At 35.1% G+C, this 144,179-nt stretch overlaps 2 protein-coding genes across 5 annotated transcripts in view; both read left to right on the top strand.

Moving 5' to 3' along the window:
- hs6st1a (heparan sulfate 6-O-sulfotransferase 1a) overlaps nt 1-12,982 on the top strand; it is a 234,078-nt gene extending 221,096 nt beyond the window's left edge. The window contains exon 2 of the mRNA XM_056479376.1: nt 10,312-12,982. Within this exon, the coding sequence (XP_056335351.1) occupies nt 10,312-11,032 (721 nt within the window). The 3' untranslated portion in view covers nt 11,033-12,982. The remainder of the gene's footprint in view (nt 1-10,311) is intronic.
- A 17,556-nt stretch (nt 12,983-30,538) lies between these two features.
- On the top strand, nt 30,539-90,923 carry uggt1 (UDP-glucose glycoprotein glucosyltransferase 1). 4 transcript variants are annotated; one of them, XM_056479357.1, is made up of 40 exons: nt 30,539-30,672; nt 30,820-30,899; nt 33,864-33,994; nt 34,094-34,206; nt 36,313-36,487; nt 36,579-36,675; nt 36,779-36,860; nt 36,963-37,063; nt 38,911-39,010; nt 41,412-41,472; nt 42,261-42,352; nt 43,852-44,002; nt 44,415-44,534; nt 44,649-44,734; nt 45,063-45,198; nt 46,710-46,841; nt 47,035-47,199; nt 49,621-49,741; nt 50,292-50,390; nt 52,647-52,670; nt 56,213-56,307; nt 60,336-60,542; nt 60,697-60,828; nt 63,627-63,757; nt 66,774-66,869; nt 66,955-67,057; nt 70,587-70,666; nt 71,344-71,533; nt 73,702-73,860; nt 73,944-74,029; nt 74,135-74,219; nt 77,737-77,825; nt 77,928-78,032; nt 80,623-80,707; nt 81,768-81,950; nt 83,861-84,021; nt 84,994-85,108; nt 86,812-86,928; nt 87,022-87,187; nt 88,595-90,923. In XM_056479357.1, the coding sequence occupies exons 1-40, from the start codon at nt 30,548-30,550 to the stop codon at nt 88,618-88,620; spliced, it is 4,602 nt and encodes a 1,533-aa protein (XP_056335332.1). In that variant the 5' UTR covers nt 30,539-30,547; the 3' UTR covers nt 88,621-90,923. The 4 variants fall into 4 exon arrangements, with proteins under 4 accessions (XP_056335332.1, XP_056335339.1, XP_056335316.1 ...); XM_056479364.1 differs by lacking the exon at nt 52,647-52,670; XM_056479341.1 differs by having other exon boundaries at nt 77,737-78,032.
- The last annotated feature ends 53,256 nt before the right edge of the window (nt 90,924-144,179 follow it).

Here is a 144,179-nt window from a genome sequence, read left to right as displayed (position 1 = left end):
GTCATAAGGAATGGAGAAACTCAGATGTATATGTTAGTATTACATTTAATCTATTGCTCTTTTTGTAGTACAATAATGTTGTTGTGGTGTGTTTTCTATTTTGTTGAATATTTTTTGATTATCACATTAAATTCACAACAATTTCTTTTCAGTTATACTGAAGGACTGCCGATATAGTATAATAAAGCCAATGCTATGAGAAGAAAATAAGTAAATGAATTCACAAAATAAAAGTATTTTAATTTTAGAATATATTTTTAGAAGTAATATTTGTTTTATTACTAGATTTTTATATTTTGCAACAGTTTCACACAGTAGCAGTATATTATTTATTGTAATATGTTTTTTCAAATGATGTTTTCTTTTAAAAAGCATTACAAATGCTAGTAAATTTCATTAATAACTGCACAAAAAACTGAAAATAACACATCAAATTAAATATTTATTTATTCAACTCATTCTCAGGGGGCAATTCATTCTGAAATGGTGCTTTACATATAACAAGCATAACACATTAACACAATAAACACCAACACTTAACATCAAGTACACAAACAAAAAACAGAGAGAAAAAAAGAAAAAAGGGAGGAAAAAAAATAAAAAATGCAATAACTATAATAATTTCTATAAAAAAATTATAAATAATAATACATCAGTTACTACATTTACTACACAACGGAATTGCTTCAGGCACAAAAGTAAGATTTGTGGAGCATCTTATTGTCTTTAGGTGTCACCCAAGCGGCATCCACTCAAAATATTTAAGCGGTGTGTGCGGTCTCCTAGTATTGTATGTGCCATCCTGCTGTTTGTAATAGGATGCAAGACTTCTTATTTCTTAATTCATTAGTTTATTTTCTTTTCGGCTTATTCCCTTTATTAATCCGGGGTCGCCACAGCGGAATGAACCGCCAACTTATCCAGCATATGTTTTACGCAGCAGATGCCCTTCCAGCCGCAACCCATCAATGAGAAAAATCCATACACTCCCAGTCACACACACAGCTTTTTTATTATTAGAGTGAACACACACATCAATAATATCATAATAAGTCATCTTATACAAATACTTTTTTTTATTTATTTTAGAATATATGAACATTTATTACAGAAATAAATGAATAAATGTGATAATGTCACTTTCCCCCGCCTTCTCCTCAATAACAAGCAGCCCTACTACCGAATGTATGACCCTGACTTTATTTTGTGACCTCTTCTAGTTCTGTTTGTCCGTGGCCATGCAGGAAGGACTTTGCTACAGGAAAAAGTTTTGTTTAGTTTGCATGTGTGCAGCCGTGATATGCTTGTGCCAGCAAATTTCTGTCATTTTCCCTGCTGCACTACTAGGACAATGACAATGACCCGACCCATCATTACCCTCATTTCTCTTTCACTCCCTGATTTACATACATTCCCATCGCAGTCCATGCCTTTAGTAAATCTGCTTCAGTGGAGTGTACTTAAACATGACTGATACTGAGACTCTTTTAACTCCAGTTTATGCAAGTGCATCTCGGTGAATTCTTTGTTTATATCACCACCGAGTGGCTGCAGCGGGAACTGCATGTTAGTAAGCCGCTCACGAACCCAGCGAAGCCCCAGAGGAGTTTGGCTTTAGACACAAGATGATTGAAAACAGAGGAAAAAGGTCATCGGATAGTGTGCCGTTCAGCGTGTAAACCAACAGGAGTGAATATATTAAACAAAACAAAGAAACAAGGAGGAAAAGAGCAACTGCTCAGCTTCCAGATTAGGGCAGTTTACTAGGCCATGTTTATTTCTGGACTGAAATGATGATTAAATGTTGCTATTTTGCTCAATTTCTGGTGATCGGATAATTATAGTTACATCATACAGTAAATTTGTTACTACACTACTCTCTCTCTCTTTCTCTTTCTCTTTCTCTCTCTCTCTCTCTCTCTCAAGTTCAAGTTGCTTTATTGGCATGACATTCAATACAGTATTGCCAAAGCACTTCAAGTATGTTGTATATTAAAATCATTAAATAATAATAATATAAATATATTTTTAATAATACAGTAAATAAGACATAAATGACAAAAAACAAACAAACAAACTAACAGATAATATATTTGATAAATATAACAATTTTAATAATAAAAAGTCAAGATTATTTAAATAAGATACATCAATTTACATTAACCATTTCTTATGGTGTGTAGGGTGTATACATCTTTAGCCGCTAGTCTATACGTCAATTCATTCTCTCTGAGTATATGGTAAAGTTTTTCTGAGTCATTTCAATTAAAAAATGAATTAGTCAATGTTTCAAATTGGGGGAAAGACATTTCTCTAGTTGTGGTGTTTTTGGGGCAGAACAGAAGGAAGTGCATTTCATCCTCTATTTGGTTCGGTACACTGTTTCCATATTCTCTGTTCTTTAGGAGTCCAGGATTTTTTATGTCTGCCTTTTTCTATTTCTAGGTCATGTTCACAGAGGCGATATTTAGAAAGAATGTGTTTTTCTTTTAATTGTTTTAGTGATAAATAATTTGCCAACTGTGTGGTTCTGTTTAGAGCTGAATAACTTTGAAGTTTAGTCTGGAGGTTGAATTCAGTTTTTAGTTTTTCCTCTCTCTCTCTCTCTCTCTCTCTCTCTCTCTCTCTCTCTCTCTCTCTCTCTCTCTCTCTCTCTCTCTCTCTCTCTCTCTCTCTCTCTCTCTCTCTCTCTCTCTCTCTCTCTCTCTCTCTCTCTCTCTCTCTCTCTCTGCATTTGTTGATGATGATTTTATAGGCCTAAAAATTAGAAATGATTAGAAAAATTGCAGTTTATTTTACATCCCTAATTTGTAGGGCAGCACAATATGACAAAATAAAATTAATGTAATTAATCTATTTTTTTAAACATGACATTAATTTATTTTGTCATATTGTACTGCCCAAAATACAGTCCCTGGCAAAAGTCTTGTCGCTTATCTATTTTGTAGAAATACCTGCTATTAACCTGACTTCTAATTATGAAAAGTTAAAACCCTCCCAAATGATGTGTAATGCTCTGAAATAAATTAGTTTCACTGAAAAAAAAAAGATTTATTTAATCAAGACAGAAAGGTCAAGTTTTGGCAAAATAAAAGTTTTGTCACCTATAGAGAAATTTACATGGAGGCCATTTCAAGACGGAATCCGACAAGCTGTTCTGGGGTGCGTTTCCGAAAACCATCGTTAGCCAACTAAGGTCGCAAGTTGCATTGTTAAAAACATAGTTTGTTGATTTGGCATTTCTCAAACCCAACGAACATTCGCAAACTGCGTGGCAAACGTGTATGCTTGCAACTACACCTCTGGTGCTGTAGTTAGAAACATAGTCCCTGGCTGTGTTCTATTCCCAGTTATTACCCCAATGCCCTATTCATTTAGAATATTCTAACATTTAAACTTGGAATTATTAAAAAAATAAAAAAGCATTAAAGTCATCACTCTTAGGTGTAATTTGCTTTCAAAGTATTTTTACAGTTCAGTTTTAGAGATCTTAATGTTTACACTTGCACTTTGAAAACATTGATGTCTATATGAACACAGCCGTGGCTCATGACGAAAGCTGTAGGTGACCTATTATTTAAAAGCGGAATTTATGTTATGTTTCCAAAGCTTGTGAAAACAAAAAACATAGCTTAAGTTAATGCTTTTAATTTATAGTAGGTTATTTATTCAGTATCTGCACTGTATATGACATGGGCCTGTTGGTTAGAACATTTTTGCAGTGGTTTACATGTGTCAAATTGTAAAAGTAGATTAAAAATAAATGAACAATATCCTACTTAATAATAATCAGGATCATTATTATCATCATCATTATTAATATTATTATTAAAGTAGGATTTGTTTCATTTCCTAATAAATAATAAATATACAATTTAATTTCTTAATAAATAGCCTCATGATTTATTTATGTATTTATATGATTTATATATGAGATTAGAATACGTGTTAGCTTTTGTAAGTGATTTTATGTTTTAGAATAGAATATGTAATGTTCTCAATAATATTTGTAGCTTTAAAAAATAAATCGATTATTACAGTGTGATCACAGTTTTATCACAGTATAAATATTCAACACTTTTATCACTAGAGAATCAGGTATAGTTGTACTTTAAACCAGTTTCACACAGAACTCATAAATGTCACAAATAATTACAAAAAACCAACAAGTAAAATTGAATGAACCATTTTTTATGTAAAGCAATCCAAAAATTCTGAATTACTATTGATATTGAAATAGTTTGGCTGTCTTTCTGAGGCTAGAATTATGCTGAGTGCTGCTGTAGATCAGAACAGCTCAGCTTATTTGATTTGACACGAGCCATCAGTCAGAGCGTTGCACTGTTTGTGTGCTTTTCAAGCCTTTTCTGTGCTTGTTGGCTCCGTTTGAGATATTTCAACTGCATCATGCCAATGGCCACATGCTCAGTGGGTTTGGTTTTGATAGCTATTGTACGTGCATGTCTGTTACACACATATGCACAAATACCAGAGCATGTGTGAGGCTCATAGTGCTTTCAGCAGCTGATGCTCATGGCATTTGATTTCAATTAATTTTCCCTATCATTGATTATGCTGCTATTATTTATAACAATACATCTGATATTAATTTAAAACCTAAATACTGTCTTCAACTCTCTATGTAGGTTTGGTTTAAGATGTCCATATAGAACCCACCATTGCATATTAAACGAATCTCTTGCTTTGCTTCAACCTAATTTCCGTAGACAGTATTATTAGTATTTGTTTCTTTTTAAATGTGTTTATTTTAGTTTTACAGCAGTTTTTTTTTTGTTCCATTTACCTTGTCAAATTCTCTTCGTCATATGCAACAGAATTACTTTCTTGTTCTAAGATTTACAACAGAAAGTGGACATAGGTCTTTTCAATAAAAAGCTCTTTTTGACTGGAACAATCTTCCTTCTTCTTTTAGATCCATTAAGTAATTCACTTTTTTTAGGACTAATTTACCTTCTTTTTTGGAAACAACTTGTAAATGTTATTAATATTGGTTCCAATTTAAATGCTTATTATTTATTTGTATCTCAAATTGTTTGTACTTTTGATTATATGTTTTTTGTTTGCTTACGCTTTAGACTGTGGGAAGGTGAAGTGTGCTGCTTATTTGTTTTGTTCAGCTGTATGTTTGTCATGATGTGTTGTACTCTGTTTGATTTATGTACTTCTTAGAGACCCCCTTGAGAATGAGATGGTGCATCTCAAGGGGCTATCTCATTTAATAAATTCAAAATTCTAGTTCTATTTCAATTCACTTTATTTTATTGAAAATAAAAAATAAATATTTTATTTAAAATAAAACATGTTGAAAAATATTCTGATTGGCCAAATGAACAAAAATAAGGTTTTATGCAACAATTTTCCAGTGCTTTATCTAAATTAAATTTGTATTTGGTGGAATAACCCAGATTTTGAATCACAACACACACACACGTACACAATTGTCATTTATAACTAACTAACTAACTGACTGACTGACTAACTATTTATTCATTAATTAATTAATTAATTCATTCATTCATTCATTCATTCATTCATCCATCCATCCATCCATCCATCCATCCATCCATCCATCCATCCATCCATCCATCCATCCATCCATCCATCCATCCATCCATCCATCCATCCATCCATCCATCCATCCATCCATCCATCTATTTATTTATTTATTTATTTATTTATTTATTTATTTATTTATTTATTTTTTTATTTATTTTTTTATTTATTTATTTATTCATTTTATTTATTTGTTTATATATTTCATAATAATGCTCTAAATTGATGGCATTGTTTTATTAGACATTTTGTAATCAGACCTTTAATAAAACAAATATGAATATTTTAGTCAAACCCATAGTTAATAAATCCAGAGAAACTCTCAAGTGGTCTCTAAAATATTTTTTCCTTAGCTGTATATGTAGTATTATAAAAATGAGATCAATAGGAGACTAAAAAAACATTATTGCTGTTCAAAACTGATAAGATCACCAATATGTCCTGCATCCTTAACAAAAACATCTTCACATTCTTCATGTCTATTGTTTTTCCCCTAGTTTTTGTGTGTATTTTCAGTTATATCATCTGCCTGAGACAGATCTGTTTATGAAGCTGAAAGATAACACAAAAGAAAAGAGTGATGTTCACAAAGAAATAGTGAGACAGAGTGTGATGGAAGTGTGTTTAACACTGGCTTCTCCACAGGAGCCGCTCTGACACACTGTAGGATATTGAACCGCGTGTGACAGAGAATAAACACTGAATCTTTTAGCAGAATTTGGACTCTGTGTGTGTGAGAAATAGCCATATGTGTCAGAGAGTAGTGAGACGGAGTGTTTATAAAAGCATTTGGTTTGCTAAATAACGCTGATAACAATAGGAAATGAAAGTATTTACAGAGGCTATTGTTTACAACTTTAGGGTTAGCGTTTAGCTTGTTACCATAGCATATTAGACTTCATTCTGAGTTTATAAAAGTATTTCCTCTACAGAATAATGTTGTCTGAAAATAGGAAATGATTTACAGAGGCTTTTGTTTACAACTTTGGAGTTAGCATGTAGCTTGTTAGTATTAAACTCATTTTGAGACAGAGTGTTTATAAAAGCATTTACTCTGCAGAATAATGCTGATAAAAATAGGCTTTTGTTTACAACTTCGGAGTTAGCATGTAGCTTGTTACCATAGAATATTACACTTAATTTAAGAAGAATATATCTTTCTCAATTTTCAGTAAATTCTGAAGAAACAACATGTAAATACATTATAAATGTTTGGTTATGTAAAGTTTTGCTAGTTCATGTAATTATGCAGCAGTTGGAGAACCGTGTTAATTGGTAATGTTGACTGATAGTATACAGTATATGATGCTAACATTATAAAAATTGATCATGATTTATTAGTAAAATTGCAGTAATCCCTTTTTTTGCACATTGATTAGCACTTGTATAGCCATACACAGCAGCTGGGGTGGCGTAAAATTAATACGTTGAAATTAAACACTTTAAAATTAATAATCAATAATGACAAATTAAATTGCAGTACATTTCTGTAATTTAGCATCCCTTATTTTACAATAAATTTCTGTTATTTAACGGCTGTTATTTTAAGCTTTTTTTCCGGCACCCCAGCAGCCAGGGGGGAAAAAAAGTAAAATAATGGATTATTTTTACAGTGTAGGATTACTCATACCTGTCAACCCTCTCATTTTGCCGGGATTCTCCTGTATTTTACTATTCTACCCCACTATCATCCCATTTAAGCATTTTCCCGTATTTCTCCTGTATTTTTAATCTTTCTTTGGAAAGTGAAAGTTGCATGAGCCGTTCTCAAATGTGATATAATTACAAGAGCTGTTTAAGATAATTATGCTTTCTCTTTATTTTGGCTTGAAAGCACGTTAAAATTCATATTAAAATGGCAGTATTCACTTAATTTCTATTAAAGTTATGGTTTGATTGTTGCTGTTCCCAGATCAGCTTTTGTACACACGATTTGAAGAGGAGCAAAAGTGGACAATTTTGGATTTGGGTGTGTTTTAAACAGACAAATACACTTAATAACATGTAAACATGTCCATCCTGGCATGCTTTATTTTAAACACAAGTCATTTTGTCTGAATTGAGCACAAACAGTTACGAAAGCAATCGAATGCTTTCATTATAAATCTGTAGATTCTCAAAGTGACAGCTTTGTTATCAAACAAAAGAGTGGATCAAAATAAGAGATTCACTGCTCTTCAGTAAATAACTAAAGTAACTTTAATCAATATTTAAATACAGGGAATAAAAGTGAACGAGATTTTATGACTTGATGTCATTTCCATATAGGCTATTGATTTTAAAAGGCTTATCTTACTTTCTAATGTTTGTGATCTGTTCTATTATTTGAAGCTAATTTCCTCCCAACATTTTGGTTTCAGCTAGGCTTATGTACAGTTAAGCTGCTCTGAATGAACAGATTAAGGAGTTTGGGTTCATTTTGGGAGTTCTTCTGGGTAGGTTTGACGTTTTTGTTGTTGTTGTTTTGGAGGGGAGTATCCCATATTTTTACATCCCAATGTTGACAGGTATGTGTTGACTACAAATGCCATGGGTAAACCATGGTTAGTAAAACCATAGTTAAATTTTGTGCGCTGAAGGCAGTTTTGCTTTTCAGATAAACATATCTTTCTTTAAGGATGTTTAGATGAGAAAATAAAATAATAAACTGGAGAGAGTTATTTTCTCTCTTCAAACTCAAGGATGTTTCAATGTTTGTGATACTGATTAGAAATATGGATTTGCAGATGAGAGAAATAAAATGTTATTTTTTGGCATGTTTACATGGTTTCTTACAAGAAAACGAACCGATTATGCTGATTAAGATAGAATATTTGTTGGATTTTCTGTTCATTTCCCCTCAGGGTCAACGCTGTACATAATGTGCGAGCTTGTGGTTGACTTGTGTTTCACAGATGAGCAAGTTCATGCATCTCAGAGAGCTGTTCAAATAAATAAGTCTGTGCTGTTCTCTAAACTAATGTCTGATTCATTCTGCACCATGTACGCTCAAGTGCACAAGAGGGACACGTCCAAGAATTTGCTAATTTGGTGTTGAAGTGCAGGTTTAGAATGGAAGAGAGGTGATGTGGGACGGGTTATGCTCTTTTCATCTGCATTATGAAGTCTCACTGAAGCAGATCAGAATCAAGAGCTCTACAGTTCAGTTCCCCTTTATGACCGCTTGTGTTCATGTGCGCCGAAATAATTTTTATGCTTGAGGCGAGAGAAATTATGATTCTTACCTACCAGTAAAAGACTGCGGTGTGGCTGCGGTTGGTCCTTTACTGCAGTACAGACATTTATGATGTGAAAACTGTAGCTGGAGTTCAAGTTTATGGGGAAAAATTTATACACTGCTTGCGTTTTAATGAGTCAATAAAACCAATAAAAAATACATGTGCAGAAAATGTTAAAGCTACAGTCTTGTCAGCAATTTTCTGTCCCGGCTATTAAAAAAAAAATCTAAATAATTGACTAGTCAGTGGGCTGGTTGAATGATTACTCAACTAGTTGTTTGGGAGGGAAATCAAGGAAACAAGGGGAAAAGGTCTTGGGGAAACTTCCAGTTTTGGCAGTGGAGTTTGTTGATAAATGTACATAAGTTTTTTAATTAATTGTTTGAATCATGAAATTGAGTTTATTTGTTTGTTTGCTTATTTATTTATTTATTTAGACAGAAATGTCAAAGCAGAAGCACAAATGTATTAAGTACAGTGCCACCTTGTGGCCAATGCTTCAGAAATTGCTTCTTCTTCTGTAATATTTATCCAAATAACAGTTTTTTCCAACTGCTTACACAAGTGTTCAAAACCGCATCACCTTTTTTTTCAAAACTACACACAATTCTAAATTGGCAAGCTTTATAAGCAAGCATTGCTAGCTTCACTGTAAAAAATGCATGGTGCCATACAATTCATTTATGTTTTCCCAACACAAATCAATTAAGTTAACTTAACACATTAAAAATTGTATGTGGATTGAACATAAAAAATTAAGTTGTCACAATGAAATCTCAAGAATTGTGTTGCTTCAGCTCATTTTAATTAAATAGTTTGAACAAGTAAAAAAAAAATTTGTTTTTTTTTGAGTGTTGGGATAATTTTACACCACATCTGTATTTTCTATGGAATAGTAGAGATATCTTGTACAAAAGGAACTCTATATTTATTCAATCAATACCAAGTAAAGTTGTATCACTGTTGCGTAATTCTGTATACATATATTTATTATTAAATATATTTATTCATTTTACCCCTGGCATAAGATAATTTCTCTTAGTTTATTATATATATATATATAGATATATCTATCTATGTATGTATGTATGTATGTATGTATGTATGTATGTATGTATGTATGTATATGATTGTATATGTATGTATGTATGTATGTATGTATGTATGTATGTATGTATATGTATGTATGTATGTATGTACTGTATGTATGTATGTGTACGAACTGGAGACCAGAGGGCTTGGGGTCCCTGGTTTGTACTATGCACCAGGTTTCAGGCAGCTGCTGCGATCGGACATTGCACCAATTTTGGCGATCTGGGGGTTTGATAGACTGTACCAAAACCGGTGGGGGGGTGGTTACATTCTGGGAGTTTTCCCAGAGACAGAACAAAATGGGAGATGGGTCTGAAATATGGGAAACTCCCAGGAAAAACGGGAGTGTTGGCAGGTATGATTTAAATTTATAAAAAAACTAAAGTGCCCTAATCATTTCTCTGTTTTTTTTTTTGTCAATTTGCAGGAAGTTCTACTACATCACACTCTTACGGGACCCCGTGTCCCGCTACCTGAGCGAGTGGAGACACGTCCAGCGTGGGGCCACATGGAAAACCTCCCTGCACATGTGCGATGGAAGAACACCTACGCCGGAGGAGTTGCCCGCCTGCTACGAGGGCACTGACTGGTCAGGGTGCACGTTACAGCAGTTCATGGACTGTCCATACAACCTGGCGAATAACCGACAGGTGCGCATGCTGGCCGACCTCAGCCTGGTGGGCTGCTACAACATGTCCTTCATCCCGGAGAAGAAGCGGGCGCAGGTGCTACTCGAGTCGGCCAAGAAGAATCTACGAGACATGGCCTTCTTCGGCTTGACAGAGTTCCAGCGGAAAACGCAGTACTTGTTTGAACGGACCTTCCACCTCAAGTTCATCCGGCCCTTCATGCAGTATAACAGCACACGGGCTGCCGGTGTGGACCTCGATAATGACACGATACAGCGGATCGAGGAGCTCAACGACCTAGACATGCAGTTGTACGACTACGCCAGGGATCTTTTCCAGCAGCGCTACATGTACAAGCGGCAACTGGAGCGAAGAGAGCAGCGACTAAGGAACCAGCCTCTTTTTCCCTTTCGGCGGACGCCCAGTTCCGATTCTGCTTTCAGGGATGATGCGTCAGAGTCCGAGGCGTCCCGATTGCCCACGGAGGACTATATGAATCACATCATCAACCGCTGGTAGCAGTGCTGGGGGGAGGGAGACGGAAAATTAAAGGTTGACGAGGAGGAAAAGGCTGTGATCTCCAAGTCAAATCAAGCAGGCGAACGAGAATGAGATGGAACTTTAAAGCGCCACCATTAAAATACGGCCCTCCCCCCTTCTGTGCTCTGTGGAATCGATAGTCCAAGTCGAATTCCAAATGCAGGACAGATGGCGCACTCTTGGTCGATAGCGTGAAGACTTTGCACGCCAGGTCAGAAATGTAACTTACTTAAAGCACTGAACTTAAAACTTAGGTGAAGACTTCCACGGAAGGAAAAGAAAGATACAAAAAAACATACATAAAAATTATCGGAATTATATTCACTGCAGATTTTAAAAAAGAATGACCGAATGAAATTGTACAGAGGTATTTGCTTCAATGTCTGCTGCCATTTCAGCCATGACTTTGTGACGATAACGGTCTGTCTCTTTATTTTTTAGTTTGTTATGGTCTTATTATTTTCAAACGGGATTTTTGTCGTCCCGCAAAGAGGTAAAACTCACAGCACTGAGACCAACAGAGCTGCCTAACACTTATTGGATGCAATTTATTAGCTTTTATTCATAATCAGTGATGACTTGAAGAGGTCTGTTCTATTGTCCTATTTGTGTGTGTGTGCATTTGCACGTCGGTTGCAAATTTCGATGGATGGACAGACAACGCGTGGACCATAGCCATTATTTAAGCTTTCAGCATACTTTACGAGAAAATCCCGTGAGCTAAGTGTACTAATATAACTTTACCGAATGTGAGAGGTGGTTTGTTCGTCCAATCTGAGAGATGTCTTACGTGATGTTAATGGCAAATTCTGGGTTGTTGTCAGCACACAATCCTGGCCATTTCTTGGTAGCTGAGTCGTGGCTCTTGTCTCACATCTAAAGGGAAGCTGGTGGAGATCCAAAGAGGAAACTGTGTCTTATTTTACACTTAATAAGGATGGGCTCTGCGTTTCTGAGCGAAGTTGTGCTCTCTAAATGCGATTGACTCGATAATGATGCCTGTGTGTCAATCAATAACAGGAGCATCCCAGAGCCTGTCTGTGTGTGTTTGTGTGTCTGTGTGTGTGTCTGTGTGGGGAAAAGAAAGAGCTCAAGAAACGCAAGAGTAGGAGGAAGAAGCAAACGCAGCCTTTATAAATGTCACCACCATTCCCAATTCCCAGAGACTACTCATTATTCAGTATGCGGGTGCATGGGAGATGACTGTGTGTTTGAGATTTTAAGCATTCTATTAAGGATGACTGTTTTAAGTATGCAAGCATATTTGAATGTTGTTGTTTTTTTTTCTTTATAGACGTGTGTGTTTCATGACCAATCTCTTGCCATGGTCCTCAGGGACTGAAGCTATTGTCAGTAAGGGGACAAGAATTATGTCAAATGTCTCCCTTATGCAAACCTCTGTTAACTTTGGGTTGTTTGTTAAAGGAATAGTTCACATTGCGAAATGAAAATTCTGACATTATTTACTCAACTTTTATGACCACAAAAAAACTAAATATTTCGTATAATGCTTTCCATTCAATGAAGTTGAAGTGGAAAAACAGCATAAAAGTAGTATTGTGTTATGAAATGGATTCTCATTATCGTTTGCTGTGTATTCAAATGTAAAGGGTTGGTTTAACCCTAAATTAGTTTTTTTTATTATTTACTCACCCTCATGTCATTCCAAAGACTTTCGTTCATCTTCAGTACACAAAGGAAGACAAGATCATGAAATCAAAAAGATTTCTTTACATTCTGAAGAAGTCTGTATGATAGGGTTGTCAAAAGTATCAAGTTCGGTACCAATTGGTACTGAAATTTTAAAAACATCCATTTCCTGCTAACATTTGAGCGCTGTTGAGCACGTTCTTAAATGGCACTGATTGGCCATTGTGTTCAGGTGCTCAACATGCTAGGCTGTAAAATGACTGTGAGCACATTGGCCAATCAGAGGTGTGTAAGAACGTGCTCAAATGTTAGCAAAAAAATTACTGGTTTTCAGTACCGAATTCGATACTTCTGACAACCCTACTCTACAACTAAAACTATGATGCTTCAAACATTCATAGAGATCAAAATATAAATTAATTTGAATGTATCTGAATTCATTAGATGTAATTTTTGGCTTTTATTTACAATTAAGCATTAATTAGTAAGCATAAACAGAAATTTAGCCATACCTGCTTGACGTTCAAAGACAAACCTTATTGGTTCTTGCAGAACATGAACTGCGAGAACTTATTGGTTCTCACACATCAAGCAAGCTTGCTTGAGCTTTTATGACAACATTTAAGCAGTGTAAATGCTGTTTTGTCTTTAGAAGACTTGGATTACACCACTTATTTCATATAGTTTTATTTTTCAATATGAATGTTTTGATGTTTTGGGTAAATAGTTTTTCACTGAAGGGACAAAAAATATTTGATTTCATGAAAAGTATTCAGAAAAGAGTTCAGATGCAAAAACATCTAAGTGCCAACTGCATTATTCTCCTAAAATTAGCATTTTTCTCAAGCTCCTAAGTATAAGTTGAGTAATTCCCCTTTTATGTCAATTAATATGTTATTTTCATTGCCTTTAATGTGAAATAAGTGAAAATAAATAAAAGAGTCTCAAAAATGCTTATTTTAGAAGAAAATTTCACTGGGCACTTGGTTTGTGGTTTGTGCATCTGAACTATTCATATCTTTATGATAAATTAATTTATTATGGCTTTAGAACAAGAAGTATATCTAAAATGAAGGAAAACTACGTTAGCTGGGCTGTCATTTTCAGCAATTTAAATAAAAGAGCAGCATAAATATTCTGCATAAACGAATCTAATTCAGGGGTGTCCAAACTCCTGGAGGGCCAGTGTCCTGCAGAGTTTAGCTCCAACCCTAATCAAACACACCTGAACCAGCTAATTAAGCTCTTACTAGATATACTAGAAACTTCCTGGCAGGTGTGTTGAAGCAGGTTGGAGCTCAACTCAGCAGGACACCGGCCCTCCAGGATTACGTTTGGACACCCCTGGTCTAATTATTTTGTCATGTGGATTTGAAATGACATTATAGTAAGTAAATAATGACTGAATTGTCATTCTTGAGTGAACTATTCTATAAAACAGTATGTGAACAAGGTATCAGGACGTTTTACCCCACTGGAAATGTGTCCTTCCTGTTTAACTGACTCTTAAGGTATTATGAGGGACGTTTTTACTTTACTTACCGCTTTTGCAATGAGAATTTGTTTTCTCAGTAACAGTAAAAGACAGACTACTCTTCACTTACTGCATATTTAACCAAACCTAGAGTGTTGTTACGTTATACAGGAGCAAATGTCTTATCATGAGTGATCTATAAAAAAGACAGCCCTCTATTAATATCTCAATGTGATGCTGTCATTTCCTTCAGCTGATTTGCTCTTAATGGAAAACCCTGTGTGGGTTGTAGTAATGTTGGTCTCATTGCAAAATAGTTCGGTGACCAAGTGTTTCTCAGTCTTAATGCGACAATGGTGTCCAGCCAATCAGAGTAGAGCATTGGTGTGATTTTCAAAATGGTCACTGCATCCAACTGTCAATTGTTATGTAGGAAACATACTCTACAGTGGCACTGACAAACCTTGCTACTTCTTCAAAATCTCTTTAATTAAGTGTTATTATTCCAGTAATGTGCTATAAATATGTAAATGGTTTAATTTATACTTACTTGCTCAGTTAGACTCTATATAAATTGTAGTTCACCATGACAGTGGTTAACCTGAATGAGAAAACTGACCAGTAGTTTATGCTAAAGCCTGCTATAGCGCCCCTTGTGGCAGTGCTGAGAATGCAACACTTTTGAGTTAAGAATTGCATCTTTTCAAGACTCGACGGTCTTTAAAATAAAAATATGGCCATTTGCCTTGATCTGCTGCTGTAGAGTATTTTTCTGGACTCTAGCAAAGTGACTTCAGCTCTTTCTGAAAGAATGTGTGTGTTTGTTGGTGAGCAGCACTGGTGAATCGGTGCGTTTATCCATTACATCCAGTTCATCTGCTCTGGGTATTTTTGTCATCATGTCAACAATGGATCGTCAAATACACCATTAAAAAGAGTTCATTTTTATATAAACATGTTAATGTGTACTGTCTTTATTTTCATTTCTCTGTATGGAGAGACTTCTGAAGTCACAATTAAATATATGATTATACAGTTGAAGTCACAATTATTAAACTCGCTGAATTATTAGCCCCCCTGTTTATTTTTTGTCCCCAATATCTGTTTAACGGAGAGATTTTTTCAACACATTTTTAAACATGATAGTCTTATTAACTCATCTCTAATAACTGATTTATTTTATCTTTGTCATGATGACAGTAAATAATATTTTACTAGATATTTTTCAAGACACTTCTATACAGCTTAAAGTGACATTTAAAGGCTTAACTAGGTTAATTAGGTTAACTAGGCAGGTTAGGGTAATTAGGCAAGTTATTGTATAATGATGATTTGTTCTGTAGACTATCGAAAAAATACAGCTTAAAGGGGCTAATAATTTTGACCGTAAAATGGTTTTTAAAAAAATTTAAAACTGCTTTTATTCTAGCCGAAATAAAACAAATGAGTTTTTCCAGATGAAAAAATATTATCAGACACTGTGAAAATTTCCTTGCTCTGTAAAACATAATTTGGGAAATATTTAAAATAGAAAAACAATTCAAAGGGGGTTAATAATTCTGATTTCCACTGTATATAATTGTGGACTAAATAATATGTTAAAACTACATTTTGACTAATAATATATAAAAATCTGTCATCATTTACTCGTCCTTCACATTCTGTTAAACACAAAAGAAGATAGTTTAAAAAGCTAAAAAATCTGTAACTATTCACTTCCATAGTACAGTATTTATTTTTCCTACCATAGGTCAATGGTTACAGATTTCTAACATGTTTCAACAAATCTTTTTTTGTGTTCAAAGGTTTAGAACCACTTGAAGTGTGAGTAAATCCGGAGTAAATGTAATATTTTGGGTGAACTACTTTAATTAGAATTTTTAGCTGAATTTGGCCCTTGTGGATTTCATAAAATGCAAGTCAATGACTACTAGCACTTTGAGAGGCAGTAAACATATATACAGGTAAAACCAAATCAATACATGTGGTCCTTGATGATAAACAAAGGCAGGAACAATTGATTCTGTGAAAGAAAAAGAACATTATTTATATAACCCTGAACCCCAAGACCGGTTACTCACTGAAGCTAAGCAGGGCTGAGCCTGGTCAAGGAGACTACATGGAAAAACCAGGTTGCTTTTGAAAGTGGTATTAGTGAGGCCAGCAGGAGGTGCTCAACCTGCAGTCTGTGTGAGTCCTAATGCCCCGGTAAAGTGAAGGGGACACTATACTGTCAGTGAGTGTTGTCTTTCGAATGAGACGTTAAACCGAGGTCCTGACTCTCTGTGGTCATTAAAAATCCCAGGGCACTTCTCATAAAGAGTACAGGTATAACCCCAGTGTCCTGGCCAAATTCTCTCCATCGGCTCTTACCCATCATGGAGTCCCAATCATCCCCATCCACCGAATTGGATCTATCACCGTCTGTCCACTCCACTAGCTGGTGTGTGGTGAGTGCACTGGCACCATTGTCCTGTGGCTGCTGTCGCATCATCCAAGTGGTGGTTGTGGAGAGACCCCCCTCATGATTGTGAAGTGCTTTGGGTGTATGGCCATATATAAATGCGCTATGTAAATACACATTACTTACTTACTTAAATTATTTACACCACTATAACCTTTTTTCCACAGCTTCAGTCTGAATTTGTTTATTAGCTCAGTCAACATGAGTCATTCTGGATGTTGACTGTATTTTAAAATTACCTTTCATTTAAATTTTTAAAAGTATATTTAGATTTAATTTGATAACTTTTTGTCTATTCTGCAAGGACACATGATCAAAAGTGACTTATTTATAGTGTTATTTATCTTTTGATCTTTCTATTCATTAAATAATCTTGGAAATGATCACAAAATATTTAGCAGCACAACTGTTTTTAACATTAATGAGTTTATAAGGATGCATTAAAAACATTTCTGAAGGATCATGTGAACCTTAAGATTGGAGGCATAACGCTCAAAATTAAGCTATTTTGTTTTTGTTTACATATTTCAGGAATGTGAAATAATTTTTGCATACTGTATAATAAGAATTAATTAGAACAATAAGAATCCCCCTTCCACCGCATCTCCTCCTTTTACCAGGGGGAGCTCTCAAAACCTACCTGATATCGGAGTCCCTTACATGCCAATTGACCAGGAGGGAACCCTGGGCTCAATTATCTCTGAGTTCAGGGTTCTCTTCTGGGACAGCATGTTGACAGTCTGTTGTGAGTGGTCTACTGTGTTCAGCGTGAGACAGAGTAATGCCCACCATCAACAATTATCAACAATTTAAAAGTAGTCAGTGTATATGTGTGAGCATACCTGCGAACACTCCCGTTTTTCCTGAGAGTCTCCCGTATTTCAGACCCATCTCTCACCACCCTCTCATTTTGTTATTTCTCCTGGAAAACTCCTGTAATTTCATCCCCCCTTATTCAGACACCTCACCCCTGAACCTAACATTTTAATCGCACTTACACTTGTGAAATGGATGAAGAAACTGATCCATGAACTGTGTACTGTAAAGTTCCTGTCAAGCTCTAACAAAGTCCCATATAGTCTTTTCTGATCCTTCCTTTAAAAAATGGCCGATGAATCCCCATTGTAAGCGTGTAGATTGCTAAAGCACTCGGCAGAAAAAATGACAGGAACACAGCACAAGACTGGGGCTATAATGCTGAGGTATGTTTGCAAAAATAAATGTCAACCACTGACTCTTCACAGCCTCATCTTTGGGTAGGGAGAATAACACTAACTATCCCTCACACTTCAGAGCACGACGTCTACGCGATTTGATTCAAACGGGAACTGCTGCAGTGTTTGTCTTTCTCATTTTCTTTCTACAGTGTTTGTGGGTGGAGCCAGGAGTCCTGGGTCTGCACGTGCAACAAATGGGCGGGGCTTGAGTTCCGTATTGACATCACGCCGACACAGCTAATGACTCGTTATCGCGGCGATTCATTCAAACCACTATGAGTCGACTCTTATAAATGAATCAATAGTTTTAAACACGGTGTACTTTCAGATTTAACCCTTAGATGGATATTTCACTTCATTTTCCATGTTACACACTGCATGAAAGGGCATAATAGGGGCTCTTGAAATGACTTTTGTTTTGTTTTGCATATTTCATGAGTGTAAAATAATTTTTACATACTGTATAAACAATCAAAACACCTTTTAAAACACAATCATCGAACGTTGGAACAAAATTCTAATATTGCAAAAAGAAAAAAAGTTTTTTTTACATTATTTAATATTGACTGTCTAAAATGTACTATACACTGAAAAAAACTATTCAAAGATGATTCCTTGGGTTTACTAAAAGTCATTGTAAACTATTTATTTGGGCTGAATTTAAACAAACATATTAAGTTGAACGTTACTAAATTTAATTTGTTTAAATTCAACCAATATAAATTGTTTACAACAATTTTGCAGAAATCATTTTTTTTCAGTGTATTAATACAAAAGTGATGGATATGTGAAAATGCTTTGCAATAATGACCTATCAGCCCCACACATGCAGCCGCTCAAACATACACACACACACGCGCGCACACAAGGCTATACGCTACAAAAGCAGCTGACTCACACAAAACGCTCTCCCTGGTAATTACAAAATACCTCCTGGCACAGATATCAAGACACGCTTCTTTGTCCTGTTGAATTGAACGTCGGAGAAGCGGCGTATCAGCAGCCATTATTGTCTGAAATGGATGGGGGTAATCATTCGGGCTCCTCTGAGTTCTGCAGGGGTAATGAATTGCCACGCCGTGTCTCTTGGACAAGAGCCACACAGAGAATCACTTGCACTAGCCCATTGTTCTGCCAGGATATAATAAGAATTCCCTCTATGACAAACATAGTATATAGAGACAAGATGAAGTGGCTGGGAGAAGAATTAGAAGAATTTCTATAACTCTCCACAATGAGTATTGAACCTAGACGATGAAGGGCTAAACGGACTTTTGTTTTGAGCTCTACAATTAAGCACCGGCCTCAGCAGCTTTTTTGTAATTTGTTCAAACAAAAAGAGACTAAAATCGTCTATGATTGTGAGAACTGGAATGGATCAAGCCATTTGAAATGGATAATGAAATATTCTTACCTGCATGTCATTTGAAACTTGCATGACGTCTGTGGAACACAGAGGCAGTTGTTTGAACTTTTACCAAATTGAAGGCAGTGTGATCATTTCTTTATTAAAATTGTATAAATCAATTAATAAACATGAATTAAACAAACATAAAGAGTAAAATTATTAATTAGAATAGGGGGAAAACACAATGAAATAACTTAAACCTGAAATATCAATAAAATAAAAATGAAAACAAAAGTAATTCAAATTATTACACTGTAAAAAAATTATTCTTGCTGTCTTACATTTTTTTAGTTGAATCAAATGAACTTTTCTAGTAATCTCAACTTCAATCAACCAAACTGACTAAAAAGTTAAACTTTGTACAACCTAAAACAATTAATTGAAACCTGATTAGCTTTTTCAATAGGTTAAAGCAACATAAAAATATTGGTTGTCTTGACTTTTTGTCACAACATTTTTAAATTGCACTTTAAACTGTTAAAGATATTAAACTCTGGTAACATGCAGTGATGGAAAGAGTACTGAAAAAGCATACTCAAGTAAAAGTACCATTACTTGCCCAAAAATGTAGTGCAAGTAGAGTAAAGGTGTCTGAAGTAAATATTACTCAAAGAGTAGTGAGTATTAATTCAATTCAATTCAATTCAATTCAATTCAATTCAATTCACCTTTATTTGTATAGCGCTTATACAATGTAGATTGTGTCAAAGCAGCTTCACATAAAAGGTCACAGTAAATAGGAACAGTGTAGTTCAGTTTGTAGTGTTTAAGTTCAGTTCAGTTTAGCTCAGTTCAGTGTGGTTTAATAATCACTACTGAGAGTCCAAATACTGAAGAGCAAATCCATCGATGCGCAGCTCTACAGATCCTGAACCATGCAAGCCAGTGGCGACAGCGGAGAGGGAAAAAAAAACTTCACTAAAGGCGGAAGTGAAGAAAAAAAACCTTGAGAGAAACCAGACTCAGTTGGGCACGACCATTTTAATTTCTCCGCTGGCGAAACGTCTTGTGCAGAGCTGCAGTCTCAGTGGCGGAGGCTGGAAGCTGGCCTCAGCGAAGACTCGTCTGTCTCTGGAGCGTCATAGGAAACAGTCTCATGTTCTCCACTCCTCCATGACCATCGCAGTAGTTGTTCAGGATTCGGCCAGGTCCAGGATATGGAAACCTTGGGATCATCTCGTCGTTGGTCTTGGATCGAATCAGTGACTCTGCATAGTCTGGGGGCCTCGGGAAGAGTATCCCCAGGTGGAAATGGAGAATAAAGAAAATAATTAGCGTAGCTGATGTTCACAGTGTATATCAGCAAGATGCATAACCTGTGTGGAAGCCCCCTAAGTGGTGCACTGAGTGTATGCTTTACTGAACAGATAGGTCTTTAATCTAGTTTTGAATTGGGAGAGTGTGTCTGAGCCTCGGACGTTATCAGGAAGGCTATTCCAGAGTTTAGGAGCTATAAATGAGAAGGCTCGACCTCCTTTACTCGACTTTGCTATTCGAGGTACTACCAGAAGCCCTGAGTTTTGAGATCTTAAAGAGCGAGTTGGATTGTAGCGAGACAGAAGATTGGTTAGATAAACAGGAGCTAGATTATTTAAAGCTTTATATGTAAGAAGCAATATTTTAAATTCAATACGAAACTTAACAGGCAGCCAGTGTAAGGAGGATAAAATTGGGGTGATGTGATCAAATTTTCTAGACCTGGTAAGAACTCTGGCAGCTGCATTTTGTACTAATTGAAGTTTGTTAATAGAGGATGCTGGGCAGCCAGCAAACAGTGCATTACAGTAGTCCAGCCTAGAAGTCATAAAAGCATGGACTAGCTTTTCTGCATCTGAGATGTATTAAACTGCGAAAAGTTGATGCGTTTACATGCAGTTTGTGCAGGAATATGTAAACGTAACATTCTGAAGTGCATTTAGTTATTTTGCTATATTCCATTGTTTGTTTGTTCTGTCCTTCATTCATTTGTTTTGTCGTTCCTTCCTTCATTCATTTGTTCCTTCCTTCGTTCCTCCCTTCATTCGTTCATATTTTTGTTTCTTCCTTCATTAGGTCCTTTGTTCATTTGTTCATTCCTTCCTTTCCTTCCTTCCTTCCTTCCTTCCTTCCTTCCTTCCTTCTTTCCTTCCTTAGTTTGTTCAGTCCTTCCTTGAATCTTTCCTTCATAAGTTCTCTACTTCCTTCCTTCGTTCAGTTCTTCCTTCATTCGGCCCTTCCTTCCATTCTTCATTCATCCCATTTAGTTATTGTTTAGGCTTGTTGATTTCAGTCATCATACAGTCGACATCCTTCATTTTGCATGTGAAGATTTCTTCTTGTACATTTTAAATGCTTCCAAACAGGTTTGTTACATTTATAAAGCGCCAATGTCTTGAAGTTGTTCAGTATGATGCGATTTTTTTGGACAGGAAATTACAGGACTGATTTTTACTGTAGCCAATCCCCATAGACAAGAAAAACTAAAGTAGTGACTGCAGGTTAAAGGAAAATAGTGGAGTAAAATTACTGATACTGAACTAAAAATGTAAATAAAAGTACACATTTTTAAAACTACTTAGTGAATTACAATTCCTCAGAAAAACTACTCAATTACAGTAACTGGAGTATTTGTAATTTGTTACTTTACACCGCTGGTAACATGTTATATTAAAGTCAATAGTTTAATCATGTATAACCTAATTGGGAACTGCATTTTCTTTCATTTTTCATCCCAAATTTGACAAATCCACCCATTTGGTCAAAAAAATATTGAAAAGTTTAAACCAGTTTGTCCGTATATATAATAACAACACGAAAAAAACGTGTCAAAAATATAAATTGATTTGATGTGACATCTATATTTACATCCACACCTTGATGCCCTCTTGACCACCAAAATAAAAACACAAAATATCATAATATAAGAAAATATTTATTCATCTAAAAGCTTCAATTTCAAATGACAAATTTACACTTGATTTTGTATCCCTACAATGCATGTAAACTAGCTTGATAAAACTGCATCAACTGGACATCTAAAATTGTCCAAAAAACTATTCAAAAATAAGTGCGTCAAAAGACATGTCAATTACATACAGGACTAGGTAATACAGTTGGCTGTAATACATTTTGCACATGTTTTTTGATGCCAGTAGACTATTAGATGTCAATTTGATATTTGAATTTGTCATTTTGACATCAAGGTAATTAATAGACATCAAATCAATTTGCATTTTGATGCGTTTTTTTTATGTTGTTAAGCCATCAATGTGCCGGCTGAGATTTTACCCACATTTAAGTTTAAACAGTCCAGCATTTTTAGACTTTTTAGTGATTTTATTTATTTATTTGATTATTCATTCATTCATTCATTTTCTACTCGGCTTAGTACCTTTATTAATCAGGGGTCACCACAGCGGAATGAACCACCAATATATCCAGCATATGTTTCATGCAGTGGATGCCCTTCTAGCTGCAACCCATCACTGGGAAACATCCATACACACTCATTCACACTCGTACACTTCGGACAATTTTAGCTTACCTAATTCACCTATAGCGCATGTCTTTGGACTTGTGGGGGAAACCGGAGCACCTGGAGGAAACCCATACGAACACGGGGAGAACATGCAAACTCCACACAGAAATGGCAACTGAACTTCTTGCTGTGAGGTGATTGTGCTACCCACTGCGCCACCGTGACACAACTTAATTTTTAGCTTCATTTGCTTCTTTTTTTATCCCACGTTTTGGAAAATATAGACAAAGCCACCATTTGGTTAAAAAATAAAACTAATTACAAATTTAATTTTGTAAGTCAAAACAACATCAAAAATGTAACTTGAAATCAGTTTGATGTTAATACCTTGACATCCACACATTGATGCCTTCTTATCAAAATAATGACACAAAAAGTATTAGGCATATATATATACAAGAAAAGATTTATTAATCTGAAAGCTTCAATTTCAAATGACAAATTTACACTTTTATATCCCTACAATGCATGTAAACTAGCTTAATGATAAAACTACATCAAATTGACATGTAAAAATTGGTGTCAAAAACAAGTCAAAAAGTGTGCATCAAAAAACATGTTGAGGATTAAATACAGGACTATCCTGTTGGCTGTAATCGATTTTAGATGTGTTTTTAATGCCAGTTTTTAATGTCAATTTGAGGTCGCTTTTTATGTTGTTTTGGCATTAAGGTGAGATTTTTCCCACATTCGAGTTTAAACTATCTTAAATTAGGCTATTTTGATAAGTTATTGTCATTGAAAAAAAATTGCATTATGCTACAACCTCCTAATCAATGTTTAGTTAATTACCGATAATAACCCTTGGCCCGATTATCAGAATCTCATGAGGAAGCGGAACTATTTTATGTTTTGTCAGTTTCGCATACGGACCCTGTGTACGGGTGTAATAACAAGCAAACAAATAAAAAAAGCACAATGGCAGAAAAATTCGTAGGTAAGATTTCGTTTTTTACGTTTTTGTATTATACAAAGGTTTGTGCTGAACAGGTAACGTTATTGATGATAATACAGTCACTTACTGACCTGACCAGGCAAGGTAACACCAACTCTAGGCACTAAATACAAGGCTTATGCTATTTTTGTTGACTAAGCAAACAATGTAAATTAAAGATGATAACAAGATGACTGCTGAGAACAACTGCTGAGCCAGAAACTTGTATTATTGTCAGGTGAGTGAACGAGACGTTCATAACAGAGAATCATTCACAAACGAATTGCTTCCTCTGTTAGAATGAGAAGTGAAAGCAGTATGGGGGGGGGGGGGGTTTCAGGACACTGATTACATTAAATTTAAAAAGGAGGGAGGATCATACATTTCCATGTACACACACAAACACACACTCTTTGTTGCCAATGCTCGTGCGGTCACTTATCCATTGATGTAGAAAAGTGATGTGGAATTCAAATTTTTGTAATTAAAAAAATAATAATTTCGTTCTGACCACCGCGAAAACTCTCAATTATATATTTATGTGTATATATCTCTAGCTCTGGATGGCTGATCCTCCACTCCACCTTGGTCCCGCATTCATTTCAAAGGAGCGCTACCCTGTATTAAAATGGCGGCTCTATTGACGCATTCCTTCCAATAGACAACAATAGCGTAGGCGACATCTAATGTACATATTTATGCGAATGTGTAGAGTTCAGTCATTCGAAAATGTACGATTTTAGAAAGGAGGCATGGCCCCCAACCCCACCCGTAAACCCAACCATCAATGGGGGATAAGCAAATCATGCTAGATTGAAGGAATGAGATTGTACAAATTCATATGAATTAGCCGCTAAATCAAAAAGTTACAAATTGCCGTAATATCATGTTGGAATATCAAGAATGCAGCCCTCTCAAAAATCTAAAGTGCTGCCTGCCTTCATAACATCACCAAATTCACCTCAAATAGCTTTGTTTAAAGCTCGTCACAGTGAATTAGCTTTTAGCGGCACTGATGTCTCATCATTAGTCATCAATTGCCAGTGTAATTTACATTACGAGTGTTCTTTGCTCCTGATTTGAATGCGCAGAGAGGATGATGTGGAACTGATGTGGCCATTTCACCTTTACCGCAGGTGGCCCTTATACTTCACTTTTAAAGGTGAGACGTATAATTTATATAAGCCTGCACCATGGAAACACAATCAAAAGCTTTCAGACTCCATTGTTTTTCAAGTGTTTCCCACAGAATTAAGCGGCATTTTCTGCATCCTTCATACAGGATGATAAACTTAGTTTTGTGTCTTAGTTTTGGCTTTGAAGGACTTCTGCAAATCGCCTCCTAATCAGGGTAATTGATTTTTATGAGCAGACCCTTTTTCGCGGCAGGCTACTAGTTTTACAGCCCCTCTTGGAAATAAAAGGTGGGCGCTCCGGCGGAAAGGTTAACAGCCACTGCAGCAAGAGAAGAGGAGCTTTGCCATATACTTTTCTCTTTTTCTGTCCACAGGCTAATGCATAATGGAGCCACCTTGACCCCATAAAGCACCCAGGGCTCCCTGTCCCCTTAGAAGCGCACTTCGACCTGTCACACTTGATCTACAGTTTAATTTGATGCCAGAGCTTGCAATTTCTGCCACACCATCACCAGCTGTGTTGCTCTACTTCAAGGAAGACTGGGGAAGGCTCATGGAAGCATGTATAAATATCCAGATGACATATCAAGCATTTAATTTAAGGGGATAGTTCACCCAAAACTGAAAATGTGCTGATATACTCACTCTAATGTTGTCCTAAGTATGGATTGAGTATAGTTTTATACAACACAGACTGATCGTTTCACTTCACCATTACATATGGAGCCATGGTATTTATTTTATTTTACCTGAATGTTTTTGTTACTCTCTAAGCACCAATTTCCATTGACTTTCATTTCATAAACCACCTAGGAGCAGTTTTAGCTGAAAATCTTCTTTTTCACTACCTTTGAGTTATTAAGATTTTATCTGCCTTCTGAGCATTCTTGATATTGTGCTATAATTTCTTGCGGGGCCTTAAAAAGTCTTAAATTGTTTGAAATCTCAAAAGCTAAATTTTAGGCCTTAAAAACTGTTAAATTTACTGAAATGTTGTGTTGTAGGTCTTAAATCTTTTGTAAACAGGTCTTAATTTTCCTTTATTTATGTAAAGCTACCCAATCAAAGCCAATAACCAACAACCCATCTCAATAAAACTTTTAACTTTTTTTTTTTAAAAAGTAGCATTTGCTCAAAAGTTCTCCATTTATTTGCTGCTGAGGATTCTGACCTGACCTACATTTTTTATTATTAAATTATTATTATTGTAGACTGAAGTAATTGGCAGCTATGTTTTGTTCTATTCTAGGAAAGGGTTTTAGGGTTTGTGAATGGATATATTCGAAAATTAATAAAAAAATTCAAACAAAAATATTATTAAATTTATTCAATTTTAACAATTTAAAATAGGGCAAGTGAAAACCTTTTCTAACGGGGATATTTAAAAAAAAAGTCTAAAATTTCATTCATAATTGTCTTAAAAATGTCTTTAAAAGTCTTGTTAAAAAGGGGCTGCATTCTCTCACAACGCAAACAATTTACGAAACGTGCACTGCGTTTTCACAGCACTTTCAAATAGCCCAGAACACAATGGAAATGCTTCAAGAGGACCCTAAAACGTGACAGACCCAGCTATAGGTTAGGCTAATAAAATACAAAAGACAAGAGAATCAGGTTGTTAAAATAAACAAACAAAAAACTCCCTTTTCAAAGATCACCTACAACTTCACTGAGCAATAGTCACAGCACAGCAGCACATTTTTGGGTCCCTTGAAACATTTCGGTTGTGTTCTGTGCTATTTGCAAGTGTTGGGAGAAAATGCAGCGCATTGTATTAATGCTTGCGTTGTGAGAAAATGTATGTGTATGCGTTATGAGGATTTGCAGCACGTGTGAAGATCTTTTCTCAATTTGCTGGTGTTTTTTGTATTTTTACACGTTTTCTCATATTGCAGCACGTTAAGCTCTTTCAGCTACCATATGATATAAATAAAACCTTCTTGTTCAACTTTGTAGATAGAGCCTTTTTTATTTTCTAAATAAAAAGTCTGAAACTATACACAATGTTCCACTGAAGAAGAAAAGTTACTTTGAGTGAATTATGCCTTTAATATCCAAACAGATCCAGGGTGTCCAATCATACAATATTGTATTTTGACATCTGACCCAGCAGTGGCAGTGAACTATTCAGCAGCATAAGAGCGTCTCTGCAGGCTGTTTAATTCTCAAGCTGGGTAGAAGCAAGACGAATTGGCAAATATTATTATGAGAATAGCCTGAGGCTTGTGAGCCATGTCTCACAATGCTGTGCAATTAGTCTTTTGTTTGATGTAGGAGAATTCTGGTAATAAAAAAAATCTCCCTAATTGAATTTTCATGCAGCCCTGAAAACATTTAGCTCATCTGTAATGCAAGATAAACACGTACAGTGCAACTCTGTGAATCCCAAGAGGGAAGTGTTAAAATCGTATGTTTATTTCCTTTGACAAGATGATTGAGAATCGAATATTCACAGTCAGAGGCTTGTGTTGCTTCATAAAAGAAGATGTGTCAATTTTAAAACAGACCTTCCTGAAATAAAAACCTTTTTTGATAATTTTAGCAACTGTCCTGATGATGGGCATGCAGATGAGAATGACAATATGTACTGCATGCTTTCTCTCATTAACAAAATAAACACATAACACAGATGACAGTGGTGAGATCATAATAATGTGGATGTTTGCATGAGCTCTGCAATTCAGCATTTCACTTCAATTCATGTTTATTTCTGTAGCGCTTTAACAATGTATATTGTGTCAAAGTAGCTTAACAAAGAAGTTCTTGTAAATTTTCAAAGTTTTCATTGTTGAAGTTCAGTTTAGTTCAGTTTAATGAGGTTTAATTGTCACTTATGAAAGTCCAAACACTCAAGAGAAAATCCATCGATGTGCAGCTCCACAAGTCCCCGACCAAACAAAAAAAAAAAAAACTTGAGAGAAACCATGCTCAATTGAGCACAACCATTGCTCCTCTGGCCAAACTTCCTGTGTGGAGCTGCAGTCTAGGCGCTGAAGGCTGAAGAACACTGGACGTCCATCGTGGAGAAGCTGCAGGTGTGATTAGGTTGCAGGCGGGTTATCAGGCTGGCCCATGTGATCAATGCAAAGACTTCTCAGTCATTCAAGTCACCTCACATTTATTTAAACAGCACTTTAAACATAGAAACAGTGGCAGTGTTTCTTTCGATTAGAATTACACTTCAGTTTCTGAGGAACTTTACTTAAACAGTATGAGTCTGTCAGTGGGAGGAGCCACACCAGCCATATTTCTGAAGAAGTGGGTATACTAACTGATGACCTGCAAATGACAATAAAGCATTTGAATGCTACAAGCTCATAATCTAGACTTCAGAAGAGGGAGCAGGAAATATCTGGTAGCATATTCAATGTCGTGCCACACCAAAGGTAGCATAAAGCCTTGTAGATATTGACACTGACTGTAAAGAAGTTATTTTTCATCCACACTCCTAAAACAAGCTTATTAACTTTATTATTGGCTGAATATGTTTAAAATGTTTTCAAGAAATATTGTTGTGCTATAACTCTTTAGCACAGCCTAAAACATTCATTAAACATGGAGGAATTCTGATCAAACTGTACTGTCCATGTATGTATCTATGTAAATTCTGATTCTGTTTGGCTTCAGATCTGCAAAGTGATTTTGTGATTTAACAGAATACATTCATTCATTTTCTTTTCGGGTTAGTACCTTTATTAATGTAGGGTCGCCACAGCGGAATTAACCGGCAACTTATCTAGCACATGTTTTACGCAGCGGATGCCCTTCCAGCCGCAACCCATCTCTGGGAAACATCCATACACACTCACTCACACTCATACACTACGGACAATTTAGCCTTTCCAATTCACCTGTACCGTATGTCTTTGGACTGTGTGGGAAACCGCACCCGGAGGAAATCCACGTGAACGCAGAGAGAACAAGGAAACTCCACACAGAAACACCAACTGACCCAGCCAAGGCTCGAACCAGCGACCTTCTTGCTGTAAGACAACCACACTACCTACTGCACCACTGCGTCGCCCATTTAAAAGAATATTTCACCCCAATATTTACATTTACTCATTATTTACTCACATTCAAGTGCATGGTTCCAAACCTTTTTGAGTTTCTTTATTCTGTTGAACACAAGATATTTTTTTAGAAAGCTAAAGTCTGGTAACCACTGAGGTAAAACAAATACCATGGAAGTCTTATGATTTTAAGCTTTCTTTTAAATATCTTTTTTTTTAAGTGACGTGTGAGTAGGCCTAAATGATAACAGAACGTTCAGTTTTGGGGGAATTGTTACTTTAATTACCTGCCTTTTGATGCGAATTATTTTGGCTTAATCAAATATACACAAGTACAATTTTCAGTCAGTGAGTACACAAATGATATGAAGCATTTTTAAGTTTGAGTTTGACAATTAATAAATTATCTAAATAAACAAGATGCACAAAAAGTCATCACACACAGTTGCGGGATAGAAATCAAATGAAAAGATGCTATATTTGTATCATGAGATAAACGTATTGTCCAAATATATACAGTTTCCATTCTCTCACGTTAAAATAGAGACTCACTCACTGTCTTGTTGAGCCAAAATGGCGACTGTGGGGATAAGCTGTCTAACGAGTATCCTGCGGGAAAAAAAAACACTTAAGTAACACATGTGTTTTTTTCTTAGTTAAAATCCTAATATATATTATAATATGTAGCATAATATTTTATTATTGTATTTTTTTGGACAGATACAATATTATATGCGATTTTATCGCACGCTTAATGGTGTATTTCTGAAAAGGCAGGGAGAAGAGGACCCACACATGAACCATAGCATGGGCCACTTATACCGTCCAAACATGGCAACTCACGAAGCAGATTCCGAAGCCGGTGTTGGTATGATTGCTCGCTATTACCTCCACATAATTCTGTCGCGTTGCATTTGTTGCAACAATAGTGTGTGCGAATACATCACATCGTGCATTTTGCATCTAGGTTGAAGCAAAATGCATGCGATCAGTCATGCTTGCACAGTTATGTCATATACTGCTAATTCGCTAGTAAGAGAAGTGAGCTCATTTAAACTCTTCTTTTTAATTTAGAAGTAATTTATGTAAGTTTTGTATTTGGTAAGGACACGCTATGGTATTGAAACACCCTTTAATGTGTTAAAACGTTTAGCTGTCGTTCGTGTTATGATTAAGTAGATCATACGAAATCAGTTGCTTTACTGCATTTTAAGCGCCAGTTTTACGTAATGAAAATTTAATTCATCCTATAAAAATAAGCTTGGAAAGAATTAGTTGTAATGCAGGAAGTTAAAGAGAACCCGGAACTTGCGCTCGATAACATCTCTGATTGGATGAAGCTAATCTCGATGTCCACGCTGAGCGCTCTGATTGGCCCAGAGACAAGTCGCGCTGTTCTCTACAAGCTGTCAAATGAAGTAGACAAACAAACAGAAACGTATGAATGATAGTTCGATTACTGCAAGATTTGCATGTTCTACGTTTGTATTTCTACGTTTTTTATGTTTCAATGTGGCGTATTTAATCCAGTAAAGTGAAAATCGGATAGTTTTAAAGTTCCTTTCACTTTCTTTTCCATATTTGAAACGTTTAACTGCTTTAGCGTCTATGGCATTATATGAGTAACATTCCTCAAGCAAAGACACGTCTCTGTCTCGTTTTCTCAGGATTTTGTGGAAAGATGTGGCTATTTTGTGCTGCACTGCTGGCTCTGGCCTCTGTCGACTCTGTCAATGGGGACTCAAAAGCAGTTACAACGACACTGACAACTAAATGGCCCTCGACACCTCTCCTGTTGGAAGCAAGGTTAGCTTCAACGCACAACAATGATGACCAAACGATGTTTACCTCCACATTTTATGATGCCATACTATTCTACAGTTTGTTCCCTGCTTAAGACATTCAGGACAGGCTACAGTTTGCAAACAGTAAAAGATGATTTGTATTTTACAGTGAGTTCCTTGCTGAGGAAAGTCAGGACAAGTTCTGGGCCTTTGTGGAAGCCAACCAGAACATTGAGAATGATCATGATGGTAATATTTGATCTTTTCATTTCAAATTTTAAACATGCTGAAGCCTGTCAGTCTGATGTTTGTTATGCAGCTATCACCATATTTAATGAAGTGTACTGTAATGAATTACTGTAATGTATTAAACTGTAATGTTGTGTGCTTTATTGCATCATTTTTTATGTAGTAAGTACACTGTAAAACCCCAAAAGTTTAGGTAACTCAAACCATTTGAGGAAATCGATTGCAACAAACCATTTAAGTTCAAAAACTAATCCTAATGAGTATTTTGAACTTAATCCATTTGAGTAAATGAAGCAAATTGAGCACAGTAAAACCCAATAAATGAAGAGAACTCAAACCAGCTGATTACTGTAAAACCCAATAAGTTAAGGCAACTCGAACAGTTTGAGGAAATTGCTACAAACCATTTGAGTTAAAAAACGTATGAATATGAGTACTGCGAATGGACTCCATTTAAGTTGAAGTAATGAGGTATTTAATCAACTCATTACCTTCAACACTGAGTTCAAAGCTCTTTTCAAATGAGTAGAATTAACTTTCAGTCAATTTTGAGTTAACTACACTCATTTTATTTGAGTGTTGGGTTTTACAGTGTAGGGATGCTCTGATCAGGATTTTTTCAGCCGATACAGAGTACTGATTCTTTGTCTTGGTCATTGGCTGACACCGAGTACTGATTCTAATGCTTCAATATTATAATTATAAAGCTTATAATTATATATAATAATATAACACAGATATATAAATTGGAAAGAAAAATTACAAACAATGCAATTTGGAAACATTGCAAATGATAAAAAGAATAATTCAACATATCTCAATCAATTAAAAGTTTGGAGCGCATATTTGATGCATAAGACGTTAAAATGGCCAGCTATAAATCCATTGATTCTCTACTAAAATGAAATAGGCCTATAAACTACTGTTTATTGCAACAAGTATAATACAAGAAGTTATATTATTAACTATTCAAACTCCTGTGATCGGTTTATGAGATTGGCCAGATTGGCGAGTATGGATCAAGTCATTAAATGTGATTATCGGCCCATTGATTGGAGCATCCCTAGTAGTAAGTTTATATTACTGTACATTGGCTGCATTTAATTACTGCAGAGCATTTGCAGCAAACTTTATGCAGCTTTATTTTACTCCTTTATTGTTATGTGAAATATTTGCAGTGTTTACTGTACACTAGTACACTAAGTACACTATTCTGTAACATCAATGTGTCATGCACAGAAGGGATTAAATCAAATCACGGCCTTGTATATGCAAATGTGTAGTTTGTATTTCAAATATTCTTTGTTCTCATAACAATGAATAGCAACGATTGTGGAAACATATCCACCATGTTCATCTAAATGTCAGTCTCAGCACCTAGATGTTTATTATAAGTTTATTATTTTCCATATTATTAATTCTTCGCTATGCGCAGGAGGTCTGTCAAGCTTTCGAGCGAGGGAAACAAGCCAAAGTGTTGTATATATGGGTTGCTCAAATCTGTTACCTGTAATCCTAAAAGTTTGGTAAAAGTTTCCCAAGGGGAGAAATGCCAGTGTGGATCAAGCTGTGTGAGGGGCCGTAAAAGCAGCACCATCCAGTCATATTTCCATCTGTTTTAAGCTACGAATATTTGGATTACATATCAACTGAACAAAACAGAGATATGATCACAAACTAAGCTCTTGTGATCAATATACGAATATAATTCATAACACTCATGTCCATGTCAGAGTTTCAATTCACCAGTCTTCAATTACATTACAATTGCATGTTTGCTACAATTTCATCGGTCTTTTGGAGATTTAGTCATTGGTGATAACGTTATACTGGGTTGGTGTCTGTGGATTAATATTTGCTGGTAGGGAACATCTGTCTGTTCACTTCTGCTATTTATACTTTGATTTGCATTTCAGTTTATTTATTTTATCCACTTAACTGCAAATTAGAATAGAAACTGTATAAAAGCACACAAACATACTGACAGTTATAGGTACTGTACATTGTTATGGGTCAATGATGCTCATATTTGGCACAAATTCATCAGTTTCAACTTTCTGGCTGTTCTTTCTTTGAATTAATTTTGTAGAAGCACTGTCCATGCGTATTTCCTCGTTGGTTAGTAACGCTATGTTTCATTGCACAACAATTGGTCTATCAGGCTTTTAGCTAAAAAAGAGAAATCACGGTTTAGTTTGTTATTATTAGATTATTTTTAAATGTCACCTATCCTGCTGTGCATGAACTAAGCTGTTGAATGGTCAGCGTATGAGGCTGCTAGGCTAACCTAGCTTCAATTTAGATTAAATTAGTTTCTAATTGGTTGCGTATTATGTCCTGAATATTCCCTGTAATGCACACTGCAGTTCTTATCTGTATGGCTTTCTCAGATATCTCACCTGTTTGCCAAAAAGGACTTATTACTGTACATCCCTGGGAATGTCTGACACCGGCGCATACATATTGTAATAGGCACGAAAGCTTGACAGGCATAACAAAAGTAACTAAGGAGGGCAGGGCTTAGCGAAGGGTCAATTGCTGCAAAGTTACTCCCCCCACTTTTTAGTTATATAATCAAAGAACGTAAAGGATCTTCATTATGAATATATAAAACCATTGGATCCTGTTCAGTCTTGTGTCCAAAACTTTGAGTTTCTTCTTCTGTTGAACAAAAAAAGATATTTTGAAGAATGTTATGAAAACAGTTAACCGGCATCCATAGTAGAAAAATAAGGGTTCTCATTTTCCAACATGCTTTAAAGTATCTTCTTATGTCTTCAACAGAAGAAAAAAAGTTGGGAAGAAATGTAGAGTAAATGATGACAGTATTTTACGAGCATTTTTGAGTGAACTATCCCTTTATTTTGTTTATAGTTAATTCAAATAATTACTTATTTTTTAGTAGAGTTGCTTTTGAAATGCATTTAGCCAGTCAGATTACAGGACTCTTTCTCTATATTTCAGACACGGATCAGGCTTACTATGACCTGATTCTGAAGAGAGCCGGTGAGCTGCTGAGCCCAGTGCAGTTAAACCTGCTGAAGTTCTCCTTATCTCTGAGGGCCTACTCATCCACCATCCATTCCTTTCAGCAGGTAAGTTCCTCTCCATAGCTGTTAAATGTAAACCGATATCTGGGGAGAACCTGTTTGACTCTGCGTCATGTCCTCAAATCTTGCTGTTTGTTTATGCAGATTGCATCCAATGAGCCTCCTCCACCTGGCTGTAAAGCGTTCTTTAATGTACATGGACAGAAATCTTGTGATTCAGAAAGGCTACAAGCCATGCTGGACAATGCCTTAGAACGGTAAGTAGCAACAAGTAGGGCTTCTTGATTATGGGAAAAATCATAATCACGATTAGTTTGTTCATGATTGTAATCACGATTATTCAAAATGATATACAGTTGAAGTCAAAATCATTCACCCTCCTGTGAAATATATATATATATTTATTTATTTATTTATTTATTTATTTATTTATTTATTTATTTATTTATTTATTTATTTATAAATAAATAAATATTTCCCAAATGGTGTTTAACAGAGCAAGGATTTTTTTTGCAGTGTTTCCTATAATAGTTTTTCTTCTGGAGAAAGTCTTATTTGTTTTGTTTTGGCTAGAATAAAAGCAGGTTTAAATATATTGAAACTCGTTTTAAAATCAATATTATTAGCCCATTTAGGCAATATATTTTTTCGATTGTCTGCAGAAGAAACTACTGTTATACAATAACTTGCCTAATTACCCTAATTAAGCCTTTGAATTGCACTTTAAGCTGAATGCTTGTATCTTGAAAAATATCTAGTAAAATGTTAATGTTATTTAGAAATGAGTTATTAATCTATTATGTTTAGAAATGGGTTACAAAAATCTTCTTTCCATTTAACAGAAATTGGGGGAAAATATAAAGGGCCGCTAATAATTATGACTTCAACTGTACATATACATTTATTTTCCTCCCTGTAAATAAAGGGAAATAAATACAATAGAATAAAAATATGAAACCAACTGTGCTTTAAGCATCTTCACTGTAAGAAAGAAACTTTAATTACAGCTACACAAGTACTTCAGTCGAGAGCAGTGAGTGATTCTGTGCTTTTGTTGTTTAATTAATAATGATTAAAAACAGTTGGCAGCTGGATTATTGCACAGTGTCTAGGCATGGGTTGGTGTAAGATTCTGACGGTATGATAAACTTGGATAAAAATATCACAGTATTGTGTTTGCTCTAAAATATGTTCCATTTAAATGTCTGGGTAAAAAAACTGAAAACTTTTTCCCCCTTTGAACAGAATATATTTTATTTTGTGAAACTTTTGTCAGCCTAAATTATTCAAATGAATAATTGACTTCTGCTGTCTTTATTTGTTTCAAAAACTGATTTCTTTCAACTTAAAAAGGTGTGTTTGAAGATCTTTTCTGCTGGAAATACTGTTGTCCTAAAAAAAACTTAAAACAAAACGTAAAAAAAACAAACTTCCATATACCATAGGAACGGTATAGCAGAAATTTTTGGCGGTTTTAAAACCTTGAGTTTTCCAAGCGGTATACCTTGAAAATGGTTATCGTCCCATGCCTAGCGCTGTCACTTTAAGAGCAGTACCGTTCTGATTTATGGTTTCAATTTCACATGTCTTTTGATTCTCAACTCGTTTGTTTATTACATAAATGAGGGTTAATAGGAATAATCACTAAACGCCGCATTTTGACACAAATTTGCATGTATTTGACCATTAAAGCGCTCCCATTAAGATGACTTTAGATGTGTGTGCGCATCCCGTGCTGCAAAAGTTACATTACAGTACATGCTTTTAGTCATTTTCACGTGGAACTGAGCTTTGCAGAGCAACAAATGCGTACAACTGGAAAGGGGGCGATATTTGATGCAATAATCGCTTTATCTCGATTAATGTTTTTTCATAATCGTTAAAAGCTACAATTTTAACTGAATTTCGATTAATTGCACAGCCCTAGCAACAAGGTATTTTGTAGCCTGTCATCCAGTGTTATTCTATACTATTATTACTATTACTATATTTCTTAAATTCTTAATATGTATATATTCCCCTAATTCTTTTTGAATGGCTTGCCGTAGCCTTTCATCCAGTATTATACTTAGCCTTTCATCCAGTATTATACTATAATATATATATATTGCTCAAATTCTCTGTATGTTTATTCTCCTAATTAGTAAGCCTGTTGGAATGACTTTCAAAATGCATGTTTATATGACTGGTCTCTTGGGTGTGCTTGGAAAATATTGTTAATTAGGACTCGTATAGAAAGTAGAGACCCAATTTACAGCAGTGATACCAAAGAATGAACTGGTGCGATGTCATTTCATACATAAACAACAATTCATTCAGAGGTTATTTCAGGGAATGATATCCAAAATGCATTTTCTTTTCAGGCCAAAGCCATACCTGTTCAAAGGTGATCACAGATTCCACTCGGCCAATCCCGATGCACCAGTTGTGATTCTATATGCTCAAATGGGCACCAAAGAATTCTCCAGACTCCATCAGCTGATGCTTTCAAAAGCCAACAAGGGCCTGATTACTTATTTTCTGCGGCACTTCCTTGCTGTGAGAATTAAAAATGTTATATTAGTAAATTTATAAGTGTATTTTCATCTTAATACGAATATCTCTTCCACATATTCTGTGACCCATGCAGAACCCGAGTAAAAGTAAAGTACACCTGTCTGGATATGGAGTGGAACTGGCTATCAAAAACCAGGAGTACAAAGCCAAAGACGATACACAAGTTCATGGTATGATATCAGCCAGATATCTTTTTTTTTATTGTGGCTTTAAAAGAATGTTTCAAAGATATTCTCATAGCAAATTTATTGGTGGTTTCTTTACTTTTTACAGCTGGAGCTGATGCGAATGCAACGGTAATAGGTGAAAATGATCCCGTGGATGAAGTGCAGGGCTTTCTTTTTGGCAAACTGAAGTAATTGAAAGGCTCATGTATATTTAAGAGTACCCTCCACTGACTTGCATGCTTATGTTTGAGATTATGTTTGACTGCAGCGCATACTGTTGAATTTTATAGAACCATTTACCCTGAACTTAAGGAACAGCTGAAGGAGCTCCGGAATCATTTGATTGAGAGCACCAATGAAATGGCTCCACTTAAAGTCTGGCAAATGCAAGGTGGGTGTTTCTGAACTGTTGACATCTATAAAATTCCCATTTAAGTCCTTTTCATTGGCTTTAGTGGCATGTTGCATGAACTGAATACTTGAGTTGTAGAGTAGGTTTTGAGTTAAAAACCCACCAATCCAACCCAGTTAAGATCTGATCTGGTGGCTTCAAAACACTCATAATAAACATTCTCTGTTAACTCTGGGTTTAATATTGAATTTACAATTGGTTCTGAAGTGCGTGCACCCTAAAGTATGGCACATGCATGAAACAGCCAGCCACATAAAGAATAAAGCATGTCAGATTAATTAATTTCTTTTGAGAGCGCCAGCATAATCCATTTTTTCTGTTGAATAATATGAAATAAAGTTATAAAATATTTATTGATTTTATTTATTTATATTTTTATGTATTTATTTTTACTTATGTATTTTTATTTATTTAAAAATTTTACTTTTTTAATTTTATTATTTTTTATTTATTTTAAGGATTTATAAGATGGGAAACACTTGTTGTGAAAGGTTTAGTAGTCAGTAAGCTAATTTATTTGTGAATATTTAATCCTATTTTTAAGATTTGAATAAATATAAATTAAAAAAAGCATCCATTTAATGTAATGTAACAATAAATAAATTATCTAAAGGTGGACAATTTTGACCAAAAAAAAATGCTTTCACTGTAAAACCATTTTGGGAAAAAAGGTAAAGACATGGCTTCACTTTGTCAGATCATTAATTCAGTGTTGGTTTGTAATCTCCAGACCAGAATAAAACTATACTGTAAGTTACAATGGCAAGTTTGAGTCTGAAACCTAAACAAAAACCTACTTGGGTATTAATAATAAAATAGGAGAGACCAGCTTCATGCCACATTTTTGTCAGTCTGATTCAAAGGGTTCAATACCAAACACATCATATACAAGTATATACTTGGTCTAAAATAGTTTTGACCTTGTCCACTTTCTAACACATTCAGAGGTGGTCAAAAATGCATTTGATCAGCGTAACACAAATAAAATCAATCAACTCAAATGTGATTAAATGCATTTGATTTGCCAGAAAAAAAGAGTGCTTTCTCCCTGGCTGCTTATCTAATGTGTGATTTATTATGAGAAGTTTTATGAGAAAGCACACCAAAAGCAGCTATTCATATTTTGCTGCATTGCACCAGAAATTGAAATCACAGTTGCCATCAAATCCTTTTTAATTGCTTGCTTCCTTGCTAGCACATAAGAAGACTTTATTAATTCAGAAATACTTGTATGAATATTGTATGTGTATAAATGACCCACATATATATTAAAATTAAATCCATGAAATATCTTTGCTAAAGTTAAATTTTTTTAATTGATTTTTAAAAAATAATTTTTAAGTCTTTCTTACCAATATTTGGCATCCTTGCCACTACTTCAAGGCTTTTCAAACTCAGTACCTGTGACTAAGGGAACACTTGGGTAGCACAATGCTCATTCTGACGGTATGCAAGCGTTGTTAATTAGCTGTGGTTCTGCTGGCCTTGTATGGTTGTCAAACACAGCTCCCTCTAGCCCAGAGCTCATTACTGCTCTATCAAGGTAAACTCATCAGAGACTAGTCACATTTAGCAAAACCTTTGAGCCTACACACACACACACACACACACACACACACACACACACACACACACACACACACACAAAGACAGTTGAACGCAGTTTTCCCAATGGTGCAGAAAAAAGAGCTTTGCCACATCAAATTCATTATATGTTATATTGGCAAAATCAGCATACCGTATGCAGGTCATGGCTATTTCAATTTCAGTATTTCAAGAGCAGAAATGTAAGTTAGGATAACGTGTTCTTTATCGTCCTCCTCAAGATCTCAGCTTTCAGACTGCTGCTCGTATCCTGGCAGCTCCCTCTGTGGACGCTCTCAATGTCATGAAGGATTTGAGCCAGAACTTCCCCACCAAAGCCAGGTAAATGGACATTCATTACAAATATGATAAAGTCTAAAGCACACATGATAAAACAACAGTACATATCATGTTGAAAAAGTCTTGCTCCACATAAATTTATAATGTATTTAACATTTAAAGATTTAGTTTTCCCCAAAATGAAGCCTATCATGTTTCTCACACTCGTCGTTTTTCAAACACATGAAGAATGCTTTTATTTCCAAAAAACAAGTTACAATTATTTTGATTAAACATTCTGATCCTCCAGTGAAAATCACTCAAAGCTTTAAATTAACAATGAAATAGAAATTAATAAAACAGTCAGTGACTCACTCACTCAAACTGTGGTTTGATAATGCAAAAATCAGTCATACGACACTGCGAGAAGGAACGGGATAAAACAAGATGATTAGACATTAATAAAGCCAGAGATTGCTCCATATTTTACATTTCTGTTTATTCATTCATTCATTCATTTTCTTTTTGGCTTAGTCACTTTAATCAGGGTTCGCCACAGTGGAATGAACCGCAACTTATCCAGCATGTTTTACGCAGCGGATGCCCTTTCAGCCGCAACCCATTACTGGGAAACACCCAAACACTTTCATTCACACACATACAGTATGGACATTTAGCTTTCCCAATTCACCTATACCGCATGTCTGAACTTGTATGGCAAACCGGAGCACCCTGAGGAAACCCACACCAACACGGGGAGAACATGCAAACTCCACAAAGAAATGCCAACTGACCCAGCAAGGGCTTGAACCAACAACCTTCTTGCTGTGAGGCGACAGCGCTACCCACTGCGCCACTGTGTCTTTTTTTCCCCAAATGAAATTCGATGTGAATGACCTGATGTAAATAAAAACACACTTTTCATTTTCAACCCTTTAGTTTGTTCTTATCAGCTGAGATTTTATAACTTTATAACCAGGTATGAAATGTCATATTTAGTTTAGGATGTAGTGTGATATTTCATATTCAAAAATCCTTTCTTCCCCTTGTTTATTGTTTTATTCCTAATAGACTATATGCACACAGACTTTTAATTTTCAGCCAGGCAGCCCAAGGGCTTACAGCGAACTGTTCCATTACAAAATTTTCACGTGTAAAATCTGATTTCTTTAAAAATCATCTTCACTGCCTTTTAGATTTACAGTGCACCTGGAAAATTTCCACATTTGTTTATGTTACAGCCTTATTGCAAAATGGATTATATTAATTTATGTCCTCAAAATTCTACACACAATACCCCATAATGACAATGTGAAAAAAGTAGCAAATTTATTAAAAATTAAAACCTGAAAAAAAAAAATCCCATGTACATACGTATTCACAGCCTTTGCTCAATACTTTGTTGATGCACCTTTGGCAGCAATTACAGCATCAAGTACAGCCATTTTCAGATCTCTCCAGAGTTGTTCAATAGAATTTTTGGTCTGGGCTCTGGCTTGGCCACTCAAGAACATAAAAAATGTGGAAAGTGAAGCGCTATGAATACTTTCCGGATGCACTGTAGGATATAAATTGGGTCTCAGATTGGACAAGAAACACTGCATTAAATTCCATTTTCCCCTGCCATGTCTTTAAAATATAACAGTTTGTTTTACCCCAGTATTTTCAATGGAATTTCTGCACTAGCCTGTTCCTACTCGCGTGGTTACAAAGGTCTTTCATCTCGTTTTACGCTTGAACAACTAAATGAATGCTTAAGTCTATGTAACTGAATGTATTGAAATTACATTACAACATAGATGCTGTAAAAACAACCTTGTGAAATTGAAAATAGTCACATTAAGCTTTGACCGGAATGTTATCGTTGGCTTTAGAACTCTAGCTGTGCATAGCCCATTGCATTTGTAGTTTTCCATGTTCATTTCCAAGTCATCAGAAAGTTTATTCGCAGTGGATGTTTTGACAGAAACATATATGCATTCCTAGGTTTAGCTAACACTTAAAGGCGGAAAAATGACTTGTCAGCAGCTGTATTAAAAAAAAAAATGTTTTATTTGGTCCAGATAGTGAAGCCACAACTCCTTTTTTTCAATGATTAGCAAATGTATTTTAAATGTGCGGCTTGCACTAAAATACAATTCTGTTCAAGTGATCCTTGACATCATGAAGTATAATTTGCATTCATACATCACCTATAGCAATTAACCGCAGCTCTGACTCATCCAGTATTTTTATAATAATTTATGGTTCAAAGCCTTATATCTGAATGCAGACTCGCATGACGTCAATGAAAGCAATCTCATCGCTGTCTAGTTAAACAGCAATGATTAAAAAAAAGTCAGCGCAGACAATTTTATGCAGATGATAGTAGCTGTGCATTCAAGGTTTGATTATAATGCATCACCGTGATGAACTAATGAATCATTCTCAGTATCACCGCTCACATTTCTCTCTCCTCTCTCAGGTCCATAACAAAAACAGTGGTTAATTCGGAGATCCGTAAGGAGATTGAGGAAAATCAAAAGGTGAGGGCCACTATTGTCCTTTTCTATCGTCTCTTTTCCTAAAATTGTGGCGTCAGCAGGTATTCTCATTCACTACTTTTTTTTTTTTTTGTCTGCTCTGCTGAGATAGTGGACTAAGAGAAGAAGCCCAGTCAAGTCTTTGTTTTAGCCTCATAATTCACCAAGAAAAGTCTTCTCCTTTTTCATGTCTGAAATGAAAGGACATCAGTTGCAAAGTATATGAAAGTAGCAGAAAGGATTTTCAATCTTCTACACTCCGCTGCTTGTTTTCTTCTCGTTCTTTTGTATCCGAACGTACGTAAACACTTTTGTTTTGTCACTGAAAAGGAAATGAATGAAGTAATTGCATCAAATTCGGTTTAAACGTGGCTTCGGTCATTTCCTTTCTGTGATTAAAGCTGTTTCTTGCCGTTTGTAATGAGGACGGGTAACGGACCTGCTCCTCATTCCTCACTGTAATTGCACACTGGGAAACATGACGAATAGAGGCTCTTTAAGGTTCCCTAACGAGCTCCCTCGCTCTAATGCATGTGCCTTTAGCGAATAACAAACATGAGGGCCACGGATAAAAGCATGAATATATAGAGTGGAAATGGCCCGAGGCTCAAAAGGGTGTTTGAATTATAGATCATATTGAGCATCTCTTTCAACTTCTGTTCTGCTCTATGAAGTGGCAGAAACATATGTTTTATCTGGGGATTAGTAAGCCACAGGGCTTGGGGAGGTTACTTTAAAGCTGGTAATGAGTGTGTCATACCTAATGTCTCATGTTCTCGTATCTCTTCTAGTATTTTAAGGGGACTTTAGGGCTCCAGCCTGGGGACTCGGCTCTGTTCATCAATGGACTCCATATTGACCTGGATGTGCAGGATATTTTCAGGTAAACAATGGATTACATTTAAAATAAGTGATGGATGTATTTATTATTATTATATTATATTATATTATATTATATTATATTATATTATATTATATTATATTATATTATATTATATTATATTATATTATATTATATTATATTATATTATATTATATTATAGTTTGATTATTATAATTTAATATTATATTGTTATATTTGGTTATTATATTATTTTATATTTGATATGGGATTATATTTGATTATTATAATTTAATATTATATTTCGATTATTGTAATTTAATATTATATTGGTATATTTGATTATTATAATTTAATATATTGTTATATTTAGTTATTATAATTTGATTATTATAATTTAATATTATATTATATTTAGATTATTGTAATTTAATATTATATTGGTATATTTGATTATTATAATTTAATATTATATTGTTATATTTGGTTAATTTATTACTTTATATTATATTATATTATATTATATTATATTATATTATATTATATTATATTATATTATATTATATTATATTATATTATATTATATTATATTATTTTGTATTGTATTATATTTAAAAAATATAATTGTATCGACACAAACATGTACAGTAATTATTTAAGTATATTTTTATGTTTACTCTTATATATGAATGTGTTTGTAGCAAAAAATATATAATAAATCATTTGCAATAAACCCAAAAAAATCACTTTATATAACTATAGTAACTTTTGATTTAGCTGTAATTATTTGGTACAGTACAAATATTAAAAATGGTCAAACAGGTGCTAAAGGATCATTTATGAATATCAACATTGATAACAATTATACTTAATATCTTTGAGGATCTAGTTTAAGTTTTTTTTTTGATTAATAGAAATTTCTGAGCATTAGTTATTTAAAACACAGCCCTTTGGTCAGTTTAAGTTATTTTCGTGCAGGAAAACCAGCTTCTTAAAAAGAAAAATAACACACAACTTTAGAATGGTATATTTGTCATGCAATAAATAATTGTAATTATTAGTGCTTTTATTTCGATTGATCAGATCCAAATAAAAGTTTGTTTTGACATAATATATGTGTGTGTATTATTTATTTATTTATTTATTATGTACGCCTAAATGTATATGTTAAAGAAAAAGATTAAAAGCTCATTTAAAAAAGAGGAAAGATCAAGAGAAAAAATAATAATAATAATTTAAATTAGTTAAAATTTTGTGGGCTGTAATTTTTTTTTGCAATATTTTGGTTTAACTTAATTGTATTATCTTGTATTATCTAAATATGTTTTCTGACTAAAATCTCATTTTAATAAATATATCTGTTTAATAAATTTGTTTTGTTTAAATGCACCAAAATACATTGCCTGTATTCACTGAGAAATGGATAAAAATATATATTTTCAAAATGGGGTGTGCTCAATTATGATGAGCACTGTACACAGTATAAATGCATGTTTTGATCTGACATGGTTCAACCCTGTATGTTGTTTGTTGCTTTGCAGTGTTTTTGATGTGTTGAGGAATGAGGCAAGGGTCATGGAGGGTCTGCGTAGTCTGCTCATAGAAACGCCATACATCCACGACATCCTCAAACTCAACGTCCAGCCTTCAGACTCTGACTATGCCGTGGACATTCGCAACCCTGCTGTTCATGTGAGCCATTATAAGCCAATGCTTTTATTTCTTTGTGTTTTTCTGACAGTTCTCGTCAATTAAATGTTCTGTACCAGTGGTAAATGGTAAAAAGGCTTTTAATTATGCAGCTCCCCTTGCATGGAATAACCTGCAAACTATGTTGCTAGTAACTACGTACTTTTAAAAAGATTTGAAATGATTTGGAATTTGAAACATTGATTTGTAGATGTTCTGACTAGGTATAATTTTTATTTCATGTGTGATAATGGGTGAATGATGTTATCTCCTGTTTTGTTAAACACATGTAAGCCATGTACTATTAATCTTGGCCAGAACGACTTTGTAAAATAGATTTTTATTTCCTGGTAAAATAAAGGCTATAATAATAATAATAATTGAAACAGAATAATTTCTATCTCTCTTTCTTCAGTGGATTAATAACCTAGAGACAGACGGCAGATATGCGTCCTGGCCCTCTAATGTGCAAGAACTGCTGCGGCCCACGTTTCCTGGAGTCATTCGACAGATCCGTAAGAACTTCCATAATCTGGTAAGTACCGCAGGTGGTGTGTTAACATGCAATTTCATTTAGAAATCACACCATAAACCCCACAAACATCTAAATTCTGCAAATCATTTGTGCGCGTGTGTGTGTATTTGACAGGTGATGATTCTGGATCCGACCCATGAGAACACGGCTGAGCTGCTCGGTGTGGCAGAGATGTTTTACAGCAACAACATCCCACTCAGGTCAGTCTGAAAATAGACCGAACGTTATTACAAGAACATGATTAATGTTTCAGTTGTGTTCCAGTCAGAGCTGTGGCACAGTGGTATCACACTTGCTTAGGAGTGGTGGTTCTCCCTTAGGAAAGCAGGTTCAAATGTGGTCAATTACAGATGTCATTCTCATCCCTTCGACTTTTTTTTTCTTGTACCCGCTTCTTTAAAATAAATAAATCACTGACTTGGCCATCTTGAGGTTTAGTATTATTTATGTGAATTATTATTATTTTTCTTCTTTATAGACTCAAAGTGGTTTGTGGTCAAGTCTGTGTTTGTTTCTGTCTCTCTGCAGAATCGGTGTGGTGTTTGTAGTGAATGATTCTGATGATGTTGATGGGATGCAGGATCCTGGTGTGGCTCTTCTTCGCGCTTTCAACTATATTGCTGATGATGTGGATGGCCAAATGGCCTTCGATGCCGTCATATCTGTAAGAACATTGAGTGTTTCAAGTGATTTGTTCAAAAATACTCTTTAATTCAGTAACAAACAAGTGAACTTTTTATTTAATCACATTTAATCATCCATTCAAATGATTTGTTCAAAAATACTGATTCATTCAGTTATGCAGCAAGGCAAGCATGTAGTTAAAGTATTCAATAAAATTAATTAGATATTTTTAGATGTACTGGAAAAAGTTTTTCTCAGAATTGACCAACTCTAATGTAATTATAACATATAAGACAAATCTAGTAAAGCTTTCAAATTCACTAACAACACTGGATCTGTTAATTGAAGAAAGATTTATGTGATCTATATCAGTGGGCCTCAATTACCAGGCTGTGGACCAGTACCGGTCCGTGGATCAATTGGTACTGGGCCACACAAGAAATCATTAATTATTTCCGTTTTATTTATTATTTGAGTCTGAATGAACTTTTATTTTGAAAAATCTTTTAATTTGAAAAATGACTGTATTCTCTAGCTTACATCTCGGTCACCTGAGCACCAAAATTTAACCCAAAAGCAGCAAAATGAGTAAGAAACAGACATCTTTGGAAAGTTTAACTTGCTAAGAGGAAAAGACCCAGAAAAGGAACCACAAACTGCCAAGGAATTGATCCGCAACCCATTTGTCAACAAATCAGGTGAATCCAGCATGTCTGTGCAAGATCAACAGCTGGAGAGATCGCAAATGACTGTGGCCTTTTAGGGGCTGTTCGCATATCTTGTCTTTTCTAGAGTTTGCGCAAGTTCATTATTTACAATATAGGTGTGCACACAAGCGGTGTGACATGCTCGCGCCTTCCAGACAAACACAGTTGAATGAATGCAACAAGGAGCGCACCGCAAGTCACTTGTCAAGAACTTACCGTTCAGCTTGTAATGAATATACACACTTTTGTAGACTAATTGTCCTATACAAACACAGAACAGCCAAACACTGCAGTGCCTTGTAATTTTGTCCATAAATAAAACTTGTATCAGAGTGACAGCTTGTCATCCTCTGAGAAAATGATTGATGGTCACCTAGCAACCTACCACCCACACTTACACCCCCCGCCCCCTCCCTCTCTGTTCCGCAGTAAAATTGTCAAATGTTCACCGGTCCACAGTTGATGACCACTGATCTATATGACTTACTGTTGCTATCCCAAAGTTGGTAGAACTGGAGCGATATGGGTTCTCATTGTAAAGACAGGATGAGTCATTAATGTATCTCCTCTGTTTTGTTTTGTTGTTTTTTTGACCCAAATAAACAAGATTGTACATTTTAAATGAAGCTTCAAGTAAAAACACATTGGGATGCAACTTGGGCTCAAAGAGTTACTGCATAGGGATTCATTTGTTTAATAATTTCTTTCTATTTTTAATATTTCTAATATTTAACATTAATTTAATCTTTATTATATTTAATATTCATTTATATTTTTTATATTTTATTTAAATTTAATATTTTTTTGTTTTAATTTTTAAATTTGTGTTTTTATTTTCCCCCAGATAATGAATAGGATTCCCAGTGGAGGCAAACTGAAGGTAGAGCATGTGGTGGGTGTGCTGGAGAAGAGATATCCATATGTAGAGATCAGCAGCATCTTGGGACCTGACTCTGCTTACGACAACAACAGAAAAGTGAGTTTTTTTTTTCTTCTTTATTTCTTTTTTTGTTCAAGCTAATGTTTGCGCCTTGAGTATTTTAGCAGTGAGCCCTCCCAGATGTCATGTTTTAAGCTGAAAGAGACCAAATATAGAGGATGTGTTAATGTTTCTTCGTCTCCCAGTAACTATCAGCTATATTGAGGTCATATCTTCTCTGTCTCCACAGGAGGGAAAGGCATATTATGAGCAGACTGGTGTTGGCCCTCTGCCCGTGGTGTTGTATAATGGTATGCCTTTACAGCGTGAGCAGTTAGACCCTGATGAACTCGAGACAGTCGTCATGCACAAGATCCTGGAGACCACCAGCTTTTTTCAGCGCACTGTCTATCTGGTGAGAATGACACGTCTGTCACGAGGGGTGTTCTCTTTGGTCAACATTTTTGAGAGCAATACATTAGATCATTATATCACAACAACAACAAAAAAAAAGGCTAAATCCCACTGACAACTGGATAGACTTATCTGTCTTTCAGAGCAATTATGTACTCAATAATTGATGATGGGTTGTTGTTGTTGTTGTTGTTGTTCTTATTATTATTATAATAAAATAATGCTTACAGGGGTTGTAATGCAGGCATGCTGTGAGTTGCTAATACATTGTTTAGATCAGTGGTTCCCAAAGTGGGGGTCGCGGGACAATGACAGGGGGTCGCTTGGTGATTATCAAAAATCTGATAAATTTTATGAAACTATTAGAATTACCATATTTTTAAGCATAAGATAAAAATAGTAGTTTTTAATAGTAAAGAACAACATGCAAATGAAAAGCCATCAGCCTTTCAAATTTTTTTTTTTTCATAGGATTGGTGCGTTTATGTTAGATTAACAACACAGCATTAGTGTCAGCTGCAGCAGATTGATGTTATAACACCAGGTTAAACTTTATGACACCTTTATGGCAATCAAATACATTAAAAATAAATACTGTCCACAACTGAGCAACTGGCCCCAACATAAGGGATGATCTCTGACTGGCGCTCTTCAAAATTAAACCAAGAATAGACTTGTGCTGAAAACTATGTGGCCACCAGTCTTTTTAGGTGAGGTTAATATTAAATTAAACAAATTAATAAATGACTGTAAGAATTATGTGGTTGTTAGACTGTTGCACTTTTTTTGTGTTGTCCATTTGCTCATCTTTATATAGGCATATTTTTTTGTGTGCAACGTTTGTATATTTATAACCACCTCCAAGGAATGTAGGGTTTGCGAGTCACTGGCATTGTTATTTTGGGGGTTGCGGGCTGAACAGTTTGGGAACCCCTGGTTTAGATTATTCATTTTTAAATATTTTGTCTTTTTGTTTTCATTAATGTTAATAAATGTGGGACCACTTTCAAAAGTGTCACAAAGTCTTTATTCTGATTTAGTACAAAACGCAAACATTTAAAAAAAAAAAAAAAAGCTTGAGGATTTTAAAAAGGGGGAGAGGATCAGAATATTTTTTTGGTTGGAAAAACAAAAAAAATTTAATTTTTCAATGTCAGAGTAAATGGCGGTTTAATTCCGCAGTAGGACTAAGCCGAAGGAAAGTGAGTGAGTGTATTTGGTCAACGTCTTTGTGGTTTTTGGTACTTTAGTTTTTGTTGACTGAGTGACTTTTGAGCATACTTGGCGTAACTGTAAATTGTTGATGTAATGCTTTCAAGACCTGCCTGAAACTGCTTTAAATATGTTTTTTGCTGAAAATTGTATTCAACGTTGAACATTTTTCAGCCAATCAGAATCAAGAATTCAGCTGCACGCTCAACATAAAACAAAACTAATAAAATAATTATGAGACTTTTTTGAGTGTTTCAGTGCTTCCCACAGGTTTGAAATATACTTGCGGTGGTAACCGGATTGAAACACAACTTTTACCCGCAGCACATAAATAGTTTATGTGACAAACAAAACATAATTTTATTTTTAACACTATTTTTATTCTTATCTGTTTTAAAGTTTTTCTTTTCAATGGGTTAAAGTAAAAAAAAGACTAGAAATAAAAAACAAAAAAATATTTTATGCTAATCAGGAGCCATGTCAAAATCTGCTTCTCTCTATCTCATTCAAGTTTAGGTCGCTTTATTGCCACGGCATTTTGTACAGTATTGCTAAAGCATTTTAGATGTATAAAATATGTAATATATTGACATCAAATTAATAAAATATACAGCAGTTGAGAAATAAATGACAGAAAAAGGAATAAAAACGAATAAATATATTTTTAAAATTATATAATTATAAAAGTAAAAGATGTAGATTGTTTAAATAAGACAAATGAGTTGATTAGCCATTTCTAATGGTGTACAAATATTCTGTAGATGGAATTTCGATGGAATTTCCTCCTCTCCGAGTATTTAGTAAAGTTTTGGACATTTTAGTAGATTTAGAAGCTGGACGCAAAAAGGTGTGCTTGAGACTGTCTGTGTGTTGGCAGTTGACACAACGCACACAGAATGAGCAGTATGAAACCTGGTAATGGAGAGAGCATTTCCAATACTTAATCGTTCACAGATGTTTGATTATTGGGCGGATACAAAAGAACTGTAAAAGGATAATGATGATGATAAAAATTTGTCTAAATAAATATAAATATATTTGGGCGGCCGTTAATTTACCTCGGCCGCCCGCCCAAGTAAAGTCTATGTGTGGGAAGCACTGTGTTTATAGAATGTATTTATTTACCAGTGTATTTATTTTTATTATTGCAGTTTAGTCTTATTTATTGTCAGTCATCCTTTTTAAAATGCTTCTTGTGCATCCTTTTCAGGGTGAGCTGAACAGTGATCATGATGTGGTGGATTATATCATGAATCAACCCAACGTGGTCCCACGAATCAATTCCAGAATCCTGAGCACCAGCAGGAATTATCTGGACCTTTCCGCCACGAGTGAGTTCTTGAGTTCTGACTGTATTCATTAAGCAAAATGTCTCCTGAGTATTTTTGCACTCTATAGTTCTTTTCTGTTGAATCATAAACAGCCTTTCTTTCTGTAAACGAGCTAGTTTGAGATATCCAACACGTATGTAGACTCTCGGGAATGAATATCTGCCTCATTGTGAATTCTGTGCTAAATGTCTTGTTTGTTCTTGAAAGCCCATTTATTTACAAAGACGTACAAATGAGACTGCGGCAATGATATTCATAAACTGCTTTATTTATTTTTTTTGCGAGGAATACGAAACTGAATTTTAATAGCTTTTGAATAGCATATTTGCAGTCTTTCAGGAAGCTGAGAGAGAGGCCCATTTCAGACTGAACTCAAATAGCATTCAATGTTCAGAAATAGCTGCGTTCGAAATGACTTTGCTTGGATTCAATTATGAATGTGAATGGGCCTCTTACTGAGAACAAAGGATGACCCTTTTTTCAATTTCTCCTCAAGTGTTTGCCATCACCTGACCTCCAAAAAAACAACAACAAGTCGTTTCTTTTGCAGATAATCATTTTATCGACGAATATGCTCGTTTCCTGTTTCTGGATTCCAAAGACAAGAACGCCGCGGTGGCCAACAGCATGAATTACATGACAAAGAAAGGTAAGGCATTTTGCTGTTATTGGTCTCAATTTATTCCTCCATCCTGCTGCTCATCTATATAAAACATGAACAGTGAAGAGTTGTTTTCTGTGGGACTTTTTTAAAGTTAAATCTGTCATTCTTTGCTTGTTTAGTCCAATCTATGTTAATAGCCAGGTGCACACTGCAGTTTGGCTCTTAAACTTCGGCATACAAAATGTGAATTCTGATGTTTTTCTTTTTTTAAATCGTATGTCCAAACACAATACAAGTGGGTTTATGTGAAAATCATTTGGATGCAGTGATAATCAACATGGTTATATGACCTGAAGAATTCCAAAGCATGAAATTCTGAGCAAAACAAAGAGGAAGACATTGCTTTTAGAATCTCTCTCTCTCTCTCTCTCTCTCTCTCTCTTTATCTCTCTCTCTATCTATCTCTCTCTCTATCCCTCTATCTCTCTCTATCATATATTAAGAATAATATGGGTAACAATTCACACCATTTACTACTGGCTTATTACCTGCCTATTATTAAGATATTAACTGTTTATTAGCACTTTTACAAATAAAAAATCTCAAATTACCAGTTTTCTCCAACATTTAAAATAAACGGATTTGGTCAATTTTATGAAAGCTAGTAGATTTTTTTTTTTTAGATCTTGCAAAAAAAAAAAAAAAAAAAAAAAAGACCAATTACCTTTTAGCCATCACCATGATTCATAAATCAATAATCAAGCACACAGTATTAGTTTAGTATACACACTCATAAAGTTATGTTTGCCATTTGTTCAAACTACTTATTTCAAATGAGCTGAAACAACACGCATATTGAGCATTATTTTGGGACAACTTAATTGGTTTGTTCAATCCAAACTAACAAGATTGATTTCTCCATGCTGTCCTAACGCAAATCAATTGTGTGGAACCCAGCATTTTTTACAGTGAATTTATGATTCCATTGCACTACATTTTATTTTTTTCTCCTCTATAAACTTTGCATTCACTTATTGGGAATTGTGAATCATTTGCATACTAAAATCTTTGATTGTTACACTGTAAAAAAATTTAATGACAAAGTCGAGACAAGAAATATTTTAATGTTGCTTTAACTTATTTTAACAAGTTAATCAGGTTTCAAATAACTTTTAAGTTATACAAAGTTGAACTTTGCACTAAAGTCAATATTTTAGTCAGTTTGATGACAAGAAAACTTAATTTGATTTAACTAAAAAATGCAGTGAGATTTTGTTTTTTTTTTACAGTGTACATTGGGTTGTGTTTGTATTTAAAACCATAATTATTTCATGATTTTACTTCATAAAATAAAAAATAAAAACACTGTAAAAAATGCAGGGTTCCACACGATTGATTTGTGTTGGGACAACGTGAAGGAATTAGGCTAACTAAGTTATAAATAAGTTATCACAAAAAAACTCAAGAATTGTTTTGTTTAGCTCATTTTAAGAAGTTTGAACAAACAACAAAGTAATTTTTTTGTGTACCTATGTACCTGTATACCAATCGATACTGAAATTTCCCGCTAAAATTTAAAGGGGAAATGAAGCACTCTGTCAAGTTTACATTATGGATGTAAATGTACATTGGATTCCACTTTAATGAAAATGTTATATAAACTCGATTAATGTAACCAGTTAGAAGAAAACGGCATGTTTTGCTATAGCTTGTTTACTGAGTGTAACCACAGATAGAGGCTCACTGGAGCGTTTTAAAGTCGTGATTCATTAGTAGATCGCTCGTATGTCAGCCTATAGACAAACCAGCTGATCGACGTGACTTTGTAATGCTCTAATGTTCCTGTACCTGTGGTTACACTCAGTAACGGTGCGGTGAGTTCGGTGAACTGATGACCTTCACACCAAATCACAGTCATTTCTGTTGAGCACATGAACACAATTGCAAATCAGCGCTGTTTAACAACGTGCTCAACAATGCTCAAATGTTAGCGGGAAATGACCATTTTTAAAATTTTAGTATTGATTGGTACCGAATTCCAGTATGGTGACAACCCTACCTAGTACTACACATCCCACAGTCTGACTTGATTAAAAGCCAACATTAAATGTCTTGTATACAAGATATTGTTGTGCGTCATCATATAATCTGGCAGGCAACATTTGTGTTAAACATAAAAAAAAAAAAAAAATAGCAGTGTACACCTGGCTTTAGACACTGTAACCGCTAAATATATCTGTCTGCCTTTATTTTTGTTTCTTCATTTCTTTTTTTTTTCTTTTCTTCGACTGCTGTTTTCAGGGATGTCAACCAGGGATGCTTCTGGTAATTGCATTGAGCTGTTATACTCACTAAACTGACATCCCACTTCCCATTGATCTCATCTAAACACACTGTGCTGGAGTGCAAATGTTGTCAGAAAATGCCTCCATTACCATCATTAACATAACCTCACTGTTGCTTCAAGGAATATTCTGGGGTATTTAAAATTTAACGTCTGCGCACAACATCTGCGGCATGCTGTCCAATTTACCAATCGCAGAGTGTGCATACACAAGCGAGAAATGCCTTTACAGGAATATACTTCTAATGGAAGCCTAGCAGGCTTTTATAAATAGCTATAAATATTTAAAATCTCTATTTTGTTTGTCCCACAGTTTTGAATGTATAAATATGACAGTACATTTTTGATCTGTGTATTCATTCAAGGATTTCTAGATGGAGCAGGAGTGGTGCCGATTCAGAATACATACCAATTTTTTTTTCAGAATACTTAAAGCATATCACACTTCAAATTTGTGAATAAAGCACAAAAAGAAAGTTCAAATCACTTGAAATAATGCTTACTGGGACAGTTCTGGTAGAGCTCTTTTAATTTCAAAAGTATTTTTTACACCAAAGTTCATGCAAGGTGCTAAACTACCTAGTCAACTCTATTATTTACTAGCCTTCCTAACCCCGAATGAATGAAACTATTATCTGAATGTGCTGTGACTTTTATTCTAAGTGGTACAATTGGTGCAAGCAAGCAGCATTTGTAAAGGACTCAAACGTTTTAGTTTGTAAAAATGGCAATGAGAATAAAGTTGCCACTTATGATTAGATTTTATATTTAATATCTTTTTTGAATAATGTTACATTATAAGGAATTGTTGAAGAAAAATAAAATACATGTACCATTCGTAAATGGTTTATTTTAGTGCTACTGTACTATCAGTTGCCTATTGCTCATTATTTTCTGAAATAAATTCTAAAATGTGATGATAAAAGGGAATAACATTCCCATGACCTGAATTTGTGCCCTTAGAACTCAAAAGGGCAATGAAGAAAGATTTACATTACCAAAAGATACAAGTAAATAAAGTGACAACTTATAGTTGTGTTTGAGTAAAACATAATTTTCATTCTGTAAACTACTGATGACATTTGACATTTCTTCCAGATAATGTTTTTTTTTTTTTAAATAGTGAAAACAAAACAAAGGAAAAAATGTTTCCAACAAATTAAAATCTATAAAAAAAAATATTTTGACAAATTGCAATTTTTCTGAGAGAAAAAAAGAAAAAAAATTACAATAATTTTATTATTTGACAATTAAGAGGAGGTCTGATAATGTTGCCTTCCATTGTATATTGAGAGGCACATATGTGTTTTAACATTCAGAAATAATAATAGTCATCGTGTAGTTCATCAAAGCAGATGACCTGCCTCTTCAGCGTTCATCATTGTGCACAATGAGGAGCAGTAACTGTGCTTCATTCCGGACGTTATTCAGGGATGTAATTGGCCCTGCAGGCACAGGATGTCAACATGACGTCATATTGACGTTGTACCCCAATGTACTCCAACATCATGAGGACGTTGAATTTTGTTTGGAGATGAAAATCGGGTTGACTTCAGAACCCAATGTCAATGTCCAACCTAAAATCAACCAAATATCAACGTCTAATCGTGTTACACCTGGACGTTACCACTATGGCATCTATCAGACGTTGGATTTTGGTCACTTTCTAACACAGCCTAAAATCAACCAAATATCAATGTAATTTGACTTCGTTATTGGACGTCAAAATAACGTTGCCTTTAGATGCTAGCTAGACATTGTATTTTGGTCACCTGACATCATGATCTAAATCTAACCTTATATTAACGTCTTATGATGTTGTGTGCCTGCTGGCGTAGACCTGTAGGCTATTGTGTATATACCATAATGATATTGTGTAGTCCTATAATGTGCTTATGTAATCGTTCTAAATGTGTGCGGCTGTGCACTTTTTCCGCTCTCTCAATTGCATGTCACGACCACGCGCGCTCTATGTACATTATAAATAAAGCCAGGACGCACATTTGTTATTATCCACTGCAAATCATCTGTTCTTATGTCATTTATTTAGTGCTACAGACAGGCACCTCAAATTTAATACCTGAAAGTTTCGTAAGTTTAGATGATATTACAAATTTAAAAATATATATTTTATGATTAATTAAAACTTAAGTTTCCCAGTTTTGGGTTGCATCCTCTGCTTAGAACATATGCTGGCAGTTCTTTCCGCTGTGGCAATCCCTGATTAATAAATGGACTAAACCAAAAAGAAAATGAATGAATGAATGAATGAATGAATGAATGAATGAATGAATGAATGAATGACCGAAAGCTATTATAAAGCAGGGACTACACTTAAGGACAGGGAAAGTGATCTAGTCTTCCTCCTTTTTTGTCCTCTGCTGATCACATGCCACTAATCACTAATTTTGACATTGTCATTTTTCCAGGGGAAAGAAATAAGGAAATTGCAATAATTTAATTAAATGTTATTAAACCATTTTATTATAAAATGTTACTCATAACTAGGTCCACACGGAATCTGCGCGTGCAGAAATCAGCAGATTTCCACAGATTTTTGGCCCATCATGAAGACCATTTATTCACTTGTGTAAATGTGTATAAATTTATATTGATTAAATTTTTTAATTAATTTTAGTAATATTATTGTCTTGTATAAAAATGTTCATATGATTTATTTACAATACAGTTTGAAAAAAGTAATATTTTCTGTCTTTTAATAAATATGTTATATGAAAGAATTGCTTTGTTTACCAGATAAGTGGATCTAATTGGATTTGCATTGTAAACATTAACAGTTAAAAAGGTATTATTTTTTTATTTCATATATTAAGTTTTTAGTTACGATACACCTAAAATCATTCTGGATATTCTGGATTAATTGGTTGGATATTATAGTATGTTAGTGCTTAAAGTACAATCTTCATATTCAGAAAAAAAAACAAAAAAGAAAACCTTTCAGATCCAGATGCATATACATTTATTGGGACGGTGACTGGAATATTTGTCACTGCATAAAAATTGTACATACAAATTTAAATATAAATTGACAGCAGTTGTAAACACCCCAGAATCTTCCTTTCATGGTGTTATTTTTTTCCAAGTTTTTAGATTAGTGTCTTGTTGTTCTTGTTCTTGTCTCCTTTTAACGGAGTGAAGAAGTTTTCTAAAGCTCGCTATTGATTTACGCGCAGCTGTGCATTTGTCATCTGTCAGAACTGTCAGTGAGTGATGGATGAAGGAGAATCTCTTTCTATCCTGTGGTCCTATGTAATATCTTTCTTTTACAAACGTTTATAGGTTTATATCTCAGTTGAAATTGCCTGTCTGTCTTTTGCGTGCCGCTTGGGCACTTCGGGAAACCTCTTGCTTTCTTGATTGTTAAGACCAGAGACGCGCGAGAGTCCGTTTCAGTTCTTCCCATCACTTTCACTCAAGTTTTTTCGATTGCATGAGGAAAAGCGCATGTCTCTGTGGTGTAATTTCCTTTTAGCCCATGTGTCTGCTCTTCTGTGACTTGCAGATGATGGCATCATCCGTCCGGTGACTTTCTGGGTAGTGGGAGACTTTGACCAGCCGTCAGGTCGACAGCTGCTGTATGATGCCATACGTCACATGGTAGGCAAATGTCTCTAAGCAGTTACTGTTAATAGATCAAAATTCTTTCAATGTTTGCCAGTGTCTTATCAACCCTTGTGCATTGTTCAAATTGACTACCCTTTCATTATGTTCATAGCTGTTTTTGCACCATTGATTCCAATATTGCCACATTTTTTTGGATTGCAAAGCCATGACACTATATAATTATGCATTCTTGATTGTTGGTGGGTCATTTTTACTGTTGATCGTCATTTGGCACCGTTGACCTATTAGATGGCTTTTATATTGAGCTCTATGGAGTTCAACAGCAAATTATAGTGTGCTCGCATAAATACACTTACTGTTTACTATGTTCTGAGAGCTGCTCATTTAGATTTTCTCAGATATATTATGATAAGTGTGCAAAGATCTCTCTTACATTCTCACACACACACACAAACCATAGACTGTAAAAACGCTTAATACTACATTACCTGCGACTCGTTTGTGTTCTGACCACATGTGCTTGGTTGTGTACTATATCAATAAAGTGTTTAGTCTTTTAAAAAAAACTTTTGTAATGCATTGAGCCACTACACATTGTTCTTATGACGCTTTTCTACAGGAGGAAAACGCAAATTACTTCCAAATACTTCAGATATAGTCTGTGTTAGTAAATGCAAGGCTATTCATGAAATTCAGGCGTAAAACTGTATGACAACGTTTCAGATGACTGTTCTATAGCCTACAGCTAAACAATCTTTCAGATTCTGGAGGGCTTTACAGTTCTAAAGAAAATTATAAATGATCTTGAATAAAACAAATGCTTTTATAGATATGGTATACAAGTGTATACTTTTACTCACATGGGAAATGGAGGCCACATAAATGATTTGTGAGCACAATAAAGTGCACTCAGCATGCCATATTATCTGATAATTGTAAGAAGTAAATCCAAAACGCAATTGACTGTGTAAAGCCACATAAAACAAAACAAAAACATAATGTATATGCCGAGTTTAGCAGCTAATCAGCCATAATCAGCTTGGGTGAATTGACGGCGACCACCGAGATCTAGCTGTCACTCAAGTGGCCACACCCTTAATTATGCAGACTTAATGTAAATGAAACGGATAAGTTATAAAAACATTTATCTCCCTCACAGTTGTCTTGAAGGGTAATATTAGCTATATGAACCAAAATCTTTGTTTGTACCAGGCTGTAAACACCTTTTTTTCTGCTATAAAGTTGGCCATTTTAACAGTAGGGTCAAAAGAAATTTGCCAGGATTATGGAGCCAGGACTAACGGAATTTTTGATGAATTGCATTTAAAGTTACTTTCGGATTTGCTTCACGAGGGAGAAGCGGAAGGTTGCCTCTTGGCACACACACAAACTATGCTCCATATAAAATCCAGAATCTATGCTTTTTTGCACTTCAACTGATGATAAAAATGACAAACTGTACCTCTTTCCAATGGGGCAAACCACCAACAATCAAGAATGCATAATGATATGGTGTCATGGCTTTGCAATCAAAAAATGTCATTGAATATAAGTCAATGTGGGAAAAACGGCAAAATGAAAGGGTAGCAAATTTGCCCAAAGTTTATCGTTGAGTTTTTGAAAACTTTCAAAGCATGATCCCAAAATATGTGTCAAAATAAGATTTGTCACCAAAAATCAGTCCATTTGCTGAAACAGAGAGAACATTTGAATACTCAAAATCCCAACAGCACACAAGGGTTAATTACGGGCAATTTCATAATTTTGTTGCCACAATATTTTTGGAATCTGATTGAAATGTGACCTTATAGTTCAATACAATATTTGTACATAAGTATTAATGCAACTTATATAATTACTAGAACAAGATTTTAATATATTTTGAAATATACAGTTGAAGGCAAAATTGTTAGTCATTCTGTGAGATGCAAATTTTGTTTCAAATGTTTTCCAAGTAAAAAGAAAATATTTCCAGAGCAAGGACATTTTCACAATGCTTCCTATTTAATCTAGTTTGACGGGAATGAAAGCAGAACTTTAATAATAATAATAATGTTTTTTTTTCTTGGCTACAGAAAAAAACACTGTTGTCCAGTGGCTTGCTTAATTTACCTTAAGTAACCTAATAATATAGGTTGGCGGAATTCAGATGGAGAGCAGGAAGTAAAAAAACGAATGGGAGACATAGAGGAAATTTTTGCAATTTATACCATATTTGAAAGGAGATCTAAATATAAAATAATCACATCTATTGGGCATGATCCTTATATCATGAAGAGGGCCGCGTTTTCTACAAAACTAAAATTTATTTGCCAGTCATCAAGGCAGTAGATACTGTATAAGCTATTACATTATGTGAAAAGATACTATAGTAAACACTATAGTGTTTGGAAGCATACTATAGATAATTACTTGAATTAAACTGTCGTAGTAGTTATATTGTTGCTGTGGTACAACACAACTGTAGTAATAAATATTATTCAGTAGGCTTCATTTTTCCACGCTATAATCACAATTCACCATGGTGAAGTACAGTACAGTACAGTATTTATTACAGTTTAACAGTTTACAATACTACAGTATTCTGTAGCATTCATTAAAAAAGAGTTGCACACATCATACACTTTACTATGTGGTAACATGTTTAATTTAAATTGCTATTTTTTTTCCCCCTGCGGATATCATCCAGACATCACAAAATAACAGATTAAAGCATACAAAAGTGTGGATGCATAGACTACAGCATTATTTATTTATTTTTGCAAGGGAAAAAGTGCTCCACAATAATAATAATAATAATAACCATCTAGTTTTGTCACAAGGGTTGCATTTCTTTTTTGTTCTGTCGATGAACTTGCCATCAACAAACATTCACTGCTGCTGCGCATATAGCCGTTAACGTTACGGTTGTTTATTCCACCAAATGACCAAAACGCCAGTAAAGACTTGGATTATTGCAAAACAAGCCAGAGATTTCATTGCAGCGATAACATGGCAGGTACGTTATTTATGTTCTCCTGGATTTTGTGTGATGTGTTTGTATCTGATTACTAAATAAAACACATTAACATATTTATACACCTCGCTAAGCCTGTAAATAATCTTTATTGGTGCTGTCAAATGAATTATCACGTTCAGAAAAATTTGCACACATGGTTGTATAGAATAATTGTTTATTACATGCCGCCTTCTGTTTTTCAGACAGTTTCTTGAACTTTCCTCCCTTTATGAGCAAAAACTTTTAGAAGTCTTTAAAAGCTGTTCAGCATTACTTATTTTGGCTGATTTAAACGATTATAAACAACATAAAACAGAAATATTTGGATGTTCTTATAGCGATTCCTATGTAAAAGAACGATTTCCTGCCCTTCATCTGAACTTCGCGCGTCATTCATGATGTCATGTGAAAACAACCTATAGTCTATCCTTTAAATTGAACTTTAACCTGTATACTAGTATATTGCAAAATAACTAATAATAAATAAACTAAGTTAGCCACTAGAACTTAATTATTATAACTATTTTGTTTGAAAATGTGTTCTTTTCTCTAATGAACTGCACTTGGGAATTATTTTAAAAAATTTATAATAATAGTAAATAATAATAATAATGATAATACATTTCAGAGGAAGTCTAATAATGTTTGTATTCTACTATATATTTAAAGGCACATGTGTGTTTTAACATTCATAAATAATAATTTAATTGTGTGCATTTTTCTAATTGTGTGCTTTTTCTAATGATTTTAATTTGCTTTGTATTTTATTAAAATCTGATTAAATGTATAACATAGACATTTTATTATTTTTAAGTTGTTTTGTTTAGCTTTTTATTTCAGTTTTAATAGTCATTTATTTAAGAAATGGTAATAATCATCATCATAATTAATTTTTAAAATAATAAATAAGTTTGACCAATACAAAATTGGTTTTGTTTTAGTTAACAATAATGACAATGTATATTTAAAATAATTTTCTATTACAACTGCAGGCTTTAATTTCATCTGACAGATTGGAGTCTAAACTAATCCTAGCTTAATGTACTTTTTATTTTTCCTTTAGAAAACCAGTAATAATGTGCGATTAGGACTGATCAATAACCCCAGCGAGAGCCCATCTAATGAGAACAGCCTGATCGCTCGAGCCATATGGGCGGCCATGCAGACGCAAACCTCCAACAACGCCAAAAACTTCATCACCAAAATGGCTAAAGAGGAGACGGCGCAGGCTCTTTACGGAGGCAGTGACATTGCGGAGTTTGCTGTCGGGGTAAAATAAGCTCTCCTATAATTCACTTACAGTCGTGATGGATTATTTGCTCTGGGTTATTTCACTGTTGCTGCTGCGAATGTCACTTTTAAAAGTGCAGGATTTAATATAGAAGCAATTTAACCAGACGCTTCTGCATTTTTCGACACTACAGGGCATGGATGTTCCTCTGTTTAAGAGCGCGTATGAGTCTCCTAATGTGAACTTCCTGCTGGCTCATTCTGCGTACTGTAGAGATGTCCTCAAACTGCAGAAGGGCCAGAGAGCTGTGATCAGCAATGGAAGGGTAAGTAAATAAATTTGCCTGACTAAATCCACTTTTTTCTTCCTACACCCCACGGTGCTTTGCTAGAATTATGAGAATAACTTCTGTTAAACTGTTAAAATTCAATCACGTGCTTTAAGAACTGAGTACAGTGTGTCATTATTCTCCTCTGTGTTCATCTATCGAAAATTAAAAAGCAACTTATTAGAATTAACAATTTAGAATTACTTTCAGGAGACCATGAGAATCCTATAAAAACTCAAGATGAGATTTCGACAAAGATATTACAAACATGTTGAATATTATTGAATACGTAACATTATTTTCATGACAGAAAAACATAAACGATAAACATAAATCTACAGCAGGGAAAATAAGTATTGAACACGTCACCTTTTTTGCAGAAAACATATTTCTAAAGGTACCGTTGAGTTGAAATTTTCCCTGGAAGTTTCTAACAACCAAAGAAATCCATAAATGCAAACAAAACTAATCTAATTAAGTTCTGCGTAATAAAATGTAATTACACAGGGAAAAAGTATTGAACACATGATGAAAGGGAGGCGCTGAAAGCCCAGCCAGCAGCTGAAACCTCTCAGTAGTTCTTCAGCAACCCTCTGCCCTTTGTCATTAATTAATATTAGCTGCTTCAGTCCAACATCTACATCACCAGGATAATGAAGATGAAACCAAATTGGACATTTCAGCGAGACAGTGATTCAAAACACAGCTAAGGAAACTCTCAAATGCTTTCAGAGAAAGAAAATCAAGCTGTAGAATGGCCTAGCCAATCACCTGATTTGAATCCAATATAAAACACAAATTAAAGATCAGATTTGATAGACGAGACCCACAGAACCAAAAAGATTTTCGCAAGTCAAGTCACACCAGAGAAATGCATGTGACTTCATTCTCCATATGAGAGGCATTTTTAGCTGCCATCACCAAAAAGCCTTTTATATAAAGTATAAAATACATTTCAGTAGTTCAGAACTTTCTCCTTGTGTCATTTCATTGTTCTCCTTTCATTGTTATTACACATAACTTTTTTTTTTCAGATTTTTTTTTTGTTTTGTTTTATTTTTGTGGTTAGAAATTCTCCTTTAGAAATATTATTCCCAGGAAAAAAACATGACGTGTTCAATACTTATTTTCCCGCTGTATGTATATGGATTACTTGTACAGGGTTGTAAATCCTCGTAAATGCTTGAATTTTAACGTTCTGTTTTTAAGGTTTAAAAAAAAATAAGTAACAAAAAAATTTTTTTTTTGATAAAGTTATTGAAACTGCTTGAAAATTTATTTACTTATAAAGTATTTAATAAACTAAATTAGTTTAGGTGATAAACTATTTAAGTAAAATCATCTTTTGAATGAATCATTTAGAATGTATCTGTTTGCTTTTGCATAAAAGGAAAACTCTGGAGTCTGATCTGCATGTCTTTTTTTTAATTTATCATTTCAAACAGTGGGAAAAGTCAAAAGGCTTTACAGCTTCAAGAGTGAATAATGCATGAAATTAAAATAAATATACATAAGAATTTAAGATGAAAGATGACACATTTAAGATGCGAGGAAATTATATTTAGAAGAGTAAATGACAGTAAGACAATGTTGGGCTTGGGGTAAACATAATCAAAAATTTCCTTAGAAAACTATAACAAATAACATCTGATGTATGAAGAATTATACATATGTGTGTAAATATATAATTTGCCACTCTTCTAAGCTGGAAAAGTCTTAAAATGTGCTTGAAAAGTGCTTAAAGGGCACCTTTGGTGAAAAATCTACTTTTCAAGCTGTTTGCACAGACATGTGTGTAGATATAGTGCATAGACAGTCATATTGGGGTGATATAAACACACCGTCCTTTTTTTTCCCCCAAATTTAACAACATAAAAACGATAGATCAATTGGAGCGGTTTTCAGACCGACCGCAACTTTACGTAGGAGTGCGGTCCCCCGCCCCTCCCCACCGAATTGATTGACAGCTGTGCGTATTAACATGTCCCGGTTAAAGGCCCAGTACAAAAAAACAGCAACCAAGTTTTACCGGCTATAATACAGACACTTCAGACAGCTATAACAAATACTCTGATGGTTGTTTTGAGCTCAAACTTTACAGACACATTCTGGGGACACAAAAGACTTATCTCAAATCTGGAAAAAGGGGTAACCTATGTGCCATGTAAATTTGACTTTGGGAAAGGTGTAAGATGTCAGTTTTACTTTATTGTTTGAGGTTCATCTCGTTTCAAGCTCATTTGAGGTTAAATTCTTTTGAATAGAAGTTCCCCAAAATGGAAATGAAACCCATAATTTAAAACACATCATTTTGAAACCCATAAGTAGGCCCACACAGAATCTGCAGATTTTTAGCCCATCATTGAGTCTATTTATTTACTTGTGTAAATGTGTGTAAATTTATATTTATTAAGTTTTTAAATTAATTTCAGTAATATGATTGACTAATATGAAAATGTTCATTTGATTTATTTACAATACCGTTTGTAAAGTAATATTTTCTGTAATTTAGTAAATATATTATATGAGAAACTTTATTTGTTTACCAAATAAGTGGATCTAATTAGATTTGCATTGTAAACATTAAATCATAGTTAAAAAGGTAATATTTTTATTTCATATATTAGGTTTTTAGTTATGATACTCCCAAAATCATTCCACATTGATTTTAGCAACAAATGTCAACAGATTCTGTCTGGCCCTACCCATAAGTCATCACACATGAAAAAAGCTGGAGAGAAAGACTGTGAAAGCTGTATCTTGTAAGTTGATTCTGTATTTGTTTTATCTCTCAGATCATTGGCCCACTGGAGGAAAGGGAAGTCTTTAACCAGGATGATTTCCTGCTGCTGGAGAGCATTATTCTGAAGACATCAGGGGAGCGGATCAAGGGCAAAATTCAACAGATGGGCATGGTAGAGGACAGGTATGTTTTCAGTTTTCAATGGACCTCAAAACAAGATCATCCTCATTTAATCTTAAAATACAAAAGCCATCTACATAGTTACTTAAATTCGCATTTTGCATTGAACCCAGAATAAGGGTCTATCAAGTAACATTTTTTTTTTCACACTGTATGGTGTATTACTTAATTTATGCGTTTATAATTTTTTTTTTCTGTGTTTTCTTTTAATTAATATTAATTTTGATCTTGTACATTTCTTCTCTTCGAGTTCTTTTAGTCTATTTTTTATGTATTTGTTTTATTAGCATTTTGCGTTTTTTAATCTTAGTTATCAAGTTTTTTTAATTGACATTTTAATGATTATTATAATAATTAGATTTTTTATTTATCTACTCTCAACAATGAGAAAAAATAGATTCAATGAATGGATCATTTACTGAGCCACTACTAGAATCTGAAATCATGAGCCACTTTGCATCCAAACATCATGGTACTTCACATTAGATTCCATATAATTACAACACATTTGTGAAACGATATCATGGTAAACCCTATTGCATTATTACAATTTAAAAGTTAAATTCTAGAATAACTAAATACTTATTAACTGGAACTAAACAAATACAAATGTTTCAGATACCCATTAATGACACTTTTTTTCTTCTTCTTTTATTTAGCACTTGGTGTGTATTCATTGTAAGCCCTGTTTGTCTTGTATAACTAATAGCAGAGCTCCAGACCTCATTCAGCACAGAATGTCCTTCTGTCAAAGCTGTGAAAGGATTACGACTATACATTTCCATCACATGTCGTTTCAGCGGCAATTACTTCCTCTTAATGAAGTGTGTCGGTCTGCTTTAAAGAAGGAGATGTTTAATGTGTATTTGCTGGAAGAGCAGACTGAGACCGTGACACCATGTTCATTTATCCTCTCAGTAAACTTTTAGAGGGCTGCTGATTGTAGTATTGGCTATTATAGAGGAGGCAGTGGTTGGCTTTATCAGCGTTTGAATCTTTTCCTTGAATGTTTCAAACTTTTCCCTAAGTCTTCCTTCTTGGTTTTGGTTATTCGTTGTGCACATCTGGACTGCACAGCTTTGAAACTAGTTTCTTATCTCATCTTTGCAAACATAGCAGTAATGTGACATATAAATTAGAGAATGCAATACAAAAAGACACTTGAATTTTTTTTTTCTGCTTCAGAAGGTTTTAGAAGGGCTTAGAAAGGCTTAGAAGGTTTTTATTTATTTTATTTATTTTTTGTTTCAGTTTTATCTCAAGAAAAGTGCAAAATCAACATGTATTATATATTAATATTTAATCAAAGTAACAATACTTTTCAAATTAAGTAACTAATCACTGTTTTATTAATGTCATTTTAAAATATTTAGAAGCACATTTCTGTGCAAACAGTTAGGCTTATCACAATAATCAATATATCAACTTATCGCACAACAAATGGACATGACCTCAATCATTTTAGGTGATGCAATATATATCGCCCATACCTAAAAACCAATTCGAGCAACACTTTAGCTGATTGTGCAACATCTCTATCTCTATTGGAGGTGTCAGTATGGTTAAAAAAACTCTGTAGTGTTTACTCTAAATTACTGTAGTATATTTCTATGTAGCTGTCTTACAGCTGAAAAATTGCTCTGGTAGCAGATATTACAGCCTCTGTTCATTTTTACCTTGCACTTTTTTGTTAACATTTATCATTATTTATTTAGGATTTGCGTTTTCACATTTTGATTCCAATACCTAATTATTAAATTGTTAAAATGACTAGTTATATGTGTTGTTTGGAAGAGTGTACTTGCATTTTGATGATATTATATTGTCATTCTGGCATTATATAATGAGTGATATTAAAATGACAATATCGGTTATCGCAATGTATCTTGTTGCAATATATCGAACAACAAAAAAATAGATATTGTGACAGGCCTACAAACAGTACAATTATAGTTTCAGATTAACTGCTCTATTTAGATTTTTGAATTTTTATTTTATGATTTAACTTATGGAAAAAATGGAAAAGATTGATATGCTTGGCTGGAATTTTAAAAGCACTGAATCTGCATGTTACTTGTATATTACAGTTGGATCAATGATTGTAACTGCAACAATTAAATGAATGACAGAGTGGAAAAATACATCCATTCATTCATTCATTTTCCTCTGGCTTAGTCCCTTATTTATCAGGGAACACGACATCGCAATGAACTGGCAACTGTTCCAGCATATATTTCACGCAACGGAAGCCCTTCCTATCGCAATCCATTACTGGGAAACACGCATACACTCTCTCATTCACACATACTCATACACTACGGCCAATTTATTTTATTCAATTCACTTATAACGCATGTTTTTGGAAGGTGGGGGAAACAGGAGCACCTGGAGGAAACCCACGCGAACACAGGGAGAACATGCAAACTCCACACAGAAACGCCAACTGGCCCAGCTAGGACTCGAACCAGCAACCTTTTAGCTGTGAGGTGACAGTGCTAACCACTGAGCCATTGTGCCCCCTGGGGGAAAAAAAAGCATGTCTAAACTAATATATTGTATATTGTGATTGTAATCACTGGTTCTCAAACACCAACACGAGTAGCTATTCTTTCCTTGCCTTTTGTTCTTCAATGCCATATTTTCTCCCCTGAAATTATGTAAACAAAGTGCATTAAAATTGTTATGAAAATCATATAAATAAAATCTGAGAAAATAACAAAAAACAAAAATTTCTAATAATAATAATAATAATACATTTAAATTGTGCTTTTTATAAACTCAAAGCACTACAAGTATACAAAACAAAATAAGAATACAACTTAATACAAAATAACACACTTGGATAATAAAAAAATACAGTAATAAGTTAAATTATATTGTGTTCTGGCATTTCTAAATGTTACAGAATGTGAAATTAAGCTTGATTGAAACATTTGCTTTCGTCTATTTCCGTAGAGTAGATTTTTTTTGTTTTATTTTGGGCCTTAGCCTCAATCATTTTGTTTTATTTGTGATTTAGAGCTAGTGATCTTGTGATGAAGGTGGATGCCCTGCTGTCTTCACAGCCCAAAGGTGAAGCAAGGATCGAGCACACTTTTGCTGAAGACAGATACAGGTACGTCACTTTTTCCTCACACAAGGACATTGCTAAATCCTCAGAATTCATTAGCTAACGTTTTCCCCTTAATTCTACTTCACAGCGCTGTGAAGATCAGACCAAAGGAAGAGGAGGTGTACTTCGATGTTGTAGCTGTTTTGGATCCAGTGACCAGAGATGCTCAGAAACTAGCACCTTTACTCCTGGTGAGAGCTTCAGCACAGCTTCACTTTACATAATGTGACTAAACAGTAAAATTAATTAAATGAAATTAGGTAATTTCACCTAATAGTTTATTGTACTTAATTGTAGGGAGACACTGAAATGAAAATTCTGGACTAAAACCAAAAATGCTGGATGCGCTTGGCCAAAAACTGAAGCTGAAAATGTTTGAATAATTTTTTATTATTTTATTAAATTACAAAATGATGTAAGACTGTTTGAATTGAACTCAATAACTCAATCATGGATTATAATAAAACGCCAGCCAATAAAACAACCACGTCCCAATCAACATGTCCAGAGGCATCAGCTTACTAGCGTTACTATGATATCACAGAAGCGCTATTGCAAGCTGAACAAGCATAGTACATTGTCCTGTCAGCGCATGAGTGGACTTTCTTTTCCAGTGAGCATGCGTGATTTATGCATAGATAAGTACACTGATTCATGAGCGGGAAATCTACAAAGCAGAATATTGAGCTAATTTGAATTTTGACCACTCTTTTGCTTTGGTCAGTGCAGCAACAAACCAGCCTTTGCATGGCGCAATGAAATGAATGGGTTTTATAGCACAGAGTTTTCCTCATCCGCTGTGAAAGCCACTTCACTCCATGCATTGTCTACTGCTGGAGAGAGAGCAGAACCAGCGTGCTGAACACTGCTGGGCACTGTGTGGCACAGCATAACCTTTTATTTTTTTGACTTTTTCTATTTCGTCTGAAAACTGAAATGCAATTTTTCAGTCTGTAACTTTTAACAAGTGTAACAAGGAAGCATCTGCAGGAATGTAACTTAGTTTTTCTTTATTTTATAAAAGCAAATGTTTTTTGTCGTTATCGTGAGTATACAGAAATAAAAACAGACCCTTTCATTTCGAATGATACATTTTGACTCACAAAGTTATCGATTTGTGAAATTAAGGGCACCAACAGACTCCTCTGGCCAAAGTGATTTTATCAAATTAATAGTGTTGGGCAATAGCGACGCTATAAGTAGTGGCTCTACTAGCTTAACTACATTTCTCAGCAGCGTGGTGGTAGCGCCGCTACTTTATAAATCATAAAGCTTTTCACTAGCGAAGCTATTTTATTAGTGAAGTAGCGCAGTAGTGTCCACACAAGAGACTTACATTTACCGATCGCGGATCAATATGTGACTGCACCGACATTCACAGAGCTGTGAGGCTGGTGTTTAGCTGATGAAAGTAAACCCATATGACTTCGAGAATGACGATTTGTTCTTGCTGTTTTTTGGTGGTCGACAACAAACTTTTTGCTTTTTTTCTCGATAGAAAGATGACTGAGGGACAGGAGGTCTATATATATATAGTTTACTATAGTAAAGGCTAAAGTACACTATAGTAATTACTATTAGTTCATGGTAGTTACTATTGATACTACATTATGTTATGTAATTCATTAATGAAAAGTTGTAAATATATATATTTACAATATAATGCTTATTTCTAAATATTTCCCTTTACTATAAATTACTATAGTATGTGTGACACCTGCTTTTATTGGATTTTTTGTTTTTGCTGTTATATTCTATAATTTGATTCTGTTTAGTACAGCATATTATTTACAGTAAATAACTGAACTGAACTTTTTTGTTATAAGGTCTGGTTTTGAGGTGGCTGTACTTTTAAATTAAATTAATATAATCTTAATTCAAGTGATGAGAGATTTTCAAATTCTAACAGTAAACAGAGCTACTGTAAGGTCACACCTGCTTGGTATAAAAGCTTGAAAATGATTTAATTCAAAATATCCATTAGAAATTTAAAAGTAATCAGATGTAATCAGTTACTTTACTTTTATATAGGTAATTGAAAAGGTACACTACTTATTACAGTTTAAATAGGGTAATTTGTTATCTGTAATCTATTACATATCCAAAGTAACCTTCCCAACACTGCTAATTAATAGAAACAAGGTAAGTGAATAAAAATTGTATTGCATTAAGAACTTTAAGTAGAAGTAGATTTATAATTCTGACTGTATAAGAAAAATATGTGTTACTAATTACAGAAAAACTGCACACAGCATACATTTAGTCTTGGTTCAAAAACAACACGCTACAGTCTGTGCAAACTTCTCATCTGTATCTTTAATCTTCACCAGCACATGTAACCTCTGTTAGAAAGTAATTCTGTGATTCCAAGTTCATAATAGTCCAAAAGGTGATGATAATAGTTAAACATGGCAGTTTGTTCATGTTTTAGGTTGCTGAAACAGTCATTTGCTCCTTTGTTTTTTCCGCCTTCTCTTTTGTTTTGTCGCTTGTCACTCTCACGTTTGTTTTTAAAGGATCGGATGTCAGAAGCACTTCAATAATCACGCGCAGCTTATTATCATCAGCTCAAGAAGTTCGTTATTACAAATATAGATGGGCACACGAGCGATCGCAAGCTCTCTGCTGAAACCACTCAAACTTTTAGACGACCTTGTAAATAACAACAGGACAAGGCAGATTCTGTTTTTCTTGGCTTTATGGCTTTTCATCAAGATGACGACAAGGTTTGTTTGAGCTCGTACTGTGTACCGTACTGTTGAGTAACATATTTTACCACTCAGTGGAAACAGGCCATAAGGTTATTTTATTAATGTTAATTATGTATTTACTAACATGAACTAAAAGTGAACAGTACTTCTACAGCATTTATTAATCATAGTTTAACGTTTATCAATGCATTATTAAAATTCTATTTTTTTTCTTATTAAAGATATATTTCTTTCTTCCGTTAAACACAAAAGAAGAAATTTTGAAGAATGTGGAAAACCTGTGACTATTGACGTCCATAAAATTAGTTTTTCCTTCTATGGATGTCAATGGTTACAGGTTTCCAACATCCTTAGAATATCTTCTCAACATAAGTATTCCTTTAACATGTGTTAAGAAGAGCTAACAACGAACAACTGATTTTCATTAACTAGAGTTAAGGAAGATGAATAAACTGTGATTTAATGTATTGATCATTCTTTGTTTATGTTAATAAATGCATTAACTAATGTAACCCTATTATAAAGTGTTTCTGTATTTCAATTAAATTATATTTAGATATATATATATAATGATCAAGTCCTACTAACTTAAACCATTTGAGTAAGCTAATTTAATTTTACACAAAATGTATTGAGCAATCTGAACTTCAGTTTGTACATAGCATGTGGAACCATCTGTTGATTTACACACTCTGCCAGCCTGAGTTGTACAGGTCCATGCTAACCAGCCAAACTTTGACCTGCATGCCATGTTCGAGCTATTATTAGTATTCCATAGAAATGTTGACCAAATGATGTTGCTCCATGATCTTGTCCTGTTTGTCCTATATGTGTGTGTGTGTTATATACAGCATAAGGGCATCTGGTCCCTATCTGACATTTCACTGATACAGTCAGTCAGTCAGTCTACATTGGTTGGCTCTGTCTCTGAGAGCAGCTGTTGGTGAGAGCAGGTTCATTTGGATGGCTGTACCTTGACTCATGTCACTTCCTGTTTGTGCCCACTCAGGTATTGAAGCAGCTGGTGAACGTCAACCTGCGAGTGTTCATGAACTGCCAGTCCAAGCTCTCTGACCTCCCGCTGAAAAGGTTAGAGGAGAGAAATTCTGTGACAGCACATGCTCCATCATACAGTTATGAAAAAAATAAATGAATAGACCACTCTCAAGTTTCTTTGGATCACAAGAATTTTAGTTATGGTTAGAGAAAAATGTGAATTTAAATTCTGTTAACTATTGACGACATGATGCCAATTTAAAAAAATATATATATCATTTAGGGTGTTTGTTGCATAAGATATTTATGAAGTACCCAAGTTTTTCTTGGTTATGTTCATTTTTAGACAACATATGTTTATTTTTAGAAGATTTATTAAATCATCATTTGCTGAAATAACACTGATTTTCAGACCCCCCCCCCCCCCCAAAAAAAATCTAAATGACAGTGTTATTGGTATAAATGTTATCAGAATTTTAAAGAATAAAATAAACAGTATTTTACTTCAACTCCTACCTTATAAATCCAGAGAAACTAAGAATTTCAAGTGATTTCTAGCATTTTTTTCCCCACTTGCTTTAAATTCACCTTCACATTTCACTGTTTACTTTAATCTCATTTACAGGATAAAGTAAGATAAGATATAATAATTCACTCTGAAACACAATGTTATTGTTTTAGACTGGTGTTCTTATTGCTTTCTTTACTGTTTTGTACATTATTATGTTATATGTTCCCAATAAAATCATGATTTTTGTTTTTCTCTTTAGCTTTTATCGATATGTTTTGGAGCCAGAGATTGTGTTTCTGGCCGATAGCAGCTTTGCTCCTGGTCCGATGGCTAAGTTCTTAGATATGCCTCAGTCGCCTTTGTTCACTCTGAACCTGAACACCCCCGAAAGCTGGATGGTTGAGTCTGTCCACACACGTTATGATCTGGATAACATTTACCTTGAAGAGGTAAGAGTCTTCCTCATTCTCATTGACTATAATAAGGTGAGTTTTCTTCTAAAGATGGTAAGAAAATAAGCCTTGTGTATGAAAAATTTGATTTTATTTATTTTCATCTTTGGCCATTTTTTAATACGTGTTTTAAGCCCTTAAATATCACCATCCCAATAGCTGGACGCTTAAGTTTACTTCACTCTATTGCATTTAATACTAATCTAATCATGACAAACTATAAATCGTTGGAAAGGTCAAAGTCTTCTAAATCCATATTTCAACACTGTTTTTATTTATTTATTTTTATTTTTTATATAGGAAGAGTAAGATGTTAAAATCTATTTACTTTCACCCTTCAACCTGTTGGACCATTTATGGTTACGGTTTTACACCCTTATAGTCTAAACTTATGAAGGACCAGGAGTGCCAGTTAGAAATAAAATGAAGAATCACATTTTCAGTTTAATAATTGAATCATTAAAATGTGTATAAATTATAGGTGGGCATAGATTTTTTTTTTTTTTTTAAATCTACGTTAATCTCTTTAATCTTGGAATTAATGTAGATTAATCTAGATTAAAATGGCTCATTTGAATTCTGCCGAAGGCATTCGGAATATGTGTGCTACCCAAATAATTATTATAAGTAAGTCTTTGAGAGCATTAGACCTGGGGCTCATCTCCTGTTTCCAAAATACATCACAATCTGCTTGAGAAACTGTTCTACTATGATAATTGGTGATGAAAATAAATTATATTCAATAAGATGTACTTGTGTTTACTAACTGTTTATTCAGTTAAACAAGAATTTTGAACTGTAGGCCTACATAAGCACGAAACAGCAATTTTTGATTACTTTAAACTGAACTAAACAGAAATGGAATTAAGACGTAGAGTATGTATATATTAGTGGCATTACTGAAGTAAACACCGCAATCAAACTATTACCGTCATATAGGACTTTTCACCATATTTTTCGACAAGATCCACACACGCGGCTGACAGGAAAGGACCCCCCACACACACACATCGCGAAATGCAAAAGTTTTTTTTCTTTCCATTTGGTGTGCGTTATTCAATTCCATAACACTCTCACCAGTCCTTACTCCTTATTTGTGTTTAATACCCCAGTTTGTCACGGGGCATGAATGAAATGTTCATGAGTAAAGGTGAAACTGCCGAACTGCAGTTAAAGTCACCCAAATTACAGGAAACCCTTGCATAAAAGCATTTTACATAAACACCTTAATTATATTGTTGTCTATTAAGGCAAAGAACTAGATTACAGATGCCCATATAAGCGTAGTCTGTGGTGTCTTCGAAGTAAGTGAAAGACATGTGGTATCGGTGAATTGGGTAGGTTAAATTGTCTTTCAAGAGTTCACACTTGGATAATGCTCGACTATAGCAGGTTTGGCATGTTGTCCCAGGAGAGAACCCTGAGCTCAGAAATAGATGAGCCAAAGGTTCCCGCCTGGTCAGTGAGCGTTAGGAGGGATACGAGATCAGGTATTTCTCGAGAGCCCCCCAGTTCGTTTTTTTTTTTTATCTTTACCTTGGTTAATATAGTGGTTCTATTTGATTCAGTATGTATGTGTTAAATGTTTGTGACTGTTATAACAATCCGCTTATGTTCATGTCAGACTGTGGGAAGAAACCAGAGTACCCGGGGAAAACCCACGCGAACACAGGGGAGAACATGTAAACTCTGCGCAAAGTACCGACTGGCTCAATTAGAACTTAATACCTTGAGCAGTGCCAGCCACTGAGCCGCCGTGTCGCCCGATCATAGAATTGAGGAGGAGTGAGAAGGGAAGGATGAAGGGAGATTTTTCCAAAACGAAGATAGGGAATGAAGTTTAGGCAGGATATTTATAGTAGTTTTGGAATGATCTGATAGGCTAGCCAATGATTGGCGATAAGGATCCGCTGTCGCTGATCATATCACGTGCTCCTCTCAAAATTAGTTTGTGAAACTTCACTTAGTGTATGTGTGTGAGCGTATGGGTGCTTCCCTGTGATGGGTTGTGGCTGAAAGGGCATCCACTGTGTAAAACATATGCTGGATAAGTTGGCGGTTCATTCTGCTGTGGCAACCCCTCATTAATAAAGGGATTAAGCCAAAAAGAAAATGATGATAAATTTGTGATTATTAAAAATACAAAATTTATTTTTTCTTTGCAGGTGGACAATGTCGTGGCTGCTGAGTACGAGTTGGAGTATTTATTACTGGAGGGTCACTGTTTTGACGTAACCACAGGTCAGCCTCCCCGTGGTCTGCAGTTCACTCTGGGCACTGCCTCCGACCCTGTCATAGTGGACACCATCGTCATGGCCAACCTGGTGAGAAGACTCCACGCACTCATTTAAGAAATGATCCCGATTCTCTTATTAAAGGTCATCTTGCTCTGATCCATCTTCAACAGGGTTATTTCCAGCTGAAAGCAAACCCAGGAGCCTGGATGCTCAGGCTGAGGAAAGGCAGGTCGGATGATATCTACAAAATCTACAGGTACCCTATTACAGCCTGTCAGATGCCTGTCTCTCTTAATGTCCTTCTGTCTCTTGGCTTTATTGGTTGCTTGACTTTTTTTTTTTTTAAATTCTCCTCTCGTAGTCACGATGGCACAGACTCTCCAGCCGAAGCTGATGATTTAATCGTCGTCCTTAACAACTTCAAGAGCAAGATCATTAAAGTGAAAGTAAGTAATGGAGGGCTGAATCGGGTGACGGGGTGAGGTCACATACAAGGGCTATCTGTCTGTGCAGATTGAGGGTAATCGCTTTTAATCTGACGTCACAGTTTCAAGGTCCAAACACTTTATCAGATGCCAAACAGCAATTGCTACTAATAGAAGCTCACAGTGTGATTTAATGTTATTGAAAATCATGATCATAATGTTTACATTATTCATGGCCAATCTCAGATGGTAGACAATGATTCATCTTTCATAAATCATTTAAATATTGGTGTCTGGGACCCAGCAAGCCCAGAGATTTGTAGTGAACACCACAATGATTAAAATTTGTGTTAAATGATGATAGTGTTTTCTTAACTCACTACTTCATCCTTGTAAAGGGGCTTTCACACAGTCTACATTGTGTAAAGCACTATAGAAGTTTGGTGGATTGACCGAACACTGATTTTGTAAAATATTTGTTTTAATGTGTGATATTACTAAACAATGGTCTTAAATGACTATTTTTGACTACATTTTTTGGGGTAAATTATGTTTTATAAATAATTTTGTGAATCACAGAAGTAGAAGTTATAGAAGTATAAATTAGCCTCAATAATAAAATAGTAACTGTAATAAATCTGCCTTTATTTCTCACTGTTGACTTTATCAATTAACTACCGTTTACTAATGAGACTTTATTATAAAGTGTGACCTAATGTATTTTATCATCCATTTGCAATTTATTTGTTTACTCTGAGCATGCATATACATTCAGGTAATTTTGGTAACACTATAAAATAATGGTCCATTAGTTAATGTTAGTTAGTTTTATTTACCAACATGAATAAACTATTAGTAATGCATTCATTACAGCATTTATTCGTCTATGTTTACATTAATGCTATTGAAGTTAAATAACCTTAGTTTGTATTAACTGATGGTGCATTAACTAATGTTAACAAGCACAACTTTGAATTTGAATAATAGATTAGTTAATATTGAACTAATATTAACAAATGGTTTACAAGTTTATTCATACTTGGTTAGTAAATACATTAACTAATGGACAATTTATTCTAAAGTGTTACTGTAATTTTTGTTATTATACCCATTAAAGTAAAAAATTTTTTCTCCATCTTTCAAATCAATATCATGATAATACTGTGATAAAAGCTTCGCCAAATAATTTCAACAAGAAAATCTAATACCAGCAGAAATCCAAGTCTGATTAACAGCTGATTCTGATTTCTGGCCTGCCGATTGGGATCTCTTTGATATTTCGTACGTCACAACTTAACAAATGGATTAGCGGAGATGAACATGTTTCAGGACAAGAGTATGTGAGACATTCCTTCCATTTCTGCTCGACCTGAGAGATGGAAAGAGCGAGAGAGTGTCTTCAGTTTTCTGCCATATACTCTTAATATCTGACAAGCTGTCACATGTCAGCCGGTGTGTGGGTGTGTGTCCAATGCGAGGTCTGCTGCTTCCTGTGGGTCTGTGGGTGGATTAAGAGCGTGGACTGGGATGAGTGTGTGTTTATATATATATCTGAATTTTTGACACGTCGTGGCTCTAAGTATACAGCATTGGCCGTAGGGAAAGGGTTTGTTTATGTAGCAGTGCTTGTCTCAGGGTTTGGATTATTGTTTCCAAATCTGAAGTTGGCAGTCATGTTCACTTCATGTCAAAATTAACCTCACCTGCCAGTGGCTGGTACATTGAGAAATAAATATTGTTTCTCAAATCTTCGTTTTGGTTGGGAATACAGCATTTTGCATTCGATTTCAAATTGTGTTTGCCCTTATTTGTTTCTGTTTGTTGGCTCCCTAACTAAACATACTTAATAACATATCACATATAATATATTGCTTATGTACACTCACTGGCCACTTTATAAGGTACACCTGTCCAACTGCTCGTTAATGCAAAATTCTAATTAGCCAATCACATGGAAGCAACTCAATGCATTTATGCATGTAGACATGGTGAGGCATTCTGCTGCAGTTCAAACCAAGCATCAGAATGGGGAAGAAAGGTGATTTAAGTGACTTTGAATGGGGTTGATGGTCTGAGTATTTCAGAAACTGTCGATCTACTGGGATTTTTCTGCACAACCATCTCTAGGGTTTACAGAGAATGGTCTGAAAAAGAGAAAATAGAGCGGCAGTTCTGTGAGTGCAAATGTCTTGATGATGCCAGAGGTCAGAGGAGAATGGCCAGACTGGTTTGAGCTAATGGAAATGCAACAGTAACTTAAATAACCACTCATTACAGCCAAGATATGTAGAAGAACATCTCTGAATGCACAATACGTCATACCTTGAGGCAGATGGGCTACAGCTGCAGAAGACCACAACGGGTGCCACTCCTGTCCTCTAAGAACAGAAAACCGATGCTACATTTTGCACAGGCTCACCAAAACTGCACAATAAAAGATTGAAAAAACTTTTCTATTTATGCTGTGACATTCGGATGGTAGGGTCAGAGTTTGGCGTCAACATGAAAGCATGGATCCATCCTGCCTTGTATCAATGGTTTAGGCTGGTAGTGGTGGTGTAATGGTGTAGGGGATATTTTCTTAGCACACGTTGGGCCCATTAGTACCAATTAAGCATCGTGTTAACGCCCCAGCCTACCTGAGTATTGTTGCTGACCATGTCCATCCCTTTATGTCCACAGTGTACTCATCTTCTGATGGCTACTTCCAGCAGGGTAACGCGGCATGTCACAAAGCGCAAATCATCTCAGACTGGTTTCTTTAACATGACAATCAGTTCATTGTACTCAAATGGCCTCCACAGTCACCAGAACTCAATCCAATAGAGCATCTTTGGTTGGAACGGTAGATTCGCATAATGGATAACCAATAACCAACAAATCTGCAACAATTGCGTGATGCTATCATGTCAATATGGAGCAAAATCTCTGAGGAATATTTCCAGTACCTATGCCATGAAGAATTAAGGCAGTTCTGAAGGCACAAGGGGTTCCAACCAGGTACTAGTAAGGTGTACCCAAAAAAGTGGCCAGTGAGAGTATAAATGTATGCATGCGTAAGAATATATCAGTAAAAAAAAAAGAGTCCACTTGAACCATTCTTAGGATTTACAATTATTGGCTATGAATAATGTGTGCTAACAACGTAACCCACATTTCAATAACAGCAATTGTAAAAAAAAAATTATTCTGACAAAAAGATTTGCACTCAGATTTTTAATTATGAAATTTTACTTCGACAAATAGCCAATAAATGAGAATTTAATTGGTATTTTTATTTTTCCCATAACTGTTTTAAAATATATATTTTTTGTTTACTTTATGTAAATAACATTTATAGACTGGAATAATTTGGAAATGGTCTCTTAACCAAATCTTTATCAAAGCTTCAGTTGCAATATTTCACCCTATTTGTTAACTATCGTCAAATCACGAATGGCTCACAGAAAGTCTTAATTACACACACACACACATTCAACATTACTTCTGTGTTATTTAATGCATGTGCTTGTTCTGTTGCTCCATTTCATGTTTGCAGGTGCAGAAAAAGCCTGATATGATAAATGAGGAGCTTCTCAGTGATGGTACCCATGAGAACGAGTCTGGATTCTGGACATCTATAGCCAGGTATAAATTGTGGAGTACAGTTCTTCTACCTGCTCAACTCTACCATGTCTCATTTAAAATACTGAATGTTAAAATATTCTTTTTGTTATGTCTTTCTTTTAGAGGATTCACTGGTGGTTCAAACCCAGATGAACCCAAACAGGAGAAAGATGATGTTATCAACATTTTCTCTGTGGCCTCTGGTCATTTATACGAGAGGTTCCTCAGGTAAACAACTGCTTACAATAGGATTTTACAGTGGCTGCATTGCAAATTACTTTTTTACTGAAAATGTGGAATAAATATATGTTTATAGATGTGGTAGTGATAATATGGCAAATAGGGTCTGATAGGGCTGTGCAATATTGTCAAAACCAAAAATTCTTGAAATAATTATTTTCTTTTTTATTATCCATCATTTATGAGTTACTGAGTGTGTTTTCATGCTGGTGATTCATTCAAAACAGTTCTTTTATTTATAAACTTTTAAGAATGAATCATTGAGTATGTTTACATGGACACCAATATTCCAATTTTAATACGATTAAAACAATACACTGATTGAGAGTATTTTTGAGTACCTTAATCTGACTAAAGTTATAACTGAACTGAACAGAAATGGAATTAAGACGTGGGAAATTCCTATTTTAGACGCATTATTGAAGTGCAGTACAGACATGTCAAGACCCTAATCAAATTTTTTGTACTTTTCGCCTTTTTTTGCGACAGGGCGCACACAGCAGTTGTCAAGCGTTTGACGACAAACAAATGAGATTGGCTTTAAAGGGGTGGTCCACTAAGTTATCATATTTTAAATTTTAGTTGTAGCTGTGTGAACATAAACAACATCTCTGAATGTAAGGCGCTCAAAGTTTAATGCAAAGGGAGACATTGGCTTTTACACAGTTAGCTTAGCAAAGCCTACAGCGGATAAAGTTTAGGGACTACAAAAAATAAATCCGGGTTAATGATGACATAAACCCTTCAGGTTACACCCTGCGCAGGGAAGGGGGCGTTGCCAGAAGCGCTGTAATGTTATAACAGAGAGACTTCCTGCTGATGTGGAGCTGATCTGCGAATCACAGCACATTATGTTAGCTGACCAATCAGAGCCCTTGAGGGAGGGTCTTCAGAGGCACTAGGAAATATGACAGTAGTTTTCAAGGTAGCGGAGTAGCTGCATATAATCGAAGTAGGATATTTGAAAAAATAACGTGATTTTCTACAAATGAAACAAGAGAACACATTGCTTTGCACCCCCAAAACACAACCAAGCCTTAAAAATACACTCTGGACCACCCCTTTAAGCAAGGCAGCACATAAGTACCAATTGAGCATTGTGTCAATGCCACAGCCTACCTGAGTATTCTTGCTGACCATGTCCATCCCCTTGTGACGGTCTCTGAATGGACTGTACAATCACCAATTGTGAATGCAGAAATTAATGACGATGTAAGTGGCAAATAGATTCTGTATCAATAAAAGCGGAATCGGAATCAGGTTATTTGAGTTACTGTTGCCTTTCTATCAGCTGGAACCAGTCTTCTCCTCTGACCTCTGGCATCAACGGAGGAAGTTGAAGTGCAGGAAGTTGAAGTGCGCATGTTTTGGAAGAACGCTGCAGAGCGAGTCACGAAGAAAAAAGTCAATTCACATGTTTGCTGATGAGTGCTATGCTTAACTGAGAGAGCTGCAGTAAACAACCGAGCCTGTCCTACAACCCGTCCAGTTAAACGGTGCCTCTGTTGGGGCAATGTGGACATCAAGGTCGGAGCTGAGTGAGTGGTTGTGCATGCTGAGATGATAAAAGCATCGCTGATATTCCACATGGATGACTTCTAGATTTAGCGTTTCCAAATGGGACTGTCACTGTGGGGGTCCAGTCCACTTCTCTGCTACACCTTTATGACCACAGTGTACCCTTCTTCTGATTGCTCCAGCAGGATAGAGCGCCATGTCATAAAGCGCAAATCTGGTTTCTTGAACCTGACAATGAGTTCACTGTACTCAAATGGCCTCCACAGTCTCCAGAACTCAATCCAATAGAGCACCTTTGGGATGTGTTGGAATGGAAGATTCGCATCATGGATGTGAATTACGAGATGCTATCATATCAATATGGACCAAAATCTCTGAGGAATTTTTTCTGTACCTTGTTGAATCTATGCCATAAAGGATTAAGACAGTTCTGAAGGCAAAAAGGGCGTCCAACCCGGTACTAGTAAGGTGTACCTAATATAGTGGCCAGTGAGTGTACATGCACCATGTATTGTTGTTTATCAAATGTTCATATAGAGATCCATCTGGGTTTTAGCTGTTTATACACACACACACACACACACACACACACACACACAATGTTATATAGCATGTAACACCGCTCATGTTCTTAAATGAATCATGACATTTCTGCTGTGACAAATATATGACTTTAATATCATTCTTGTGCTGCAGAAGTTGCTATAGCTTTGACATGTAATACAATCAAACCCTCGTGCCTGTCCTTATGCAATATTGAAAAAGATGACACATACATCTAATTCCACATATTAAGAAATTGCAATAACTTCACGTGATTGTCTGGCTCGGGTCAGATCGTGACATTTTCCTCCTCAAATATAGAAAGTTTGTTTTGAGGGAAATGGCCTGATTTTCAGATGTTGATCTCTAGAGTCGCTGTGTCTTATTAGCAGCAGTGTCATTGGTTGTGTAATGGTGCTCAGTTTAGAAGGTCACTGGCATAACTCACCTGCTGCTTGTCACTGCAGGCACACAGTGTTGAGCTTTGCCCTCTCTCTCTCTCTCTCCATCTCTGCAGGATAATGATGCTGTCTGTGCTCAAACACACCAAGACACCCGTCAAGTTCTGGTTCCTCAAAAACTACCTGTCACCAACTTTTAAGGTAGAGCATTCAACAGAGCCTATCAGACAGGTTTTATTAAATTCACAGCAAATATACAGCATCATGGATGCAGATTATTATTATTTGTAAAGGCCAGTGGTCTCAAACTCAATTCCTGCAGGGCCGCAGCCCTTCACAGTGTAGTTCTAACCCTGCTTCAACACACTTATCTGTAGGTTTCATAGAAGCCTAAAACACTTAATTCAATCAGGTGTGTTTAAATAAGGTTGGAATCACTGATCCATATAGAGAACTGGATTGCTCATGATGTCATAAAAAGTGAAGCCACCGTGCTACCATTTTGGGAAGCCCTACTATGCTCAGGTGTTCTAAGGAATTAATAGGAAATTGTATGATTTTAATGAGAAAACATCACCTAACAGGACACTCGCTTGGATACATAACCATAGTAAATGCAAGTAAAGTTTATACTTTAATATTTCAAATTACCTTTGTGAAAATAATGTTTTAAAATAAGAGCAAAAAATTTTTTATCCTCATTTAGTGTAACGAATATGTTTATGTAAAAATGAAAAGGTTTATTAATTCGACCTGTGCTTATTACATAAAATAAATAGAAATTAATTGTTTGTTTATATTTAAACAATATATGGTTTAGACCAGGGCTGTCCAAACTCGGTCTTTGAGGGCTGGTGACCTGCAGATTTTAGTTCCAGCTTGCCCCAACACACCTGCAAGGATGTTTCTAGAAAGCTTAGTAATAGCTTGATTAGTGTCTGATTGGGGTTGGAACTAAACTTTGCAGGACACCGGCCCTCCAGGACCAAGTTTGGACCCCCCTGGTTTAAACATTTTAGTTTATAAATTATAAAGATTATAAATTACATTTACAATTGCATTTTCATCCATAAACTCAATATTTTTCATATTTCTTTGAATCGTGTTGGTGCTAATGAGCCTGACAAGATATTTACTGTATAAATTATTTTTATACTGAATGACATTTTAGCAGGCATCTTCTGTAAATCAGAGTAAAAATGTGTGAAAATCATTTTCTTTTTGCTGTAAATATTCATCATATCTTATATATTTGTTACAGGAATTTATTCCATATATGGCAGAGAAGTATGGTTTCCAGTATGAGTTGGTGCAGTATAAATGGCCACGTTGGCTTCACCAGCAAACTGAAAAGCAAAGGATCATTTGGGGCTATAAGATTCTGTTCCTCGACGTGCTCTTCCCGCTGGCTGTGGACAAGTTCCTCTTTGTAGATGCGGATCAGGTACAATAACAGAGCCATGCAGTTGTGTGGCGTGAACTCGCGTCTCTGGGGTGCAATAAGCACCAATCTGCCCGTGTGAGATTTATTTTCGGAAGTTGTATGTACAGACAACTCACCCCATTTGCAGTCACTGGAAGTGCACAGCAGTTGTTTGTTACACAAACCAGAGAAACATTATGTATAGAATGATACACTGCTGCCATCTTTGGGTAAAGAAAAATACAGTTTGAGTATAGCAGTACTTGTTGAGTAACAACAGTAAATAAAATAATTACTGACCTCATCATATCTTGATCTATTCAAGGCATAGTTCACCTAAATAAATAAATACAAAATGTAGTAATTTTTCAAGGGGTTCCGAACATTTGTGAGTTTCTTTTTTTCTGGTGAAGAACACAAAAGAAGATATTTTGAAGAATGTTTGCCATTGACATAAAAAAAAGTTACATTTTGGTAGTCATTGTCTATCTGTTTCCAACATTCTTCAAAATATATATATATATTTTTTTTAGTTTATCAGAGAGAAAAAAAATCAAACTTGTTCAGAACAAGTGTATGGAGAGTTCTGTAAATGACAGATTTGACACTTCACTAAGCCACACCTGAAAACCGCCAATCGTGGCTTAGTAACCGTAGCTACACGCAGGAGGTCTGTCATAATTTTGAGCGAGGGAAACAAGCCAAAGTGTTGTGCATATGGATTGTGCAAATCCTAAAAGTTTGGACGGGGTGGTGAATTTTTTTTTTCAAAACCTAAAACCCAAGGGGAGAAATGATCAAGCTGTGTGAGGGGCGCTAAAAGAGCATGATTAAGTTGGTTTTGTTTTTCGATATCCCTGATACATTCAGTGATAGACGGCACTAACTCACAAACCTCTTACCCTAAACAGATCTAAACTGTGTTTCCTACAATAATACAAAGCAGGTTATGTTTCACAGCTGTCTTTTACTTTTTTTTTTTTTTGCTCTATTATGAGCACTGCTCGGTTTAAGCCCTCGCAATAGCTGTAAACGAGCACAATCCAGTCATATTTCCATCTGTTTCAAGCTACGAATATTTGGATTACATATCAACAGAACAAAACAGAGATATGATCACAAACTGAGCACTTGCAATCAATATACTTCACTCGCAGCTGTTTTTCAGTAGTTTATAACCCTTATGTCCATGTCAGTGCTACAATTGACTAATGTTTTTGTCAGTCATTTGGAGATTTAGTCATTCGTGATGACGTTGTACCAGGTTAGTGTCTGCTTTTATATTTGGTGTCGGATTAAAATTTGCTGGTAGGGAAAATCTATTTGTTTACTTCTGCTATTTATACTTTGATTTGCATTTCAATTTATAATTTTTTTTCACTTAATTGCAAATTAGAATAGAAAAGGTTTAAAAAGCACACAAACATACTGACAGTTATAGGTACTGTACATTGTTATGGGTCAATGATGCTAATATTCGCCACAAATCCATCAATTTCCCCTTTCTGGCTTTTCTTTCTGTGAATGTAGAAGCAATATCCTTGCGTGTTGCCTCGTCGGTTAGTAACGCTATTTTTCATTGCACAACAATTAGTCTATCAGGCTTTTTGGCAAAAAAAAAGAGAAATCACGGTTTAGTTTGTTATTATAAGATTATTTTTAAATTTCACCTATCCTGCTGTGCATGAACTAAGCTGTTGAATGGTCAGCGTATGACAGCTAATTATATCCCTGGCAATGTCTGACACCGGCTCATACATATTGTAATAGACGTGCCAGGCACAAAAGCTTGACCGGCGTAACAACAGTAACTAAGGAGGGCGGGGCTTAGCGAAGGGTCAATTGTCTTGTTTGAATGTATTATAACTACAGTTTTATTTTTGAAGTGATTGAATTATGTTTGATAAATGTTATTCTGCTTGGTCTTACAGATAGTTCGCACAGACCTGAAGGAGCTGCGGGATTTGGATCTAGAAGGGGCGCCGTATGGTTACACACCTTTCTGCGAGAGCCGAAGAGAAATGGACGGATATCGCTTTTGGAAGTCTGGATACTGGGCTAGTCATTTGGCCGGACGTAAATACCACATCAGGTAAGATGGCTTCAATGATGCTTTTGTAAGGTATTTTCATTCACCTTAATGTTTAGTGCATTTTCAGACCAGTCTTATTTTCCCCAAACTGGATCTACAGTAATTACTATGGTAGATTTTCTTTATTAGTTTGGTTTGCTTTTACGTAGCAACATTTCAAAGCATATCAAAAAGTGTTTATGGTTCACATGAGTAAAATTGTTCTCTTTGGGTATTAATAGTTAATGTGTTCAAGTGGGAAGAAGAGCAGTTACACAACATTTAAGGATGGATGAAAAGTAATATTCAGATCAATGAAATTAGTCATTCCTCTAGGCATCTGCCACATTTTTTTTGTCTACAGTAATGTAATTGTGCGAATTGACATTATCAAACATGATAATGTTTGCAAAAGCAAGTCAAAAATCACACATTGCAAGTTCAGAAGGATTCAATGGTTGATAGTCTATTAGAATGCTGTTGTGATAAACTTAAAATTCAGGTTATGGTGGAAAGTATACATTACAATTATACATATTTATTAATAATATGAAGGAGTGCAGTTTGCGGAGTAATCCAAATGTGATTTTAACAAAGTTGATGATTAAGTTTCACATTTTAGTTACATTCTAGACACAATATTGTCTGTTTTTCTGCCACCAAAAGGTTGTAAACAAAGATAGACTGGAACATTAGTGTTTCAAAGCAATACTGTAGGTGTTATTGTACTAATGCGATTAAGTGTTCAAATCAAGATTGTGATCTTTAAAAGAGTAAACATGCAGCTTTACTGTGAAAACTATATGACGATACATGCCAAACAACCTTGTTTTGACTGTTTAAAATCAAAGTCTCAGTAGATTTGTCTTCTGAAGGGCTGCTTTTACAGCTTAGAATGAAAACTGTTATAAATTACCACTAAGCTGCTCTATAATAGTGTGTTTTATTAATTGTTATATAAATAAGTGCAACTTAATTTGATCTGCTTCTCAGTGCTCTGTATGTGGTCGATCTGAAGAAGTTCAGGAAGATCGCAGCTGGAGACAGACTGAGAGGCCAATACCAGGGACTGAGTCAAGACCCCAACAGTCTTTCCAATCTGGACCAGGTCAGATCTTCTGTCCTACTGTACTGTTTTTCTGTGTCAGGCTTTATGAATGAGAAATGCAACCCTGACCCGGTTTACACTTGGTGCATGTGTTTTGGTCGATCAGAGGAAGTTTAGGTGCCGTTCACTTTCATTCACTTTTGATCTAATAATGTGAATTAAACTTCATTTTACAAAATGTATGCTCCAAAAATAGTCCATCTCTTTCAAAACTGTTTTTTTGGGCAACATTTTTACTGCTAGATATACTGAGAAATTATTAAAGCAGCAAAATCAATTAAATAAAGAGTAAATAATAAATTAATTTTATTAATTTACATAGATTCTTTTTTCTTTTTTGCAAAAGAACATAAATGCACAACCAAATACATGACTTATGATAATTAATTAAAACATAAATTTATTATTAATTAAATTTTATTTAATTTAAATGTTCAGTAATACAAGTTAAAATATCTTATTTTATTGTCTTATTAGTTCGTACTACTTCATATATACCAATTAAGCATCTATGTATTCCTTGTATTTGTATTTTAGCATCTAAAATCATTTAACAAATAGTATAGTACATTGAAAGTGTCTTCATACAAGTGAAGTTTCATAAACTAATTTCGAGAGTAGCACGTGATGTGATTGAGCACGTCTGGCCACTCATCCGTAATCACTAATAATCCAATCAGAGTGATCCTAGTTTACTATAAATAGATCATTTTCTCCCTACTGCTCTATCTTCGTTTGGAAGAATCCCCCCTTTCACCCCATCTCCTCCTTTTCCTCCCTATTCTAAATGGGAGCTCTCGAGACTTACCTGATCTCTGATCTCCTGATATGCTTATCGACCGGGCGGGAGCCCTGGGCTCAAATATCTCAGAGCTCAGGGTTCTCTCCCGGGACAGCATGCCAAACCTGCTTTAAACGCCAAGCATATCTAAGTGGGAACTCTTGAAATAAAGTTGTCAATTTTATGCATGGTATGAGGTGTTTATCACACAATAAGGCCAATCAGAGCGCTCTCTTTTTTTCTAAATTCTGAATCGGCACAGTCCTCCTCTGTCGTGAGCCAGACAAGAGGTGACATGCGGGACACACACACACACACACAAACAAACTAGACTGACAAATGCTTAGAATCAGGAGTTGGAGAACATTTGCCATTTTCATTTTTTGTGTAGCCTTTAAACCAAACCAAATGATTCTACATGGCAAAGCAGATTGGTTAAGGTGGTCTTTATTGGTAATTCAAACCAATTAGACCACATTAGGGTCTACCCTACAACAGCAATCTAATCGTACTCTTTTGACCACCTCTGAAAATGCTGAAAAGGTTTACCGCCGTTTACACTTGTATTTAGACGCACAAGTTTTGAATACTTAGAGAAGATCCTCCCTCATGCTCTTTTTGTAAAAGCGTTGTAATCAAGCATGTTTTATTTGATTGCGTTGGCTTTAATTCTGTGAGAAACTTATTTTATTCAATTTATTTTTATTATAAGCTTAATATAATTTAAATCTGTAGTATACTTTTTCTCGCCATGAAAATAGCCATAGAAGATGGCATTGCTTTAAACACAAATGAACAAACACCAGTATTCAGTGTCATCCACTTGTAATCAGATCAACAAAAAATAATTTTAATTCCTGGTGTAAACAGGGCCACTGGGCTTATCATCTGATTTTTTTTTTTTTTTCCCCTCCAATCTCAGGATTTGCCCAATAACATGATCCACCAAGTGCCAATTAAGTCACTTCCTCAGGAATGGCTTTGGTGTGAAACCTGGTGTGATGATGCATCTAAAAAGAAAGCCAAAACTATAGATCTGGTAGGTCCATTGTTTTCTACGTAATGGTAATAAAAAAAAACTAAAAAGGATTGTGTTTTTACAATTGCTTGGATTTGTTTATTTTTTCCTTAGTGCAATAACCCACAGACAAAAGAGCCGAAGCTGCAAGCTGCTGTGCGTATAGTAGGTGAGTGGAGTGACTATGACCAGGAGATAAAGAGAATCTACAACAACTTCCTGGAGGAAAAAGAAAGGGGCGCTATAGAAGGCTATCAGTCAACAGAAAGAAAACACCCAGGTGAGAGCAGTCTGTGTTTTGTTTGTTGTATTTTGTGGAAAACACTGAATGTTTCATTCTGTTGAATGGCACTTTCTGTAATTTAAGGGTTTAATGTATTATACATGTTGTTTGACCCCTTCACAAGGTGAAAAAATAAGCCATTTATTTATTTATTTATTTATTTATTTACTTATTTATTTATTCATTTATTTATTTATTTATTTATTTATTCATTTATTTATTTTTTGTGTTGTGTGTTTTGTGTGCTGTGTTTTATTTTATTTTTATATTTTATTTAAAAAAATGTATTAGTTAACTAGCTGTTTTGCTTTCTTGTTTCTGTTATTAACTTTTTATAATAAGTACTTTATGTAAAATTAAAATGTAAAAAACGAGCATTAAAATACACATTGTAGAAATAACTTTGTAATTTGAATTTACATTTTTATTTGAAATGTATTCTATAACAAATGTCGTAACATTGATCTTGAATCAATTTATTGGACTGTTTCTTAATTAAAATATTTTTATTTAAAATATACATGTTACTGACCCCAGATTTATGTATGTAACATATTATATTTACAATTGATTAATTAAAAATTAATTTTTTTTTTTTTGCATAAGAAAATACACAATAACATTAACAGAACAAACTAAAAAAAAATTTTTTTAAAGAGTACAAAGGCCATTTCACAATACACAAACAGTCAGACACAACATAATACAATATTAACAATTAATTAATCATTTATCTAAACAGGGTACCCGCAGGGTCTTAAAGTCTTAAAATATCTTAAATTTCAAAAACAAAATTTTAGACCTTAAAAAGTATTACATTTTCTGAAATATTGTCTTGTAGGTCTTAAATAATTTTAAACGGCTCTTAATTATCCTTTATGTAAAGCTACCCAATTGATCCAACACACATCCAATCACCAACAATACATCTTAATAAAACTTTTAGCAAAACTATGAAATATTATATTATAACTGTCTGTTTTGCATATATTTAGTTTTTAAAGAGTTTAAACTATGTTGAAAAAAATATGTACACATCTATGGTCTGCTTCTTTTGACACATTATCTAAAATATGTGGCTAAAAAAAACCTAATTAGAATTTGTTTTTTGATGGGGCAAGTTAAAAAAAATTCTGCTTAGCGATTAAAAAAAATCCTTAGAGTTAAACCCTACTGTATATAAGTTTAAAATTTCATTCTTCATGGTCTTAAAAAGGTCTTAAAATGTCTAAAATTTGACTAAAATTTGAAACTCTGCTAAAAAAACAACACATACATTTCTTGTAAAAAATTTAATAACCTCAAAAGTTTCGCCGTTATTACCGAAAGTGCCCAGAAACCTCTTCTAATTCTTGAGTTAATTTGAGTGTGTTTCTGCTCTTCCTCTCTCTTTTTCTCTGTCAGATGGTGATACACACTCAGAGCTATGAGCTGATGCTCTGCAACTGAAGAACAGGGGACTCTGTTCAAAGAGTCGTCTCTTCTTCAACCTTTTTAAAACCAAGCCTATCCTCCAGGAATGGTTTGACATTCATGCTGAACTTGACTTGAACAGAATTCATGCAAAATTCCTGCATTTGTACCTGAGGTTTTTGGGGGGTTTTGAGGAAATCACACGGACAGATGAAATCTCCTCTTTCTAGGCACTTTTAGTATTGAACCTCAGATAAAGATGTATTAAAAAACAAAAAAAACAGTTCCACTAGAGCAGAAAGACTGCAGTCGTACAGTAGGGAATGACTTAATTGAACAAAGAACCGCATGTGCTCAATTTTATCAATAAAAAAACGATTTGATAAACATTTTCTTGAAAATGATTAGTAAATATTGAAAAATGAGTTGCAGAGTGTTTATTAAAAGGCCACTCATGCTAATGAAATGCCACAACAACAAAGGGATGTCCTAACAGTTGGACTTGAAAGCACAGATCATTTCCTGTGACGGATCACAGTCCAGTTAAAGGCTTGCTGTAATTAATTTTTAAGTCAGTGCTAGCCTGGAGAGGTTTTGAGATTGTTGTTTTTCATACTATGTAGTTTCACAAAATGTTAAAATCAAATTGCTCATCAAAAGACTTTTAACTCAGGAACAAGCCGCCAGTTGATTTAGTCATAGCTAAAGATTTAGTTTTGTTCACTTCACAGGAGGACATTTTTAAATTGCTGAAACTTCTCTCTGGGCAACAAAAAGCTTGTCGCAGCATAAAATCGGTTTATACATTGCAAAAAAAATGTGTTTCTAACATTCTAGTCCAAATATCTTAAGATTCTTAAATTAAAAAGCATTTTTCTGCACAAGTAAAATAAAATATGGTTTGGTTTTCAGAAATAGTAAGTCAAAATTGAATGAGTTTTTCCTTAAAACTAACTAAATAATCTGTTGGTGGGGCAAGTAAAATAATCTGAATTTAAAATAATAATTATTTCTAATTATTTAGCTCTTTTAAAGAAAACTCATTTAATTTGTACCAATTATTTTTGAAAACCAAAACATATTTTTTTTACTTATCTACTACTATGTTTTACTATATTTTTTCTTCTTGATTTAGCAATCTGTAGATTTTTGGACTACAAACAAAACAAAAACTCTAAGTAATTATTATTATTATTTTTTTTTTTTGCAGTGTACTGTAGTTACTTCACATTAAAATGATTCCTAATAGCAGCACCCGCTTTGAATGTTATCACTCGATTGAATGGGCATTATCAGTGGTTATCAGCTGAAAAATATAGGCCAGTAGGGGCCTTCTGCACCTACTAGTATGGTCAGAAGGCTGTTATCATCCATCCACATGGTAAATGAGCTGTACTTATAGAGAAGACTCCAGATCCAGAACTGTTTTTACATTACTGTGACGGTGGGGTTTAGGGTTGGAGTAGTGGTAGACATTAATAAAATGCAATTAATGGGAAATTTTATAAATAATATAAAATAATTTTCGTTAATTTCCGACCAAAGCCCTTTGTGATCTACAGCCGATTAACCATATAAATGGATGATAACAGTCTTCCGAGCCTATTAGTTGGCATAGAAGGCCCCTACTGGCCCATATCTAGCAGCTGATAACCACTGATAACTCCCATTAAGTCGAGTGATAACATTTAAATCGTCTTATAGCATTCAGCTAATAAAACTCTAAAGTCAACAGTCCCTACAGGATTAAATCATGTCTTCTTGTTGGTATTATGAGGTCAAAGGGAAAAAAAGAACTTTTTTTAACAGACGCTGCTTACAGGTTTACAGGTTGTTGGAATTGTTTTTTGTTCGTTTTAATGCCACTCAACTCAAGGATGTGGTGATCTTGTCTGTTTATCACATATGCTAATTACTATTCATTTCTGTGGTAATGCTCTTTTAGGTTTGAGAATGGCCTCTGTTGACCACTATAGCTTTATACGTTTGTTCATAATCCATGAATTGGGATTTAAGTAATACAGATGCGTTACATCTTGAGCGATTAGCTGGAAATATTACTTGGCAATAGAGCCCAGAGTTTCAGTAATATCAAATTTTAAATGGAAAATTGGGTTTGCACAGTGCCTTGTGCTTTATTTTGTTTGAGAGGTACATTACAGTGTCTTGTGGTTTGTCTGCTGTCTGCTGTTCCTTTACGGAGTACATTCAATATGGGGGAAATTAACTGATTTAGTCAATGCTATGATACTTTGGAATATACTGTAAGAGTAATTGTGGGATGACAATATTTTGTAATAAAAGATGTACCAAAATGGTAGCATGTTTATTTATTTGTTTATTTTTTATTAGTTGGTAAATAACCCATTTTAGATCTGGGAGGATGTCATATGGATAATGTCTCTGGGGCCCTCCATAAATGTCTGGGCCCTTAGAATCTTCCTAACTTCACCCCCTAGCGGCACCCCTGCATACATACATGTGTGTTTCAGGCTAATTTGTTACAAATATTCATGATTACATTAACTCTGCACCCTTAAAATATTTATTACTTGTCATTGTAAATCTTTATGCTTTGCCGCAATCCTTTATACCACCATAGATTTCACCCATTTTACAGCAAGTTCATTCATTCATTTTCTTTTTGGCTTAGTCCCTTTTACTAATCAGGTGTCACCCCAGCGGAACGAACCGCCAACTTATCCAGCATATGTTTTACTCAGCGGATGCCTTTCCAGCCACAACCCAACACTGGGAAGCACCCACACACTTGCACAAACTCGCATACACTTTGGCCACTTTAGCTTATTCAATTCACCTGTACCGCATATCTTTGGATTGTGGGAAACGGGAGCACCCAGAGGAAACCCACGCAAACATAGGGAGAACATGCAAACTCCACATAGAAGCACCAACTGACCCAGCCAGGAGTCGAACCAGCGACCTTCTTTCTGTGAGGCGATTGTGCTACCCACTGTGCTGCACTTTTTCAGCAAGTTGTTTAAAATAATTTATAATATAATAAAATCTGATTAAATAAAATGTAACAAAATATGTCACTGAATCATGAAACATTTTCATCTATATTTTCACAAAAGTTGATTAAACGATTAAGACACATTTAATTTGCATTTACTAAGCTTTTTAGATGTATAATTTTCATGTGATTATTTTTTTCTAGATACCAAAATGGAGCAACTCACCTCTGACCCTTGTTCAAGTAATTATTACAATTATTTAAAGAAATATAATTTTCACTATTTTTGTTGCTGTAAGTAAAAATTTTCACTTATTGCAATGCATTATTGTACCAGGTGATGGCAGCACAAACCAATAGTAAAACTGACTGTACATTTCTTTTATATGCCTTCTCTTCTCTCTAGATACATAAAACATCTCTTTTTGAGCAAAAGCAAAACTTTTTATTTTTTTTTATTTTTATTTTTTTGCATTAACAGGTTTGAACAAAAAGAAGGTGAGAAATGTTTTTAAGTCATCACTCTTTTTTTCATATTACTACTGGATGTCTAATAGACGTTGTCAATAGCCTACCCAGACATGTACTTTTTTCAGTATTCCAAGATTACAGATTAGTTTACATCATTAGATAAGTGTATAATACAAGGCTCACAATTTACATTTCAACCATCCAGTTGTGTAGACAAATTAAAGCTCATGTTCCCGTACTGATGAAGTCAATTAAAAATCTCAAACCCTCGTTATTGCACAACAAAAGTGTCCTTGAGTCTGATCAATGCGGTTTAATGAATTGTGAAGGATTATGCAGCAGTAAATCATTCCTGTAAATTACAGGCTGTAGCCTACCCCAAACTAAACAGGAGTTACTTTTCATGCAGGTTTAAAGGATAGACTAATTTAACAAAGTTGTCAATGACATCATGATCAAAACATATGCAGCCTGTACAAATAAAACCACATACAACATAGAAACTGTACAGGTCAATTTGGTAGATTTCAGAATCAGCACAAGGCCTACTATTTTACATATTGCATTTTTTTTTCTCGTCAGTAGACTACTTGCGTTACACACTTACAAAAAGTGTTTCATTATATGTTGTTGTCTAATTAAAAGTTGTATACAATATTATAATTTTAGCTTAATTCAACAGAATGTGCGAGAGCAATGCATTATTTTATTATTATTACTGTTTGTGCTCAATTCTTTTTTTATTGAATAAGAAAAATAGCGTGCAAAAACTGAGGAATACAATGCTTACATTTTTTTTCACATCAAAGGAACAAATCAATAGAGAATAAAAAACTTAAAACTAAAAAAAATTACAATTTCAGGGGATATATAAATTACCAAACACATAGCTTAAGAAAATGATTGCAAATTGCATACATCCTTATAGTTTTTAAATGTTTTTATTTTTAATGTCTTTTTAATGTCCATTTTAAACAAATAAATGTTAGGTTTATCATTGGACCTTTTTTGTTTGCGTACATGGTACTTATATATAATCATTAAATTAACAAACACATTGTGCTCCAAAGTTTTATTATTGTATATCAAAAAGAGTTCAGTTTAATTTTGTAGGTTTAAATATAAGATATTCAACATCACACCAAAACATTTGGGTATATGTGCATTGAATAAACAGGTGTTTTATTGATTCCTCCTCTAATTGACAAAAAGTGCACACAGATTCCATGTTTGCATTTAGGCAACAATGTGGTTCTGCATAACTTTTTAATGTAAGAGTTATTAATTGTATTGCCTATTTCGCACCATTTAAACTTAACTGATTAGTATGTAAAAGATTGGATTCAGAGGATAAATTATTTGTGCTCAAGTAATAGCGTGGCGGCATTTTTCTGACGCAATCATGTTCTATTCTCACACAAAGTAGGCTACGCTTATAGCTTTAATGTTTGAAGTAAGGTAAGGTTGTATTAGGCTTTATCTAATGTGTTAATACATGACAACTGTGTTGTGCTATAACTACTGCAAGATAAACAGTAATATCAATTAATGTGAACTATTTAAAAACTATGTTTTTCCTACTCAAATTCCAGCATTTTAAATGAAATAAATGGACTAATTTTCCAATGTACTCTGTGAAACCTAGAATCATTTTGTGTTTTTGACTTAATAGACAAGGCTATATGTGTACATATTTTAAAATAAAGTTTGCAATGTATCAATATGATTACTTTCCAACTATAGGCTACAGTCTTTTTTATATTTTACATTTTAGAATTTACATTAATCATTGCTGATACTTTTATCCAAAACAATATTATTGGTTATTAACAAAGTGTAATAGAAAAGGGTTGTTAATGTTAGAAAATCAAATACAAAATTTTGGGTTATGTTTAAAGAAAACCATTTAGAGAATTTATTTATTTTTTTTTTGTATATAAAAATTACAAAGTAATAGTAGAGGAACAGAGCGAGTAAAATATAATAGTGCTCACAAAATTTTTTTTTTTTTTTTTTTTCAAAAAATGATGATTCTTGAAAATGAGAGCAGTTTTTTTTTTATGCTTAATGATCCAATTTTTCAAAACATGCTTTTGTTGTTGTTGTTTTTAACATGCACTGTAATAAAAATTATTTTTGAAGAATAATGTACAGTAAACTTGGATAAAAATCATGTTATCACCACAGTAGTTGTTAAGAAGTTGAAGGACAGGAAGCAGGTAAGTAAAATGTTACCATAGTTTATTGAAAAGAATAACATATATAATTGTTCCACAACTTGGCTGAAAGTAATAGCTCTTATATTTCCAGATGTCATGAAAGACAGAAGATGGCAATTCATAAACCGATGTTGAAGGTAAAGCTCAATATAAAAGACGGGTTGGGTAAAGTCACTGTAACCTCCAGACACTGCAGTCAGGTGAGTGTAGTGCTCATATGAAGTGAGCTGAGGAGGGAGTGTGTGCTATTAGAAGTCAGGCGACAGTGATTGGATGATGGTGGCTAGAATATCTAAGACTGTAATTATTATAGTGACACTAAAGTCTTTTATAATGTTATTAATTATTTGTATTCCACAAAAAATAACTTAATGAAATGTTTCTTGAACAACAAATCAGTATATTAGATAGATTTCCCAAGGATCATGTGACACTTTTCTAGTATTGCATTGAAACAATCGATATATTAAATTATTATAAAATAATACCTTAATTTTTTAATATATTTTAAAATTTATGTGACACTTTTCTAGCTTTGCATCACATGACTTTTAAAATATATTAAAACAGTAAGGTATTATTTTATAATACTTTAATATATCAATTGTTTCAATGCATTTTACTCAATTAAATCTGTGAGCATTAGAGACTAATTTTAAATAAAGTAATGTAAAAATTGTAACCAAGGCAAATCTTTGAGAGGCCATGTATAGTTACTGTACATCTCCATATGGCTTCACTTTTTTCTTAGTGGAAACAGATTATTATTGGAGCAATCTAGTGTTACAGTAAGTGTGCAGTGTTTACAGTAATTTCAGTATTAAAATCTCATGACGAGAGGGATAAAGAGTTAATGTTTCTATTTACAGAGAGAAAGAGAGAGAGAGAAAAAAAGTTTGTCAATATCAATTGAGAGCAGAGCAGTGGAGCCAGAAAGAGGATCATTTACATGTAGATGATAGTTTTAGCCTGGATCCATTCTTTCTCTCTTTCTCTCTGTCAGTTCATAGTTCCCATGACAACGCACATGCCATTTATTTCTGTACATTAGGCGCAGACTGCTCGTCCTCTGCTTTGGCCGCTTTTTTTTTTTTTTTTCTTCCTCTAGACCTCTTTTTTAGGAGGGTGAATTTGCATGTAGATGAGTTTGTGCTGTCTGTCTTTACCCATCTCCCTCTCTCTTACTTTCTCTCCCTCTCTTCCCATGGTTTTATCTTTCCTGTCTTTCTTCCCTCCTTTTGTGACCTTTAATCCTTCAGTTTAGTCTCCATCTCATCTGTCTCTCACTGCTACGGCAAGCTGTATCACCATTTAATTGGTAAACAATATCTGATATCTATCTATTACTCTACTAGTATCTATTTATTAGGTCCTAGTATATTTTCCATCAAGTAGCCTGCTACTACTTATTTAGTAGCTAGTGCCTATTCTTTAGCCACTAGAACTTTTTTAAAGAGTCATGACACAACATATTTTTTGAGATGTTGACAGTCATGTATACAGTTGAAGTTATAATTATTAGCCCCCTGTTTATTTTTTTCCCACTTTCTGTTTAACGGAAAGAGGATTTTTTTCAACACATTTCTAAACATAATAGTTTTAATATCTCATTTATAATAACTGATTTATTTTATCTTTGCCATGATGACAGTAAATAATGTTTTACTAGATATTTTTTAAGACGCTTCTATACAGCTTAAAGTGACATTTAAAGGCTTAACTAGGTTAATAAGGTTAACTAAGCAATATATGGTAATTAGGCAAGTTATTGTATAACAATGATTTGTTCTGTAGACTATCGAAAAAAATATATAGCTTAATTATATCGATTTTATTTTTATTTTAAATAAAACATTTAAAACTGCTTTTATTCTAGCTGAAATAAAACAAATAATGCTGCCTGTCCTGACCTTTTACCTGCATGTTGTCCACGTATTTTGTATTACCTTTATTCTTCCGTTTTGACCATTGCCTGTCTGACTACTCTTAAGGATGATTTATACTTCTGCGTCAAGCGCACGTGTATGGTCTGATGCAGCCTTCGTGCTGTTGCATAGCCCTCAAAAAGGTTAACTGCACGTCGCAATGATGCATAGCGCAAGGTCTGTGATTGATCGGCTTGGTAGCGCTGACGAGTGTTGAGTCGTGTGAAGGATTTCCGGATTGAAAGTTTTGATTTGTGTTTACCTTATGATTAAAGTTGTTGCACGTCTGCCGGTTCCCGCCTCAAAATGAGCAAGTTTGAGCCACTTGTACAGTAAGGTAGCGTTCAGAAAAAACAAAACACCAGCGAAGAAACTCGACACAGAGGACTGCCAGTCTAACCTACTGCCAGCTAATGTTTCGGAAGGGTTATTGCAGAGCAACACAAACAGCGTGCAGAAGTATAAATGCACGACTACGTGCAAGGCAGGCGTCATGGCTTATGCTGATCACTCGAAGCAGAAGTATAAACCAGGCTTTATTATCAAAAGAACTGCACGTTGATCCTCCCCTCTGTTGTCAGCATCCTTGCGTTACACTAATGTTGGCACGATACTGCTGTTTACTGACTGTAAATGGACACAGAGACACTGGAGTGGTTTAAAGCCACGACGATCAGCTGGTTTGTCTAAGAGCTGACATACGAGCGATCCGCTGATGAATCGACTGATCTTCGAGGCTTTAAAATCCTCCAGTGTCCCTGTATCTGTATTTGCACTCAGTGAACAGTAATGAAATGCGGTGAACAGATGACACTCAGAGCCAATCACTGTCATTTCTGTTGAGCATGTCCATGTGAGCCAGAAGTTGCTGAGACTTTTATTTCAGTATCCTGATAAACTGAAACGGGATATTGAGTAGGGGGCAAGGCTTTGTTTTGCTCATCATTTCCTCAAAAAAACTTACAGTAAGAGGAGAATGTTTTGGCCGAAACTGTCAAACTGAAGTCAAAAGAGAAAGACCACCACTCCAATCGCAAAAGCAAGTGGTCAGACTTTGACGAAAGATTACCAAAGCAAACATTTTGTTTTCCATTTATTAGTGGATTAACTTAATCAGACAACAACAGTGTGTGCTTATAAAATAAACATTGTAAAGTGTATTGTAATGTGTCTCTAACATGCACTGTACTTGCATTGTGCTGGGTTATATAAGGGTTAAGTTTAGGAATAGAAACAGCACACACAATAGAAACTGTACACTAAAGTGCTACCAATAAACGTGTATTGGTATATATTGAATAGATAGCTAATTAGTTACTACTAATACTAACTCTTACTAATACTAACTAACAAGCCACTACTAATACTTAAAAACATGTTCTAATCATAAGTAGATTACAAACTAGTCAATTACCGTATGTGACACATTACTAATAACAATATAATACTATATCTAACAAATAAGTATCCTTTAAAATAGTTAAACAAAGCTAGGATCAAAACACGGCAAGACAAATAAGAAAAAAAAAGCTTAGTATGTTACACGGGTAAAACAAGACTCAGCAGTGTGTGTGTGTGCTGTTTATATGGTCCATGTCATCAGTCTTGAGTAGCTCCTAGCTGTGTGTTTGTGTGCTTGTGTGCGTGCGTGCGTGCGTGCGTGTGTGCGTGTGTGTGTGTAATCAATGAAGAACCGAAACAGGTGTGTGTGTGGTGCCTGAAGGGAGTTGTAGTTCATATGGTGGCAGAATTCTAGTCTGAGGGAAAGGGAACATTCTTTAGTGATCTATAAGCATTAGATCACGAATGATCATGACAACTAGTACTGACGATGTACTTAACAAAAAAATGAATCCATTTTATAAGGTACATATGATTAGTATGTTTATGGACAGTTATTATCCAGTTTATAAAATGACTATAATTAGTATGTAAATGCGAAACAAGATAAAAAAAAAACAAAGGTAACACTTTACAATAAGGTTCCTTAGTTAATGCCTTTACTAACATTAACTAATCATGAACAACACTTGTACAGCATTTATTAATCCTAATTGAACATTTACTAATGCATTATTAACATCCAAGTCCATGCTTGTTAACATTAGTTAATGCACCGTTAGTTAACATGAACTAACAGTGAACAACTGTATTTTCATTAACTAAAGTTAACTAACATGAACAAATACTGTAGTAATTGTATTGTTCATTGTTTGTAAATGCATTAATTACTAAATTGCTAAATAAACTAATAAACCTTATTGTAAAGTGTGACTAAAACGAATAAGTTAACTTTGTATCTTCAGGTTGTCCCAGCACAAATTGATTGTGTGAAACCCATCATTTTAAGAGTTGATAATAGTATTTATAAAATAAGTATTTGTAGTATAAAAATAGATATTGACACTTTTTTGAGTAAATGTTGAAATGGCTTGCCATATACCGCTGTCTCCTTTCTCTTTCCTCTCCATGGTCATGGTGATCTTGGTCCGCTGAGGCCTCCCAAAAGAGAAAGAAGTGATGTAGCAGCGTCATATTGGACGAGAGAGACACCGAGACGGACAGAAAGTGGGCAGCCCTCCTGTTGCTGGGGGAGACTCCGTGGCTCCGGAGCCGAAACAGAGGGAGGGAGAGCATGTCTCCATGTCTCTATCCAGATGGCACTGGTCAGCCGTCCCTTACTCAGTGGGCACATTAAAACGGATCACTGATAGTAATGACCAACACCCACATCTGTTAAGCCACGTCTCTTGTCTGTGTATACGGGCATCCCGATGCCTTCTGCCCTCGCAGTGCTGGCTATGCTTTGATCTCGCTAACGGCTGTCGGTCTGGGCCAGGAGGCTGTCTCTGTGCAGCCTGTACCCGTGTCATCCCCCGGCCCAGCAGGAGAGCAGTTTTTAGTAGCACATTGCCAGCTGGGACTGGGCTTTATCTCCTTTGCTGCAGTAAATTCAGTGAGTTTATTGAGAAATGTTCAACGGCCAAGTCTGAGCTCAGACGGCATAATCAGGAGCCAACCGTTCACTGACTACATGATGTGGCACGTGGAAATGGCTGGAGGTTTCTCAAATTTTCTGATTGGCTGGGGTTATGCAATGTTTTTTGTGGGTTGGATTGTGCATGTCAGATTGTATCTATTATAGTGTTAAAGGAATAGTTCACCCAGAATTTACTCACAAATTGCTCCAGTGCATTGAAACCTTTCTTTCTTCTGATAAACACAATAGAATATGTTTTTAAGAATGTTGCAAACTGCCATTGACTTCTATTGTAGGACTAGAAAAATACTATGCACTCAAAAAATTATTTTCTGAAACAACACGGGGGTGGCTCAATGGCTCTGTGGTTAGCACTGTCACCTCACAGCAAGAAGGTTGCTGGTGCGAGTCCCGGATGGGCCAGTTGGTATTTCTGTGTGGAGTTTGCATGTTCTCCCAGTGTTCGCGTGGGTTTCCTCCGGATGCTTCGGTTTCCCCCACAGTCTAAAGACATACGATATAGGTGAATTACGTAAGCAAAAATTGGCCATAGTGTATAAGTGTGTCTGTGAATGCGAGTGTGTATGGGTGTTTCTCTGTACAGGGTTGCAGCTGGAATGCCATCCGTTGTGTAAAACATAAGCTGGAATAGTTGGCTGGAATTTGTTCTGCTGTGGCGTCCCCTTATAAATAAGGGACCTTAATAAGCTGAAAGAAAATGTAAATCCGAAAGTGAAAATTGAGTTTTAAGAAATAAAAATGAATTTTGCAAATAAAAATAAAGAACTGCAACTGAAAATTAAGTAGTGCAATTTTTTTTTTTATATTTGCAATTTTTTACAAATATACAAATATTTACATTTTTTTTTTTGTCCAGTATTGCCTTTACAAAACCTCTCAAGTCAATTGCAACGCTCATTTTGATCTGTTTTTCAGTTTGCGATGCTGTTTTCTCTTTGCACTTCACATTTCTGTGCGTTTCACTTTCTGGCCCTGATTTAATGGCATGACTGAAACTGGGGTGTGAACGGCATGGGGCGTGTATGGCATGACTGAAAAGCAAATCAAAATGAGCATTGCAATTGACTTGAGAGATTTTGTAGAGGCAATACTGGAAAAAAAATATTTAGTAAATATATGTATATAATTTTTTTTTTAAATTGCAAATATTAAAATAAAAAAAAAATTGTTCTTTATTTTTGTTTGCAAAAATCCTTTTTAATTCTCAAAACTCAATTGTCCCTTTGGAATTTTTTGAGATTTGCATCATACATATTAATGAAGTGGCATCTCATTCACAATAGAGTGCGCTGATTGGTTTGAACCAAATCTTTCTAATGAATTAAGGATGAAAACTTAAAGACGTCACTTTGTACTGGCTGGTACAGACAGCCCATCTCTATGCTGGATTTTACACAATGATCGCATGGCCGTGATTTAGCTTCAAATTTTCTTTTCAAACCTGAAGAGCGAATTTGCTCAAAATAAAGCAAAAACAACCAATTTTCACTTTTTAGTAAAAAAAAAAAAAAAAAAAAAAAAAAAAAAATATATATATATATATATATATATATATATATATATATATATATATATATATATATATATATATATATATATATATATATATATATATATATATATATATATATATATATATACATATATATACATATATATATATATACATATATATATTTTTATATATATATATATATGTCCTAATAGTGTTTTTAGCAACGTGGGACATCTGTATGACTGTTTCGGGACCCTGTGAAAAAAGTTTTCATTATCTACATTGAAATGTTGAACAGTTGCTCACTAAAACTGAACTTAAATTAACTGTTAATTGTTTTTACAAATTTAAGTGGATTCAACATAAAACAAATAGGTTTTCCCAAAAAGAACTTTAGAATAGTGTTGTTTCAACTCATTTTAAATACATAGTTTGAACAAGCAGCCAAAGTCATTTTTTGAGTGTGTATTGTATTTGTTATTGCTTTTTTTGTAAGTTTTAATCCAACTACAGTAGTTCCTACATCTTGCCTGAGAAGGTAGCATATTCCCGGTGTCAGATACAGTAGTTAAGGCAGCGAGCTGTCATGCTGTTATAAAGAGCTCTTTTTTTAAGCTGATGACTGCCCATTGTGCCAAATTTTGAGAAGCAAAAGGTGTCATCCGATTGTCTTTCATGCCATGGCTGTCCTGACCCAGGCCTCCTGTTGAGTCTCTCATCCATACAGGAGCCTCGACCTCTGTTTCTAGCCTTCATCTTCTAGCAGGACGGGTCAGCAGGTGATGGTCCACCCTTTCTGCACTCCTCCATGACCTTTATGTCATTTTCACTCTGCAGTCTGGCACCGTGTCCCTTTGGAGTCACTTTTCTATAGACTTTTTACTCATGGTCAGACTGAAAGACCCCTGCTGAAGGTGTTTTATTTCTTTATAATAAGAGCGGCCTGCTCTTTTACAGATAAATCCAATATATGCCTGTCTCAAATATATTGATGCCATTTTTATGGAATGGATGAGCATCAAAACAAAGCTGAGACAGTTGTTTAGTTTTAAGTGAGCCATTGGGTGGCGCTGTTACTCTATATGAACTACTGATGGCACACGGAATAGCATGTAAACAAACACTATGCTTTAAAAATTAATCGCTCTTTAAATTTACTCTTTAGATACACAGATGAGGGCAGACGAATCAGACATGTTGTTTTAAGTGCACTTTCCTATTTAAAACAGTCATTGAATAGCTTTTAACATTGTTTTCAAATCATTCATAGGCATACATTGACATCTTAGACAGGGTGAAGGACGGCTGTTCTGTTTTTAGCTGGTTTGTGAGTGGTAATTCACTTACACATCAACATTTCAGACCTTTCTGAGTCAGTTGTTGGATTTTGAATTGTCATTTTTCGCAATTATATAACATACTTAGCCTATTGGGTTAACACAGTGATTTGATTTAACCTAACAGGTTGGTGTTCATTGTTGCAGTATAAATTAGCCTTTGGCTACTTTTAACCACATCACATACTCTGTTCTGTGTTTAGATCATTACCCTGAGGTCAGCAAAAGTGAGTTCACACTAGGAAGGACTATAAATAGTTTTATAAATAAATAAATATATAAATAAATATATAAATATATATAAATATATATATATATATATATATATATATATATATATATATATATATATATATATATATATATATATATATATATATATATATATATGCGTGTGTGTGTGTGTATTTTTTCAGCTTTTATATTTGGATTTTGTTGTTTTGCATTTTATTACATCTTACTTGAAAACAAAGTTCATATTAAAGACTATGAAAACAAATAGGGATAATGTTATTACAGTATGTAGGCAATGCTATGCTGACTAGGACTAAATTCACACAACATTGTAACATTCCTATCTAAAAACAGAAATAAAGTTAAATTTAGTGAACTTTTAGTTAGCCTACCCTGTAAAATAGTACAGTTACAAAGTGAGAGACAAAACACCACAACTAAAACACATTAAACAGCGCAAGTAGCCATTTTGTCAGCAGTATGTCTGAGATTCTTCAAACTTTGCATCAAACCACTTTGTTACTATATCTTATGAGTTATATTAAAGTGGTCAATATAAAGCATCACTCGTTTTTGGATTAAGCACTATATTTAAAATGCACTCGTACCAAATTAATGCATCGATATAAGCTGATTTGCCACACTGTATCATTTACAGTACAAAACAATATACTGCTATACTTTACAATATTAATTACCCCCAGACCTATTCATTGATATGGTAAAATATTAACAATCTGAGTGTGAAAAGTTTTATTGTATGGCAAATACATGTTTTTTATAGTAAGCATTTACAGTGGCTAACAGGTTCATGCTAACCAGCCAGAACTTGTTTCCTCGGTTCACATATTCAGTTAGTGATGTGTGTGAGTGTCAACCAGTGAATATATGTGCTCACAGTTGATTAGATAAGCTGTGTAGTCTATGAGTTTTCACTTGGTTAGCCAAGACTAATAGGTTTGGTGCCAGCGTTCCCATTATGATCAACATGAAGTATTTGCCGGAAGTTAGAACTTAGCATTTTGACTGATGATTTCAGGATCTCAGCTGCTGATTAATCATTCCTGAAATCTAGATATACCTCAATGATAAAGCAGGACTGTTTTAAAATGATGATTGCATGTTTGCACACCATATTTGTCATTTATTATGTTCACATTTCTTCTGCAGAGAGGATTTTAGCTTAAACTGTAGTCTTTAGTGAGTCAGTGGCTTAAAAGGACGAGGAGGATTGTGTTGTATGGTTCATCAATGAAACTTGCTTGTCCTAGATTTTGCGACTCAATCTGGAAGACTAGCTTTTCACTGATTCGCCACATATGATTATTCATTACGCATTTTATGCATCACCAAGGAGTGCAGCTACATCTAAAAATCTTATGTAATGTTCTATTCATGTTTATTATTCAAGTCACCCACATCTTGGATGGCCTGAGGGTGGGTAAATTAACAGCACATTTTAATTTTTGGGCAAATTATCCCCTTAAAGGAATTTTCTTTTGAAGACATAAACTGCTCAGTTAGATAGATTTCTTTTTTATGAACTTTTTGAAGTGTCAGTGCTTTAGTGTACAGGGACCGAAATCTGTCAGGTTTCATTAAAAATGTTTTGTGTGTTTGTGTTTCAAAGATGAACAGAATTCTTACGGGACTGGAGCAGCATGAGGGTGAGTCAGTGTTATATTATCATTGAGTAACTCAATACTTAGCTTTTTATTAGTTTTGATTTTTTTTTTTAGGTTTTCTAGTTTGTTTAAAATGTTTGTTAATATTTACGTATATACAGCAGAGAAAATAAGTATTGAACATGTCCTGTTTTTTCTCTGTGGGTCTCGTCTATCAAATCTGATCTTTAATATGTATTTTATATTGGATTTAAGTCAGTTGATTGCCTTGGCCATTCTACAGCTTGGTTCTCTTTCTTTGAAAGCATTTGAGAGTTTCCTTGGCTCTGTTTTGGATCATTGCTGAAATGTCCACACTGGTTTCACCTTCATCATCCTGATAATGTTGATGTTGGACTGAAGAAGCTAATATTCGTTTACACTAATGAATGGCAGATGATTGCTGAAAAACTACTGAGAGATTTTAGCTGCTCTCTGGGCTTTCACTGCCTTTCTGCACCTCCCTTTCTTCATGTTTTCAACACTTCTTCCCTGTGTCATTTCATTTTATTACTCTTAACTTAATTTGAAAACGAATGAAATGTATTTACTTTGCATATGTGGATTTCTTTGGTTGTTACTAACATCCAGGGGAAATTTCAAGTAAACGACAGCTTTAGAAATATGTTTTTTAGATAAAAATGGTGATGTTCAATACTTATTTTCCCCGCTGTAAGTTGATTTGCTTAGTTAATTATTTGTTGTTAATTAAAATTATGCATATATTTAATTGTTTTATTTATTCATTCATTTAATTTATACGTTTTTTTCCACTCAATTTAATTTACACTTAACAACCCTGGGATGGGTTCTCCAAAAAGAATGTCGCTGGTTCGAGCCTCTGCTGGGTCAGTTGGCATTTCTGCGTGGAGTTTGCATGTTCTCCCCGTGTTTGCATGAGTTTCCTCTGCTTTCCCCTACAAGTCCAAAGACATGCACTATAGATGAATTGGGTAGGCTAAATTGTCCCTAGTGTATGTGTGTAAATAAGAGGGTGTTTCCCAGTGATGGGTTGCAGATTGAAGGGCATCCGCTGCGTAAAACGTATGTTGGATAAGTTGGTGGTTCATTCCGCTGCGGCGACCCCTAATTAATAAAGCGACTAAGCCGAAAAGAAAATGAATTAATTAATTAACCCTGGGGTGAGTACTTTTTTTTTGTTGAACTACAGCGTGCAAATCATGTTAAGGGCTTCTAAATCAATATTTTAAGTCTGATCAGATCCCAGCATGTATTCAACAATTGTATGAATGTATATGTATGAATATGATTGTTGCATAGTTCGGTTTATAAAATAGTTCCAAATTTTACACAAAAATAAGCATTCAATAAAACATTGATCGCGCTATTCACATCTCCACAGAGAACAACTACATGCCATTATAAAATGAATGCTTTTTGTTTTGTGTGCTTGCATTTTCACAGTATTCCAAAAAATCAAAGCCACGACAGGGTTCCTCAGTGTGGTTCCTATTGTCAATCTTCTATGAAGGTACACAAAAGGACGTTGTAAATGCATCTGGCATAAAAAGCAGATTAAAGTAGGAGAGCAAAAATCTGATTAACATTGATTGACATCCTCTAAGAAGTGACAAGCGTCAATTAGCAGTGGGTAAGGAGGCAGTGGCGTGGGATGTGTTTTGCAACCTCACGCTCAGCGGGTGATTGGCAACACTGCATCTGACTGACCTTCAGCAGGTGTTGAAAGAATAAAGAGGTTTGCGCAAACACGTCTGCCGCACACACACACACACACACACACACACACACACAGCCCCCTCTATCCTCCGGTGTCCTGCCTGAAGCACAGTCAATACTGATAACTCAGCCCTGAGCTTGTGTTTGCACGCGTTCCCTGCCCTTGATCCCCTGTGTCCTGCCTGGTGTGTGCACTGACTGTCCTGCTTGCTTTCCAGAAAGGTGGAACCAGGGGCTTCAGCCTAATGACTCCATCCAGCCTTGTCGGCACAACAGCGCTTAAAGTACTCAAATGAAATATGGATTTTTTTTTTCTCTCTTTTTTTCTGGGAAATGTTGGACAACATCCCAACTCCAAGGAGAGTTGAAATGAAATATTTTTATTTCCCCGCTACAGCACAGAGAAGGTTAAATGGTAGGTGTGGATAAATAAATCACGTCTGAGATGAAAACCGTATTATCAATGAACCTGTCGGTATCTCTAATGCTGCTTTCTAGACAACTCAATATTAGGATTTTTATACGTCCCACTTGGGAATTGCTTCAAAGAGCCACTTGAAGTCATACATTTGGATAGTTCTATTTACAGTTAGATTAACGTGGAGCTATTTAAAAATAATTATTTAAAGTTTCACTAAACTATTTGTTTTAACTCCCCTAGAGTTAAACGGTTGAGTTTTACTATTGTTGAGTCTATTCAGCCATTCTCCACACTGTAAAGCCTAAGTTAAGGTAACTCAAACCATTTGAGGAAACTGATTGCAACAAACCATTTAAGTTCAAAAACGAATCCTAATGAGTATTGTGAACTTAATCCATTTGAGTAAACGAAGCAATTTGAGCACAGTAAAACCCAGTAAATGGAGAGAACTCAAACCAACTGATTACTGTAAAACCCAATAAGTTAAGGCAACTTAAACCGTTTGAGGAAACTGATTGCTATACCATTTGAGTTAAAAAAAAAAGTTATCATTATGAGTACTGTGAACTTACTCCATTTAGTTTAATTAGCTCATTGACTTCAACACTGAGTTCAAAACTCTTTTCAAGTGAGTAGAATTAACTTTCAGAACATTTTGAGTTAACTACACTTATTTCATTTGAGAAAGTTGACTGTTGCGTTTTACAGTGCAGGATTGACGAGAACAGGTTTAGTTTAGCTTAGCATAGATCATTGAATCGGATTAGACCATTAGCATCTCGCTCAAAACAGACTAAGGTTTTGATCATTTTTCTATTTAAAGCTCGACACTTCTGAAGTTATATCTTGCACTAAGGCAAGGCAAGTTTATTTATATAGTACATTTCATACACAGTGGCAATTCAAAGTGCTTTACATAAACAGGAATAAAAGAGACAAGTATAAGAAAAAAAAATCAAATAATACAAATTATTAAAAAAATTATAAAAACAGATAAAATGTGTTAAAACAGGTTTTAAAAGAATGAAAAAGAAGAGAAAAACATAATAGTGTGCTACGTCCAACAGATCACAATGCTCATTCAGTAAAGGCACAGCTAAACAGATGTGTTTTCAGTCTTGATTTGAATGTGCCTAATGTTGCAGCACATCTGATCATTTCTGTAAGCTTATTCCAGCAGTGAGGGGCATAGTAGCTGAAAGCCAATTCACCCTGCTTTGATTGAACTCTTGGAATTTCTAGTTTATATGATCCTAAAGATCTGAGTGATCTGTTAGGTTTGTATTCAGTGAGCATATGTGTAATGTATTGAGGTCCTAGGCCATTTAGTGATTTATAGACAAGTAATAATACTTTAAAATCTATTCTGAATGTAACTGGTAGCCAGTGTAAAGAACACTAAGACCAACAGAAAAGAAAGAGTTGCTGTTTTCTATGTCAATATGGCTTGGAACTATACTCTAATTTCTGAACAATAATCAATGAACCTTGCTGCCAAACGATGGCTGAAGCTGGCACAATGATATTATGCATAGCTACACTTCGTCAATATAACCAACACAGCATAGTCAGTTTGTGCCAGTCACGCTGAAAGTTACCTGGAGACTTTCAGGTGCTGTGTAATAATCTAAATAAAATAATAAGCTAGTTAGTAAAATAATAAGCTAGCTAAAAGTACTCCTCCAGTCTCAGTGATTGGCTAAATGGTATATAAAATGATAAAACTCAACTGTTTAACTCTAGGAGTTGTAAAATGAGCCTAGTTTTAAAAGAAGCAGGGTCTTATTAAAGTATTTTTACAACACAAAAGTGGCAAATTCCAATATTAAATAAAATTTCTAATGTGATATTTGCTTTATAGTGCAATATATTAGTTTTGTCAGCTGTTTTTAAAGCAACACTCAGCATTTTTATTTATTTTATTGCTTTTGCCATAATTAGCATGATAACATAAAATGTTTGACCTTGTGTGGTAAATTTGTGACACTGATGTGCGATTGCGTTGAGGTCAGAACATGAAATTCCTAGCTCCAACTTTTTATTTATTTTTTATTTATTTAAATTTTGTAATCTAGACAGCACTCCAGTTGTTAAATTATTTTCTTTCTTCACCACAGAGGAGAGAATAGTTTTACAGGCAGTTTGGACGAATTAAACATATCTTCGATAGATTATTATCAGCAAACCTGTTAATATCTAATACCTTGAAATACATCTCTTTTTTTAACTGCAAATGTTGGGCAACATTCCAACTCTGTGGAGAGTTTGAATTTAAGCATCTTTTATTTCTCCACAACAGTGCAGAGAGATGGTTAAACAGGAGGTTTGGATAAATTAATCACATCTGCAATAAAAAAAAAATATATATTTTTAGTGATCCTATCTTTATCTCTACGCTGTAAAACCCAAAAAGTTAAGGTAATTAAAAACGTTTGAGGAAACTGATTGCTACAAACCATTTGAGTTAAAAAAATAATAATCCTAATGAGTACTGTGAACTTAATTGATTTGAGTAAATGAGGCAATTTGAGCACAGTAAAACCCGATAAATGAAGACAACTCAAACCAAATGAGTAATGTAAAACCCAATAAGATAAGGCAACTCAAACCATTTGAGGAAACCAATTGCCACCATAAACCAGTTAAAAAAAACAAAAACTAATCTGTATGAGTACTGTGAACTTACTCCATTTAAGTTGGAGTAATGAGGTATTTAATTTTGACTTAACTACACTCATTTCATTTGATAACGTTGACTGTTGGGTTTTACAGTGTAATAATTCCTTATGGAAATTTTTTTTTTTTTTTTTGGACATCCCAGTGTTGGAAAATAAAAAGGAGCTGATTTGCACTGAGGGAGGGATGTTAAGGGTTTTGAGTGTTAATGTGCTGGATTTCGACCCAAATGAAAATTTGATTACTCAGAGGTTGATCTCTCATAGATCACTAGATTTAATGGAATTCTCATTTATATTTAAGTATCAATTTCATGAAGTTTTTCTTCTTAAATTCCTTAGGAGAGACCAAATCAGAAAAAAGTGAATGATATGTATATTGTAAAATATTTCAAGCTGAAAAATTTATGTGGATATCTTAGACCAGATAGTGTTTCATTTATTAACATTAGTTAACACGTTAATTATCACGTTAATTATCAAAGGCAAGTCACCTTTATTTTTATAGTGCTTATAGTTACTCAGGGCTGCTTTACAGTGATGAACATGTAGTGGTAAAATCTGATATAAAGTTTTATCATTGTGTAATACGTTCAATAGATCTAGCACATTTAGTTTAGCGGAATACTGGTTTTGTTCTTGTTTAATTTATTCACAAATTCATTTATAAAATCTAGCTGTGTTTATGTGTTTTTGCATAATCAATTCATGACCTTACAGTAAAAGTTTTTGTTTTGTAAAATAATATAAACTAGAAAAGTAAAGTTGTCAGAATTATTAGCCCCCCTGTTTATTTTTTTCCCCCAATGTCTGTTTAACAGAAATAAGATTTTTTTCAACACATTTCTAAACATAATAGTTTTAATAACTCATCTCTAATAACTAATTTACTTTATCTTTGCCATGATGGCAGTAAATAATATTTTACTAGATATTTTTCAAGACACTTCTATACTGCTTAAATTGACATTTAAAGGCTTAATTAGGTTAACTAGGCAGATTATGGTAATTAGGCAAGTTATTGTATAACGATCGTTTGTACTGTAGACAGTTGAAAAAATATAGCTCTAAGGGGCTAATAATTTTGACCTTAAAATGGATCATAAAAAATTTAAAACTTCTTATATTCTAGTCGAAATAAAACAAATAAGACTTTCTCCAGAAGAAAAAATATTATCAGACATACCATGAAAATTTCCTTATTCTGTTAATCATCATTTGGGAAATATTTAAAAAAAGAAAAAAAATTCAAAGGGGGCTAATAATTCTGACTTCAACTGTATGTTAGCATGTTTCTAGTATGGATTAGCATGTTTCTCGCTAGGTGGTCGATAGGGGGTTCTGAGTGATTGCTAAGGTATTGCTAGGCGGTTGCTAAAGTGTTGCTAGGTAGTTGCTAATGTGTTGCTATGTAGTTGCTAGGTTGTTCTAATTAGTTCCTATGGCGTTGCTGGCCGGTTTCTAGGTTGTTTTGAGTGGTTGCTAGGGTGTTCTGATTAGTTGCTGTTCGGTTGCTAAGATGTTGCTAGGGTGTTCTAAATGGTTGCTAAGGCGTTGTCAGGGTGTTCTAGGTGGCTACTAAGATGTTTCTAGGTGGTTGCCAAGGTGTTCTGAGTGGTTGCTGGACAGTTGCTAAGGCGTTGCTATGTGGTTGCTAAGGTCTTGCTAGGCAGTTGCTAAGGTGTTCTAGGTTGTTGCTAAGGTGTTGCTAGGGTGTTCTGAGTGGTTGCTAAGGTGTTGCTAGGCAGTTACTAAGGTGTTCTAGTTCATTGCTAAGGTGTTTCTAGGTGGTTGCTATGGCGTTGCTAGGCAGTTGCTAAGGTGTTGCTAGGCAGTTGCTAAGGTGTTCTGAGTAGTTGCTAGATGGTTGCTAACAAATTAGCATGGCTCTAGTGTGAATTAGCATGTTGCTAGCATAAATTAGCATGTTGTTACATGGTTCTTGTATGAATTAACATGTTACTAGCATGTTTTACCATAAATTAGCATGTTGTTAGCATGGTTCTATAATGAATAAGCATGTAGCTAGCATGTTTCTAGTAAAAAATAGCACATTGTTAGCATGAATTTAGTATGAATTAGCATGTTGTAAGTATGATTAGTGTGTTTGTTAGTATATTGTTATTATGGATTGGTATGTCGTTTGTATGTTTCTAGTATGATTAGTATGTTGTTAGTATGTCTAATGTAAAGTCAATGGCAGTTTTTTTTACAATGGAAGTCTATGAGACAGTTGAAAGGTCAGTAGTGATTGGCAGATTGGTAGTCTGAGTTAAATGAGCCCAACCTTAAGTCTGTATGACTTAAGTATGAAGTATGAAGTTGTGAGGTCATAGAGGTTGTTCCAATGTAAAGTCAGTGGGACTTTTCCGAAATTTCCGGGTCAGTTTTTGGAAAAATGTCAGATCAGTTGGAAAAGATATAGCAACCCGAGTCAGACCAGTTTGGTGTTAGTTTGGTGGTTGTAGTATGAACGGTCTAGGAGGAGATGCATATAGAAATTAGTCTATATATCACCATAAAAATGAAGAGCCAGATAAATTAGGCAACTGAGTGATGTTCAGGATCCAGACAGACTCTTCTTGATAAGCTGCAATTATACCAAATTTACTTTAATCTTAACTTACCTCTAGAAGATACATTAATTAAATTGTTGTCACAAAAAAATATTGACATATATATAATGTGTGTCCTCCTAACTCATCTGAGAATCATGTTTTTGTCCATATAACATAGTAAAGAGCTTTCCTCTGTGAAAGAGATGCAGGTTAACAGGTGTGTGGAGGGAAAAAGTGAAATTTGGCAAGACATGAAAGAGAAAATGGAATCAGACCAGTGAAGCAGTGGCAGACAGAGAGGGAAGTGAAAGGGAGCATGAAACATGCATTTCTTGCCTACCCTTAGATGCTAAATGAAAGCACACGACTCGTATAAAGACGGAAAATCTGTGCTAATGGCCTATTTCACAGGATTTTCCTTAGCCTAGGTTTGTATCTGTCTGTAAGAGTCATTCGAGACATGAGACTGTGTTTGAGTCATAAATATGTGAGATTGAATTTTTAAAAATAGTCCAGTTGACTTTGATTTGTATGTTGAAGCTTAGGGTGAAAGGTTGTTGCCTTGAGCATCCATTTATTTAGCCTGCCAGTCATTTTTTAGCCTTATACTGTATGTATAGGGCCTTGTGAACTAATTTAAATAGTTACATTTTTGTACTCAGAAGCATGAATAATTAATTACAAATTTTAAGTGTAATAAAGTATTGACAGGGCAACACGGTGGCTCAGGTTAGCATTGTCGTCTCACAGCAAGAAGGTCGCTGGTTCGAGTCCAGGCAGATTCAGTTGGCTTTTCTGTGTGGAGTTTGCATGTTCTCCCTGTGTTCCCGTGGGTTTCCCATGGGTGCTTCGGTTTCCCCCACAGTCCAAAGGCATGTGCCATAGGTAAATTAGATTAACTTAATTGGCCATAGTGTGTGTGAATATGTATGTATGTTTCTCAGTACTGGGTTGCAGCTGAAAGGGTATCTGCTGTGTAAAACATATGCTGGATAAGTTGGCGGTTCATTCCACTGTGGCAACCACTGATAAATAAAGGAACTAAGCCGGAGGAAAATGAATGAATGAATTAAAATTGTTAACAAAAATGACAATTATAGGAACAGATCTGTTCTGTTTTTTTTCTTATAATTATTTTTGTTAAAATGTGTTACATCTAGTGACTTCCTGTCTGTTTTAGTTCTTTTAAATGCATTTGGTCAGCATTGCATTCATAGTTAATCTCCATCAAAGTTTGTTTGGAATAGGACAAAGAACATTTTTTTCAGGACTTTGGGGCAAACAAAGGTTCATATTGGTGCTTTACAATTATTCAAATCAACTGCACTAACAGAGCAATCAAAGGAACACTCCACTTGTTTTTAAATATAGGCTTTTTTTTTTTTTACAGCTCATTGGTATGGCAGCAAAGTTCCTTGATTATCACGCTGGGATAAAAGTATAGTTCCTAGCCATATCAGCCTAGAAAATAGCAACTTTTCTGTTTGGGCATTTTAAATGAGATGCTAATGGTCTAATCTGATTCAATGATTTATGCTAAGCTAAGCTAAAAGTGCCCCCGCCAGATCCAAAAATCAACTTAATGGATTAAAAAATGGTTAAAGTTGGCATGAAACGGAAGTTAAGATTGTTACCATAAAACTGTGGATCGTGAGATTGACAGGCAGATTGATGTAGCGGCAGCAGTAATGTGTTCAATGTACCGGTCCGTTGTGGTAAAGAAGGAGCTGAGCTGAGAGGCAAAGCTCTTGATTTACTGGTCAATCTACATTCCTACTCTCACCTATGGTCATGAGCTTTGGGTCATGACCGAAAGGACAAAATCTCGGATACAAGCGGCCCTAATGAGTTTCCTACGCAGGGTGGCAGGGCTCACCCTTATAGATAGGGTGAGGAGCTCTGTCACCTAGGAGGAGCTCGGAGTAGAGCCACAGTTCCTCCACATCGAGAGATGTCAGCTGAGGTGCCCGGCATCTGTTTTGGATGCCTCCTGGACAACGCCTACCTAGGGAGGGGTTCCAGGTCTTTGGGAAGACCCAGAACATGCTGGAGAGAATATGACTCTTGGCTGGCCTGGGAATTCCGCGGGATCCCCAGGAGGAGCTGGAGGAAGTTTTCTGGGGAGAGGGAAGTCTGGGGTTCTGCTGCCCTCATGACCCTGCCCCGAAAAAGCGGATGGAAATGAATGAAAGAATAAGATTTGTCGCCAAACGCAAGCCTCAAAATCACCCCAAAGTGGGTGAAAACATCCACACAACAGACAAAGCACACAAGGGTTAAAACCTACCAGGTTTGAACACATCCTAAAATGTCTTAATGCCAGGTTGAATTCAGGGATAAATCTAACACTCTTCTCCTTGACTCTTTCACAGAGGACAGCTATGGCAGAAGACCTCGGCCTGTCCCTCAGATCAACCAAAAACATCAATCCACTGGTTATCAGAAGGGGTCCAATGCCTTCATGGACACAGTTCCTGCTTTAATGTCCCTCAAAGCTTTGAGAAAACCTTCTGAAATCATTAGGGGGAGCTCAGGAATGTTGCTGGAAGTGGAAGGCTGTGAAGACGGGCCTGTGAAGCCGACGTCTCTCCCTCCCTCTGAAATATCTCACTTTCCTGCATCACAGGTTGTACCATTAAAAACATCACAAGCTTGATGGATTAAAAAGTCATTTTTATAGGATTTGCTGTACAAAACTTCTTTCTTTTTTTAGTTCAATGCTGGTTGGCTTGTGATTTATGTAGCATTGATGACAATAATACTAATACCAGTGTTTTTTCTCACAAAACATAAATCTAAAATACCCGTTAAGAGGACTAACACTCCGTCCTTGCCAGCGCAAAGAATCGTTTTGAAATGGAAATGAGCATATGGATATTTCGTCATGGCTCTTGTCAAGGTGGAGACGCCTTTCGCAATGCCTTTTAGAGAATCATTGGCACTTTAAGGTTGCTTTTATGCATTAGAGAAGGATTTACGACTAAATGCGTGCAAGCGTTGGCCAGCGCAGCGTGATCAGGCTAATAGAGTTATTGACACCCCTCCGTATGGCCACACTCTTTCAAGCGACCATCAATCCATCCATCACTCCCCTTTAAAAAGGGATTTAGACAACCCAATGCATTTCATTAAGACTTCAAATTACTTTTGAAAACGGAGATAAATAAAGTTCGTCATGAAAGCAAATGCTAAGTAGACATTGAAGGAATGAGGAAATGCGTAAATCATCATAAAAAAAGCGTGAACGTGAAATATCCATTAGGTTAAACAAAATGAAAATGTGATTAAAAGTGTTCCCTTGCTGTAACACTTCTCTCTTCATCATGCTAAGAGATGTCCACAAGCGCCAGCCAATTAATGCAGTTACCAATATTCACACATAGACTGAATCAGTGAAAGTGGCTGCATAGAGATTTGGAGATTAATGAATGCTTATTTAAGATACTTTTGACTTTCTAACAGCTGAAGCAGTCTGGTCATTCTCCTCTGACCTCTGAGATCAGCCAAATCTACTTGATAAAAATCTTGTCGCCTAAGTTTTATAAACAACAAATAATAACTTCTAGTTGATCATTTGGAATCAGAAGTGGCCTATATGAATGGCAAAGGCCTCTAGATTATGCTTATTTTACCTAAATAAAATATGACCATGCCTTGATTTTTAATTATTTCATTAGGATAGCAGGGTCTGACTTAGCTTAGACAAAAGTCTTGTCACTTAACAGAAATAATGTACAGTATAGAATATAAAGTCATGGAGCAGTGGAAAAAGTATTAATAATGTGTATGACTCCTATGAGCTTGGATGACTGCATTCATACATCTCTGCAATGACTCAAATAACTGACAAAACAAACAAATTCATAAAGGAATGACAAAGAAAGCGTTCTTGCAGGACTCTTGCAGGAGTTCATCAAGATTCTTTGAATTCATCTTCAATACCTCCTCCTTCATCTTACCCCAGACATGCTCAATAATGTTAAGCTCCTGTTTATCTAACCAGCCTTCTGTCTCGCTACAATCCAACCCGCTCTTTAAGATCTCAAAACTCAGAGCTTCTGGTAGTACCTAGAATAGCAAAGTCGAGTAAAGGAGGTCAAGCCTTTTCTCATTTATGGCTCCTAAACTCTGGAATAGCCTTCCTGATAAAATCCGAGGCTCAAACACACTCTCGCAGTTCAAAACTAGATTAAAAATCTCTTTAGTAAAGCATACACACAGTGCATCAGCGGTATGATACATGAATGTGCTCCACACAGGTTTCTTCATCTCGTTTATATACACGATGAACAGCAGCTACGCTAATTATTCTCTTTATTCTCTATTTCCACCTGGGAATACTCATCCCGAGACCCTCAGACCACGCAGCACCACTGATTTGATCCAAGACCAGCGACGAGATGATCCCAATGTTTCCATATCCTGAGCAGCTACTGTGGTGGTCATGGAGGAGTGGAGAGCATGAGACTGATTCCTGTGACGCTCCAGGGACAGATGAGTCTTCGCTGAGGTCCAGCTTCCAGCCTCCGGCACTTGGACTGCAGCTCTGCACAAAACATTTGGCCAGTGGAGAAATGGTCGTGCCCATCTGAGCCTGGTTTTCTTCACCTTCGCCAATTGGTGAAGTTTTTCCTCGCCGCTGTCGCCACTAGCTTGCATGGTTCTGGATCTGTAGAGCTGTGCATCGATGGATTTGCTCTTCAGTGTTTGAACTCTCAGTAGTGATTATTAAACCACACTGAACTGAGCTAAACTGAACTGAAATTTAACTTTGAAACGTTTCAATTTACTATGATCTTTTATGTGAAGCTGCTTTGACACACTCTACATTGTAAAAGCGCTATACAAATAAAGGTGAATTGAATTTAATTGAATTAATGATCATGTCTGGTGACTGGGTTGGCCAATCCTGGAGCACCTTGACCTTTTTTGCTTTGATGTGGAGGCTAAAGTATGAGGACTGCTCTCGCTGAAAAAATTGTCCTCTTCTGTAGATTGTAATGTAATGGGCAGCACAAATGTCTTAATACCTCAGGCTGGTGATGTTGCCGTCCACTCTGCAGATCTCTTGCATGCCCCCATGCTGAATGCAATCCCAAACCATGATTTTTCCTTCACCAAAGATTTTCTGTGAAAATCTTGGGTCCATGTGGGTTTCAATAGGTCTCCTACAGTATTTGTGATGACTGAGATGCAGTTCAACAGATGATTCATCAGAAAATTCTACCTTCTGCCACTTTTCCAAATGATCAACTAGAAGTCAAGTTATTATTTGTTGCTCTTACAACTGGGATCGATGACAAGACTTTTGTCAGGTAGTGTACATATTTTATGAGCTACTTCTTTCGACAAGTTCAGGTAACACATTTTTAAGGTTTTCTTGTTATAGGTTTCATGTACTTATGTAGTAATAATTAATGGTAACACTTTACTTGAAGGGGTGTTCATAAGACTGTCATGCAGCCTTTATAATCATGACATGACACATGTTAATATGGAGACTGTATGCATGCCTATGACAACTTAAGTGTCATTAAGTTGTCATTTTAATTGCAATGGTGACATTGTTTGAGATGTCTTTATGAAAACAACAAAATGCATTATAACCTATTTTTGTGTTTTTCATGACATTACCAAGACAACAAAACATGTCATATATCTGTCATAGACATTGTCATGAGGCCAACTTAATTGTCGCAAATTTTATAACAGCACCATTAATATTTTTTGTGACCTCAACTAAAGTGGTACAAGTTAAAATGTCATTAAATATTAAGTAATATTAAGCAATTATTCACATTTCATTGAGAAACTTTAGCAACATTCATTTTAATCCACTGAAAAATTTTTTTTTTAATAAAATATTTATGACCATTATAATAGCCTATTGATAAATGTTTAAGACAAATTTATGACAAGTTGTCATGACAAAGACAGGTTGTGATGTATTTGTTGATATCAAAAGACATCTTAAACAATGTCATCTTTGCATCTAAAGTGACATAACTGAGTCAATGACACTTAATGACAGTTGTAATAAGAATGTATAAAATTTCCTTCCTATTCATGACATGATTATAAAGGAGTCATGTCCAATGAATATCCTCTTAAAGTAAAGCGTTACCCAATTAATTTAATTAATTAAATGCATCTTACCCCGAATCTAACTCACATTCTAACCTTAATTGCAGTAAAGTACAATCAGTATGTATTTTTGCCATTGTTTCTGTGACATTTATTTCCCTAAAACATACTAACCATGCATAATCTTTTTTTAAATGCAATCAATTCATCTATCCATACATCCACACACCTACCATCCATCCATCAATCCGTCCGTCCATCCAAACACTTACCCATTCATCCATCCATCCATCCATGTTCTGGGACTGCTGTACAGGATTTATGATTATGGATTATAGGTTGTGAAATTTAGCGGTTATTTTTTTGTGTGTTTGTTTTTTTTTTGATGACATGACAGTAAAACACAAACGCTGTTATGAATATATTAAAACGTGTTTGTTTGTTGTAAAAATTCGTAATAATGACAAAAAATACAAATTTGTGGATCTCCTTACTTCCGGGTGTAACTATCTGCCATTGTAGCTGGTGTATTCTGGAAAGTTTTCTAACCTCCTGGTTTTGAGTGTGGTCCTGAAAAATCTATGTTCTAAGGGGTATTCACCCCTTCCCCTTAGCCCTACACCTTCAAGCTAAAGATAACGCACAAACGAGGGGTAAGGGGAAGGGCTAAGGGGTAGAATTGGGATTGGGCCTTAGCCATTCATCCATCCATCCACACACTTACCCATCCATTCATCCACACTCTTACCCATCAATCCATCCATCCACTATTTCTCATACATCCGTCCATCCATCCATCCACTATTTCTCATCCATCCATCCATCCATTCACTATTTCTCATCCATTCATCCACTATATCTCATCCATCTATCCATCCATCCACTCTTTCTCATTCATCCATCCACTATATCTCATCCATGCGTCCATCAATCCATCCACCCACTATATCTCATCCATCCATCTATTCACTATTTCCCATCCATCCACACATCCATCCATCCATCCATCTATCCATACCTTCACTATTTCTCATCCATCAACTATGTCTCATCCATCTATCAATCATCCATCCATCCACTATTTCTCATCCATCCATCCATTCATTATTTCCTATCCATCCATCCATTCACTATTTCCCCTCCATCCATCCACTATTTCTCATCCATCCCTCCATTCAATATCTGCCATCCATCCATCTGCTAAATGAAATAAAATTACATGATAGCCAAGGTTATGTTTTAAACCACAAGGGCACCAAAATCCCCTTAGACCCCAGAAGGTTGATTTTACAAAGTAGTTAAATGAATAGTTACACTGTAACAAGGACACTATAAAATGAAGTATTACCCAAGTTCATTTATAACTTTTCCCCTCTTAATAATGGCATGCATTTAATTAATCTTTTTTGAAAGAGCCTGAACCAAAAATATGTGCTCTCATCAGATGAGTATAGATTCCCCATTGGAAATGGGCCTTTTTCCAATCAGTGTTTGAAACATATCAAATTATCAATTTTTTTTATGCAAAGAAGAAAAAAATACATGTGGGATCTTGTTAATATCCCAGTTGGTTCTAATGGACAGCAGTGAGAAGAAATGAAAACCTTTGCTTGAGATTATTGCCTTTTCTGGGGGGAAAATAAAATCAGGTAAATCTCCTGTTATTGCTTGTAAGATTGCATCAAACTATACAGTCTTAATGAAAGATCTCATCAAGGCTGGGATTCGAATCTGAGGGGTCTAATATTCATTTTATTATTTGTTGGGGGGGAGGAGGGAGGTCTTCATAACAGCAAGAGAAAAACAGAGTTGTAATCTGATGATTTGTCTCAATGTGTGATTCTGTAATTATGGAAAGAGTAAATAATTAGAAAACAATACATAATTCATTGTTGACTCAGATTCATTAGTTGGAGTCACGGTAATGAATGTTTCATAAGTGGATGGGTCTCATTTGGAAGGTGGGGAGAAGACGCTTGACGGTGCTGGTTTTCACTAAAAGCGCATGAAGTTCCCTTCAGGAGGACTATGCAGATGAGCCGAGCAGTCGTTCAACCACAGACAAACCAACTGGGAGCTCCAGACAACCCTGCTGCGAGGTATGGAGATGAAAGTTTATTTGCTGGAAAAGTGGAGAGTTTAATTCATGCTCACTTTCAAAACAAATAACACAAGAAAAAAATCCTTAAGGGCGCCGTGAAGTTATTTGTTGCTTCTCTTTCAGACTTTTCAGGTTATTATGTGCAAACTCTGAATGGATGGATGGATCATTTCTGCCTGACCCCATCGCTCATTGGAAAATATGGCCAGTAAAATTACTTATACACAGCAATTCATGTTTTACTTGTGCACAAATAATTGAGCTATAATGCATGACTAATGAAGGACAAAACCAGCAATTAGTACAATGTCTCTGATGAATGGTTTAACCAATGTTTGAATTGATATTAATCACATGCCTCATCATGTATTAATTCCTTATCAACATTATTGCATCAACTAATGATGTGAATTAATTTCTTAATGACCACTATGACTCAAAGCTGCACACTTTCTAGTCGTCCGCTTTAATCTATTATTAGTTAATGGTTTGCAAAGGTGTACTGTACATGACTGCTAACTCATTAAGTAATATGTTATTGTGAATTTGACATTCACACTTGGCACGAATTTTAATTTACAGCCGGCTACAGCCAGGATTATTTGTTTCAGATTAAATTAAAACCTTTTAAAGCTACAAACCATTCAGTGAGAGCATAGGTTTTGTACAAAAATGTTGTCTTAAGCAATAATGAAAAACTTATGTCATATAAATTATGAAAATACAAGTTTTGCACTTTTAAAATTGTGATCTGATGCGTGAGCTCAAATTTTGTTGTTACAATGGACAAAAAAAAAAATGGCTTAATGATGGAATAATCCTCCTTAAGTAAGGGAAAAGCCACAGCCATATCACCCTGCAGCCCAAGACCAGTTACTGACTGAAGGTAAGCAGGGCTGAGCCTGGTCAGTATTTGGATGGGAGGCCACATGGGAAAATTAGGTTGCTGTTGAAAGTGGTGTTAGTAAGGCCAGCAGGGGGTGCTCAACCTGCGGTCTGTGTGAGTCCTAATGTCCCAGTAAAGTGAAGGTGACATTATACTGTCAGTGAACATCGTCTTTCAGATGAGACGCTAAATCGAGATCCTTTAAATACATATGGCATTTCTCGTGAAGAGTAGGGGTGTAACCCCAGTTTCCTGGCCAAATTCCCTCCATCAGCCCTTACCCATCATGGCCTCCTAATCATCCCTATCCACTGAATTGGCTCTATTATTGTCCATCCACTCCACCTTTACTAGGTGTTTTGAGCTCACTAGTGTCATTGTCCTGTGGTTGCCATCGCATCATCCAAGTGGATGCTGCACACTGGTGGTGGTGTGGAGAGACCCCCCTCATGATTGTGAAGCGCTTTGGGTGTTTGGGTGTCAAATGTGACTGTAGAGTAAAGACCTGAAATTTTGGTAAAAACAGGACCAAGTCTTCACAAAGTTCAAACTCAAATAAGCTTTTTCAGAGGCCTTTTTAACGAACCCTTTAATTTTGAAAAGAATGACAGATAATTGGCATCAGATTTTACATCAGAAAAATTGTGATTATTTGTTTTATGTGGTTTAGTTGCATTGGACTTGTCATAAAAAGGAACCTATCAAACCTATCAAATAATGTAGACCTAGTAGATGCTGTAATGATCTACACTACCTGGCGAAAGTCTTGTTGTCGATCCCAGTTGTAAGAGCAACAAATAATAACTTGACTTCTAGTTAATCATTTGGAAAAGTGGCAGAAGGTAGATTTTTTTTTTCTGATGAATCATCTGTTGAACTGCATCCCAATCATCACAAATACTGTAGAAGACCTATTGGAACCCACATGGACCCAAGATGTTTAGAAAATCTGTCAAGTTTGGTGAAGGAAAAATCATGGTTTGGGGTTACATTCAATATGGGACATGCGAGAGATCTGCAGAGTGGATAGCAACATCAACAGCCTGAGGTATTAAGACATTTGTGCTGCCCATTACATTACAAACCACAGAAGAGGGCAAATTCTTCAGCAGGATGGCACTCCTTCTCATACTTCAACCTCCACATCAAAGTTCCTGAAAGAAAAGAAGGTCAAGGATTCTTCAGGTTTGGTCAGCCCAGTCACCAGACATGAACATTATTGAGAATGTCTGGGATAAGATGAAGGAGGCATTTAAGAAGCATCCAAAGAATCTTGATGAACTCTGGGAGTCCTGCAAGAACACTTTTTTTGCCATTCCAGATGACTTTATTAATGAGTTATTTGAGTCATTGCAGAGATGTATGGATGCAGTCATCCAAGCTCATGGGAGTCCTTCAGAATATGAATTCTTTTTCCACTGCATCATGACTCTATTTTCTATTCTGTACAGTATTTTTGTTAAGTGACAAGACTTTTGTCTAAGCAAAGTCAGACTTTACTGCCTAATCAAGGCATATTCATATTTTACTTAGGTAAAATAAGCGCAATCTAGAGGCCTTGACTTTTATATAAGCCACTTCTGATACCAAAATAATAAACTGGAAGTCAAGTTATAATTTTCTGGTCCTAAAACTTGGATCAGACTAAATTTTGTCAAGTAGTATAATTACACAATCTCACAAAACACATAATTTAGAATTTTATTGTATAACTTTTTCTGTAATACTTTGTAGTGTTAGTATTCAAAAAATGAGAGAACTTGAGTTCTGAATGAGCTTTTAACTCAAATAATTTGGGCCCAGTTGTACACATCTCTAGTATTTAATATTTAGTTTTTCCATTTGCAGTCAGAGTCTTCTCTATTGTGCCGTGTGTCCTCAGTGTTTTCTCAGGAAATTCAGCTAGCGTTATCTGAATCTCACAGGAACTGTTCAATCAGTGCTGTCCCTCTGTTCCTGTTCTTTCTTTATTGTGCATCCCACCTACAAAAACAAGGCAAGGCGTGGTTAACATGCAAACCGTGTCATTGAGTATATAGCCTATTTAAAACCAGATGGGCAGCACTGACCCAGGAACGCTTGTTTACCTTGCCTAAATAGTTTTGTTTTCTGTTCTGAATGGACCAGATACCTTCTCCATGCTTTTACTGTCAGTATGTGTTAATTATTCTATATTAGACTGCGTGTCTCTGTAAAAACACTAAATGAACAGACAGTTGGTAAACTCCCAGATGAGCATCTGGCTGCAGCAGTTTACAAAGTAGATGAGCGAATTCATTTAGGTACTGCATTTTGAAAAGTCACTTAATTGGTGAAATAACATGCGTTACATTTGTGGGTTTGACAGGAGAACAAATATATGAGGGTTAGCAAGTCATCTGACTGTCCATCTTTCTATTTTTCTTACATTGTACCTTTTCTAAGTACTGTTCTGATGCTTTATCATGCTATTATTCCTCATACTTTATACCATTCTGTCTTCCTTAAATATTATCTACAATCCCAGCTACTAAAAACCAGTACCTCTCCTCCCCATCACACCAAATCACACACAAAAAAACCCTTAAAACGTTATTCAATAATGAGTGCGCCTCACACAGGTGAGTGGGCTTGACAAACCACCTGTAGAAAACAAATTTAAAAAGAACGCTACTGGGCGGTATGACGCCTGTCTTTTTCGTGCTAGCAGCTGACCGCTTACCTCCATACGGACAGCTTTCCTGCTGTTACCAATTTGTCCATTTGTTATCGGTCGTTGGTTAGTCAGTCAGTCGACAGCTGCTTCTGGTGGATTTATGCGAGAAGAGCAGGTGTGAATGGCACTCGCGATAGAAATCAGAGATTTCAAAAAGCATACAAAATGGCCTTTGGTGGATTCACGAAAACAAAAACTGCAAAAAACGTAGCTCCTAGGATGTATTTGGCGCTTTCCAGAAATGTATATAGGGCTATGTTTTCAAAATGAGCCTGGGTTGCATTCCTTCAGATCTCTGACACTTCTTATCCCTTCATATCACTTTAAATCACTCCATATTTTTATGAAAACATTGTGCATTTCTGAGTGAGCTTGACAAACCACTGTAGAAACAGAATCTCTTTCTCCATATGCACCAGACACTTTTCTTAAACTCCACCTTACAAGGACTCAATAAGGGATAGTGGGGGCGAAAATAAAATTTTTCATAAAAACCAAATTTTAAAAGATAATGTTTTTATCAGAAATATATTTTTGCTGTGGTAACTACCTCACAAGAGTGCTCTATCAATACCAGGTGTTATTTTGTATCATTGTAGAACAACTCCAATATAACTTCACTTTAAACAAAAGTTGCACATTGTTACACAACAATATTTGCTATTTACTGGCTTAATCTTGTTTATTTTAAATATATCTATGACCTTGTTAATGTTAACTGTAAACCTGTTTTGTCCTTTATTTTTGCGAAAAAAAAATAAATAAATAAATAAAAAAATGCATTTTCATTTTTAGTTTCAGCTCCATCAAATGTTTCAAAAGCAATCCAACAATGCAAAATGTTAACATTTTCTATCATTTTTGAATATTTGTATTCATACATTATAATATTATTGGCAATATGCATTAATCTGATAAAACATATGAATCCAAACACTGCAAACTCTAATGTGGATTTGAAAAATAAGGTATGGTTATTAGACATAAATAACAGTGTTACTTTCGTCCCCACAGGAACTCTTGCCATTTAAATCTGATTTGCAGTACTTTTAAACTGAAAAGCTCAGACATTTCAAACTCAAGAATGTGTTATTGAACTAAATAATCTATAAATTGATCATTATTTTGACACATGAAAAGAGAAACACTACAATAATTTACTTTTTGCACTTAAAAACAGAAATTTGGAGCTAACCGCTGAACATGATCCCGAAATCAGGTGATATTTGGCAGCCCTATCAAGGCTTGCATGCTGAATGTGCTTTCATAGCTGGAAATCAAATGTTGTCAGGGCTTCAAGAAAATCGCTTTGTTACTTTCGTCCCACAGCTTATTTCCCCGTTCTCCCCTAAGGAAACAATTTTTACTTGTGAATGTACCACAAATTGTGTTGCACTACTTGTTTTCATCAACCCTAAATACCTCAATACTGAACACACTATTATGTATTATGTAAAAGTACTTGCATAGTCTGTCTTAGTTTATGTGTAGTTATGTATTGTATATGCATAGTTAGTAATAATTAGTCAATAGGTTTAAAGAGCCCTTATTATGCATTAAAAAGGTCATATTTTGGTTTTGGGGGTCTCCAACAACAGGCTGATATGCATGCAAGGTCAAAAACACTTTCATTGTTTTATAATATGCATTTATTTTTACCTAATTATCTCAATGACTCCCATGATTTGTTCAGCAATTCAATTGCTCCCAAACCTCTCCATAGTGCGATGCTAATTGGTCCGTTGACCCAGTCTGTTGCGATTGGTCCACTGTGTTCAGCATGAGACCGAGAGAAAAGCCCACCACGGCTTATCAACAATTTTGAAGTAGTCAGAGTGCAGAGTAAATGTATGAGCCCAATGCAGTTAAATAGCTCTATTTTTAACCATGACACACATTCAGTATTAATCCACACAGTGGCCAAAGCTGAACTATTTTGAAACTTGACCGCCGCACTTGTGTAGCTGACAGTGGCCGTAGCAACAACAAACAGCAGAGGATCGCGAGCTCACAAACGCATTTAAATCCATAAAGAATGTGGCACGTGTCACATTTTCAACGTGGTTTTAGACACGATATGAGAATATAAAGAGTTAACCAAATACAGTACAAGCCGTGTGGAGCGGTTACAAGTGACAAAACACAATTTGCAAGCTAGAGAAAGCAAGGAGGCATTTTAATCGTACTTAAGTTACTTACACTTGCGAAATGGAGGAAGTAACTGATCCATGAACTGTGTACTGTAAAGTTCCTGTGTAGGTCTGACAAAGTCCCATATAGTCTTTTCTGATCCTTCCTTTAACAAATGGCCGATGAATCCCCCGTTGTAAGCCTGTAAATTGATAAAGCCCTCGTCAGAAAGATGACAGGAACACAGCACTAATGCAATGTGTCTTCGCGACATGATTCAACCAGCTTTTGCTACAGTGTTTGTCATCCTCTTTTTCTTTCTACAATGTTTGTGGGCAGGGCCAAGGTTTTCAAATTTCCCTGGTATGCGCGCACAACAAATGAGCGGGGCTTGAGTTCCGTATCGACGTCACTCCGACACAGCTGAAGACTCGTTATTGCGGCGATTCATTCAAACCACTATGATTCGTCTCTTTATAGATGAATTAATAGTTTTAAACATGGTGCACTTTCAGATTTAAGCCATAGCTGGATATTTCACTTCATTTAGAGTTGTGTTACACACTGCATGGAAGGTCGTTTTCAAAAACCCATAATAGGGGCTCTTTAAAATAGCTCTTCTGTTCTTATTTATGATGTTTATTTATGTAGCACTGTGATCCTGCAAGACATGACCTTTTGTATGTCTGTATTTCTACACATGAAGTGGAATGACAATAGAGCTCAACTTGACTTGACTATCTGTAAATACATCTAACTGATAATTAAATAGCAATATTGTTGTCAATGGTGCAAATCCCTGTATTATACAAGGAAGCAACTAACTCCACTTAAGTTACTTATAAATGATATGCATTGTAATTGTTATTAAATAAATCTATCTGGCATGATGCAGTGACTTAATTAAAGTGGCAGTATTAAATCAGAGCTGTAGTTTGCAGAAGCTACAGTAGGGATGTGCTGGAGCTTTGCAAACAATAGTTAGGAAGAAAAGCGAAGTCATTTGAAATGACTGAGTGTGCATTATTTCAGAGAAATCATTTGTTAAAGAAGTCCCTTAATGGTGAAAGTAATCTCTGAGGTCATTTTTTTTTTGGATTTGTACACCGGACTCAGAGCCAAGGTCCATATTAGCTTGTAGGAGTTCATAGATAAATTTACAACTCTACTACTCGGGGCAAGCTGTTAATTTTTCTCATTTTATATTTCCAATTAGGCGAGCTGGAAAGGAGAATTATCGCTGCTGTCTGTCTCCCCTTTACCTTCAGATCTGAGAATTAGAGAGTGAGAGGAAAAGAATGGGGCCATGTGAGATCACATTCAGCCGGTAAATGACAGTCTGAATGTCTGCGTGAATGATTAGGTGACGAGAGCCGGCCGAGAGTCCATACTCAGTGACTGATGCAGACGTCGGAAATTACCTCAAGATGAAGCAATTCCTCCACCTTCCCCCACCTCTCCTTTCAAGGTTACAGTACTTCAGCTTCAGATCGGTATGTTACAGTTTGTTATGCATGTGGAGCTCCACATCTCCTCTGTATCTCTCATTCAGTGCGCACAAAAGGCAACTCCATTTGGTCCAGTGGGATTGTGGGTAAAGCTTTACCGTATATCCACTATATGTATGGATGCTGGGATATTGTTGAAATACTATTGATTACATGTATAAATTGAAGAGTTACCTGCTTCCCGCTTGAGCTCACTATATGCGATCTTGCATCTCTGCCTTATGGACAAATGCATAATGATCGAATGCTATTGCAATCCAGCATGGATGTAGCACACAAATGAGGCTTATTATAGATTCTAGTCATGCAACTAGCACTTGTTAGGGGAGACAAATCTGGCTATGAGGCAGATTTGTTCAGTGCATATTTCTTTTCTAATACTTCTGATATTATGCTCTATTTGCATCTGAAAAACAGAAAGACTTTTTTATTTTCAATTTTACTAAAAGATGAAGTTCTATTAGTCGAAAAGGTACAATGTTCCACGTTATAAAGTGGATTCATTTTGAAAGCCTCAAATTCGCCTCTCTAGCTTTCGTTTTCCCCCCAGTCAGAGCTACTACATCAAGTCCAGCAGTTTTTCTCTTGACCTTGGCTGTCAGAGCGGTGAATGGTCAGGCTGTAATATTTGATTCGGGGGACTGTAGAGCGGGACAGCCTAATTTAAATGAATCGAGCCAGGATTTTTCACAGTTCTCAGGCTGAGAGAAATACAGGGCACCTACAGTGCCATCTCAGACTCAAAGTGTTGGTACCAAGCCAAATCACAAACACTTGCATCCTCAATGAATGATTGATTGGTAAAAAAAATTGTGCTGTAACATGCTTAAATGGCACTTACTGTGAAGAACACTTTTGCATTTATGTAGTATAAAGACATTTTTAATGCCTTTGTAGATGTATATAAGTCATCTTAGATTTCACATAGTGATGAACATTAAAATGGACCAATAATGCCCCTTTTTACATGATATAAAATAAGTCTCTGATGTCCCTAGAGTGTGTATGTAAAGTTTCAGCTCAAAATGAGCTACAAATGACTGTGTCAGCATATTGGCAGATTCAAAAATAAGACTATCATCTTATGCTAATGAGGTAGAGACTAGGTGAGTTCCACTTGAACCATGGCTGCAGCCGATGATCAACAAGATTAGCCGAGCGCAGGCAGGGGCGGAGTTGAAAACAGAGCCGTCAAGCCAGACAGCTGGACACTTCGGGGCTTAAAGTTGCGGCAGTCATGATGACCGATCACATGGCATCATCATTTTTTTTTTAATTACTTTATTTACACCAACAAAAGATTTACAGTACATATAAAACAGAATACAGTCTCTATAAACTAGTTCACTTTTAAACAATAAGGGAATTATGAATTTAATATAAAAAAAACGCATGAGAGAAATAAGGGGAAACGAGAGGGTAATAAAAATAAATAGGCCTATTAAATACAAAACAAGAAGCAATATATTAATGTAATATTTCTTGTTTGAATATGCTAAAAAGGAGTTTGCATTTATAGATATAAAACTTTCCAATATATATTAGTGTAAAAACCAAAACAAGGTGTTTTGATTAAGTCTTAAACAATGATTAAGATTATTTTAGATAATGAAAGCATTTTAAAAAAAGCTCTTTAATCCAAAAAGATTGAATAAAAGGACATTCCTAAAATAAACGAGCTACACTTTAATTAGAAGTTTCCCAGATAGAGCAGGTACATCAATGTCACTTTTAAAACGTGTGCATAAACTGCTTGACAGGAAAGAAATAAATATATTTTATCATCATATAAATCGTTTTATAATTATTTAATAAAATAGTTATTTAACTTAATTTAAGAAACCTTTAGGGTGGCAGGATCAATTATGATAATTATTTTATTACAAGTCTGTAAGACTTATTTAAGTTAATGTTTAGGTTATTCACTAAAATATATAATTTAAACCGTATATGGAGCTGAATACAGTATATAAAGGTCGATAATAAAACTATGCAAACAATCTAGTCATTATAAACAAATTATTTAACAAAAGATGATTCTGCAGTAAAATATTTGTAGTCTTTTAACAAGCATGATGTGTACAAGATAGAGAGGGTATAAAAAGTTTATTGTTTGTTTTGAAATTTTTAAGAGTGACGTTGTCCAATAATAAACCCGAAACACCCGTGGTTGTTGTAATGCTGTGAACTCAGCCAGTTGTGTAATATAGGTGTCGTCATCGCTACTCCAGCAGTCGCTCTTCAGATGCTGCACTGGCTGAATCTAACGTCTGATCTCCGATCGCTGTCGCAGTACTTTGATGCCACATGTGACAGTCACGTGGTGTCGGCGCAGCATCGATTTAAGACAGATTTCGATCGATCTGCGCAGCGTTGCATAAAGTCGAACGTACCTATTTTCACTAATGGGCAGAGCTTTCCCCGTCTGATGACATATACAAAGGGAGAATGTCAATCAAAGCGTTTCTGCAGACTGTTTTTAAGAAGTGTGATTATAAATAAAAATAAATTAATAAATGTGTACCATTAGAAGCTGGTATTATTCACACTTTCACAGACTGTTACCACACATCTGTGTTTAATTCCCTTATAAAAGTGATTTTTGCGTAATAGATCCTGAGACTTTTATTTAGGCGAGTTTGTGAGAATGCATTAACTCATCAAAACATCAAATGTACTGTTTGTGTGGATACTTGACTGCTTTGTCTGCTTAGAAATGCTCTATTTATTTCTGCAAAATCATTTTAGCTGTTTGTTTATTTTTCATTCCTTATGAAGTTTGAGTTAGCTTAACATTTCAATATTTGAGTTAACATTTAAAATAAATCACACCAGACTCTGCTCCAAACATGATTATGTTTATTTTTAAAATTGTTTTAAAAAAAAACAGCAATACTGTCTGTCTTGCATTCTGGGTCACCTCCAAACAGCCAAACCTGGATGCAGGAAAAGCGGCCATTTTAAATCTTCCATTTTCCCAGGTGATCTGGGTTCTACCATTTTCAATGACATCATGGGGGATAAATTAAGGAAACCCTTAATTTTGGTCTAACATATTTATCAGACACTATTGGAGATATTTGTGAGATAAATATGTTGCATTTTAATACCATATGTGTTCTCTCTTAGAATATTTTTGCTTTGCTTTTAAATTTGTATAATTTTTCATATGGTATGTTCAAAAAATGGGTGGAGCCAAACTCTATAAAATTACTCCTGCATGTCGGCCATTTTAGGAAGTGTTTCCTTGTCAGGATAGTTGTTGTGTTTGCACCTGACTGTTGGCATATCCAGAACACACATTAACTCTGTAAATTTTGTATATACTTTTGTGGAAACAAAAAAGAATTTTGCTTTAGTTGGGGATCCACACTTTTTATTTTTTGCTTTGCACTTGCTTTGCCGCCTTTCATTTTTCCGCCAGTTTTTTGAACTTCCCCCTTTATGAGCAAAAACTTTCAGAATTCTATAAAAACTGTTCGGCATTTCTTATTTTGACATATTTAAACAATTATAAACAACATAAAACAGAAATATTTTGATGTTCTGATAGCGATTCATATGTAGAAGAATCACTTCCTCCAGTCCGTGCGTCATCAATGACGTCATGTGGAACCAGACTATAGTACCTTTTCTATCCTTGATGTATATGACTTTTTTTCTGTAAGACAAGCAAAGTCAGAGTAGATTTAAATTTGATCCTGGCTCTTCCATGCTGTATAATGGTGTTGGATTGTGACTTTCATTTTGAAGCTTCCAAAGGTGTGATAATACATTGTCAAACTAACACATATGCTGCCAGGGGCCTAACGTATGTCTTTGAAGTGGATCACCGAGGATGACTTGAGGGTGAGTAAATTATGGGGTAATTTTCTTTTCTGGGCGAACTATTCCTTTAAAGATTCACTTTGTGATGAACGTAATATGCACTTACGTGCCTCTAAAATTCAAGATATTAGGCCAAAAATGCTAAATGATAAGTTTTTATCTCATATTTGTATCATATAACATAATTAAACAATAGGGCGTCACTGTGGTATGATCTCACAGCAAGAAGGTCGCTGGTTCGAGCCCCGGCTGAATCAGTTGGCATTTCTGTGTGGAGTTTACATGTTCTCCAAGTGTTGTTGTGCATTTTCTCCGGGTGCTCCGGTTACCCCCACAGTCCAAAGACATGTGGTACAGGTGATTTGAATAAGCTAAATTGGGCATAGTGTATGAGTGTGAATGCAAGAGTGCATGGTGTTTCCCAGTGTGGGGTTGCAGATGGAAGCATATCTGCTGCGCAAAAACATATGCTGGATAAGTTAGCGGTTCATTCCGCTGTGGCAATCCCTGATTTAATGAAGGGACTAAGCCAAAAAAGAAAATGATGAATGAATTAAGCAATATCACATAAGCAACGATTCTAATAACATGAGGTTCTTTTTGTGAAGAATGTGATATTTTATAAAATATTTATGTAAATAAGAAGTTAATATTCTCATTTAGACACTTTTGTTTGTTTTTGTTCAACTTTTTTAACAAAAATATTACCTATAAATTCACAACAGAATAGTTATTTGTCTCTAATCAAAACACATTAGTGTTCTCTTTCTGAATGAATCTGCATTTTGAACGAATCAATTGAATCAGTGATTTAGTGGGACTAGTTTACTTCACTGCACTTCACGAATGAATGATTTCATAATTTACTTGCTAGATATCACCACACACTGGCAGTTATTATTATTTGATCATAATAATTTCACATTTTCAAATAGTAAATAGCTTTGGCCTACATTTGCCTGACAAGATATTTTTGAATGTTTCACTGGTTAAGACTAGTACTTAATAAAGCCTGCTGTTTTCTTGAAATTGGGTTAATCGTTATGAGATCCATCTTGTAAGGCAGTATTTTGGTGCCCAGCACTTAGATGATTAATTAATTTAATTAGTTACCTTTGGCCTGCTGCTGAGGGAAAGCAAACATAATCAAGTTCCCTCTGCCGCTTTGAGCGAAATGACACTTTTTCCTGCTTTCAGAGTGACATTATTATGTGATTATATAATTATACAGTTGTTTTTTAAGGTCAGTCCAATTACATTGTGGAATAAAAGCGATAATGTGATGCATCGTAATGACTGCCTCAAACAGCTGTTGAAGCTACGTGGTCAAAAACAAGCAAATTTGCACAACAATGAGGCAAGTTACACAATCCGCTCATAATAAAAGTGTGTAGCTGTCTCAAGAGTAGAATTATGTCCTTTAAACCACTCTGCTTTCAGAGTGAGGTATTATGAGGTAGTCTCATTTAAGGTGTTCAGAACACAGTCTTAAGTATTGAAGGAATAGCATAAATTGGAATTTAAGCACATCGAATATGTGGAACATTTTTATTAGAGTGAAGAAAAAGATGCCAGCATTGATACAGATGATTACTTTAACGTTAAGACTATTTCCATATTCCATCATAGATCTAAGAGTATTCAGGTTTAGACTGTCAGTTTTATTTTAAATGGGCTGTACAGTATGTGTGAAAAACTTGTAATAAAACTAGCTTAACATAAGACTTCCTCAGACTTCCACCATTGTCTAAGCATGTAGCGTGAGTTCTAGATGAAGGTTTTTGAGATTTTTTTTATTATTTAGAAAAATGTAACAAAAGAATTATGGAATTATTATATGGAAGTATTTATAGAATAAAAGAAGAAAAGAGATGACACAGATATGACACAAGAAAGGACAAAGAAATAAAGAAAGAAAGAAAGAAAGAAAGAAAGAAAGAAAGAAAGAAAGAAAGAAAGAAAGAAGAACTGAAAGGAAGATGGAAATAAAGTATGTATAGAAGGAAAGAAGGACCATCTAGAAGGAAAGGAACAAAAGACACAAGAAAAAAAAATAACAAAAGACAGAAGGTAAAAAAGATAGAAAGAAAGAACAACTGAAAGGAAGACAGAAAGAAACTGTTTAGAAGGAAAAAGGGAAAACAAAAGACAAACACAGAAGGTAAAAAAGACAGAAAGAAAGAAACAACAAAAGACAGAGGAAAGAAAACAAAAGAAGGAAAGAAAGAAAGAAAGAAAGAAAGAAAGAAAGAAAGAAAGAAAGAAAGGGTTGTCACAGTGGCGCAGTAGCAAAAAACTATGCTCAGAAGGAAGGAAAGAAAGAAAAAGAAAGAACAAAATATAGAAAGAAAGAAAGAAAGAAAGAAAAAAGAAAGAAAGAAAGAAAGAAAGAAAGAAAGAAAGAAAGAAAGAAAGAAAGAAAGAAAGAAAGAAAGAAAGAAAGAAAAAAGAAAGGAAGAAAAAGAATGAGCGAAAGAAAGAAAGAAAGAAAGGAAGAAAGAAAAAGAATGAGCAAAAGAAAGAAAGAAAGAAAAAAGAAAGGAAGAAAGAAAAAGAATGAGCGAAAGAAAGAAAGAAAGAAAGAAATTATGGTAGAAAAAACAAAAGGTAAATAGAAGAAAAGAGCAAAAGGCAGAAGGAAAGAAAGAACAAAATACAGAAACAAAGAATGATAGAAAAACTAAAGGCAGAAGGAAAGAAAGAAAAAAGGAAGAACAAAAGAAAGTAATTACAAAATACAGAAAGATAGAACAAAAAACAAAGAATGAATGAACAAAAGAGAAAGAAAGAAAGAAAGAGAAAGAAAGAAAGAAGAAAATAATAATAGAAAAAACAAAAGACAGAAGGAAAGAAATAATGAACAAAATATAGAAAGAAAGAAAGAAAGAAAGAAAGAAAGAAAGAAAGAAAGAAAGAAAGAAAGAAAGAAAGAAAGAAAGAAAGAAAGAAAGGGTCGTCACAGTGGCGCAGTAGCAAAAAAAACTATGCTCAGAAGAAAGGAAAGAAAGAAAGAAAGAAAGAAAGAAAGAAAAAGAATGAGCGAAAGAAAGAAAGAAAGAAAGAAAGAAAGAAAGAAAGAAAGAAAAAAGAAAGGAAGAAAGAAAAAGAATGAGCGAAAGAAAGAAAGAAAGAAAAAAGAAAGGAAGAAAGAAAAAGAATGAGCGAAAGAAAGAAAGAAAGAAAGAAAGAAATTATGTTAGAAAAAAACAAAAGGTAAATAGAAGAAAAGAGCAAAAGGCAGAAGAAAAACAAATACAGAAACAAAGAATATAAAACTAAAGCAGAAAAAAAAAAAAAGGAAGAACAAAAGAAATTACAAAATACAGAAAATTAACACAAAAACAAAGAATGAATGAACAAAAGAGAAAGAAATAAAGAAAAGAAGAAAGAAAGAAGAAATAATAATAGAAAAAACAAAGACAGAAGGAAAGAAATAATGAACAAATATAGAAAGAAAGAAAAAAGAAAGAAAGAAAGAAAGAAAGAAAGAAAGAAAGAAAGAAAGAAAGAAAGGGTCGTCACAGTGGTGCAGTAGCAAAAAAACTATGCTCAGAAGAAAGGAAAGAAAGAAAGAAAGAAAGAAAGAAAGAAAGAAAGAAAGAAAGAAAGAAAGAAAGAAAGAAAGAAAAAGAATGAGCGAAAGAAAGAAAGAAAGAAAGAAAGAAAGATAAAAGAAAGGAAGAAAGAAAAAGAATGAGCGAAAGAAAGAAAGAAAGAAAGAAAGAAAGAAAGAAAGAAAGAAAGAAAGAAAAAAGAAAGGAAGAAAGAAAAAGAATGAGCGAAAGAAAGAAAGAAAGAAAAAAGAAAGGAAGAAAGAAAAAGAATGAGCGAAAGAAGAAAGAAAGAAAGAAAGAAAGAAAGAAAGAAAGAAAGAAAGAAAGAAAGAAAGAAAGAAAGAAATTATGTTAGAAAAAAACAAAAGGTAAATAGAAGAAAAGAGCAAAAGGCAGAAGGAAAGAAAGAACAAAATACAGAAACAAAGAATGATAGAAAAACTAAAGGCAGAAGGAAAGAAAGAAAAAAGGAAGAACAAAAGAAAGTAATTACAAAATACAGAAAGATAGAACAAAAAACAAAGCATGAATGAACAAAAGAGAAGGAAAGAAAGAGAAAGAAAGAAAGAAAGAAAGAAGAAAATAATAATAGAAAAAACAAAAGACAGAAGGAAAGAAATAATGAACAAAATATAGAAAGAATGAAAGAAATTAGGAAATAATGATAAGGAATAATGAAAAAGCAGAAGGAAAGAAAGAAAGAAAGTCATGATGTAATGAAGTCCCGCACTGAAAGCTTGCATTTATTAAAAGAAGTGTAATATTTCTGTTGAGATGCAAAAATATTCCACTGATTATATTTAGACTGAATTGAACCATAATGTAATCACATGCAGTACCAACATGAATGCAGGTACTTCTAATTGCTCATGTTTTAACAGTTTTGCTTACAGAAACAAAATTGGTCAATTATGAAAACCATACAGTCACATGACACCTTCAAGAGTTTATGTTTCATCACCTCTAGATTTCCTCTGGAATCCTTCATTCTAAATACAGCATCACTTAAAAAAAAACCTCCTCCTGCTTTTATATGCTTAAACTATAACACACACAGCTGAACCTTTATCACTGTTGCTGTGCGTAGTGTTTATGTTCATAAATTCAGAATACGGCTCACATATCACACCTATTTGAAAAGCCGCATACTGAAAATAACATGCAGATGAAGCTGTGCTCATTCTTTATTTAACATTTGCATTATCGTTTTGTTTTGAAAAGCTGTTTCATGAAGAGCCTCTTGGACAGGGACAGTGAAAGTGGCTATGGAGTGATGTGTTGTCTTTCAAAACACGCTTGTTACCAGAGCGGCTTGAATTGGATGAGGCGGTTTTATATATGGCCACTGGCCCTTTTGTCTCTGAACAATATAATTGACATTCTGAATGGCTAATGATACTATATTAGTTGCAGATTGCACTCGCATTCTGTCTGTCACGAGGGGATCTATTATAATAGTATTAGTGTGGTAAAGTAGTCTGCCTCATTGAAAAAATACTCAGGGAAGGCTGTTTATAAGAAATCAACTTGGCAGTGACAAGCACAGATTTCTCTCTCCTTCCACTCAGTGGATTGAAACGGTTTGAAAAATAGCTCGAGAGAGCGTCTGTGTAGAAATGTCTACGCCGCCGTCAGATTTGTTAGCTCTCGTTTTTGGCATACATCCTACTTCGGTTTGTGTTTTCAACATATGAATCAGCTCATCTTGTTTTCCTCCTTTTATTATTATATAATCTGAAAATGATAGTTCATCCAAAGAATGTGAGAGATTCTGTCTGCTCATCTCACTTCAAACTTTTATGATTTTCTCCATCGCCTCCATTGGTTCAGAGTTTTCTTCCAGAAACGTACATGTCACTCTCCCAATTTCATATCATTCAGTGAAATCTGGTTGAGTGAAGTAGTGTGCTGTCGTACAGATCAAATATACTGATACACATTATTATTATTTTTACTCAAACCTTTACAAAGATGTAACTATATTAGAACGTGTTTTGTATTTGCTTTTGACTTATTGTTTTGTTTATTTGACAACTGATTCTCAATAGAGCTTACTTCATATTAGCATCTGACATTAGTTTATTTGTCTGTGTGTGTGCTTTATGTTTGTTTTTGCAGCTGGAAAATGTTATATTGAAACAGTTTAAACTGGCTTTCAAATTCATATATGCCTTGTATGTCATTGTCAGAGTAACTGAAGCACAGACTGTAAAGGAAAAGGGTCAGAGAAGTGATTTAGGCCCTGTTTACACTAATACGTTTTTGTTTTACAACGCATATACTTTACTACTGTACGTCTTCTGTCCACACTACCCCGGAGTTTTCAAGCACTAAAAACGGAGCATTTTGGAAACGCTGATGAGGCCGTTTTCACTTTAAATCGCTGCTGCTCTGTCTCAGTGTGGATGGGGGAAAACGGAGACATTTGAAAACGGAGGTGTGGTTGCAGACATCTGATTGGGGCTTTTTCTCAATGTTAAGTAGCCTACACACAGTTCAGTCTTGGATCCTCTGCTTTTAGATTCAGATTCAGTTTGTTATGGAAAACAACCCCCTGAGGACACGTCGGGTAAATTTTCAAAGGGAACAGTGTACGTTATAATGTCATTCACATCACCCTGACTATGCTATCTTAACAATAAAATGAAAACATGACATAAGGAACTGCCTATTTTAATTTTGATATTAGCAACTTAACAAACACCAAAAATGTTGAGGCGCCGTGTAGCTACATATTTATATGAGCGTCATCTTCACTGAATGCATATTTATAACAAAACAGAGCCTATAACATTACTGCCTCTTTTCATTTTCAGTGAAAAATATAAATTATATCCTGTCTCTTGTGCTGAATATCAGCTTGAAAATCAATAATGGCCATTATAAAAGTATAACATACAATAAATGTATACATTATAGTAAATAAAGGCAAGCAATCGGTCAGATGTGCAGAATCAGTCTAGCCTACGTGGTTACACTAATTAATATATTACCTTATTTTGCGCTCAGCCAAAACTCGTTACCTGAGAACAAGTAATAGATTTAAAATACCAAAGTATATGTCATTAGATAAAGACAAGATGAATTAAATATCACATTTAACAAATATAGTGAGATTAGATCCAGCGGTAGATTCTTGATGAACAGTCTGACGTGCACAGCTCTCACCTGGGATTCTGTGCTCAAAGCACCCGCTGACTGCCTGGAGCTCAGACGTGCGTATACGCTGCAGAACATGCTGAGTGTGTGTGTGTGTGGTTACGTGAAGTGTGTTTTTAGTGGTATAGTGTGGACAGATACCACTGAAAGTGAGAGCTCTTCAGTGTTTGGACTCTCAGTAGTGATTTTTAAACCACACTGAACTGAGCTACACTGTTCCTATTTACTATGACCTTTTATGTGAAGCTGCTTTGACACAATCTACATTGTATAAGCGCTATACAAATAAAGGTGAATTGAATTGAATTGAACAGAGAGCTGTTCGGAAATGTTAGGTGAAACGCCAGTGTGGACGTGGATGGTTTTCATTCTAAAACGCCATTTTAAAACTAAAACGTATTAGTGTAAACAGGGCCTTAGGGTGCTTTCACACCTAGACATTTGTTTCAGAACCTGTTTTGTTTGCCCAGTTAGCGCAGTTCATTTGGCAAATGTGAAACCCGTAATTATGCTCAGATCAACCTGAATGAGGTGTCTCCGCTTGATTGAAAGGAACTTTGAAGTGGATTGATTGTAGTGAGAAAGCAATACGATCCAGCAAACTAACGAACCAGGCTGTCACAGTGTATCATCATCATAAATTAAAATAATGAAGCATGACAGCTGGAAAAGGTTATAGAAGTGACTTATTTGCTTTTAAAGACACAAAAACAGGTATTTTTGCTTTTAATACAGGGTTTTTACAGCATTGCATACATGATCAGTTATGGATTTTAAGCTAAAATTTCAAATTTTCTGGTGACGCATGTAAGGCTTAAATTAAAAGGAGTATAATAGGAGCGTTTTAATAGTGTCACGTTTTGACTTGCTATTATTATAACATAAATGAGATTTGACAGCTTAAATTGAAGTATTTCCCTTTAAATCTATTTAGTCATAGCACATGAGTAGGAATTGTCTATGATTTAGGCTTATATTTTAAGCCTGAGAGTTGATATTTACTTCTATTTAAAAAAGGCTTATAAACTTAATATAGCTAATATCTAAATGTGTGCATTCTTGGTTACACAGTTACACAGGTTTAAAGAAATATAGAATAGATATATTGGTTGAAACATAAAATTTCTTGAGTGAATCATCCCTTTAAACCCATCCCACTTGAAAAATACATGATGGCGTTTTACTGGGTTAGTGCCTGCTTTCATATTTGTTGTCTGATTATTTTCTGGTAGGGAAAATCTATTTTTTCACTTCTGCTATTTATACTTTGATTTGCTTTTTAATTTTTTTTTCCACTTAACTGCAAATTAGAATAGAAACAGTTTAAAAAGCACAAACATACTGAGAGTTATAGGTACTGTACATTGTTATTGTATATGGTCAATGATGCTAATATTTGACACAAATCCATCATTTTCCCCTTTCTAGCTGTTCTATCTGTGAATGAATTATGTAGAAGCACTGTCCATGCACGTTTCCTTTTCGGTAAGCAACACTAAATTTCATTGCACAACAATTGGTCTATCAGGCTTTTTAGCTAAAAAAGAGAAATCACGGCTTAGTTTGTTATTATTACATTATTTTTAAATGTCACCTATCCTGATGTGCATGAACTAAGCTGTTGAATGGTCAGCGTATGAGGCTAACCTAGCTTCAGTTTTGATTAAATTATTCTCTAATCTGTTGTTATGTCATGAATATTCCCCTGTAATGCACACTGCAGTCCTTTTTTGTCTGGCTTTCTCAGATATCTCACCTGTTCACCAAAACTGACTAATTAAATCCCTGGCAATATCTGACACCGGCTCATACATATTGTAATAGACATGCCAGGCACGAAAGCTTGACAGGCATAACAACAGTAACTAAGGAGGCCAGGGCTTAGCGAAGGGTAAATTTGACACCTTTTACAAGATGTAAAATAAGTAATTGGTTTCTCCAGAATGTGTCTGTAAATTTTCAGCTCAAAATTCCCATCAGATTATTTAATACATAATTACAGTTAATACATAATGATTTTACTGTGTTTCCTTAAAAACATGCACTTTTAACTCCTACTTGATGTGTATCACAGAGAATTGAAGCTGATCTTTTTAATCCCACTTTTTTTTTTTTTTTTGCAAATCCTGTTTTATGGATGTGTATATGCATTACTATGAAGACATGTTAACACGCTCCTGTTAATCAACTTGGAGGGCGATGAAAATGATACTCCTACATCACGTTGAGGTGGTCCTCAAAATCACAGGGATTTGGATCCTATATTAATGTCAGGAAATTTTAAAAAAGAGACTTGTTGTGTTTATATCACTCCAATATGTGACAGTGCATACACTATCCCTACACACAGTTCTCCCCAAATAACTTACAAATCTTAATTTTGCATCATAGGTGCTCTTTAAAATATTTTAGGTGAAATTCTTTCATCCTCCATACACAACTATGGTTCCCTACAAGTCCAGAAACAGCAAAAAAACATCCTCAAAACAGTCCATATGTCTTTAATTTGAATTTTATCAAACATTCAGAATACTTTTGTGCGCATATTTAACAAAAACAACTTTATTCAATAGATTATTCTCCTCAGTGTCAGTATAGGGAGCACAATCACAAAAGTATGCAACAATAAGAGATATCCTATTTTGTCTCCTGTCACTATAAGCACTCTGATGCCGATAGAATACAAATCCCTCACATTGCCTAAACCTACATGTATCTTAACATACATCTCTGATATTTTTCCGCTATCTTGAAGGTTACGGTGTTCTTCCATTGCTATTCCAGAACCATGATTGCAGCATGCAGCAAGGTGCAGGGATCATCCCAGAAGAGCGCACCAGGCCTTCTTACTCAGGTTCTCCATTGAATTAGCACTAACTCACTTTGACTTTGAAGAAAAAACAACAATTGATCTGTGCATCAGTGGCCCGGTGAGGGAGAGAAAAGATTCCTGGAGGAGGGCATTGACTCGCTGAGACAGATCAAAGCTGAGCCGGGTAAGTAATCACAACTTCTTCCTAATCAGAAGAAATGGAACAGCTGTAATGTTGTTGTTATTTTTTTTTTTTATTCCTTAAACTGCTCCTTGAATTTTCCCCAAAAGCCTCCTAAATTTAACTTGGATTACTCTGAAATGTGCGATCATTTGGATTTGGACCAGTCAAACGTGTCGTCTCGGAAAGGTTTCTTATTAAAGTTTCTTTCCATCACTGCAGCAACTCTGCGTGGTTTCCATGCATATCGATTTTTCTTCAGATCTATAGAGAAAGTCTGAGTTATTGCTTGTGTACGCATCTAATGTGTTTGCACTCCCATTTATGTGCTTGTCAAAAGTTAAGTGAGCCAGAGAAAAGCTTTTGTTTGGCGTGCTCAATAAGACTTTCAAATCTAACTCTCATCCTTGGCAGGCGTCCACTGTATTGCTGTAAAACTCATTTTAAGATTACTTACTGTAAGAGGAATCTGTTAATCTGATGAGCAAGAAGAGACGTTTGAAAGCTGCCATTCCTCACTTGAAAACATTTCTAACAATTATAACGCAACAAATGAACCATAATATAATACAATACTGCAGCGAGGACCTGTGTCTAGTGGCTTTTGTTATTTTTTTATCTATTCTCCATCATTAGTGAGATATATTCTCTGTGCCTGATGATTATTCATGCTGCGTGTTTGCAAAAACAGGATAAGGGTGGGCTTTTATATACAGCTCGGTGTCTCTTTACGAGGATTGCTCTTTTATAGAGAGGGTGGTGTGGATTATGCCATCACGCAGAGGTACAAGAAAAGCTCTCGGGTCTCCAGACGGTTGACATTCAACTGTCATTCGGTTCTTACTCAATTTCTGCACTGAATTGTGGACGAAGGTAATTGGAGTTCTTTGAATGTCTTTGAAGAATAATGGGCTGGCTTTCATCAGTAAGAACATCATTTGAGAATCACTAGACTTTATGATTGAAATTTAAAGGGATAGTTCACAAAAAAAAGTTTTTTTCGTTATTAAATTACATAGAACGAGTGTTGCATTTTAAGATGTTTAGTACTATAATTGTGTTTTTATGTGTCAATATAATTGCAGAGTCATTACATTAACTGCTATTATTTAATATTAACAGTCTCTTTTGTTGACTATTACAGTACACTGGTAATGGTTTTTGTAAATTACACAGTACTTAATACTAATATGAACTACATTTTACTGTAAGCCAGTTAAGGGCCGATCCAATGACTGTAAAAAAAATATGGAAGACACGACAGCGCCTTTTCCCATTGGACGATTTGAAAAATGCCCCATGACGCCTTGTGACGGGCATAAACTGTTGCAAAAGACTGCGGAAATTGGAACCTGGGTGCGTAGAAGGACTGCCTAATGAAGCCAGAGGCTTAGCCACGGAATCAGGCTTCCAACCAAACGCTTGAAATCAAATACCCCCCCCCCCCCCCCCAAAAAAAAAAAAAATTAATAATTTTACACACCAGAGATAACGATTTACCATGCAGGAAAAATTGTGCGTTTAAAAGATAAATACAGCAAGATTTCTAAATATCAACATAATGTGGACATATCCCATCCCTGCACTATATAAAATAATCATTGTCAATTTGTACAATAAACTTTGCGGTATTAATACTTCAACTGATGTCTAAAAGCTGCTGCAACATCACTTGTATATTGTTTATCATTTTTTACCTTTCATTTGGTTTATTCGATGCCTTAATTACATCTGGCAAAGAGGAATTTACATTCATTTTGATGTTTAATTGGTGTTTTTTTTAAAAATAGCCAACGGTAAATGATGTAAATAAATAATATGAGACATTTACAGCTCTATTTGTTATATAAGATTCTGTTTCTAGAATATTAATATTTTATAACAGCAAATTCAGTAGATTAACTCAATACCATGCCGAAGCTCAAAATGACAGAGATGTAAATCAAGTTCAAATAACGTAACAGGAGATCAATGTGGAGATAGGCTTACATTAGTTTTGTCTTTCTAATTATTATTTCAGACCATTAAAGAGAATTACTGCTAGATAACGATCACCTGTATTTTCCTCGTCATGGCTAGGCGTGCTTCAGCAAACTAATAAAGCTCGATAAAGCCCTGACCTTACCGAATAAACAGTGTTTCACCAAATCTCAGCCTTGAGTAAGAAACAGATTGTAATTTAAGTGTGTGTGTTCCAAATGATTGTGGATCCGTTTCACAGGTCTGGAGTCAGCTCTAAACAGTCTAGTGGATGTCTGACGTTTATATGCTTAAGATATTGTTCAGAATTGTACGCACGCACCCACATGGAAATTTTCGTAGTCTATCTGTGTTTTAACCAATCAGGTTAGAACACTTATGTGTATGACACAGTTAAGGGCATTATGTGAGAGTATAATTGATGTTGAGTTGTTATTGTGAGCAGAGCGGCCTAGGAACGCATTGAGAGTGTTGAAGCTGGTTTCTGCTGATGAAACTGCAAACTATTTTCAGTAAACTTCATATAATACAAGTCAATGACTACAGGCACTTTGATTAAAAAATAAGTACAGAACAGGTGAAACGAAACCAATACAGTGGATCCTGATGATACGACGAGTTCTTAAAAAGTGAAATGACAGTTTTGAACATTATTTACATTGTTTTCTTCAACCCACAGCCTTGAAAAAGTGGTCTAGGGAAGGGATGGACAAACTTTGTCCTTAGTACATAATTTTCAGTTTTGGGTGAACTGTTCTTCTAAGGCCACAAGACCGAAAGTCCACATGAAGTTTGCCGTTAGGGACATGGCCTTAGACATCTCGAGGGTGAGCAAATCAACATCCAATTTTCACTTTCGCATGAACTATCCCTTTAAATTCTTTATTTAGATCTCAAGCCTAATTAAATCTCTTAAAGCACGCTTTATTTATTCAGTCCCCTCTCTCGCTCTCGTGTGTGTGCATTAACAGCGATCTGACAAAACAAGCTTTGTACACGTGTTCTCCTGCGAGCGAGCATGCCAGTCTGCTGTCTCATGCTGCTTTTTTGTTTGTTCTTATCGTGTAGCTGTCTGTCCAAAGCAGAACTCCTTTCACGGTCCATGTAGGGCATTAAAGGGCAGGACGTGCGTGTCTTTGAAGGTATCAGATAGGACAGGGCTTGTGTGCACAGAACTGGACCCTACTGAGAGTGTGTGTGGGCTTGGCTTCAAAGGAAGGGCGTACTGACCTTTTCATCACATCAGAGGGGAATAGCATAACCCGACTGCTGTCCTCTCCGCAGGGCCTCTTAACAGCCTGGACTTCATGAGCGTGGCCACACATGCACACATGCAGACAGACAGACAGACAGACAGATAACTCACCTTGCTGTGGAGACAGGCTGTTTTGCGCAGATATTTCAGTCATCAAGCAGAGTTTGCATTGTGGGCATCAAAAGACCCAAGAAATTCTTATTTATTAATTGATTAAGAGGGCGACACGGTGGCTCAGTGGTTAGCACTGTCGCCTCACAGCAAGAAGGTCGCTGGTTCGAGTCCCGGCTCAGTTGGCAATTCTGTGTGGAATTTGCATGTTCTCCCCATGTTGGCGGAGATAAGTTGGTGGTTCAATGCTGGATAAGTTGGTAGTTCATTCCGCTGTGGTGACCCCTGATGAATAAAGGAACTAAGCCGAAGGAGAATGAATAAATAATTGATTAAGCAGCTCTTTATTTTGCATGCAGCTTGTAATCAACTCTATACTTATAGTTTGTTTAATAGTTTATATCCATATATTTATAATGGAATCCAAAAATTGTTATAAAATATGCATAATGGTTTTTTTGTTTGTTTCTTTTTTAATGAGGTTAATTTGCTCTAATACTGATTAAAATATTTAATTGATCCTGATTTATATATTTATAATATTACATGTAAGTGTTTGTGAGCATTTAAGTTCGTTTAATTTGTAATATATGAAATTAATAAGTTCATTTTATTCT

The sequence above is a fragment of the Danio aesculapii genome, chromosome 2 (assembly GCF_903798145.1).
Source record: "Danio aesculapii chromosome 2, fDanAes4.1, whole genome shotgun sequence".
Taxonomy (NCBI): domain Eukaryota; kingdom Metazoa; phylum Chordata; class Actinopteri; order Cypriniformes; family Danionidae; genus Danio; species Danio aesculapii.
This window is presented reverse-complemented; position numbering and strand designations above follow the sequence as displayed.

What these genes read in the sequence shown, in the direction of transcription:
- uggt1 (XM_056479341.1), top strand. Translation starts at nt 30,548, where the DNA reads ATGTGGCTATTTTGTGCTGCACTGCTGGCTCTGGCCTCTGTCGACTCT. An exon ending in TTCGCAACCCTGCTGTTCAT is followed by an intron (nt 44,003 to 44,414) that starts GTGAGCCATTAT and finishes CTCTTTCTTCAG; the next exon opens with TGGATTAATAACCTAGAGAC. An exon ending in AACAGAAAGAAAACACCCAG is followed by an intron (nt 87,188 to 88,594) that starts GTGAGAGCAGTC and finishes TTTCTCTGTCAG; the next exon opens with ATGGTGATACACACTCAGAG.